The 140,232-nt window shown below is 38.3% G+C and overlaps 3 protein-coding genes across 10 annotated transcripts; 2 read left to right on the forward strand and 1 right to left on the reverse strand.

Moving 5' to 3' along the window:
- The first annotated feature begins 40,982 nt into the window (after positions 1 to 40,982).
- Positions 40,983 to 86,041, forward strand: LOC105042163 (phospholipid-transporting ATPase 3). 2 transcript variants are annotated; one of them, XM_073253753.1, is made up of 25 exons: positions 40,983 to 41,066; positions 41,265 to 41,346; positions 41,464 to 41,574; positions 48,596 to 48,673; positions 48,799 to 48,895; positions 54,688 to 54,794; positions 57,913 to 57,978; positions 58,112 to 58,233; positions 59,468 to 59,552; positions 59,662 to 59,739; positions 59,828 to 59,944; positions 61,160 to 61,309; positions 61,430 to 61,534; positions 66,609 to 66,751; positions 69,144 to 69,245; positions 69,335 to 69,398; positions 69,474 to 69,686; positions 79,354 to 79,519; positions 79,676 to 79,755; positions 80,093 to 80,332; positions 81,105 to 81,326; positions 81,409 to 81,576; positions 81,708 to 82,070; positions 82,143 to 82,249; positions 85,480 to 86,041. In XM_073253753.1, the coding sequence occupies exons 1-25, from the start codon at positions 41,035 to 41,037 to the stop codon at positions 85,781 to 85,783; spliced, it is 3,402 nt and encodes a 1,133-aa protein (XP_073109854.1). In that variant the 5' UTR covers positions 40,983 to 41,034; the 3' UTR covers positions 85,784 to 86,041. The 2 variants fall into 2 exon arrangements, with proteins under 2 accessions (XP_073109854.1, XP_073109855.1); XM_073253754.1 differs by lacking the exon at positions 40,983 to 41,066 and having other exon boundaries at positions 41,328 to 41,346; positions 41,519 to 41,574.
- A 5,520-nt stretch (positions 86,042 to 91,561) lies between these two features.
- Positions 91,562 to 112,476, reverse strand: LOC114913743 (phospholipid-transporting ATPase 3-like). Of its 7 annotated transcripts, none has more exons than XM_073253759.1 (8): positions 112,150 to 112,476; positions 111,904 to 112,035; positions 104,789 to 104,890; positions 104,646 to 104,688; positions 104,354 to 104,566; positions 92,567 to 92,732; positions 92,301 to 92,380; positions 91,562 to 91,920 (listed from the first exon to the last, which is right to left on the reverse strand). In XM_073253759.1, exons 2-7 carry the CDS (start codon positions 111,975 to 111,977, stop codon positions 92,304 to 92,306), a joined length of 675 nt encoding a protein of 224 aa, XP_073109860.1. In that variant the 5' UTR covers positions 111,978 to 112,035; positions 112,150 to 112,476; the 3' UTR covers positions 91,562 to 91,920; positions 92,301 to 92,303. The 7 variants fall into 7 exon arrangements, with proteins under 7 accessions (XP_073109860.1, XP_073109859.1, XP_073109857.1 ...); XM_073253758.1 differs by having other exon boundaries at positions 112,133 to 112,476; XM_073253756.1 differs by having other exon boundaries at positions 111,904 to 112,046; positions 112,150 to 112,475.
- A 4,710-nt stretch (positions 112,477 to 117,186) lies between these two features.
- LOC140856224 (uncharacterized) lies at positions 117,187 to 118,938 on the forward strand. Its single transcript, XM_073253359.1, has 2 exons — positions 117,187 to 117,627; positions 118,828 to 118,938. The coding sequence occupies exons 1-2, from the start codon at positions 117,187 to 117,189 to the stop codon at positions 118,936 to 118,938; spliced, it is 552 nt and encodes a 183-aa protein (XP_073109460.1).
- Positions 118,939 to 140,232: the final 21,294 nt, after the last annotated feature.

Here is a 140,232-nt window from a genome sequence, read left to right on the forward strand (position 1 = left end):
GGTGAAGAGTCCTACGTGTTTGAGATTCTGTGATCGAGAATCAGGATTCTCTAATCACAAGTTCCACACATTTTGGGTACCGGGGTCAAGAGTCCCACTAGTTTGGGACTCTTCGATCAAGGTTTCATATCGATGGACTTTGATACCCGATTGTCCATCGGATTTGGACTTAGTATTTATGAGAGATTTAATTAATAATTTGATTATTAATTAACTTAATTTGATTGAGTAATTATTTTTAGATCAAGTTCAATTGAATTGGATTCAGTTGAGTTTGACCCGATTAGGTAAAGTGTTGACCTAATCCTCGAAGTGGTTTGGTCTCTGATTTGATCAGGGGTTGGGCTTAGTCAATTTTTGATTTGATTAAATTTTATTGAGCCTAATTAATCTAATTAAGTTGAGTTTAATTTAGTCTAATTGTGCTTAACCTATTTTGATTAGGTTGGCTTAATTAGGTTCAAACCACCTTGATATTTCTCCCTGCGCCACCTCACTTCTTCAGTGCCCATTTGAATTCACGAGAAGCAACTTCTCATGAATTTTTTCTCACACAGAAGGCATCTCACGCCCACTCTTGTGTGCCAATTTTTGGATAAACTTGATTTGTTAGCCATTCAAATTCAAAGGGTGTTTGAATTTGAATGGATAACTTATCACTTGCGCCTTCATACTTATCCATTTTGTGCGTCACTTATCATACATGAGAAAGAGTTTCTCATGAATTTTCTCCATGCACAAATGAAGCCACACCCCTTCTCTTCTCATGCCCAAGTGGATAGGGATGAGTTGGTTTGCATTTGAATTCAAATTCGATTTGAATTCAAATGTGCAACCACTTATCTTTATCCTCTCACGCGGATAAGACACGTCTTGCGTTATTTTAAAAAGAGGAGAAAGGTGGGGCGTGCACACAATCTGATCTTAAAAAAAAAAGAGGGCGTGAGGAAGGTTTCTGCATATTTTTGAAAAGTTCAAAATATTTCGAGAGGAAAGAAAGAAAGAGAGTGGGCGCAGGGTCTTCTATGAGCATCCTAGGATTTCAGCCTGGGGTTCGAAAGTGAGAAAGTGAGCTACGAGTATCGTGAGTCCACCAAATTCAAGAGAGAGCATCATTAACCTCTCAAGCATGTTTGCTGATGATCCAGAGTATCTGAAGAATCGACAGACATCGATCAAAGGAGTTTGATCAGTATCGACCGTCGAAAGGGCTCTACAACGAGCTAGCACTCGTGAGAAGCTGATCAGATCGGGAGCTTCGTGTGGATGATCCGCAGAGGCTAAACATACTATGTGGCTGTGTTGCAATGATCAGATCCTTCCGACGGTGATCAGATTATAGCGATCGACTATCCGCAAAAGGTATTATGTTCTGAACACATAACAGTAAATTGTTTACTGTTCAAATTTGAATTTCAAATTTAAATGCATGCATGCTATATATCATATTTAGATCCTAGTGTAGGATAAATATATATTAATTAATTAGATTAATTAATAATTTTTACTGTAAAATAGTGATTTTAAAAAAATTTAAAATTACCATTTCACTGGCTCGCTCACTTTTTCCAATAAAAGGTGATTTGGTCATATTACCAAGAAGATAGGACTCACAGGTTGGAAGTGATTCACAATCACCTACTTCAAGAATTCCTTCTTGAGCCAACCTGTTTATCCTGTTCTTATTGATATGACCTAACCTACAGTGCCAAAGGTAGACTTCTGACACATTTTCTATTCTAGGCGTTTACCGGAGGTTTGAACCACATTAACAGGTTGTGATAGAAAGTAAATTCCATTATTAAGTTATCCAACAAACATTGTAACACCATTTAAAATGATATTGCAAATATTTTTTTTTATTAAAAATTGATAACCGTTCATGGCCAAAAGGCCTACAGAAATAATATTTAATAAAAAGCTTGGACAATAGTGACATTCACTCAGAATTATGTTTCGAGAATTGATTACAAGGTTCATGATTCCTAATGCTAGAACTGGAACTTTGCTTCCATCTCCAACATTCAGGAATCTCTCGCCTTCATCAAATCTCCTACTGACCTTCAGACCCTGCATCGAATTGCAAATATGATAAGGACTTCGGTATCCAATACCCAGGCAGTAATATCACAAATGGAAAAGTTGCAAGGTGTTAACATATAAGTACCTTGCTTCTTCTTCGCCTGTCGGGTCCAAGGAAGCAATGTATAGAGGAAGTTCCTCTTCCAATACCCCTGCTTCTTGCAAAAGAAGCACTCTGCCTGGCTCTGGTCGGGCTTGCGCTTCTTGATCTGACCCTGTGCAGACGTCCCAGCATGCAGCTGCACCTTCTTATTCTTCTTCTTCTTGTTCTTCTTCTTTCCTTTCTCAAAGGGTCGACGACCAGAAGAAGACCCTCTCACTATATTCACCGACTCCTTATGGAGCTGGTGATCCTTCTCAAAGTTCTGCAGCAACCCCAACAAGCCGTGGTAGTTCACTGCAGGCTTTGTCATCCGAAAATGAGTAAGGAAGGGGAGGAAGGACTTGGGCAATTAATTAAGGATCGCATCCTTACCGAGCTGCTCGTGCAAGGGAAAGCCCAGTTTACTTAGGCACTCAATCATTTCGATCATGTACAGTACATGATCAGTGACTGAGGCTCCATCCCTCATCCGAGCATTGAAAATGGCACAACTAGTTTTGTGCCTTTCAACGTCATCAGGCATGCCAAAGGAGTCGTTCAACATTTGAAGCATCTCCTGTGACTAGGCGTTCTCGAATCTGCGGCTGAACTCATCATTCATTATCGCCAGCATAATGTACCGAACGATGGTGCGGTCGTTGAACCACTTCTGATAAGTATCTCGAACCATCCCTCTAACGTTCGAGGCTGGCTCCTCAGTGCCGGATCCGTTACTACATAAAGATCCGCTCATGCTCAAGGATGATTTTTAATTTTCAATACCAGCTATCGAAATTAGGTCTCATGAGCTTGTCATTATCTAATAATGACTGGAGGGACAGGGTAGTGGCCATAGCTGCATAAAGAAAAACCAGACCTCTATTAGTACATAAATTATAAATACTAAAGACTTGGACTTTAGTCTAAAGTTTCTCCCAGTATTTTTACGAACTGGTAGCCTCAACCTCCAATTCGAGAAATTACTTTAATTCCTTAGTGGGTACTAGAATCCACACAGACTACACACGAGCCCAACTTTGGTTGGTCAACCCATGTGCATCTATGGATAGGTTCATAACCAGTTGTTTCTCTAAACAACTTCTAGTAATTGATTTTGCCCCAAAACCTAATCAGTAGGCTTTGGCCTCCACTGAAAAGATCTGGTTAGGTCCAACCATTAACATGATTTGATTTGATGAATCAGACCATAAATGATCAGGCCCGACTTTGGCCGGCCAACCTGACCACCATCAGAAAGACTCAAACCAAATTATCATATTATGAATGATAATTCCATTAGTCAATAAGCACCAGGCCTTGGGCCTCCAATAATTATTAAACTAATGGACTCATTATCACTCACCTAATGAGAGGCTATGACTTAGTTATCAATATAACTTAATCATTTTTAGGACCTAATAATTTTTGAGATTTTATTAAAGGATAGATGAGAAGAAAATATCCAGCCAATTTCAATCCTCCCACTGACTTCACCAAGTCAGATTAAAAAAAGATTTAATTAAAGCTGGTATTAGGAGCACCTAAATCAGTCAAACTGATTTACCTAATGACATGGGTGAGCCCTAATCACCAAGTGATCTAATCAAAACCTAATTCACCAGGTTGGTCAGGTAAGTGAGATCAGTGGTGGGGATAAGCCATTAACTCGTCAGAGATCAAATCACTGCGAGTAGCTCCCGCTTAAAAACACTGGTCAAACTGCCAAACTTATCTTAGACACCAATCAGTTTATTGGTTTTAATTTGATCAACTTAGTAAATAGGGTTCACCGCATAGCCATGAATTAAGTCCATCTTGGTCTAGTTAAAGACATGGACCCATTCAACTACAACTATTGGAGTTGAGTCTAGAGTATCCTTGACCTAATCTAATTCAACTTTTGATTAGATTTGATCAATTACTCTAATTTAGTCCATTTCTTTAAGCTAACCTTAGGTCTAACCCAATTATGGACCTAATCCATCTAACCCATTGACCCACAAGTTTATACAATTGTCTTAGGTCTTAATTCATAATTCTAGACCTACTAGACAACACTTAATTCTTTTAATTAAGTATTTGGGCTGATGGGTCAGGGTTTGGCATTTCGAAAATAATTTTCAAATTTGAAAGGTTTTATTTTCTATTCACCAAATATATTGACTCATTTTACAAATAGATCAGCACATTTCATAAATAGCAATCTATTGCTAATTACATAACAGAAAATAACTCAATCAAAATAAATCATGAATATTCCTTAGATCTAATCTAACACATTCATGATAAATTTCACAATTGTACCTTTACAATTAATTCCTTTCGCTGCTTCATCTGCATAGGATATAATTGCAGCGGCACCCCTACTGCCATAGGAGACCCCATCGAATGGGAGGAGAGGGCCTTTAAACCCTACTTTTCTCCTATGACGGACGCCATGGCAAGCAACCCAATTCGATTACTTGCTACTTGGATCAAGTATATCTAAATATATCAATTTTAAAATTTAAATTTCAAATTTCAAATTTTAAATTTTGAATTTCAAATTTCAAATAAATTTTAAATTTCAAATTTAAAATTTTGAATTTCAAATTTGAATTTCAAATTTTGAATTTTAAATTTAAAATTTTAGCCAAATTTTAAATTTTAAATTTTGAATTTCAAATTTTTGAATTTTGAATTTCAAATTTCAAATTTTAAAATTCAAATTTTAAATTTTAAATTTTAAATTTTTGAATTTTGAATTTCAACAACTTTTAAAATTCAATTTTAAATTTTTAATTTTAAATTTAAATTTAAACTTTTAGATTACAACTTAATCTACGCATGCAAATATATATATCATATCTAAAACCCGCTCTGATACCATTTATGGGAAATTCAGTGCAGGGGTAAAATGGTAATTTTAAAACTTTTTCAAAATTATGATTTTACAGTGGAAAAATATTAATTAATCTAATTAATTAATATAAATTTATTCTATACTAAGATTTAAATATGATATATAGCATGCATGCATTTAAATTTAAAATTCAAATTCGAACAGTAAACACTTTACTGTAATGTGTTCAGAACACAATACCTTTGTGCGGGTAGTAGATCGCCGCAATCTGATCACCGTCGGAAGAGTTTGATCATCATGATGCATCACACAGCATGTCTGACCTCTGTGGATCATCCTCATGAAGCTCCCGATCTGATCGACTCCTCACGAATGCTAGCTCGTTGTAGAGCCCTTTTGACGGCCGATGCTGATCGAACTCCTTTGATCGATGTCTGTCGATTCTTGGATATTCTGGATCATCAACAGACATGCTTAAGAGGATGTTGAAGATCTCTCTAAGATTTTATGGGCTCACGATACTCGTAGCTCACTTTTTACTTTCCGAACCCCAGGCTAAAACTCTAGGGAACTCACCGAAAATCTTGCACCCACTTTTCTTTCTTTTCTTTCTTTTTTCTTTGAAGGATATGGACTTCTTTCTCACACCCAAGACTTCTCACGCCCAAAATTTTTTCTAAAAATCTTCTTCTTGCACGCCCCACTCTTCTCCTCCTTTTATAACAACGACAAACGTCTTATCCAAAAGAAAGGATAAAGATGAGTAATTGCACATTTGAATTCAAATCAAATTTTGAATTCAAATGGACACCAACTCATCCCTTATCCACTAAAGGCATGAGGCGTGGCTTAAATTGTGCATGGAGTGATTTCATGAGAAATCTTTTCTCACATAATAAATGGGGTGTAAAAAAAGGGATAAGGTGCAAAGATTGATTGCCCATTCAAATTCAAACTTTATTTTGAATTTAAATGGCCAACCAATCATCCTTATCCATTCAATTGGCACATTAAAGTGGGGCATGGAGAGGGTTGGCGTGAGAAAAAAATTCATAAGAAGTTCTTTTTCATGAATTCAAATGGGTGCAATGAAAGTGAGGTGGCACATGGAGATTGGGTCAAGGTGGTTTAATTATTTAAACCAACCTAATTGAACCAAATAAGTTAGGTCCAATTAGACTAATTTAAATCCAACTTAATTAGGCTTAATTAGGCTCAATAAAATTCTAATTAAATCAGAAATTGACTAAGTCCAACCCCTGATCAAATCAGGGACCAAACTATCTCGATGATTAGGTCAACTCTTAACCTAATCGAGTCAAACCCAACTGAATCCAATTCAATTAAACTAGATCCAAAAATAATTACTCAATCAAATTGAGTTAATTAGTGATCAAATCACTAATTAAATCTCTCATAAATACTGAGTTCAAATCCGATGGGCAATCGGACATCAGAATTAATCGATATTAACCCTGATCGAAAAGTCCCAACCAGTGAGACTCTTGACCCTGGTACCCCTAATGTGTGGAACTCATGATCAGAGAATCCTGATTCTCGATCATTGAGTCTCAAATATGTAAGATTCTACACCAGCCATCAGATAGATAGGAACCTCTAATGTGTGTGACCTCGCAGGTTCGAACCTAAGCTGATAGCACAGGAACCAATTCCTATACTAATCGAAGTGACCATCTAGCAATGGTACCCGACATCCGGATAGGTCGAATAGTCGCAATCGCAACACTCAGAACCTACATGAATATGGTTACTGTATAATTCATCCTTTTGACCCCTGTGTTTAGGATGACTCAGGGTTAAACTGTCAACCCTGATCAGATCATCTGAATCGTGCTCAACTCAAACAGTCCTGTGACTCCTCACAAGGACTACCCTGGCCAAAGTTTTGCTAAATTGAAACATGACTGTACATAGCTCCTAAACTGGAGTGGTCAATCCCATCTTGACACACGCACTGACAAGTCAAGTACTTGACTACACCCAACAGCCTTCCGTCACTGAATTAGAAATTCAGGAAGTCCATGCCTAAGTGCAGTGAGTTGCTTGCAAGTCACCGTGGTGGTCTCAGGTCGGAGGTATATTTATACCCATATTCCATTGGAGTAAATCTTGACAGCAGAAATAGCTCCGGAGTCGGTCACGTTCAGTGCAGATGTACCCTTACATCTCATCTGTATGCCATACCAGTGTCTCCACACTCCTTGGTTAAGAGGACAACCAACCTATATGGCATACAACGACCTATGCTTGATAAACGTTGTTGTCCTTGGTAACAACGTATCATTTGATCACGAATTGGTTTAAGGACTAAACGACAAATCCTCCTTTGTCGAGTCTAAATAGTCCTAAGACTTCACCACAACATAGGAGTTCATTAGAAGATGAAATATTTTATGATGAAAAAATACCAAAATAATTTTTATTAATTCATAATTCATGTACAAATACAAAAATGAGCACAACCATCAACAGACTGACGATTGGCTTTGAGACACTATTCCCAACATGTTGGACAACTAAATAATAGAATTTACTTACTATCACAACCTGTTAATATGGTTCATACCTCCGGTAAATATCCTAGAATAGATAATGTGTCAGAAGTCTACCTTTGGCACTGTAGGCTAGGTCATATCAATAAGAATCGGATAAACAGGTTGGCTCAAGAAGAAATTCTTGAAGTTGGTAATTGTGAATCACTTCCAACCTATGAGTCCTGTCTTCTTGGAAAGATGACCAAGTCACCTTTTACTAGAAAAGGTGAGCGAGCCAGTGAACTCTTGGGTCTGGTATATTCTGATGTATGTGGACCCATGAGCTCAAGTGCAAGAGGTAGATATTTCCACTTCATAACCTTCACAGATGACCTATCGAGGTATGGGTATGTCTACTTAATGAAGCATAAGTCGGAGTCATTTGAAATATTCAAACTATTCCGAAATGAGGTAGAAAAATAAACTGAAAAGTGTATTAAAACTCTTCGATCTGATCGAAAGGTGAATACCTTTCCAATGATTTTCTGACATATCTTGGGGAGAATGAGATTCTCTCTCAGTAGATTCTCCTGGAACACCACAGCATAATGGTGTGTCTGAAAGGAGGAATCGAACCTTCTTAGACATGGTTCGATCCATGATGGGGTTTGCTGGTCTGCCGGTCTCCCTCTAGGGATATGCACTCAAATCGGCTTGTTACCTTCTAAATAGGATTTCGAGTAAGTCTGTAACCAAAACGCCATATGAGATATGGATAGAACGTAAGCCAGTACTCTCACACCTTAGGGTTTGGGGGTATCCGGCTTATGTTAAACGTTTAATTACGAACAAGCTTGGACCTAGGTCTGACAAGTGTAATTTCATAGGGTACCCAAAAGAGACCAAAGGTATTATTTCTACCTAGCTGATGAGCAAAAGGTGTTGGTCAGCCTTAAGGCAATCTTTTTAGAAAAGGAGTTCTTTGGTGAAGGGACTGTTGCTTCTAAGATCGAACTGAGGAAGTTCGGCAGGTGGAAAAACCGACACAAGTAGCTGAACCTGAATCGGATTTGGTTAGATCAGATCCGAAGCCCATTATTCCTGCACCCTTAAAGCGTCTGGTAGAGTACCACATCAACTGGACAGATACTATAGTTTCTTGGTCCGGGACGGTGATCCTGTCAAACTTGATGAAAATGATGAGGATCCGATCACCTACATGGATGCAATGCAGTGACCTGACTCTAAGAAATGGCTAGAAGCCATGAAATCCAAAATGGAGTCTATAAGGTCAACGATGTGTGGACATTGGTTGACCCACCCGAAGGAGTAAAACCCATAAGGTGTAAGTGGGTCTTCAAGAGGAAGAGGGGTGCAGACAGAAAGGTGGAGACCTATAAAGCCCATCTGGTTGCCAAGAGATATCGTCAACATTATGGTATAGACTATGATGAGATGTTTTCTCCTGTGGCAATGCTCAAATTCATTCGGAATATGCTTACGATAGCTGCCCATCTGGACTATGAAATCTGGCAGATGGATGTGAAGACAGATTTTCTAAATGGAGAGCTGGATGAAGAGGTGTATATGATACAACCTGAAGGATTCACATCCACAGATGAGTCTAAGGTATGCAAGCTACAGAGGTCCATTTATGGACATAAGCAGGCATCTCGGAGTTAGAACATACGTTTTGATAGAACAATCAAGACGTATGGCTTCGTTAAGAACAGAGAAAAGCCTTGCATTTATAAGTGGGCTAATGATCCAATAGTGGTATTTCTTGTATTATATGTGGATGACATTCTCTTAATCGAGAATGATGTCCCTGCATTACAGGAATAAAGATTTGACTGTCATCATAATTCTCCATGAAGGATCTGAGAGAAGCTTGCTACATCCTAGGGATGAAGATCTATAGGGATAGATCTAAAAAGTTGCTTGGCTTATCCCAGTCCACGTACATTGATACTATGCTAAAAAAGTTCAGCATGGAGAATTTCAAGAAAGGCTATCTACCGATAGGCCATGAAATTTTTCTCTCGAAGAGAGATTGTCCGACAACACCTCAAGAGAGAGAGCGTATGGATAGAATTTCATATGCTTCGGTAGTGGGATCTATCATGTATGCCATGACATATACACGACCAGATGTGGCATACTCACTAGGGATAGTGAGTAGATACTAATATGATCCAGGAGAGAATCACTGGAAGGTTGTTAAAACCATCCTGAAGTATTTGAGAAATACTAAGGACCAGTGGCTTGTTTATGGTGAATCGGACTTGAGACATATAGGGTTTACAGACTCTAGTTTTCAGTCTGATCACAATGACAGCAAGAGTGTGTCGGGATTTATTTTTACCTTTAATGGTGGGACTGTCTACTGGAAAAGTTTCAAGCAGCACACAATGGCTGATTCAGTTTGCGAGGTAGAGTATGTCGCTGCATCAAATGCTGCAAAAGAAGCGGTGTGGCTGAGAAAATTCATCATCGAGCTCGGAGTGGCACCCTCCCTTGTTGGTCCAGTTCTGCTCTACTGTGACAGCTCTGGAGCCATTGCTCAGACGAAGAAATCGAAGGCATACCAGCGGATGAAGCATATTCTGCGCTGCTACCATCTCATCCGAAAAATCGAGGATCGAGGAGACGTCGATCTTCAGAAGATCGACGGGAAGGAGAACCTAGCCGACCCATTCACTAAAGCCATTGCGGTGAAGGAGTTCGATGACTTCAAGTCGAAGATGGGTATTAGATACTGTACCGATTGGAACTCCTGTGTTGTGGTGAAGCCCTTAGGACTATTTAGACTCGACAAAGGAGGATTTGTCGTTTAGTCCTTAAATCTGTTCGCGACCAAATGATACGTTGTTACCAAGGACAACAACGTTTATCAAGCATAGGTTGTTGTATGCCATATAAGTTGGTTGTCCTCTTAACCAAAGAGTGTGGAGACACTGGTATGGCATACAGATGAGATATAAGGGTACATTTACACTAAATGTGACTGACTCCAGAGCAATTACTGCTGCCAAGATTTGCTCCGATGGGATATGGGTATAAATGTCCCTCCGACCTGAGACTGCCACGGTGACTTGCAAGCAACTTACTACACTTAGGCACTGGACTATCTGAATTTCTAATTCAGTGACGGAAGATTATTGGGTGTAGTCAAGTACATGACTTGTCAGTGCGTGTGTCAAGATGGATTGACCACTCCAGTTCAGGAGCTGTGTACAGTCGTGTTTCAATTTAGCAAAACCTTGACCAGGGTAGTCCTAGTGAGGAGTCACAGGACTGTTTGAGTTGAGCACGATTTAGATGATCTAATTAGGATTGACAGTTTAACCCTGAGTCGTCCTAAACATAGAGGTCAAAAGGGATGAATTATACAGTAACCATATTCACGTAGGTTCTAAATGTTGCGATTGTGACTATTCGATCTATCCGGACATCGGGTACCATTGCTAGATGGTCACTTCGATTAGTACAGGAATTGGTTCCTGTACTACCGGCTTAGGTTCGAACCTGTGGGGTCACACACATTAGAAGTTCTTATCTGATCTGATGGCTGGTGAAGAGTCCTACGTGTCTAAAATTCTATGATCGAGAATCAGGATTCTCTGATCACGAGTTTCACACATTTTGGATACCGGGGTCAAGAGTCTCACTGGTTTGGGACTCTTCGATCAAAGTTTCATATCGATGAACTTTGATATCCGATTGCCCATCGGATTTGGACTCAGTATTTATGAGAGATTTAATTAGTGATTTGATCACTAATTAACTCAATTTGATTGAGTAATTATTTTTGGATCAAGTCCAATTGAATTGGATTCAGTTGAGTTTGATCCGATTAGGTTAAGTGCTGACCTAATCGTCGAAGTGGTTTGGTCCCTGATTTGATCAGGGTTGGGCTTAATCAATTTTTATTTGATTAAGATTTTATTAAGCATAATTAAGCTTAATTAAGTTAGATTTAATTTAGTCTAATTATGCTTAACCTATTTTGATTAGGTTGGCTCAATTAGGTTCAAACCACCTTGATATTTCTCCCTGCGCCACCTCCATTCTTCAACGTCTATTTAAATTCACGAGAAGCAACTTCTCATGAATTTTCTCTCACGTAGAAGGCATCTCACGCCCACTCTTGTGTGCCAATTTTTGGATAAACTTAATTTGTTAGCCATTCAAATTCAAAGGGTGTTTGAATTTGAATGGATAACTTATCCCTTGCGCCTTCATGCTTATCCATCTTGTGCGCCACTTATCATACACAAGAAAGAGTTTCTCATGAATTTTCTCCATGCACAAATGAAGCCACACCCCTTCTCTTCTCATGCCCAAGTGGATAGGGATGAGTTGGTTTGCATTTGAATTCAAATTCGATTTGAATTCAAATGTGCAACCACTTATCTTTATCCTCTCACGCGGATAAGACACGTCTTGCGTTATTTTAAAAAGAGGAGAAAGGTGGGGCGTGCGCACAATCTGATCTGAAAAAAAAAAAAAAGAGGACGTGAGGAAGGTTTCTGCGTATTTTTGAAAAGTTCAAAACATTTCGAGAGGAAAGAAAGAAAGAGAGTGGGCGCAGGGTCTTCTGTGAGCACCCTAGGGTTTCAGCCTGGGGTTCAGGAAGTGAGAAAGTGAGCTACGAGTGTCATGAGCCCATCAAATTTAAGAAAGAGCATCATCAATCTCTCAAGCATGTTTGCTGATGATCCGAAGCATCCAAAGAATCGACAGACATCGATCGAAGGAGTTCAATCAGCATCGACCGTCGAAAGGGCTCTACAATGAGGTAGCACTCGTGAGGAGCTGATCAGATCGGAAGCTTCGTGTGGATGATCTACAGAGGCTAGACACATTGTGTGGCTGCATTGCGATGATCAGATCCTCCCGACGGTGATCAGATTGCGATGATCGACTACCCGCACAAAGGTATTATGTTTTGAATACATAACAGTAAATTATTTACTGTTCAAATTTGAATTTCAAATTTAAATGCATGCATGCTATATATCATATTTAGATCCTAGTGTAGGATAAATATATATTAATTAATTAGATTAATTAATAATTTTCACTGTAAAATAGTGATTTTGAAAAAGTTTTAAAATTATCGTTTTACCCCTGCACTCAAATTTCACTTCAACCTCTCCTAAAGTCCCTAGAGCATCCAACCAGCAGCCCCATGCCACCTTTGGAGATCCCCACGCTTTCTCTTCCTCTCATTTCTCTTCTCTCCTTGGCATCCTACACACCCCACATCCTTGGGCATCCCAATTCTTCTCCACACTAAGGGTGTTGGACGTCCCAATTGATGCTGGTTCCTGAAGTATAGCAGTGGCACAAAGCAAGGAGAAAGGTTAGAGAAAAGGAGAAGAAGAAGATTAAGGAAAGAGATCAAGTATTGATCACGATCCAGATTTGTTCAGATTCAGTGGGTTGAATTTTCTTAGAGAAGAAAATTCAATTTCTAGAGGGCTATTCCAGACGGATCCTGAATGGATACCCATAGAGACCGGATACTTATGCGGCTAAAAAATTTTTTTTTTTTTTCAAATCCAAATTTGAAGAAAAATATTGCGAAACAGGTATGTGAATTGATCGCAATTTGAATTTCAGCATATGTCAATTTCAACATGTGAACTAGATCCTTATAGTTTTATATTTTTATGCATGCATGATTTTAATTAAAAATATTTTAATCTTATATTTTATTATGATATTTAAAAAATAAAATTTTGAAGCACATATACTTGTCCGAAATCTTGAATTCCAATAGTGGTATCAGAGCCACGAGTTTCATATTGCTGAAATTGTCATACATATTTTGAAAATAACTTCAAAATCTGATTTTTTCTTGATACATGAGATATATAGCTAAATTTTAAAATCTAAAATTTAATTTTAGATTTAATTTAGAATATATATTTGATATGTGAAAGCATGCATAGATCTGAATTTTGATCTAGAAAGAGTTTTAGTTCATATTTATATAATACATAGATGCATACAAGCAACCTGAAATTTTATATGATTGAATTTTGATTCATATATGAGATATATGATTGCATATTTAGATCATAAATTTACTTTTAATATGATCCATGATTAGTATATGAGATATATGATATCATGTAGTAGATATAAATTTTGTTTAAATCTAAATAATACATGCATATATGTGATATATGTTTGTATGTTGAATCTGAAAATTATTTTCATAATTTAAAACTTACTTTTATGTAAAAAGTTTAGATCTAAAATTGATTTTAAAATATAAAATTTGTATTTGTGCATGAGGGTTTTGGTTATGGAAAAATATAAATTAGGTCATGTAATAGGATTGCATCTAAGATTTTTGATTTGAGTCATATGGGTCTAATTCGATTAAGTAATTGATCGAACTGAGTCAAGTGTTGATTAAAATCAGATCAATTAAGTTATATGATCATATAATTATTGTTGATCAAATTGATTGAGTTCTATATGTAGAATCGATTAACCTAAGGATCTAATTTGGCTCGATGGTTTAAGTCTGATTCGCTAGAGTTAACCAGTTTGGACCAATTGACCTATTGGTGTCTAAAAAAGTTAATGAGATGTGGTTATTTAATTGATTTGTTCATTTATCTGATCAATTTATTGATGTCTGAGAAGAGCAACGGAGGGACCCCCACTGATCTCCACTTACCTGGCCAATTTGAAGGATTGAATCTTAAATTGGGTTGCTTAGTGGTCTGGTTTAGCCCATACCAATTAGATCGGTCATATGATGATTGATTAGATAAGATCTAAACCTAAATCTCTCCATAAATATTATGTCCATAGGTCTTCCATCTTGTAGATGTGTGACGTGCTACCGACGTTGATTGTTCTCGGCTCGTTATAGTGGTTCAGTTACATCGAGAATACTCAATCACTCTATTGGCAAAGAGTTGCTCCAGGATAAAGATAGGGTTAGGCCCAATAACTGTTAGATAAGAAACCCAATGACAGCCTTGCATCTGCTTGTGAATGGTGGGTCAGGCTTAACTAAGAAATGTGGGCAATAACTGTTAGGTGAGCCCTTATGATTAGAGATCAAATGCTGCAACATGCTTAGAGAAGCATCTGACAAAGAGTACCTATGCATCGGTGTGCATGTTATCAATAACTGTTAAGTGAGGTGCATGTCATCGGTAGGACCGCAGCACCCACTAGAAATCCTTTATCGCATTAAGATTTTCATTTTCTTCCCGAAGAGTGGAGGGATCTGATAAATTAGTGGAGTTATTGTTTACATCTTAAAGTCACTTATCCTCTTTGATTACCGTTTGGTGTTAGATTAAATTTAAAAGACTGTTATTATGTTCCTGTAGCTAGTCAAAATTTGATTTTCGTGTCTGTGCTAGCACAAGAAGGTTTTAAAATTAGTTTCAATAAAGACTTTTGTTCTATTTATTTATGAAATAAATTGGTTATATGGGATCTTTTAATTGACAGTCTTTATCACTTGCATGTTGATGCGAATGTAAACTTAAACGAGCAAATAGTGAGTATCGTAGGCCAAAAGAGACCTAGAGATGAAATTAATCAGAAGTACTTGTGGCACCATAGACTAGGCTATATTGGTGAGGATAGGATAAATAGACTGAAAAAGAATGGGATCTTTGGCTCTCTTAACTCAGAGTCGTATCCAACCTGTGAATCTTGCCTTCAAGAAAAAATGGCCAAGTTATCCTTTGTAGGATATGGGGAGAGGGCCACTGAGTACTTCTTTTGATACACACTGATGTATGTGGGTCATTTGATATGCAGATCAGGAGTGGTCATGCCTACTTCATTACCTTTATCGATGATTTGTCTAGGACAAGTGTGTGTATCTGATGAAACACAAGTCTGAGGTCTTTGAAAGGTTCAAAAAATTCAGACATGAAGTAAAAAAATAAACAGGCAAACTCATTAAGATTCTTCGATCTGATCGAGGAGGTGAATACTTTAGTCAGAAATTTTTGAGATATCTTAAGAACAATGGCATAGTCTCTCAATGGATGCCTCCTAAAACATCTCAACTCAATGGATATCCGAAAGGAAGAACAGGATCCTATTGGATATGGTCAGGTCCATGATGAGCTTCACTGATCTATCTTGTATCTTTGGAGACATGCCTTGTTAACCGTAATTCATCTGTTGAATAAGATTCCATCAAAGTCCATTCGTACCACACCATATAAGATATAGTTCGGTAAGAAGCCGAGTCTAGGTTATCTTAAAACTTGAGGATGTCTGACCTATGTCAAGAGATAGATGGCTGATAAGTTAGAGGATAGATCTATTATAGCTCATTTTATAGGGTATCTAAAAGAATCTATAGGATACTACTTCTACTTTCTACAAGACCACAATGTGATTGTGAGTCGAAATATCATATTCCTAGAAAAATAGTTTATACAGGATGGTGGCAGTGGGAGGCTAGTTGAGCTCGAAAAGAAGGTCTCTGAAGAGTCAAGAGCTATAGATCCTCAAAAACCCATTATTCATAAGCCAGTAGTAGATGTTCCTCAACCACCTCGTAGATCTAGCAGGGTCTTCCGACCTCCTGAGAGTACATGGGTATGCTTACAGAGGAAGTAAAGAAAATATTCCTAATGGGAGATAGAGGTCATGGTGATGATCCTAATATCTTTGGCGAGAAGATGTCTGACATCGATTTTGAGAAATAGTTAGATGTTATGAAGCCAAAATTGACTCAATGCACTCGAACCAAGTTTGGATCTTAGTGGATCTACCTGAGGGTATTATACCCATTGGATGTAAATGGATCTATAAAAGAAAGATAGCTGTCGATGGTAAGGTAGGGACCTATAAAGCTAGGCTTGTGGCTAAAAATTATAGTTAGCATGAAGACATTAACTATCAGAAAATCTTCTTGTCTGTAGTCATGCTGAAATCCATCCATACTCTGCTTGCTGTTGCAGATTATCATGATTATGAAATCTGGCAGATGGATGTGAAAACTATCTTCCTAAATGGATATCTTGAGGAAGATATCTATATGGAGCAGCCTATGGGTTTCATGTCTGGTAATGATGATCACAGAGTCTGCAAGCTGCAAAGATCCATATACGGATTAAAGCAAGCTTCTGGGAGTTGGAATCATTATTTTGATGAGGCAATCAAATTGTTTGATTTCATCAAAAATGAAGAGAAACCATGTGTATATAAAAGAGTCAGTGGGAGCACGATAACATTCCTCATATTGTACGTGGATGATATTCTCCTTATTGAGAATGGTATTCCCATACTGATCATGGTCAAAAGATGGTTGTCCAAAAAATTCTCTATGAAAGACTTAGAGGAAGCATCCTATATTCTCAAAATAAAGATCTATAGGGATAGACCTAAATGGATGCTAGGTCGATCACAAAAGCTATATATAGAGAAAGTGCTGAAGAAATTCAGCATAGAAAACTTCAAAAGAGATCTTTTACCTCTTAGGCATGGTATTAATCTTTCCAAGATGATGTGTCCGACCACATCTGAGGAGGTGCAGTGCATGAACAGGATTTCTTATACCTCAGCCATAGGAAGTCTCATATATGCCATGCTATGTACTCGACCTAATATTGCCCTTCTGTGAATGTCACGAGCAAATATCAGTCAAATCCAAATGAGGAGCACTGGATAGCTGTGAAGAACATCCTTAAGTATTTAAGAAGGACTAAGGATTTGTTCTTGATTTTTAGAGGAGATTCTGAGTTGAAGTCGAGGGGTATACTGACTCAGACTTCATATTTGATCCTGATGATAGAAAGTCTACATCAGGATATGTGTTCATTTGTAATGGTGGTGCAGATAGCTAGAAGAGTTTCAATTAATCCATCATAGCGGATTCAACCACGGAGGCTGAGTATGTCGCTGCTTTGGATGTTACAAAGGAAGGTTTCTGGTTCAAGAAGTCCATCGTGAAACTTGGAGTTATGACATTGGATACCATACCACTCTACTGCAACAATAATGGAGCCATAGCACTTACTAAAGAGCTGAGATCTCATCAAAAATTGAAGCACATCGAGCGACGGTATCACATCATATGCGACTACCTCAAAAAGAAATATGTCGAGGTGCGAAGAGTGGACTCCGCAGACAACGTGACGACCCGCTGACTAAGCAATTGAGCTAACCAAAAATGAAAGTCCATCTTAAGAAGATGGGACTTAGATTTGTGGCCAATTGACTTTAGTCCAAGTGAAAGATTGTTAGATGTATATCCTAGAAACCAATATGACTGACACATTATAATAACTCTAGGACATAATTTTATACTTAATACATTAATTTGATCAATAAAAGGATAAGTTTATATTTCATTCAAATATGATGTGTCTTTGAATCGTCCATTAAATTAATTTTTGATATATATTCTCAAAGAGTCAAGAATTAGAGACATATATTTAATTCCTAAATACTTCCGATCATAAGATCATCATGAGGATGATGATCGATTCAGATAGACTAACGCACAGATTATTTTCTTCAGGATAGATGGATCTCTAGTCTACAGTGTAGAGACACTGAATGACGAGTGCGGATAGTTGTTAGAGAACAACTAGTACTGAGCGTGACCATACGAGAGATCACTTGAATTTCTACTTGATCGTCAGTGATCATCTCGATGCTATAGTTGTGTGACTAATTTTTTAATCTGAGATGGCACTGCTACTCGCAGTGAGGCTATTGGAGTTTGATTGACACATAAATATGGATCTTAATGAGCTTTTGTAGTAAATATTGGCGACAGTTGGTCCACTATAGAAGTAAGGTGTGCATCAAGATGAGATCTATCAACCTTGGTAGAAAGAAGTAGTCCTATGGGATTTGAGAAGCTAAGTTCAAGAATCTGTGGCCACAGTAGTGTGATTGATGAAAAGAGTTTTTATAGAAGTCACAACTAGATTGAGCCAATCGAATATATCATATGACTGATGTTGAGGTTTGACGATTTATCCATGATCTGTCATCTAGTCGGGACTCACAATAAAGAGACTGAATCACACGTTAACTACACCTAGAGATTCATTTCAGTTCTACTGGGTTGTCATTATATACTGCTGATATCACTGGTGGATTATAAGAGCTCACTAGGATTGTTCTGGATCAACAATCCTTGATGAGTCAGAGTGAAATTATTCCGATCCATTGAAAAGAGTTTCAATGATACTTTGATAGAGATCATTGTATATCTTACTACCAGATAGAATTGAACCTATGGGGTATACAACAAAGGAATTAGATCTGGAATTAGCAATTGAGTTTATGAAGTGTCAATTGGGTTTAAAAAAATCCGATTGGATTCCAGATAATCTTGCTAACACATGGTGAGACCCAATTCCTCTTTTCATTTGGATTTCTTATTTGATAAGATAATTCAAATTTAATTATCTGCTAATAACCTACATGAATTAGATTCATGAAACTTCAATTATTGGGTGTCTAAGATTTTAGATCATATAAATTAAGGGTGCAAGTCCCTTATTAATTCTCTTGATAGTTATTCTTGGGCACCACCTTGATTTGATCAAGTTGGGCGTGTCCTATGATTAGAGAGCCTCTTGATCTTATATGAAATTCCCTTGGGTGTATTTTAAGATGTGAAATAATGGGTGCATGGGCTCCAATTGTTGGCGCCTAAAGGGTCTCCTAAAGTAAGTTGGATAACTTAAGTTATTAGGAAACTCAATGCAAGTAGGACTTGTATTATGAGATTGAATAGGATTCAATCTCATACCTATTTAAAGAGACCTCTCCTAAGGTCCCTAGAGCATCCAACCAACAGCCCTATGCCATCTTTGGAGATCCCCACACCCTCTCTTCTTCTCCATTTCTCTTCTCTCCTTGGCGTCCCACACGCCCTACATTCTTGGGCATCCCAATTCTTCTCCACGCCAAGGGTGTTGGACATCCCAATTGATGCTAGTTCCTGATGTCTAGCAGCAGCACAAAGCAAGGAGAAAGGTTAGAGAAGAGGAGAAGAAGAAGATTAAGAAAAAGATCAAGTATTGATCGCAATCCAGACTTCATTCAGATTCAGTAGGTTGAATTTTCTTAGAGAAAAAAATTTAATTTCTAGAAGATTGTTTCAGGCTGATCCCGAGTGGATATGCATAGAAACGAATACTTATGCGGCTAGAAGAAAATCTTTTCTCTTTCAGATTTAGATTTGAAGAAAAAGATTATGAAATAGGTATGTGAATTGATCACAATCTGAATTTCAGCATATGTCAATTTTAGCACATGAACTAGATTCTTGTGGTTTTATGTTTTTATGCATGCATGATTCAGATTAAAAGTGTATTAATCTTATTTTCTGCTATGGTTTTAAAAAATAAAGTTTTGAAACATACATGCATATCCGAAACCTTGAACTCCAATACTATCTTTACGGGGTATGCAAGATTCACTTATGAGAAAGAAACAAATACATAAGGAGACATACTCTCAACTCTCATATACCAATCCTCTCTCTCAATCTAGAAGCACTCACCCATACAATGCTCTCAAAGTAATCCCAAGAGATCCTCTTACAAACCTACCATACCAGGATCCTCAACACCTCTGGACCCTAGCCTCTGTCTCTAGGCCACTCCCACCATTTTAGGACACTCCCGACTGTTTGATGCCCTTGGCGCTCCATGAGAACCCTCTCGATCTCTTTGAGACACCCCTGGACTGCTCTTGAGTCAACACCCTATTGCGATGCCCTGAGACTCTCTGATCTCCACAGTCGTCAAGCCTATTTTATAAGCCAGAAACCCACTCCAGATCGAAGAAACACTCTTGATCGAACTCCACAAACGTCTAGACCATCCGATCGGCTTCCGCACTCTTTTCTGACCACCCGATCGTGCATCTACACACCAAATCATGCCTGATCAAGCCTCCCAACCATCGGATCAAGACCGCAAGCCTCCTCGATCGTTGGATCGCATACAGAGCTTCTATATGCCATGATATTTAGCCCGTAGACCTCTCTGATTCCCGACGGCCGCATGGATCGTGACATCCCATGCGGTCCACCATGGACTACACCAAATCACAGCTCCTTGTGCACACACACCCGCTTGGGCTGTGCACCCATGCACCTGCGCTTGGATGTGGACCACTCGCCTGCACTGGGCCGTGCATCAGTGCGCCCACACCTGGGGTGCGCTAATGTGGGCCTTGCACGCTTGTGGGCCAGCCTACAGGCCCCGCTGGCCCACGCACTGCTGGCCCCATTATGTTGCATGCTTTCAGCTCCTCAAGATGTGCTCTTCGAGTTGGGTTTCTCCATCTTAGATTTTTTTTTTTTGCTGTGGGTCGAATTCGAAGCGCCAAATTCCAACAGGATATCCAAAAAAACTATTTTGTAAAAATTTAGAACATAATTTACTTTTGAAAAATTAAGTTCTTAGAATATGAAATAGAGACATTAGTTATCAAAAAATTAGGATATTATTTATTACCTAAAAATTAACTTAAAGAATTATTAATTTATAAAAATTAAATTATATATTTTATGATATGAATAAATCTAATAAATAAAAATTTAGAACCCAAAATGTGTTATTTAGAAAATTTAATTACAAAAATTCAAAAGGTTTCTATTTTGTCAAAATTAAGATATTACACAATTTGTTTCATAGAAGTTAAGTTCTTGAAACAAAATATACATAAGTTTATTTTTAAACTTATTTAATATTAAAAAGTTTAAAACTAGAAAATAATATTTAGAAAATTAATATACAAAAATTGATAAAGATATTTTGTTTTGCTAAATTTAATTATTGCAAATATTATTTTATATATACATTCTTCTTATTCTTAAAATAAGATAATAAATTAATTTAAAGAATTATTAATTCCATAAAAATTAAATTATAAAATTTATGATATGAATAAATCTGTCATTTAAAAAATTTAATTATGAAAATTTAAAAGTTTCTATTTTGTTGGAATAAATATTACACAATTTATTTCATAAAAGTTAAGTTCTTGAAACAAGATATACAGAAGTTTTATTTTCAAACTTATTTAATATTCAAAAATTTAAAAACATAAAATAATATTTAGAAATTAATTTACAGAAATTGATAAAGATATTTTGTTTTGCTAAAATTAATTATTTAAATATTATTTTATATATATATATTTTTATTCATAAAATAAGATAATATATATATAATTATTTAATATTAAAATAATATTAATTCAGAAGGATCATCAGACTCGATGTGGACTATTTTGATCACTATGGTAAGATTGGATAGGATCAACGAGCAAGATCCACTACATCATATACTTTGAATCATATGTCAAATTTTTAGAGGTCATATTTGATCGTACAATTTTCAATTGAGATTGTCTTTTTTTTGTCAAGTTGGGTAACTTTTTGAGTTCTACGATATGCATTGCTTCATAAAAGTTATGATAGATCGAGGAATTAGGCTCAAATTCCATTCCTTGGGTCTAAAATGGGCTAATTAAATTGAAAATTTTCTTTTCAATAGAGATTTCGATCGGAAATATTTTTTCAATTCAAGAAGAATTAAGTGGAGTGGTTGAAGGCAAAGTCGATATAGATAACAAAATTTATCTCCTATAAAATTTTAGCTTTTCATATTTATTTTTACTAATTATATTTTTTTGAAAAAATGAGTTTTAATTAAAATAGAAGAAGAATTCAACCCAAATTGTGTAAGGATAGATATCACTAGTATAAATTGAGGCTATGTATCTTGATTTGAGATGTATCATTGAAAGAAAAAAGGAGAGTTAAATCCTACTGATGTAGGACAAGCTCAAGACATAGAGAGAATAGAATGCTTTGATGCCAAATTGATGCAGATAAGCTCAGAAGGTAGAGAGAATATGATGCTCTGATGCCAAATTGATGTAAGATAGAAGAAGAAATAGAAAAAGAAGAAGAAGAGACAAAAAAAAAAAAAAGGAAAAGAAGGCAAAGGGAGAGGGCAACTCAATATTCTTGTTTCAATAATATAACTTGTGCTCTCAATTATATAGCAATGGATTTATATAAACTCAAAATCCTAATAAGAGTTTGTATAGAAATAAAATACTAGAGCCCTCACAAAATTCTAGTCCTAAAATCTAAGTAAAAATAAATTTTAATTTTAAATGTAATAGAATTTTTCAATTTCTATATTTGTATCTAATAAAAACGTGCTTAAATTTCTTATAAAACAATCTTCTATTACCTACTTTTGTTACATTTTATACTTTTTTCTCAATCTTCTTAAGAGATTCGAGTTGAGTATATTGCGAGATTCTTTTTTCCCACAATTGGATCAAATATGGAGAGGATGAAGAAAGCAAGAAATTTATTGTGGAAGCTTACAAGAAGTTAGGATTGATGTGTGCACGAAAGAAAGAAAAAGAAGATGGATGATATCACTAAAAAGAACTTGAAGGGTTCTAATGAGAGAGGAAGAGGAGATGGTGTTGAATCTTGAGAAGGAGATAGAGAGAGATGTGGAAACAAGTTCCTCAACGAGTGATTAGAGAGGATGCAGCATGAGATACAAATTGTAGTAGCTCTTTTGAAATATGTAAAACTCACTTTCTCAAGAAATTCTATATTGGGGAGTATGGAATGAGAAATAAAAAGAGAAAGAAAAAGAAAAATAAAGATAGCGAGTCCCCACCTAAACTAAATATAACTTAGTTGGGACTCTTGCTTAGCATAGAAGTGAGTGGAGTGACAAAATAGGTGCATGGATCTTGCTGGTGTGGATTTGGCATTTGATACATCGTTGCATGTACTAGCAGCAATCAGTCTTCATAGTTGATTAATAGTAGCTTATTCTAGCAATCTTCTTCACAAGAATTTATGTATTCACATGGTCTCCACAAACTCTAGAGTGGTATTATTCAACTTTCTACCATGACTCATCATAAGGGCATACAAGGATACTCCCATAAAATCATTGGTACAACCCACCTCCAAGGAGCATATATTTTGTAGTGAGTTGGTGCACTTAAGTATGATTGCACTATAAGAATTTAAGTTCTTAGCGATGAAAAATTTGATGATAAATTTTTCTACTTTCATCAATAAAAATTATTAATGATCAAAAATATTTTGTTACGGGTGGTCACTAAAGGTACCATGGCGAAAGATTTTAGTGATCAAAATATAAAACCATAAAAAAAAATACTATATTTAATGATAAAATATTAATGGATATTAAAAATAAATATTAGTGATAAATATATTTGTAGCAAAAGATTAAAAAATATTATTTATATTCATTCTGGTTAGATTGAATAGAGATCTTGTGAATCCAGGATATATATATTTTTATATATAAGCCTCTACAAAGGATGAAACCTAAGATCTATTGAATATTTACCTACTACTTAACCAATATGACAATATTAATTTCTAATATAAAACTATGTTTTATTATACTTATTTAAAACTTTTCATATTATAAAGCATTCTTATTCATATATATTATGACATTTAATTTTTATAAATATTTAATCCATCAAAAAATTCTAGCTAAATAAAAAATCTATAATCAACTTTATTAAATTGAATCCCATATGGCATATGAATTTCAGTAGTTTAATATATTTTAAAAAATCTATTAAGTATCCAATTAAAATCATATGGTATTAGATACATCTTATCATTCTCTAATCTTACTCTAACTCTCATGATGATTGGCTTGATTTTGATAGCATACTAAATACAAAGTCAAGATCTGCATCTTATTTTAATGATTAACATATGCATTATTCAAATATTATTATAATTAATATTTTTATTGATGACATCATCATTTCATCATTAATATGTGAGAATTTAGTAATAATATAACTATTGGTACTAAAAATATAGATTTTTAATGATCACTCTATAATCTCATCATTAATAGTATATATTTGTGCTGACTATTTTAAATATTATCACAAAAGATATATGCTTTAGTGATGAATTTAAAACCATCATTAATACATTGACCAATATTTATTTTAATAAATATTTTATCAATTCATCATTAAAAGATATATACATATAGTAGCCATCTTAAAATATTATTACTAAAGACATAAGTTTTAGTGATGAACTATAAAATTATCATTAGTAATTTGACTGACATCGATATTGACGTAAAAAATATGATAATATAATATTATCACTAAAATAAAATCTTTTAATGACTATTTTATAAATTTTATCATTAAAGATATATATCTATGGTGACCATTTTAAAATATCATCACTAAAGAGATAAATTTAGATGATGAATTATAAAATTATCACCAGTGAGTTGATCAAAATTAATTTTGATGTTAAAATTATTTTTCCACCATAAAAAGCTTTATTTAGTAACAAATTATTTATGATAAATTGAAAAATAATCATAAAAATATAGATATTTTGTGATGAAATCTCATTTTGTTATTAAAGATATTAACCAAAATGATGGGTTGTGACCCTTTTTTATCATCCTCACTAAATATAAGGCTTTAATGACTAAATTTGTATTTCATCACTAAAAATTCATCAATAAAATTCTAAATTCTTATGATGTTATCTTGATGTAGTCTTGGAAGCTTTCATCTTTGAAAAAATTCTTAACATCATAGAACTATGGTTTCTCATTATTAAAATCTTCTATGAGTTCAATAATTATTATCTTTGGAATTTGAGTGGTCAACTCCTCTAAAAACTTCTTAACATGATCTTCCTAAAGCTTGAGACTCTACAAATAATGATAGGCTTGCCACCTATGTAGTTTTGAAAGATAACAATTTCAACCTGGTATCAAGAGGGTATTTGAGTGTAGAGAGTAGCTAAGGTGCCAGTGAGCACATCCACTCTTCTAAGGGTGAGAATATAAGTAGTACTGTCAAAATGGGTCAGTCCGGCCTGGCCCATAAGGGTCTAAAATTTGATGGGCTGGGTCGGACTAGGCCCATCCAAAAAATGGGACGTAATATTATTGGCCCAGCCTAACCCTTTAAGGGCCATGGGCCGGGCCGGGCCAGCTCATGGGCCTTGAATCTCAAATGATTGATAAAAAAAATTAATAATCTGATAAAAAAATCAACATATCATCAATTAAAAGTTGAAACACCATCAATTCAACCATTTAAAATTCAAAAATTCAACCCAAACATTAATAAAGTAGAAATTAAAAGTTTCAAATATCAGCAATTCAATAATTCATCACACTAAATCATGTAAAATACTAAAATTTAATGTTATAATAAATCATATTTCACTATCTTCATTAGTCTTTTCCTCAAGCTGTACGACATTTGAATCTGCTTGTGATACACTTGTCTCAAGGCTATCATCTTCATCTAAAATTTACAATAATAAAAAAATTAGTCAATCAATCCCATTGAAAAATAAAAATCAATCATTAATCAAGATATTAAAATAAATCTAAAGAACATAAAAAAATATCATTTGGAGTAAAGCCATGTAACCAATTTCGCATGCAAATAAGAATTTGGATATTTTCAGGAAAGAGAGAGCCTCTATACTTGTTCAAAATACGACCTCCAATACTAAGACAGATTCAAATGCTACTGTAGTAATTAGAATGCTTAGCACATCACGTGCCATAACTAAAAGATTAGGATATTGTGTAGTATTCCTCTAATATTTGAGTACATCCAAATTAATAAAGCAGTCATAATCAAGTATTCACTCTTCCAAATAAAAATCTAATTTAAATATGTCATCATTAGATTTAGTTGCACTCCCATATTTTTTGAACTCCTAAAAAATTTTAAACACATTTACAACAAAAAAAGAGAAACAGATGAGATATCAGATATTAAATAACATATAGCTGAAAAGAAATTAAAATTTTAAAATAATAGATTTTAAAAAATATTCAAAACTTATACTAAAAACTTTTATATCCTTGGTTTTAGCTCCTCCACTTGGCCGAGGCAAAATATTTGATTGAGAATCACTTGCACTTATACTTGATGATGTACTGAACTTGCTTGCATATTGTTCATAAAAGCTTGTACAATTTTATCTTCACAAAATCTCTTTTCCCTTCAGCAATAGAAGGATTAATCTTTGAGTAACAAAATTCTAAAAATTTAAACTTATGCGTGGATCAAGAATAACTTCAAATGCAAGCACTATACTATACTCCTTCCAATATTTGTCAAACTTTTCTTTCATTCTTTGAGTCATGTCCCTGATAATCCCATCTTCACAATACAAATTATCATTCAACATACATTCAATTTTTTTGCAAAAAATATAAGTTGAAGGTCGGATAAGATAAGCCAGAGATCTTATTAGTAGTCTCATAAAATGGTTCCAAAAATTCATATATTTTTTCTCCTCTCCTCTATTCATTGTTTGTTGGATAATATTTGAAATTTCTATCAACCAATTGGAGATTAGCAAAAGCCTTTTCATATTTGAGTGCACTATCAAGCATCAAATATATTGAATTCTATCTGGTTGATATATCTAATCTTAAACCAATTCCTACATCAAGACCCATTTGCTTAACACATTCTTGAAATTTTTTCATCCTCCCATCTGATCCCCTCACATATTTGACACACTCTCTGATTTTATACAGGGATTCACTAGCCACCTTCAAGCCTTCTTGAACAATGAGATTCAGTATGTGAGCAGAGTAACGTACGTGAACAATTCTCCATCACATAATAAGCTATTTTGCAAATGAAGATGATCTTTCAAAATATCTATTATGTTGTCATTAGATGAAGCATTATTTAAGATAATAGAAAAAAAAAATTCTCTATACCCCATTTTTTCAAGCAATCAAATATAGTTGAAGCAATTCAATTCCAGTGTGGGGAGGTTCCATATGAGCAAAATTAAGAATTTTACTGTTTAATTTTCAATTTTTATCAACAAAGTAAGTAGTTAAATAAATATAACCCTCAGTAGCGCATGCTGTCCATACATCAGAAGTCAAACACACTCTGTTAGGAATCTTAGCCATAGTTTGTTTAAGCTTCTCTTTCTCTCTCAAATAAATTTTTTGAACATCAGCCATAGTAGTATTCCTAGAATTTATCACCACATCTGGATTTATATACTTTGCCCAAGCTCTGATCTTATCATATTCAATAAAATTATAAGGCAAGTCATGTTTAATGATAGCTTCTGCAAGTATTTCACGAGAAATTATTTGATCTATTTTTCTAGACCTTATTTTTTCTACTTGATCAATGATCATTTCGCCCATATTATGATATTCAACCATTTTACAACTTTGCAAATGACGATACAAATGTGAAGTTCCATAATTTGAACCACCAGATTTAGGACCAACTTTATACTCATGCTTGCAACCATTATACGTTGCTCTTTCAATTCCATCTTTTGCTTTACCAATTTTTGTGAAAAAATTTCAAACATCTGATGTTCCTATTTTTTGCTTCTTATTCATTGATCCAGAAATATTAGATTTAATTTTAGTTTCGATTAAAATTTCTGACGACTGAGATTCCATGATTTGTCAGAAATTTTACATAAAAATTATAAAATATAATAAACAAAAGATACTATGATGATTCAATAATCAGTATGACTAAAGTAAAATCTAATGAAATAGTTATTTAATTAATAATTTAATATCAATTAATTTAATTTAACATCCGACTTACAGACTAAAGAGAGTCAGGGAGAGAGATACCAATTGGCGACTACCGAGAGGGAAAGAGATCGAGGAGGAGGAGGAGGGGAATCATCCGATCGATGGCGTCGGTCGTCTGTCGTCGGCAGTGATCGAAAAAAAGGGGCATCGATCGACAGAAAGGAGGAGGAGCATCGATCGACGGAAAGGAGGAGGGGCCTGGAGGAGGAGGGAGATCATCCGGTCAGCGGTCGGAAAGGAGGGCATCGATCAGCGGAAAGGAGGGCATCGATCGGCGGAAAGGAGGAGGGGTCTAGAGGAGGAGGAGAATCGTCCGATCGGTGGTGTCGATCGTCCATCGGTCGGCAGCGGTCGAAAAGAAGGAGGGGCGTCGATCGATGGAAAGGAGGGGCTCGGAGGAGGAAGGGGATCGTCCAATCAGCGGTCAAAAAGGAGGGGCCCAGAGGAGGAGGAAAATTATCTGATCAGTGGCATCGGTCATCCGTTGGTCAGCGACAATCGAAAAGGAGGAAGGGCATCAATCGACGAAAAGGAGGAGGGGCCCGAAGGAGGAGGGGCTCGGCGTTCTACTGCTCGGCGGATGCGATTGTCCTGTTGACGAGGAGGTGGTCGTCCTGCGGCGATGTGGGTGTAGCGGTGTGGCAGCGGCGGCCAGCGATGTGGGGGCAGTGGGGTGGCGACGGCGACCAACGATATGGGCAGCGGTCGGGATTCGAGAATCGAATTAAAAAACTTAGGTCCCACTCCCACCGTCCCAGACTCCCAGCCTCCTAATAAAAGTATAAATTATAAAACCTAGTAGTAGTAGATTTTTTTTTAATTTTTTTTAATTTTCATGGCCTACCTGGATTGACTCGGCCCAACCCATATCAGCCCTTGGGCTGATGTGGGGCGGGCCAAACAGGCCCAGTTGTTATTTGGGCTACTTGTATGGCAGTCCAGGCCATCCTATTTACAGGGTTGGGTAGGGTCAGCCCTGTGGGTCAAGTCTATTTTAACAGCCCTAAATTTAAGTAACTAACCTTTTTGAATTGATGAATGTGGAGGTCAACATGCTACCTATAGAAGTAAATGTGGATTGATCATCTCACACTTGTCAAGGATTTGTTAGAGAATGAGTTTCATATCAACCACCACCTTGAATCCAACAATTGGATCTCCATTGCCGGCACCATCTTGAATCGAATGATAAGAACCTTGTACTTAGTCTGGTTATTCATATTGGAAAAGCCTAGCTAGAAGGCCCATATGATGGGGTCGATGACATGAGGACAATACGGATGCCCTTGTCAACTTTGTTTGTGACCCTACCAAAATACAAGACCCATGTATAAGGATAACTACCTCTTTTTACAAATAGTATCTTCCCATTTGGAAACTTGTTATTGATCTCTTTTCTTTCTTAGAGTGGATAAGCCTATAAGATAGTCAGCAATTGCCTAACCCTTGGTTGTTTTCTATGTGACAATGAAAAAAAAAACCAAGTTTTATAAGTAGCACTTGCCATTAAGCATCGCTATTTGATAGGAACAATCTATCAAAGATATATTTGATTGGATCCAATTTTGCTGAAAATTAACCTAACATACTGAATACCAAAATTTCTAAAGGCCCTAAAAATAGCTAACTAAGTTTTCTCCATTCATGAATAATAATTTTTCTTAGATAATACAAGACTTTCTCCAGAAAAAATAATATGCCATCATTTGAGATTCATAAAAATAATTTTGATATGGAGAATGGTTATGAACCAATCTTTATCGGCTAATCATAATTTTTTTTTTTTGCTTGTAAGCACTTTCTAACATTCTTATGGTTATTGTATAATTCTCAAACTATCATATAGTTTGAAACGTTACATCATTATTTTTCTCAATTATAAAAGTATTTTTTATGCACTTTCTAACATTCTTATAGTTATTATATAATTCTCAAACTATCATAGGCTTTTACATGTTACATCATTACTTTTGTCTTTATTGATGCAATATATTTATGAGAAATAACAATTATTATGCATTTTTAGCAAAAGCAAAAGCCATGCAAAGAAACAATATGGATCAAAATTTCTCATACATCATTATTTTTCTTTATATTGGGGTAGTGTACTAATTTATCCACTAAAAACTTATGTTTTATTTCAATTTCAATTCACCCAGGTATAACTTATACAACATAAAATTGGATTGAAAATTTAGCGAATCTTCCAACATAGAAACATGTCTATTTGTAAGAAAATGGTATAGAAAATCTATTTTTAGGAAATTATAGTTGCTTTATAAAATTATATTTTTAGAAAATCTATTTTAATGGAAACTTAATAAATTTTACGGTTCTTTTTTTTTTTTCCTGTGATAGAGAAATTTCACTTTATTTTTCTTTTTATTTTTTAAATTATCTCATGACCAAGTATACTCTAACACTCAATTCATCACTCACTATCTTTTCCTTTATTTTCTTTAAATTGTAAACATCACCAAATCATTCTGATTGCTTTTTCTTTCAACATTTACTACTCGTCCAGATTTTAGAATAGGTTCATGGGCAGTTTTTTATCCAGATCAGATGAATTTTGACTCGAATTAGCAAGTTTTAAAATTCATGGGTATACTTATGACTTAAAAAAGACGTGTATATATAAAACTTGCTCCATAAATTTGCAATAATTAAGAAATTATAGTCTTTCATCCAGAACACCTTTTCTACCAAAAAAAAAAAAAAAAAAATCAAGTGCACCTTCCTTTAAAAAGATGTATAATATTTTAGTGAGTAAATTTATAATTTTAGTATTTAGGTGAGAAATATGCAAGTTCTCGGTGCCCGGTGACGTTTCCGTTCAAAATATCCGAATATTCTCGCCAGCACCCATCTCCGAAGGATTCCGTCGCAGGGAGAGGCCGCCCACCACTACCTTTCCCATCATCATCACGGCTATCGCCATCTCGCCCCTTCAACGGCAAGTTGGCCACCCAAGTTTCCAGCGCATCATCCTATCAAAACCCACCCAACCCTCATCGGACGGCTTCCACGATCTCAGTTTCCGTGATTCCCCGGGACACGATCTCTTTTAACCGCTCACACGGCGCCCTGTACCCACGACGCGCATGTTAGCCCCTCCTATTTTTCCTTTGTTAAATTGAACGAAGACCACCATTAATTAAAGGGAGAGGGGACGATCCGGAGGAAGTCGCTCGGTCTTCCTCTCGAGATTTAGAAGACAGATAAGTACCAGCGAGCGAAGGATGGAAGGAAACTGAGGAAAGATCAGATCGATCGATTCGATTATTTCCTTTTGAGACTTCGATTCCTTTTTCTTCGTTCCGAAGAGACGCGGATTGGAGGATTTTTTCTCTTGCTGGATCCTTCTTCTGTTAATAAATACGAGAAAGGAGGAGCAAGAGAAAGGAGCGAGAAGAAAGGGAGGGGGTGGGGGAGGAGAGATGAAAGGGGGGTTGGATAGGGTTCGGTTATCGACGGCGCGGCTTGGCGGGGAGAGCGGCTCGCCGTCCACGGCAGGGGTGCTCCGGCAGACGTCGTCGCAGACCGTCCGTCTTGGCCGAGTCCAGCCCCAGGCGCCCACCCACCGCACGATCTACTGCAATGATCGCGAGGCCAACCTCCCCGTCCGGTTCAAGGTCAGCCACGCCCTTCGGATCTAATTCCTCATCTCTTATTTTTGCCAGATCATGAGGTGTACGAGCCTTGTTTCTGTGTATGAATGATTTGATGTCCCTCCAATTTGGTTGGATCTTTGATGTTATGAGTTGATTCAGACTTATTCACAAGAAAATAATAAAAAAGGAAAAAGAATTGGATGATTTTCACGTCATGAGAAGGTTTCTGGTTTGCGTTAATCAGACGTGGTTATCTTTGAATCCTTGTGTAACCAGATTTTAATCGAGCGTATCTCATAATCGACAATTTCTTTGATACTAGAAATAAAGAAAACTCAGCCCAGTAAAATATTAATGTGCTCCTGAGGCATTAATTTCATTAGAAAACTGTGTCACTCATGCTCTCTAACATTGAAACAAAGGAATAATAGGGAGGCCACTGGGTTTTAACTTTAACTATTGGTTTAAATGAATGTTCCAACTTATAGTATCAACTGCAGCAGAGACTGAGTTCAAAAGAGCATTCTCCACTATTGGTATTTTTGTTGGCATCTAATAAAGTCAAGGGTTTAAGAAAATTGTCCATACATTGACTCTCTATTATGAAAATAAATATTTTGTTCAGGAAAAATAAGGAAAGAAAAATACCGAAAAGCTGTTCTTTCACCCCCTGCAGATATGGTACCAAAATCTTCAGCTAATTGAGATTAGTAGAGAGCATTCAAGTCTTCAGAATTTAGAAGTGATATCTAGAAATCTTAGAGGATAGGATCACTTCTCTTCAAGAGGCAAACCTAGTTTTAGTCAATAATCCTTCGACACTTAAGTAAGATATGGTAGTAGATTTGGCATCGCTTTTTGGAATTCAACATATTGGCCAGTTCAACCAGCAAGTGATTGAGTATTAAGTTGACAATGTCTTGAATCACCAGGAAAATGCAATAATTTGAATAAAAAATAGCTCTTCCCTGCCAGACTGTTGAGTATCAAACCACTACTGATTATTTTGATTAGACTATTAAATAGAGTGCATAGGCTAGAAAAGTTAGTTTTGCAGCTTTAGCTATATATGTATTGATGCTTAGAGTGAAAAGGCCTTAACCTATTGTGGATGAGTATCCCTGAGAAGCTCGAATCTGCTTGCAGTGGAAAGCAACATCTTGGTGACTTAATCAAAATCTGAAGTACATGGTGTCGGGTCATGCTGGTCATATACCAGCATAGTAGTTGCTTCTGTATAGCCTTGTATTGATGCCAAGGTTTGTTGATAAGCATCATGTCAAAGTATGTACTGCTTCCCATATTACTATGCTACGGTATGTACTTATAGTCGGTTCTTCAGGCCTTGCTTTCTGTTAGAGGTTATATTTCATTGATGAGAGGAACATGTTCTTGATCCTTGATATAGTGAGATGACAGTGGATGAACCAAGACTAAAAAAGAAGGCAAGATTATTAAATGTACAAAAATTAAAACAATTGATTTAGATTCTTGCACTAGGTACTAAGAAAATCTTTTCTCTTCTTTTTATTATGCTGGAGACTAGTCATAGGAAAGGAGCTAAATTATGAAACAAAAGTTCCAAACAGAGGTAGTGTTTGAAGAAGCTTCTAAAATACTAGGGGATTGTTGGCAAAATAAGATGACTAGCTGGAGGAGTCTTATTGGTAGGAAACAACTAATGAGACCTTCACTGTAGAGATTACCAAAGAAAAGCGAAATATTGTAATAAGGACTGGTAAAAGATATGGAGGTATGAGTCACCTAGGTATAGGCCTTTGGCCTTTACCACTCATAGAGAAACATGCTGGGAAACCATAGATGAGTGAAGACAAATGATAGCCAGAATATTTATTCATATAGCTGAACCGCACTTCATCAAAACCCTTAAATCTCAAAATATGCGAAATGTAATCTTTTTTCACGGACTCAGGCTTTCAAAGATCAATTATTTTTTTAACAGAACATGCTCATAATTCAATGCCCTAACTAGCTGATAAGCATATGAAATACAGCCTGTGATGGCTATATACACGTAAACTTAGCATAATTCAGAAAAAATGACTTATGTAGAACAGTCTAGAGCCTTATGGCTCCAAAAGCCTTTTAGAAGGTTTTGTGCATATAATTGTAAAAAAAAGCAAGAGGTCTATGATTACAAAGATGAGAGTCTTCTTAGACTCTGGAAACAACTTGATTAGTGTGATGATGCTCCTTTAAGCAACTTGCCTTTAGAGTAAAATACTTAATTGCTTGAAAGATCCTTTTCTAATAGCAAGGATTAGTTTTTCAAGTTTTTTGCTTTTGCATTCTACTAGCTTTCATGATGCACTGGAATCTTGATGATACAGATAAAGTGCACATTAAACATGTAATTTAAGTATCCTATTTGTGGAATTTATAAAAGTCTTTGGATACTTATTGTGTATGCTTGTTATACTGCAAAATATATCTAAAAGTGAGGGTGAGGCTTTCTCCTCCCCCTCCCCCCTCTTTTTTTTTTTTTGAATGTTGACCTATTGATGTAATATGGTTGATTTTATTTGCATTTTGACATTGTTATGTAGTTTATGGATTTGAATGATGACCATATGGTGAAGTTTGTGAATGTTGATATCATATTGGGATAAATAATTATGCTTAATGGATGCTTTTCCCATAGTGTTGTGCATTTGCATACGCGTGCAATAGAAAAAAAATAATGATGTCTTTGACACAGTATCAAAAAAGCAATACTAGCTAAAATCATAACAAAAATGTAATAGTCAGAAATTTTAGAAAACTAGAAATTTTAATAATATATAAAAGTCAAATTCCATGAAAAACAGTAAAACTGATACATAACATTAAATCAAACTCCGATTTTTATATGCTCCGAACATAGTAGAAGTATAAAATGTAATGTTTTTTCATAAAAGAATCAATATTTACTGTAGAAATCCCATTTAATGCCCTTCAAAAATAAACTAATGACCCTTCTCAAAAAGGAAAAAAAAACCCAGCAAACTTCAGCATTTATACAAGTCATAGTGGATAGGGCTATGGATAAATAAAACATATTTATATAACTACATGGTGGAAAGAAAAAAATTCAGCTAGACTATGAGCAAGTAAATGTCTTTCTCATTACCATTTTGAGTTCTCATCTACTGGTAAGCTCAACTATTTAGCAATTTTAAAAAAATCTTGGGGAACATAGTTGTTTAAAATTAGAAGCAGGGATCAAGTAATTTTTTAATTTAAATCCCTTGGTATCATTGACACTCTTATGGTAATGAAGTGCTTTTATGGTTTATAGCCCAACTAAACTTGCCTTGGTTGAAATGTACCCCTTTTTTGGTATTTCATGAACCACAATTATCACTTTGTTAGTAAATACCTAATGCATAGACCAGAAAAATCAATCTGTGTTGTGATTAAAGAAAAATAATGTTCATGTAAATTTGTGACTGTGTAACAAAAGTTGCACACTTTGCCTCATGACATGCAAAAGAGGAGAAAGATGAGCAAAGAAAGGGGAAGAAAATAGTATAGGTAAAAAAAAATCAAAGAACTAGTGAATAGACAATGAAGTAGAAAGATACATAGAATCAGATTTGGTGAGTCTTTAGAGGAATGAGAATTGGAGTGGATCATTTAATATTCATATAATTTTCTATATTTTATTAAGTATCAAGCTTACACATTCTGGAGTAAGCTTGGACTTGGTCCAGAATGTAACTGTGCCCCAAAATCTGGATTTACCCTAGGGCCTAGCTTAATGGGTTGGAACTGCTTATGCCTGCCCAACAATCGTATTGGGCCAGTTGGGCAGCCCACCTGGTTCTGGTCATTGGCTATTAAGAACGCTGTTCAGTGACTTTTTTGAATACGTGGAGCACCTTGGTGCTGATTTGAAGTGGCAGTGAGGGTGTTTTTTGTCGTGAGAGCACAAACTACAAATCATTTGAAATTATGTATTTTGAGTTCTTGTTTCAAGGTAAATGACTCAAAAATGCAGAAATTTATTTCTTAATTTAGTGAAAATGCCCAACTCGACTTGGTCTTGGAAGCTTCTAGGTCAAGTTCCTTGTGGGAGAGTAGGACATGTCATGCTACCTTAAAAAGAGGGCTACTTAAGTAATATTTAATAGATAACTATTTTAAACTATATTTCATGATGGTAAGATGGCATTTCCTGTCCACAGACTTGCTACAGAAGAAACAATAGAACTCAAGTTCTCATAACTCAGGTTCATGCACTTTTAATATTATGTGGTAACAACTACACCTTGAGCAAATCTCAAGAAGTGAATGATGCCAACTCCATGCTTCCAAATGGGAAAGAAGGATGCAGCTTCTCCTTCACTGATATATCTTAATTCTCGTCTCTTTTCCCCCTAACTTTCATTGTCTAGAGTTATTTAGAATTGTTATTATCTCCTTCTTGCACCTTTGCTTAAGTAATTTAATCGGCGAGGGAATATGAACCTGCTAAGTAACTAGACTTAGCTATCTATCTAATATTGTTTAGTTAAAAGACTCCCTATTTTTTCTCTCTTTAGACAATGCTTCGGAGGTTTGCATCTTACAGAAAGGGAGTGCATTTTGTCAATTTCCCACCACGACTTGTTTTAGGAGGGTGGAGATGGTTGCATGAACGACGATGGACATTAGTTAAATGCTGGTGTTACAATTAATAAATTGAATCAAGACTTTAGACTAAATAAGTTTTAATAGATTCTTCAATGACATAAAATTATGGAACATGTATGCATATAAAGATGCAAAATAAGGGATAAATGTAAGAACTTTATAGCTTTCAGTACAATAGAAACATCCTATCCTTTTCAATTTGTACTTATCTCATTTGTTTCTTCGCATATGGAATTAATGGAATTCAATGATGGCTAAGTAACAATTCTATTTCCTGCAATAGCTTAATGCATTTTTAGACTATATATTTATGAATTTTGTTAGGCTGATTGCTAATGGGTGTTTGACATCCTTTCATTCAAAAGTGGTTGGCAGTTCAGGGAAAAAAATATTCTTTGCGCAATGCCAGTTTCTTCCTCACCAAAATCCATCTTTTTGTCTGGCAACATTCTTTAAAAAAGTTTTTTTGTTGTCTGTATCTTATGTCATTGCATTTTGATGATTTGAATGCTTATGAGCTACTTTGGCAGCAATAGATCATCAGGATTGTGGGTTGTATTAAGGAAGGCATAGGAGGATATTACATTTAAATTTTTTTTAGGAAAAAATACGTAAGTTAATAATATACAATAAAACGTTGTAAGGATAAAATCTAAGGGAAAATCCTATATCTATTTAGAAATTTTGTTCTGTGGATTATGACATCTTTATCAGTGTAGCTTCGGGTTGTGCTACCACCATTTGTTGGTGGTGTCACCGTAATATGATGGTCAAACTCCTGCTCCTAATCCTACCATAAAGTTGGAGTTCCATGATCACCACTTGATAGTTACAATTGTTGAGATGCCTTCTATTTTGGCTTTGGAAGATGTGATTTATCTTTCCTCCATATGGCAGGGATGTACATTTTCTAATGATCTTTGCCATTGGTAACCGTAAAGTTAAAAAATAACAAAGAGGAATTAAAGTAAATACCTAGTATATTATCCAACGTTTGCCATACCAGTTAGTACTGGTTGTACAGACATACTGTACCCTATCGGTACCGAACCAATTATGGTACTATCGGCGTATGAATTAGTTCTTGTATTGGGCGTATCGACATTGTAATAGAATGGTACCGATAGCAATCTGGTACTGAGATGGCAAACCTATTATCTGTTACTGATACTCATAAACAAAAAAAATGGCTAACCTGATTGGGTTGGTGAGGAAGAAGGCAAAGGATCCTACCTCTCCTTTCCCAAGTTAAAACCCATTTAGAAAGGAGAGAATGAAGACTTTAGAAAGCAAAAATATGATCAAGTAAGACAAAATAAATTAGGGTGGATGAAAAAAAGCTAAAATACATTAAATTCCTAAGAAGAAAGGAAGAGAAGGAAAAGGGTCATAGAATTTCCTTGAACCGATAAGCTTGTAGCCTCTGGAACTCCTCACACGAGCCTTTGTTTCATCACAGACATAGGAAAAAATATTTTATTATTTAGTCTTATTTGAGAAACATGCTAGCCTTGCTTTGGCTGAGAATCCTTAGTTTTTCTATGACGTTGTAAGCCATGGGGAGTGGGGGTTGCCTATAGGTGCTCAAGGGCTGTCAGATTTCATCTTCCAATGTGGGACTAAGAGCAGATTAAAATACATACTAGGTTGGTTTCTGTCTGGGGTTTGGGAAAAAGGGTAGGGCTAGAAAACCTCTTGAACCCATCCACATCATCCGAAGGTATTCCTATTTCAAAAATGACTTTTGACCACAATGCCTTGATTGCATGCTGCATGTCATTCATTTGATTGACCACAACTTTCTTTTCCAAACTCAATATTGATTTCTCCAAAATGCTTTGGACTCTTAATTTGATGCTTCAAACAAAATAAAATATCGACCAGTTTGGATTAAAAGAATTAGGAAAAAGTTTAAAATGTGACAAGGTGTTATGTGAGACTATTGTGGACCAGTCATGCAATTTGCACATTGAAAAGGGAACCTACTAAAATCCATTAGGGCCTGTTTGGATGAATTGGCAAAAATTTCTCCAGAATTTCAAAAACTATGGAAATCGACTAATGCTGCAAGAGTATCCCATGGAAAGAAAAGTATTACAGATTCTCTAGTATTTGCTGTTTGGCTGATTCTAGTAGATTACATGGAAAAATTCATTGCAGCTAGAAGTAAGTATTTGAAGTTCGCTGCTATGGATCAGTACAGGAATATAGCAAATATAAACTAAGCATTAACAAGTAGCTGTTGTAAATTAGTTGGTTTAAATTAATTAGTCTGTCAGAATAAGACGCGCAGTTTGTAAGTTACCATGGAACAAAATATTTTTTACAGATATGGTGATTTATAATTTTAAAGCTCATTTGATAAAATGAATATTGACAGAGTATATTAATGCAAATATTTTCAGAATGGAATGACCGTTTAAGTGGATGGTAGATTTTTCAAAAAAAATGCTGGATAAATAGTTAAAGAGCACTCCTTTAAATGTTAAATATTGGTCACATGTATATGTATTACATAAATGTTGGCTTGGAGGCCATAGGATGAGTACTAATGGCTGCTTTATGTAGGTTCTTTATTTTTTATTTTGAACCCACTTGAGAACTTTTTCAAACATACAAATCTAACCTCGGTTATTTACCAATACTTATTTAACTGAAGCCTTATCAATTACTAGATTCTGGTTGAAATCATCTATTAGGAACTATGAGTCTTTTCGATGAACAACATATTCTCCGCATTCTCCAAGTGGTTTCAAACTTTTAATAATTTTTGTTATGGAGCATCTTGGAGTGGTTGCCCATTTTAGTGCCTCCTTCCATGGCTATGTTGGTTGTTAACTCCAAGATCAAGAAAGAAATTATTGTATAAAAAAAAAACTATAGAGAGGAATGATTCTGGATTCATCTTGTGCTTCCTTCTCCCTCTAACCTTCTTTTGTCTTCAGCCCTTGCCCCAACCTGAACTCTTGTATCCATGAGAGAGACATAAGAGCGAGCAAGAACATGGAGGTTGTTTCATGAAGAAGGGAAGGGTGACTGACAGATTATAGATTTTGGTGCTTCTAAGGTATGGCAATGAGGTGTGTGTTGATGCATAGCAAAAATACGAAGAAAGGATTGGCTCTGAGTAGATTTTTTTTCCCTTCTTCGGAATACTTTTACCATGGTCTGTTTGACCTGAATGATGATTCCCAAATGAGAATCAGGAATTGTTGATTACATGGTCTCTAATTCCTATGAGAGAGTTCAATTCCCATGAAATACCAAGGTTTCTAGGTGCATCTAAACTAGACTTTAATTCCAAAAGAATTCCAAAGAAGTATTTGATGATCTCAAGTGCATCTTGATTACTTTCTGGAGTGGCCAGAACTGTGCTATCAGCTATCTACAATGAGTAAATTCTAAATTTTCAGTCAAACAATTCTATTGTATTGTTGCTTAATCATCAAAAAAAAAGTTAATTCAAATATCTAATTAATATCAATCTATCTAGTAAAATAATAAAGCAAGCAAGAAATTCTACTTAGATAATATAGCTAGATAATAGAAATCAAACTAAAAGAAAATATTATGGGGACCAAACAATATATCATAATGCGAGTTGTCATGCTTGTAATCTAGGTATAGTTTGAGCTAGTCTTGCTTACCTAAAGAACAAACATGTTCACCTCAGTAGTCAGAATCTTTCACACTAGAGTGACATATCCATTTTGGAATCTTCGCAAAATCTTGAACCTTCACCTTTCTTCCTAACCATTTCTTTACTAAAGTGTTTCTAAGGCATCTACTTCCTTGCACTCACACATGCTCCCTATTCTGGCAACAAAGGATGTGCATTGATATAATAAACTTAGTAAAGCTCCACGCTTCCAATATATATGCTTATGGATACCTCTGCTACTGTGTGTTAATGGATTCCTGTGCTGTTGAATCTCCTCCCTGGGGTACTAGCATCCTTCACAGCATTCTTTATGTTAATTTGATGAGTTGTTTTGTCATCGTACCCTTCTTTCTCATTTTGGAGTGACCATGTGACTGTAGTTACTCTATGTTATCTTTTTATGGCAAACATCATGGTTGTCTGCTTGTAATATCATTTATGGCACATTACAAGCATATAAACATGAATGTAGAAACTGAATCTATTTATTGAACTAGACCATCACTTTAATACTGATGGAAGGAAGCAAGCCTCTCTCTTTCTCTCTCTCTAAAATGGCAAGTGAACTTATCAAGTACATGACAAGGTACAAGCCTCACATCTTAGTGTACAGACTACATAGTACCAATCCTATCATTCTCAAAACTACAATGCAAATAGCGCCAGCCTCCAATTAGGTATCTGTTTTCTGCATTGATAAGATGGCAAGCTTCTTACATGTCCCTTACAATTTTTTTTCAGGGTAATTCCATATCAACTACAAAATACAACATTCTAACCTTTCTACCAAAAGGGTTTTTGAACAGGTAATTCGGTTATCAACCTTTTGATGCTTTGTTGTGACTTGTGAATATAAAATATTTTCTCTTCATATTCAAATTGTTAAATTTTTGTCTCTGAAAAATACTGTATTTGCACTGACAGTTCAGGCGGGTGGCTAACCTGTACTTTCTTATGATTTCAGTCTTATCTACTACACCAATCAGGTATGCTCTAGTTGCAGGTTATTGTGTGGAAAATATAGTTTATCATAAATCTAAAGTTTTTGATGTCTGAATAATAACTTGTTAGAAAAGAGTTAATGACTATAGTGTCAGTGGATCACAAAATTAAGTGATGCCAAGTTGTCAACCTTTATTTTGGTATCCTTTGCATTTTGTTTAAGTTACTCATCTTCTTTGCAGTCCGGTTTCTCCCATAACAAATGTTCTTCCACTCAGTCTAGTGCTTTTGGTCTCTCTTGTTAAGGAGGCTTTTGAGGACTGGGTTAGTAACACTAGTTGTGATTCCATTTGAGCATTCTAATTATCTTTTCATCAAAAGTTTGAGATTGTAGTTCATTTTTTAATTTTAATCTGATTCTTTCGGTAATTCTTTAAACAGAAGCGTTTCCAGAATGATACATCAATTAATAGTACCCCTATTGATGTATTGCAAGGTCAAAGATGGGAAAGTATTCCCTGGAAGAAGCTGCAGGTCGGAGACCTGGTGAGGGTAAGATTTACTGACTTCTCTTTGATGCATATCATGAATATTGTGATATCAGGGTAGATAACTATTGTCTGTTGGCTGCAATTTGAAGAATTGGAGAATGGTTCTGCCTAAAAACATAATAGATTTGTGTTGCTCTTTTGTTAGGTGCTGGGTAGTCCATCTAGTTTATTTCATGTGCTCCAGTACGTAATAGCTGAAGTTACAGCATGCAAAACTTTTTTGCCAAATCAACAGGGGCTTGGCAGTTGAGATACATTTTGTGACTATTTCCTGCACAAATTTAGAATGGTGTATCATCCTGACAATAGCCCTAGAATTTCTAAAAATTCAGAGTTTTCTTGAATCAATCATGTTTTTGCTTTATCAAGCAATGCTTCCTTGTTCAGCTTTTGTCTTGCAGCAGACAACGGTTATCTGTCTGTTTTTTTCAAGTAAAATATCTTATGTCATGTTTTATTTTATTTCTTTATATATATATATATGTGATAGAGATAAACATTGGAAGTTGATGTAAGAGGAGCACAATGGAATAGAAAAACCGTTGTCCTTTGAGTGCATTCAAAGTTACTACCCTCTATATAAAGAACAAATCTAGGAATATTACAAGAAATGTTGTTTGTCACTTTTATTTGCCAATGGAGCAGAAGGATGCTGATTAATATTGAGCAGTGAAAGATTTCTAAAAGTCACTAATTCAGCAGGATCTGGTTCGTGCTCCTTAGTTACTTCTCCTACTGTTTACATTCGGACTTCTTGCAGGAACCTATAGTTGGTGGTTAAAATGAATTTCAATTTTGTAGCACATTATTAGTCATGGTAGGTCAATCACCATATAGTCTATGCAATGGGGGAAATGCACTGATGTACATGCATCACATATTCGAACCTAAACAAAAGAAACTACTGTAAATGTCCTTTACATGAAAGGCTTTTTAAATTTACCTTCTGTTAGTTGTTCTCTAGGTAACTCCTTCAGTCACTCTTTAATGGTGGTTCACATGATATAATGATTAGGAACTCTTCTGGTAAAGAACATAAAGCATTAAAAATCATTTCTAATGCAAACTAGGAATAAAAATCTGGTGTTTCATGTTCATGCCAGCCAGGGGTCAGCATGGTATGTGTGCTGTACTGTTTTCTGTTAAAGTATTGGCAGTTGGCACTTGGCACACATCACCATGGAAAAGATAGAGAAGTCTGTATAAAGATTCCAACATATAATTTACAAACAACATGCAAATGTGCTTGTCCATTAACAATTCAAATAAGCTTACAGTTCATGATAAAAACTGCAGGACAATATAACCATGTGTACATGGATGCACATGCTGTGTTCATAATCAATATATATCTCTTACACTAGTAGCTCCATTAGCTGTTTATGTATTATGATTTGTCAATTTAACAATATGAGGTATGTTGTACCACCCTAAACTGTTTGGTATAAGGCGTATCATACCGTACCATACTGGTATGTTGTTTCATACTGTACGGACACTCGGTATATTACTTTATACCGTACTTAATATGTACTGATATTATAATAGGATATATCGGTACGGGTCCGGTACGAGATGGCGAACCTTGCATATGATCCAATGTATAACAAGTATTTATATCATGGAATGCCATACCACCTTATACTGTTCAGTATGGGGTATCATACTGATCTCGTATCGGTATACCGTTTCGGAGCGTACCAATACTACCATACTGTACTGAACCATGTACCGACATTACAGTAGGATTTTACTGGTACGGGGTCCGATACCGAGATGGCGAATCTTGATTTTATATCATATCTAATACATAAATTAAGGCTCAAAATACTAAAATGCAGAAAGAAAAATCAATGGGGAAAAGCTTCTAGTTGTCTTGCATAGAAATTTAGTTGTTAGATCTGGGAGCAGGTGTTGATGTGGGAAAGCTGATATTTTAGTAACATTTTTATTGAGGAAATGCTTAATGGTAAGTCCAGCTTCAATTTCCAAGAAGTCTCGGAAAGGGGTGCATTTAACATAGCAGAAATTCTGATCACTAAGCATAGAACAATGTCCCTTTGGGATTGTTGGGCTTAGATTAGAATTGGAAGATGTGCAGAAGCAGTACTACTTGATATTTGTACCATCATGTATCTTATGATGTATTATGTTGATTTTTAACCTTTAAACCATTACTGAATGATAATATATATTGTGTTCAATATGCAGAATGGGATTTGATAATAAAAAAGCCAAAAATGGTGGTGATTAGCTCTCCAGCCTATCCATATACTCAGCATGGTTCCTTACATGTTTAAAATGAGGAAGTAGGGTACAATCTAGCACCATGTTGCATTGGCTTATATTGGTTGCATTGCTCTGATGCATAGCAATATGGGTTAATGAATTGGCAGTGATACACAAGAGGCATCCTATATTGATCTATGTCTTTACACATATTGTAAACATGGAATGATTTGAACTGGAACTATAATCCTTGCAAATACTAAGATTTACCATATTGGTTGGTACCAGTGCATAATGACCATATTGTACCGTACTGGTATCAAATTGGTATGCTTTACGGGGGGATACAGACTCTTGGTGTGCCGAACCTTCTCTCATGTACTGACATGATATTAGGATGGTATCAGTATAGGGCCTGCTACCATGATGGCAAACCTTGACTCATAATGTTGATAGGATAATTAACTCATTTAAAATCAAATTCTAATCAATGTCCTTAATCTTAATTAAGCAAATTATCCTTTGCAACCAACATCATGGAAACAACCTGCAACTTTCTAACATGCTTCATATATGAACCTTTCACTTGAGTTTATTGCCACTACCATTCACCTAAGTTTACATGTTTCCACTTTAACTAGTGGATTTATTAAGTAGTTGTTTAACAGATATTCCCCCTTTGGTTTGTTGAAAGCAACATCAACTACTCTTGTGAACATCATCTTTTGGCTAGGAAAGGTTACTCTAGTTTGTAAGGTACATAGGTGAGTCAACATGTTGTCCTACTATGGATGTGAAAATTATAATTCTTCCACATGTGTAATCACAGCATAGATGGCTCTAAGTTGCCTTGCTATAGCTCGGTAGTGATACTTATAGCAACTAGGAGTGCACTTTTAAGTTTTCTTATGCCTACTTGAAGCATAACATCTAATGTTTTGCAACCTTACCACTAGATGTGGCCTTGTATAGCTTATTAGACAAACTGCGTGAATAACATATCTTTATGCAAGATGAATGTTGTTTGTGAATTTGACATTCTAGTGCGTAAATTCCGACAAAACAACTAAAATATGAGACTCAGGATTTGAACAAGCCTAAAGAACAAGTAGAGAATAGCATAAATAGTGCCAAAATATGATTAAAAACAGATAACAACTTGGTCAATGATAAACTAGAAAGTTATTAGGCAATAGACATCGTTGGAATTATTACCTCTAGTTGGAAAGACAATTATTTTTTCTAGCTTAAAAAATATTAAGGTACAACAACTTTCTTCAAAACGGGATTACATGGATGAGTCTTCACCATTGGGAACCCTTCAAAGCATTGTTAAAACTAGGTAAAACGAATCATAACCATCTTCCTCGACATACATCATACAAGGAACAAAATCCTTAAGTTTTATTAAATTATTCATGTGGATTTTAAGAATTTGAGTCCAATGCTAGATAGACTTGAAAAGTTAAAATGGGGGTTTCAATTAAGAGTCTTTTCACTTCTATTTCAATTGAGAACTCCTAGAAAAATTGAAGCATAATGTATGCCCTTGTAGGACCTATATTGAAACACCATGTAGCTTACCTTATACTTAACATCTCTTTCCCCATTATGGGGTTAATTTCATGGTTTAAAGCTTGATCCATCTGGGTATGTATTTGCATGTGCTAATTCCTTGACATTAATAGAACATTAAATGTCTCGCATTCCTAGCTAAGGCAATTGGTAAAAGTGGATCCAAGCGAACCTAGATCAATTTCAAGAAAGGTGAATCTGCCTCACTGATTATGTTACTTAGGCTCATGCGTACTTGGAGAAAGCCTCCAAGATTACTTAATCTGAACTAGTTTACTTAAGTAGAGGAGAGGTTACGATGGAATTGCTATTGGTTTTGAGGCACAAAATTAAAAGCTCAAAAGCAAACTTGGTAAAGAATCTCCAAAGAAGACACCTAGTTGAATATGCAATATAGGACTTCCTTTTTATTTGCAGGTAATGAGATCTTACTAGCTACTAAAGCAGAGTCCTCACTTAAAGAGTTATTCTTACATATTAATATTGATAGCAAGATTTTATGTTCCTATGGAATGGGGGCATCTTGACCGTCTTACCCCATTCTTGTGAGAAAATGGATTGGGATAGGTTTAGGATTCCAAAACCCATCTATATGCAGAGAGAAGAAGAAAGAGGAAAGAAAGGAAGGATAAAGAAAAGGAAAAAGTGAAGGGAAAAAAAGAAGAAGAAAAAGGAAAGAAAGGAAGGGAGAAGAGAAATAAAGGAAGGAAAGAATGAGTAAAGGAAAAAGAAAAAAGAAGAAAAAGGAAAAAAGAAATAAAGAAAAATGAAATAAAGGAAGGGATAAGACAAAGAAAGAAAAAGGAAAGGAAAGAACGAAAGGTAGAAGAAAAAGCAAGGAAGGAAAGAAAGAAAGGAAGCAAGAAATAAAAATGGGGAGAGAGACGGAGGATATCTACCGGTATGGTTGACCGAAGCCGCTGTCGGGATGGAGGGGGATAGCGGGGCATCCCATTCCATTGAGAAACCAGGACATTCCCAAGCAATAGGATTTCTTGATTGACTGTCTTAAGATTCATTCTGTATTTTCATCCTCTAGCCATTGCCAACCTATCATAAAAGTTATATCGTATTTATCTTGGTTTAATACCAAGATGTTTAACGTGGAAAATAATGTTGCTTCATCAAAAATCTCTTCAATAGCCGTCTTTTTTGTGGCATGACCTTTAATTTCACTTTCTCTATTATATCATCTAAACTCACAGCATCTTAAGAGCTTAGAATGCACCTAATCATATAGTCGATAGGAAATACCCCTGGAAATCCTCAAAGAGAACTAGTAGGTAATAATTATTGTAATCTTTATGTTTGTTTTATGTTTGGTATTTTATTTGTAGCCGCTTTATTATAGATCTTGTGTTGGTCAGAAGGAGATGATCTTACAAAAGTTAGGGATGTTCTTAGTGCTTATTTTTTGTTTCTTAACATTTCTTGCTACCACCTATCAAACATTTGGTAAACTACATTGCTTTAAGAAATGTTCGAATTTCTGCATCATTAGAATGCATCACACCAAAGGAGTTTTATCACGTGTTGCAACTTGCACTAGAATTTTAAGGAAACCCAGCACATTTTACCAATTTTTCCTAGTGTTGAAACAATTTTTCTGATATTTCTTCCAACTTTTTGCTTGAACAGGGGATTCATTTTGTATTATTTGCAAGACAAGCTTTTATCTTGTTCTTAGGTCATTAAAAATAATATCTTTTAGGGGGTGCTTGTAGGATAGATAGCCCTGACTTATATCTGATTCATGCTTAAAGAGCACCTTGTTGGGCATGGGTCTGTGTCTTAAATTAATATTGGATGTTGGACATCTATTTGGTTGGATATGAATTTGAGAGAATTGGTCCTGACTTGATTGAACTTTGACACAAAAAATATTATTTGAAAATTCTGGGTCTAGTTCAAGAAGCTTCACCTTGAGCTTGACTGAACCTTGGAGATTTGACCAACTCAAACCGCCAATTGATGGGTTTGATTTTGGTCTGCATCTTAGACATAAGGAGGGTCCTGGCTGGATCCAAGTCCAGATTGCTCCACCTGGTCTATTTGCAGCCCTGTGGGTGTTAATTGATGATAAGGCTAGTAAAGAATGGGTTCAAGGGAAGGTTGCACCACTCTAAAGTTGTTTGAAAAGTAATGGTTGGAGAAGAGATTGATTTTAGAAAGCGACACTAATGAGTATTTCCAGATGGTAGAAAAGCCACTTTGTACCATTCTTTAGCAACAATGCCTGGATGTTCTAACTTTAAAAGAATTCTCTCAAGGCGCTCAAGTATTTGAAACCAAGGATTTCTAACAAGGTTCACTGTTTTGGTATTGGATCCCATACTGGTATCATATTGTCAGTGTCAGTACTCTTGGTATGTTGGTCGGTTTGGTGTACTAAGACTTGGTACACCCCTTATACCAAGTCTTAGCTTGGTATTGGTATTGCACGAGATGCCCAGTATAGGGTGGTACTCATCGGTACGGTGAACTTGGGTTTCTAGTAAACTTTGGAGCTTTGCTAAGTAGTTTCTAAGTATAAGCTATTTCTAATTATGGGTTAGAATTTGCAGGGAAATATCACCTAGATAAGAATATCAAGGTAGACATTAAATAGTTGAGATTGAGTAGAAACTGCCAAAGTTATATGCGGCTCCCAAAGCATTTGTGACAAGTCTGAGAAGATGAACTTGGGGCTTTAAGATGAAACTTGAGGCGCACATGATAAGTAGGTTGCATAATGCACTGGAATCCGTATTTAAGGGATCTAGGAGATTATATGCAATTATAATAGAGATCGGTCGTCATCCATAAGATATGAGTGGTACATGTAGCAGCTACATATATGTATCTTAAAGAACCATATTAACTTAAGGTATGCATGACTCTGGGTATTGGCTTATTTTCACTTGCTTTATCTGTTGGATGAACATCTTAAGTTAGTTTGGTTAGATCTTCCTTTTTGCCACCCTCTCCTACTTACGGGTTTTGTTTTCGTTTTACTGTTGTTGTGTTAGGGTGCTTGTATAATAGTGCAATATAAAATGTTTCTTAATACCTCTATTGTTGTAACTTTAGCTGAAGCAATTCTCATGCTGCTATTATTTCAGATAATTGTAGTTGTAAGTTTGGGATTAATGCTTTCGCTTAAAAAAAAAAAAATAAAGATATATGATTAATGAATGAATGAACAATGAAGAGCTTACAATGGTTATTTATTGGAGCAGGTTAAGCAAGATGGTTTTTTCCCTGCTGATTTGCTATTCCTTGCTAGCACGAATCCTGATGGTGTTTGCTACATTGAGGTTTCTTTCAAGACCTAAATCCTCAAAAATTCGCTTGTTGCTTTTTATATATGATGGTAGCAATGAAAAATCAAATATGGATGTCTATCTGATACTCTAATTGATTGCTGCTTTGTGTGTTTTAGACTGCAAATCTTGATGGGGAAACTAATTTGAAGATTAGAAAAGCGTTGGAGAGAACGTGGGATTATTTGGCTCCTGAGAAAGCTGCTGAATTTAAAGGTTCATTCATTCTAGTTCTGATGCTTTCTAAAGTTATTTTTGACTTGCACTATGTTTTACAAGAGAATACTATTGAACATATGTGTCATCCAAGGTTTGCCATATTGGTTGGTGCCAGTGCATAACGGCCGTCCTGCACCATACTGGTACTAATCCCACGTGTTGACACTGGGTATGCAGAATCAGGTACCATATCGGGTGTATAGATATTGTCTCCGGTACTAAGACACCAACCTTAGTTCCAACTTTTGAATTAGTAGAATAAGTGTTCATGGGCCAAGTTGACCGTCAATCTTCATTTATTGATATGCATTAATGAAAGTAAAATATTTTAGCAGATAATAAGTTCTTTTTATTGCTTAGATATGTTGTTTTGATATCTTTGATAATATTCATGGCATCAAGGTTTGCTGTGTTGGTACCGAATCCCGAATTGGTCGGCCGGTGGTACGGTTCGGTACTGCCATCGTACCTTTCCATTCCAGGGCTGAACCGATACAGCAAAGAGGGGAGAGGGAGAAAGAAAGAGAGGAAGAGAGAGAGGGAGGGGGGAGGGAAGGAAAGGAGAGGGCGAAATGGCCTCCAGAGGCCATTAGAGGGCGTTAGAGGTTGCCGACCTCCATTCGATAGAAACAGGGGCTTCAACCCCTGTTTCTTTTTTATTTTTGATTTATCAGGTGAAGTTGGTGTTGCCACTTGTTATTTTTCTCCGTAGTGCCTTTGGTGGCCTCCGGAGGTCATTTCACCCTCTCCCTTTCCTTGCCTCTCCTTTTCTTCCTCTTTCATCTCTTTTCTTCTCCACTCCCTTGAGCTGTGTTGGATTGGGATGAGGGCCACCGCCTCCATAGTGCCTCCGACAACCTTCGGTGGCCCTCCGACGGCCTTTGGAGGCCATTTTGCCCTCTCTCTTTCATTCTCTCCCCTTCCCTCTCTCTCTCTTCCTCTCTTTCCTTCTCCCTCTCTCGTTTTGTTGTCCGTGTCATTTTGAAGGCCAAAACCATCCCGGTCCACTGTAGGGTACGGTTTGGTATGTCTCGAATTGGACGGTTTGGGATGGTTTAGTTATATTTGATATAGTAAATTTACAACCTACTTCCTACCTTAATACCCTTGGATTCTCAAAGCCCTTTATGTCTCTATATGTTTATGTACAATTGTTGCATCCAGTTCTTAGACAAACAGCTAGTTTAGGTGCTGCACCTACTCTCAAAATTGGCTTTTGCTTTCTCCTTGCATATAATTTTTTTATTCTTTCTATATGCATAGCTACTAATAGTTGACATTGATAAAAAAAATCACTTTTAATTAAGTTAATTTTGTTCCTGTAGAGCATACATTTCGAGACTCTTTGCCTAGTTTGTTGAGGTAAGCATGTAGAGAAATGTTTGAGGATATTGGGGAAGAGGTTTGATTAAGATGTGGAATATGGCCATTTTTGGAAAGTGTCTTTAGGGCCTTGTTGAAAGTTGAAAGAGGGACTCAAAAAAGGTCACCACTCATCATGATGCTATATGATATTACAAAAGGGATTTGCTTTCTAGCATGGCTAATTGAGTTTTATCGGTATAGGTAGATAATTTGAAGTCTTGCCAAGCTCTTTTTTTTATTTCAGTTTTTTTGTTTGCTCATCTATAGCAAGGCAATGGTTCAAAATATCAAGCGTCGAACTCAATGGGTGGTTACAATGCATTATATCCTATGCCATATTGATAAAGGGTATTGAATATGTTTTGAAGCAATTGACATGCCCTTGATAGGCCTATTTTTGCCTTGAGTTTTTTGGCATTTTCTTATGCTTTATTGTCCTAATGCTATGCTATTGTAGGCAATATGGTAGGAGTCTCGCTTTAAGTTTCCTAATCATGGTTGTTAATTTATAACATAACATCACATAACTTGCAATTAAAGATATACTAAAAACATATTTGTGCTAAGATCAATATTTGCAATGCAATTAGGTTATCTGAAATCATTCAGTTAATGAATCATGCCAAAGTTTATCATGTTTCAGGATGAAATAGTATATTGCTCGAAATAATATGACAAATGAATGACGAAAAGCATATCTTCTGTATTATCGAACAACAACTATAATTTGTTTGACATGAAAAATTAGAATAATGTTCTTTCAGCTAAATGCTGCGTGGATTATGTGGAGGGCATATAAATGTTGTATGCATGGCTGGAATCAAGCCAGGTTGGGCCTGGCCATGCCCTTGCTTGAGCTTAGCTCGAAGAAATTTGTTTTCTTGCTTCAGGTTGGGATTAAGCCTGAAGATTTTCAAAATTTTAGCGGCAGCTTAGGCTCGGCATTGGTTCGAAACCAAATTGGGCCACCAAAATTAGCCTATTTGGGCCAAAAGACTGGTTATACTATGTCTTGCCCTTGATGGAGTGGCAAGAGCTATGTTAAGGAAGGATGCCAATTGCTCGTTGCCAACATCACCCCTCTCGATGTGGGAGGGGTCAAAGAGGAGGTAGCGGTGGGAGACGTCGAGAGAGGTCTTAATGGAGATGCTAGAAAGGAAGACAAGGATGAGGAAGAGGCTAGAGATGATTGTGCTGGATGATAGGGAGTGCATGGAGAGCATGGTCGAAGGAGTGGTGGACGAGGATGAGGAGGCATTGTTGGGTGAGTGAGGAAGGTACATGAGCTAGATCCGGGGCATCTTGAGCATGGTGACGAGGACTCGCTTGAAGGTGTTCTTGAGGGACTTGCCCTGCTTGGATCGGTGTCTGGTAATAGCGAGAGGGGTGATGTGAGGGGGCTATTGATGTCATGCTGGAAGTGGGTGGGGAGGTGGAGAGAGTCGATGGATCAAAATATCGAAGGAAAATTAGGGATTAGGAATTAGGGGTTTAAACCCTCGCCCTCCACCTAGTCACCCTTAGGCTCACTGAACCCAACAAATTGGACTCATTGGAGGGTGACAAGGGTCCAACATAGGGCCTAGTTGGAAATAGGGTCTGGTTGTGCCTTAGGCCAAGTTCAAGCTGGGCTCCGAGTTGGCTAGGGCTTTTGGTTTTGAGCCAACTTTGGGCCTAATTCTAGGATCCTGGGCTTTGGCTGGGGCTTGGGCTAGGCCAAGCATTAACCTAAAGCCTAGTCCAATCTTCGAGGTCTATTTTTAGGCCCAAACCGAAGCCAAGTATCTAGCCATGGATCGACCTAAAGCTAGTTGGACCCAATAGGCCTCGGGGTAGCTTGGGTCCACTTCCAGCTTAATTGTTTGGTCTTAGGTTCATATTATCTTTTTGATATATGGAGTCTTTATTTTGCATCGTATGCTCCATGTGCTGTAAGGGTAAGATTGGAGATCAGAATTTTCAGAATCGTGCCGAACCGTCTGGTATACCCCGTATTGAGCCGGACCGACGAGGAACCGAGACTGTTTCGGCATCCAAATCGATTCTCGGAGGGACGGAAAAGAGAGGAAGAGAGAGAGGGGGAGAGAAGGAGAGGGAGAGGAAGCTGCGGCTGTCGGGGCCGTCCGATGTCTTGTCAAGGTTGGTTCGTACGGAGAGAGGATAGGAGGCCTTATTGGGCCTCCGGAGGCGTTGGAGGCCTCCGAACGGACGGTGTCTCTATCGCGAGATCCTCGATGGCGGCGAGCCCATGTCGACGGGCCTGAGGGCGGTTGAGCCGCAGGAGGGCCTCTGTGGCTCTGCCCCCTTCTTCGTTTTTGAAACAGGGGTTTGCCCTTGTTTCGATTTTTTTTTTGATTTTAACATATGAAGTCGGCAATCCAGTTGTTGCCTTCATGATTTTTTTTTAAATAAGTGGATTCAGCATATCATTTGCCGACTTCGCCTGTTTAAAAGAAAAAAAACACAGAACAAGGGTGAACCCCTGTTCTGCACGGGAGGAGGGCAGAGGCCGTCCTCGGCGCACCCAGTGTCGGCCGCCTTCGATGCTCATTGTCAGCCATCGGAGAAGTTGCATCGGTGTCGGCGTCCGTTTGGAACCTCCGACGGCCTTTGGTGATCTGGTGAGTCTCTTCCTCTTCCTCCTTTCTCCCTTCACTCGTATCGAGCTCAAAAAGAGTTCTGACGGCCTCCGGTGGCTGTTGGAGGCCCTCTCTTCCTCTCCTTCTCCCCTCCTCTCTCTTCCTCTCTTTCTTTTCTCCCTCCGTGCCCTTCTCGTGTCGGTTCACGCCGGTCAGATCCAGTACGGACCCGTACTGCTAGCCGGCCGGCACGAGCCCTAGTTCCGGCTCCGGGAACCTTGTTTGAGATACTAGTAATAAACCCGATACTATTTTTCCATTGGACTGGTACAACATGTGTATGGGACTGGTAAAAATGTTATGTGCCTGATCTGATAAAAAAGGGGACACTACCCAGTTATGGTCCAGATGATCTAAGGTTCCGAAGGGGTGAATCAGGGATAGTCCAGATTCTTGGATAGGGAACCAGTCGATGTTCAAGGGGGAATCATTTGGAATTGGATAGCCAAGTATTTGTTCTTTGCATCCACCATCTTTTGGTTTAAATAATGTAAGGCCCTTTCTTGTCCTTCATCAGTCTTTCATGAAAAGCAAAGCACCTAAGGAATTGTCCATAACTGATATGTAAAAAATGAAAGGCTTTCCTTTTCTTTGGAGCTGCCGGGACTTGAGGAGTTTACTCAAGATCATTATTCAGTTCACCATCTTTGTTTTTGATTAAACATGTGCAAGCTATCTTAGAAGATTAGCCTTTAATCTTTATTGGTAGTCCAAACCATCACAAGTGACATTGAAAACCACGGAAGTAATTCTCTTCTCTTTCGGCTATCTGGATGTTTGTATGTTGGATGGAAATTTCCCATGTTAGACCTTGTCATCTTTGTTTTTTCTTCATTCTTTGAAGACGAGTTGAAAATTGGATATAGGGAAAATGATGGTTGGGGTGTCTTGATTGAGTACATGATTGATGGTAGCTTTTCAAGCTCAAAAACTGACATATGCATGGAATCCAAGATGCATGAGAAAGCAGGAGAAAATGTGAAAGAAAATCAAAATTTTATTGATCTTCTTCAACACCTGGACTACATCTGTAAGCTAGAATAACTTAAATCCTCGGAAATTATGCCTACTCAGAACCATTAATCTGATTAAATCAACCCTGTTCCTTAGACTTAATTTGTGACTAAACTAAAGAACCTGGAAAATAGGGATGTCATCTTATGACCCACAAAAGATATGGCTCTAAGTAGATCCAAAAATAGGGAAAAATAAATAAGTTCTTAAACTGAAGCCTCATCTGATTTAAGTCAGTTGCTTTTTTGTTGCATGAGCTATAACTTTGACCAATAAGGTAGGTCACTCACTTGATCTGCTTAATGACCTTTTAGATTTCACAGCATTTCCTTCACTGCCAAAATCTGCCTTCACCAAATATCTTGCACCAATTCTATGTATCTGTTGTTTTAATGGCAATTCATAAAAGTCAGCCTTTGTATGTAATCTTGTCAACTCAAGTTATGCCTAGAAACCTTTCCATGTTGGCGAAAGGCTTGAATCATGATGATGGTGCAGGAGTTTTGATGTACACAATGTGTTAAAACTTTTCTGCCGGTTGCATTTTTATTATGTCAGTCCTTTTATCACATCTGAACATAAGTTTTGAATTTTTTGAGCAAAGGAAAATCCTTCTATCTGTGCTAACCTATATGTGAATCTGCTATCCTGATATAGATTTTTCTTGCAAAATATTTACTCAAATTAGTCTTACTTTCTCCTTTGCTTATGATGTTTGCATTATTGGCTTTCATCTATTATCTATCTTAAACATTATTAATACATGTGCAGGGGAAATACAATGTGAACAGCCAAACAATTCATTGTACACTTTTACTGGAAATCTTATCATGGAAAAGCAAACACTACCTCTTTCTCCAAATCAACTTTTATTAAGAGTGAGCTTCATTACCTTCTTGTTGTTTTCATTGTTTATCTCATGGTATTCTGTGGCAAGGTGGGTTCCATGATATGGTGCAAAATGCAGGCATGCCTGTTTTAAAGTCCACAAATCATATGTTGCTTTTGTAATATTTGGTTAATATATATCATACTTTCTATTGCAAGATACTTGTTTTTTTTCCAGATTGAACCTTGTGGATCCCAACCCCATGCTTCAACTAGATGCTCTAGGTGGACACTACAAAGTTTCCTAAATAATACTTGGCCTTTCTTTTGTTCTATCATTTTTTGTTAATAAAGACATTGCTTTTATGTGTCTAAAGGAACCACATATTAGTCAGAAAGATGGCTCCTTGACCTTGATTTCTGCAACTTGTGTGTTCTTTTTTGTGTGATTCTAGTTTAATCCCACTACGTGGTCTCATCTCATCAGCTGAATTTTGCCATATTATTGAGGACATTCATTCTCCACTATGACAAGAGCTACTGGCTACTGAACTATATTACATGGTAAATTTGTGAGTTGTCTATAGTAACAGGATATCAACTCCATGCATTCTTGTTAATTAAACGCATTAGTGTCTTTTTGGTGGCAAAGAAATTTATGGGAAAAGAGAAGTAGGATTTTCCCATGAAAAGGAAAAATGTTTTCGAGGGATTTAGAAATAAGTTTTCCAAGGTTGCCTATTTTCTATTGGAACAAACAAACAGGAAGCTAGATTTTCTAAGGAATGTAAGTTCTCCATGCAACTGAAACCAAATTATATATATTAGAGCTAGGGAAATCCGGGACCAAGAAATCATCACTAGAATTCATGAAGAATCGAAGAAGATCAATTGTGAAGCTGCCTCATCCTTTAGCGTATGTGCCTTAAGAAAATAATTCTTTGTTCAGTCACGTAAGTTGGACCTAATTAAAGAAATAATCCACTGTCAAAGTGTCTAAACGAGTCTCAGTGGCTCATATGGATTTTGATCTCTATCAATATGAATGCATGCCCCTTCATATTTCATCTCTTGTGATGTGAAAGTTTCTGATCGCAAGTTGACTCCTCTTGGCTCTAGGACTTCCCCATGTCATGTTGCAATCCCCTATTCCTGCACTTTTGCTGAGTAACAAGTAAAGGATGTGAAATAAGAGAGATTGGAGAATCATTTTGCATGATCAATTGAACCAGATTGTTGGAAAGAGTCAGCACAAATGATGATGCAAAGCATTCTCTTTCCCATCTTCCATTCGCATAAGGCTTCCTCATCAGATCTGTTTGGATTGAGGGTATTAATAGGTTGCTTTAATGCCATTTAAAATAATAAAAATAGAACTAGATTATATCAAATATTAAGTTTGTAAGAAAACATTAGGAAAAAAATTGTACAATTGATTTTCTTATTTAATATGAATAATTCAAACTGGGATCAAACTTTTACTTTTTCCACATTGAGTTTTCATACCATGGTTCAGACATGTCTATAACTGTATTTAATATGATCTGGTGGATTTCTTTTTCTAAAGAAATTTAAATTGCATCCTTCAAATTATGTGAAATTTATTGGATGACCTTTATATTGTCCCTTTCTGATTCTTTTTAGTTGTTCTTTATTGAGTATTTTATTTATCTAATTGTCAGACTCTAGCGTGACTTCAGACCATAATTATAATGCTTTTCATGGTAATTTATTTATCATAAATTTGGCTTGTCTTTGTCATGAGCATGCGAAGCAGAGGGAATCAATATAGTTGAGGTCAATTAGAGGTGTTGGAAAGTCTGAAATTCAGATAGACTAAGTTATCCTATTGCAATAAATTTAAATCTTTTACAGAGGATGCAGATTTTGTAGGTTGCAAAACAAAGAATCTTTACTACTTAACCTACATATTTTTATAATTAAAAATTATCTCCTATATTATGAGATAAACTTGATTAATATTATTTCTAATTTTTGGGAGTAGCATATCATTGTATTGCTATCTCGTGACCTGTGTGCACCACATGGCTTATTTGCTTGTAGACCCTTGAAGTGACTCCCGGACAAAACTGATATGGTTGAAGTTTGTTATAATATGGTGTTTAGCTCATTTTCTGAATCTGTTCTTTATCATATTAACATGCCACCTATGAGAATGCTAACCTCTAACATAGCTCTAGATCACCAAAAAAGGAAAAAAGGAAAATTGAGACAAGATACCATGCAAGAAACAATATCTTTTAAACATAAATATCACAGTCCATGATGGAGATGGTATGTGCATCAGATGCTATAATGGTGCAAGTAGTTGCCAGAGCTGTTAAGAGTTTCTGATCTGGTATCCAGATGAAGATCCAGATCTGGTTACGTGGTTAAAGAAAGTAGATTTGGATGGTCGTTGCTTTGATCTAATGGTGATGTGACCTAAACCCAACTAATATGGGATATATAACATGAACATTTGCTTAGAAACTTTACAAGAATATTCATTTTGAATTACATCTAATGCATTTGTAAGGAATATCTTATTGAGATTCTAAGGTTCAAATTTTTGTGTAAGGCATACTCCTTGACCTTCTGAGACAAGAATGGTCCAAATCATCCAAATCTTATGCACAAAAACACATGTGCACATACATAAATAGTTACATTTTAAAGATAGATTTACAGCGAGACTAAATCCTTGATTGCGGGGTTAACAACTATAATGTGAATCAGGTGATGCCTATGAGGTGGTAAACTTGTAGCATATTGTGGCCTGGGTCATTAAATTATTGGCACCAAACTAGAATAGTGATGTTAGTCACCAGCTTGATGCACTATAAGTGGTGATACCAACAAATGCAAAACTAACAGCAATGGTGGATCCACCGCAAGAACTATAATAGGATTTGTGAAGAGCATGCAGGAAAACTTATGTATATGTATTTTAAAACTATATGGTGTTCCAAGTTTTGGTTACAGTATAACTAATATCTAAAATTATTTTCTTCCTCAATTTCCTTTTGGTTTTTGAGAAAAAAGATCATCCTCAAAGTTTTATGTGCAGTTCATACTTTTAATCATTGCTTCCTTTCGTATTAGTATCTCTAGTTTTCCATTCATGCACGTGTCTCATTTATACCTCAAATTGATATAATGATGTAGGGATGCAGCTTGAGGAACACAGAATATATCGTTGGGGCTGTTATATTTACAGGGCATGAGACGAAAGTGCGTTTTCTTACAAGCCCTGTATTAATTAACAGATTCCTTTTACTTTATAGGCATCCATTTTTCTCTTTCTAGATCCATATTCTTGTGTTTTCATCTTTTCATTAATGCTTTTTTCCTTATTGTACTGCAGGTTATGATGAATTCTATGAATGTTCCTTCTAAAAGAAGTACATTGGAGAGGAAACTTGATAAACTTATACTTGCTCTTTTTGGTTGTCTCTTCAGCATGTGTCTCATTGGAGCCATTGGAAGGTCAAGTTAGTTTTGCATTGAGCTGCTATGTCATTATTTGCTGTTGAATATTTGTGATAAAAATCAAGCTTTAAATCCCGTGGGACAGCGATGTCCCGATATCTCCATGGAAGGGATGCCCTCGTCCTGTCCGTCCCGTCCCATTTGGATAGCTGCATTGATAGAGATCCTCCGTCTCTCTTCGTTTCTTCTTTCCCTTTTTTTCTTTCTTTCTTTTTTTTCTTTTTCTTCTACCTTCCTTCCTTTGCTTTCATTTTTCTTTCTTTTGTATCACTTCCTTTCCTGTTTTCCTTTTTCTTCTTCTCTCTTTTCTTTCTTCTTCTTTTCTTTTTCTTCTTACTCCCTTTCTTTCTTTCATTTTTTTCTTCTTTCCTTTCACCTTTTCCCTTTCTTCATCTTTCTTTTTTTCTTTCCTCTTTCTTCTTCTCTCCCTACATGGATGGGTTTTGGAGTCTTGACTTTGTCCCAGTCCTGTTTTTTCATAAGAGGAACATGACAGGATGACCGGGATGCCCCCAATCTCGTTGGGACGTAAAATCTTGATAAAAATCTTTGGTGCAATGTTAAAAATCTCCTTGTTGGTTATGGTCATGGTTGTGATGCAGTCAAAGTTTACTTTTAGTGGCTTAAATCAAGATCTACAATTTTGGTACTGGGTCACATACTAATTTGGAATGGTATGGTATGCACCTCATACTGAAACAATCTTCTAACCATTTTTCTCACTTTTCATCTAGGCATGAGTTGGCACACACCTCAATGTGCCATGGTATGCCTTGATATGGGGGGTGCACCTTGGCATGGAATAGTATGGGGCCTGTACCGACCTAAACTCAAGTTTTGTGCTAGTTCCCATCCGATACGGTATGGTATGCCCAATACCAACTGGTACAGTTGACCATGGTCTGAGCTGCTCAAATATCTAGAATTTAGATATTTGTTTGTCAGTGTGGTCCTAAATCACTCTAATAATAATCAGCACACTGTTGAGGAAGCTTATTGGTAACAATTACTTTGTCCTAATATTCACCTCCACCCTGCCCAAAAACCCCTCACCACAAAAAAAGGAAAGGAAAAAAAAAAAAGAAAAGGAGAACACTATCAAGCTTATACTATGCATGTCAATCTATCATGAGCTTCAAGAACTAATGTGTGCACATACAATAGTAATGCATCAGGCTTATTTGACTATTATGAGTATTAATGCTTATTTTGATTTCTTGATTTTCTTCAGTGGGGTGTTCATCAATCGCAAGTACTATTACCTAGGTTTTTTTGGAGATGTGGAGCCTCAGTTCAACCCTGACAACAGATTTGTGGTACTTATTTTCTGAAAGAATTGTGGCCTGTAAAATTTAGTTGTATGCTATCACTTATATGCCTACTATGCTTTTCTTTTTTTGCTGAGTCGCCTACTGTGCTTTTCAGGTTGCTATCTTGACAATGTTTACCCTAATAACATTGTACTCAACTATCATCCCCATTTCTTTATATGTATCCATTGAGGTATAGCTGAGAAATTTTCTAGTCTAGATGCTGCTATGAAATATTTTACATATAAGCGAAGTATCTTATATTATCACCTTGTATTCAGATGATCAAATTTATTCAGTCAACTCAATTCATCAACAAGGATTTGAATATGTACCATGCTGAAAGCAATACCCCTGCATTGGCACGGACGTCAAATTTGAATGAGGAGCTTGGACAGGTACTTTATTGTGTTATCTCCATGTTGCATAGGTTGATTTTCATATTTTTTCATAACCACAATTTCTGCATGGTTTTACGATTTAGGTGAATCTGGACAATGCTTAAATATGCAGATTTATATGGACTTTCTGTTTGGGGATTTGAAGTTTTGCATATATTAAGCACATATCATGCATTGGTTTTCAAGAAATACTTCGACTCTAATTACCTTGGATGTAAATTATCTCTACTATTATGATGGAAACTCGTGGATGTAGGACTCTGAACCCATTTACTCCACTTTTGATATATTTACAAATTACCTCTTATACGGGATACTCCTGCCAGGAATTATTCTCTCTCTCTCTCCTCTCTCTCTCTCGTGCATATATCATTTACAATAAAAAAGTTTATCAGTTTTCTCATTCCCTTATTGAAGCCACTTTCCCCTATTTTCCCCATCTTTTTACCCCTTTGTTCTAAGAGTTCTTGCTCCATTTTTTCCACATTTCCTTGTACACTCCACAAACAAGGGATGTGCATCGGATATTCTAAACACTAGCCCTGTTAATTTCACTTTTCACCTAGTTTCTGTCTCATGTATCAAATTTTTGAATGAAAGAATCAAATTGGTATACTATGCAATTTGCTGTGTGCGTGTGTATGTTGCATAATCTGCTTTATATCGCAATTAGCACTTCGTATTCTTCTTCTTCTTCTTTTTCTTCTTCTTCTTTTTTTTTTTTTTGAGGCAGAGAAAGGGAGGGAGATCCACCTGCACTTTAATTACTCAGGCCCGAATACTTGGGGATGCACTAACCAAGATTGAACCCAGAACCTTTGGTTGCTCTGTAGAGTGTGACTATTGGGACAAGTTGAAAGTCATTATTCCATGTCATTTTCACCTGAGTTTATATTATTATACTGTCTCACTATAGGGTTTCTCTGCCTCAAGCCACAAAAATCATTTGAATTCTTAAAAAGAAAAACATTATTCTTGAACAAGTTATTTTTTGGTTCAGAAATGATGTCATAAGGATGAAAAACCACGAAATGCACTAATATGCAAGCTAAAGCTTATTGAAATATTTGTAGAATTCCAAATAAAATATAATAACTGTCTGTGGGATTCATCAACAATTGCTGCATCAACAGACATGCTTTACGTTTTGTCATTATTAAACTTGGCTTTTGCCATTCCAAACATTGAAGTTGGAAAATTTTCCTAGTGCAGGTAGAGTATATATTTTCTGATAAAACAGGAACGTTGACAAGAAACTTGATGGAGTTTTTTAAATGTTCGATTGGCGGGGAGATATATGGAACTGGTATTACTGAAATAGAAAGAGGAAGAGCGGAACGGAGTGGATTAAAAGTTGATGAGGTATGTTTGATATACTGTCCATGAGAAGTGCTGGTAGAATTAACTTTGAAAACCACTGTTTGCATCTATAATTTTAGCTTAAGCTAAAAAGACTATTTTTTTTGAACTTGTTTCTTGTAGGGTAAAAGTCCAACCACAGCAGTGCATGAAAAGGGTTTCAACTTTGATGACCCTAGGCTTATGCACGGTGCTTGGAAAAATGAGCGTGATCCAGAGATTTGCAAGGTAGACTAAATTAATGTATCTTAATCTAAAAAGTGTTTGTTTAAAGCTTTCTGTTTGTTATTTTTTTTTTTCAATCGTGCACCTTTAGGTATTATATTTGCTTTCCCTCTAAGATATTTTTGTGACATACCTTTGTAGCAGGAATCTTCTACTTAGGGTGCCAACTCCTGCTTTGGAGTCTCCATGGAAACCTGTCCCCCCAACATTTCCTTATTAAAAATATTTAAGAGATCTGTTTCCCTGCATCGGTGAATTTGCTCCCATACCTTTATTCACTTTTGGTAATTAAGGACATACCTAAAATCCAGAATGTTCAAACTTTAATGTTGTTGGATGTTAAGGGTTTTACTTACTGTTGATTTTTTTTTTCTTTTTTACTTTATGGTAAGTGGCACTTTTTTCAATTATACATTCGTGAGACACACAATTTAGAGGAAGTATCTTTTTAACTAATATATATATTTTAATATTTTATATATAATCTCAATTGAACAACCATTGTCTTGGGATCATGTTTTACTAACAATGTGAAGAGGGTATTCAGTTGGGGAAAAGGCAGCAAAAGGGCCCCAGTTTAGTATTACTTGCTTTCTTCTTCTTCTTTTCATTGTGAGAGTGTCTTATTCAAATTATTAATAATGTTTTCTCTTCAGTGATCTTGTTAGATGTTTTGTGTGGTCACAACTTAATCCACATAAGTATAGTGGTAGCCAACTGATTCAGCAGGCCTTGCTTGTTTGTTTTTACTTGGGGAATAAACTGTAAAGTAGTTATTTAGCTTTTATCTGTGCCCCCCTGAAGGAGGCATGAGGAATATTTGATATCTCATTCTAGGGCATTATGTTGGGAATCTGGGATGCTTACTGTGAAGTGGATTTTTTCTTGCTTAAAATGGACTCTTATTTATATCTAAGATCAGGTTCAAAATAGGAGTAATTGCTCTGCTTGTCTTGATAGAGATGTAAGGCTGCTAGGATCCATGTTATTTTGGTTCACATATTATGCAACGAAAGGACTGAGTTGTGGAATTTTTTCTGATAAGGTGATTTTTCTGGTCAACAAACTATTCTTAAATCCATGTGATGTATATTTTGGACCATAGTTAAGGAAAAAGATCAAGATAGGAGGGTTTCTAGGCTTTAAGGAGACTCAAATAATGTGGGGTATAGGTCCATATTTACACGAAGGCAAAAGGAATATTATATGGCAGTTTCTTGCTCCTCTCAATGCTTTTCTAAAAAAGGAACTGGGGTGTCCTGAGGTTTAAAATTAGGGTGCTAAAGTTAAGCTTTGTGCAGGTAGTTGAGTATCTTGTTAGAGTCACAGGCTGGATGATTAAGGAAGTTTTTGTGACTGAGCTTAGGTTGGGATAACAACTTAAAAAGCTGTTTAAAAGTTTGCTTGTCTGCTACAAGGAATGCTAATAATTAAGAATAAGAGGAGATAAAGATAGAGAATAAACATATTTTCAAACTCATGATTTTGTGCTCATTTCAAATATTACTAGCTACCCCAGTCAAACACTCCGTTGAAATCTGCCTCTCAGTTTGCCAATCTGAGTTTCATGATATTTCCTCGGATATTAAACAAAGTGATGAAAATGAAGGCTTGGGACATGTGATATATCTCTCTTATTCCACAAAACTGTCATCAGGTATGGCATAATACAGAAAACTTAAAAATATGGTCAGGCTGGTTTTCTTCCAATATATATCCTCATCCTAAATTTTCCCCATTACAGCTGATCAAAGTGAAGTTGCTTCCCCTATGTACTCTAGGTTGTGCTTGGGATTTTCTTCTTAGTTGCCATATTTGGACTCCGATATTTTATAATGGAGATCATTACGGATTCTTAATGTGGGAAGTCCTTTAGATCTTGGTTCTTATCAGTCTTCTCTAGCTTCTTTTTAGTTAATCAAATCATGTGCGACTAGTATATTGATGAATCCATCACATAAAAGATGAATTACTTGTGGTAATGCTGGCACATCATCATGAGTCATGCCACATTTGGTCCAAAAGTCGTCCAAAAGTCTCTTCATCCTTCTCACAAAATCCTTGGATTTGCCCATATGATCTGCTCAACTATTACAAATAGATAGCAAAATCTCTATAATAGTAGTAGAAATGTTGGTAGTAGAATAAATATCTTTAAGGGGTGTTATTTTGTTAAGTTGCTTGTATCATGTCACAAGTGTATTTTGCTTGGATAGCCTGGAACCATGATATTCCGTGCTGGCCCAAATCGGTCGGTACATCCTGTTCCATACCGTACCGGTGGAAAACCGGTCCGGTTCAGACCGAATTTTCGGAAAATGGCTTGAACCAGAGTGAACCGGTTGGTTCGGTATGGTATCAGCCCGAACTGCCCGATTCCGAACAGTTTGGTCCGGTTTGGTACGGTACGGTACCGGTTTGGCTCGATTTTTTTTTGTTTGCGTTGGATGGGATTTTTTTTAATTTTTTTATTGTAGGTATGGTACGGTACCATATCGGCCGGCAACCGGCACGAGTTCCGGTACCGAGTCTGCGAACCTTGCCTGGAACCATTTTGAATTGGATTTTGTAGACTGCTTAGGTCCACGTATCAAATTCAAATTAGTAATACATGCCTTTGCTACTCTTTGCTTATGTTTATGATACACTAATTATGAACAAGTGTAACACTAGTAATTGGAAATGTAATTTGATGAGGAATCCTGGATTCTATTATTCCATAATTCATGTGTTAATGTAGCTGCATTTTCAGAATTTGATTTATCAACAAGTACTTAGGAGCAATTTTTTCTAGAAAATTGTGTTTGATATTTATCATTTGATATTTGAACCTTCTATTCTGGGCATGTGCAATGCATGTTAAAAACAAAATTGATCAGTTAGTATAGATTAATCCAGTTATGTATAATTGTTATAACAATAAATCAATTACTTGGAAGAATTCTCATTAGCATATGCCAAAGGCTATGCCTTTTTTTGGTAGTATGATAATATTCATTTTTTTCTAATATTATATTAAAAATGAGAGTATTGGATTTTTGAATCTTCCTTTTAGATTCCATCAATCATTTTTTGCCAAATATCTTTGACCTTACCTATATCGCCATATTTTTATATTTGTGAGGTTTGCCATCTGAGTACTAGACCTTGTATCATACCATCCTATTATAGTGTTGGTATGCGGTACTGCACGAGATGGTGAAGCGTATCTAGATTGGTATGGTACGAGACTGCATACGAGTTTGGTAATGGTATGAGACTGCATACTAGTTTGGTACATGTACTAGACTACAAATATCGGTACGGTACTGGTATAGTGTGGCATGCCCCTTATGGTATAGTACTAACCGGTATGGCAAACCTTGGTGATTAGAGTGTCTAATGGCAAAAAGGAAAAAAAAAACTTGTTGATTATTGATTTATTGCATTTTCTAAAGTTATATTTAGGTTTAAAGTGAGTAAGAAGTCCTATTTTTAGAAGATTGGTGTGAAAATGTCCTTTACATATATTTGTTTGGTCGAGGACATGGTAGTTTGATATCTTGTTGTTTTAGGTGTCTACCTATAGAGTGGTTGCAGAATTCTGAATTTTTCATTTATAGGAAAGATTTTTTAGATGTCAGCATAGAGGTTGGTAGGTTTTGAGGACTAAGGATGTCTTGAGCCCAAGATTTGATGCTTGGTAGTTAGGCACTAGCTTGCTTGTAGAGAAGTCATGAAGATAAAGGGCCTAGTTGTGGCTGCATGAATTCATTGTATGTGGTTTGTTTTGAAAGTCAAAGAAGGATTTCCTTCATTGCTATTCTGTCCTTGTCTTCCTCCAACCTCCCTCCTCCCTCCCTTTCCCTTTGCCATCCTGTTCTCTCTTCTATTATCTTTGATATGTGGTAATGTTGTCCCTGTCTTTGCTCTTCAAGCTTACTTTGCTCATGTTTCTTACATAAATATAAAATATGTATTATGAAATTCTGTAATAGGACTATGAGTGTCCATCATAAATTTTTACTAATCCCATTTAATACAATTCAATATATAAATGCATACTAAATATAATCTGTAGTTGTAAATAATGTTTTTACTGTCAACAACAATCATTTGGACTAATTGTTTTTTGCTTACTCTTTTGATTTTATCGAGCAACCATCGACATAAATTTTATATGCAAGGATAAAAAGTAACTATTACGTTTAATTTTAATTGCATAGTGTTAACTGAGGGCCCACTTGTTTTTGCTCTGTGTACTGTTCTTATTTTCAAAACCCAAGAAAATGAACTAGACTGATCAAATTACCAAAATATATGTTGAAACCCAAGGTTTCAAATCATGCGGTTCAAGGGCATGCCGTACGCCCCACATATTGTCTTGTTCCGACACTCACACAATTAGAGCCCCAAATACACCACCTGATCGAAACTTTTTAGTGTTGGGTCAGTGCATGTTTAAGTTGTCAAAGCAGGGAGATGGAACCTAGTCCCTCTTCTATTAAGTTGAGTAACTCCGTACCTCTCTAGAGGGCTAAGCGCTTTTTACCTCTTGTCTAATATACCCAGCTCAAAGGGAGTGTCCAGGGGAAAGGGAACTCAATAGCTAGCTAAAAGGTTCTGACCCCATTTGTTGGGTGGGGAGGGGGGTTGCATGTGTATGTGTGTGTCTTTGCACATCTGTGCACCTTCTCCCCTCTCACCGCCACAGCACCCCAAGGGGGACCATTGCCTTCTCTCGCTCGGTCCAGATGCGGGAAGCTACCACCTAGGAGGCTCCTGCCCCTTCTTTGACCCAACCAGATCTCATGCAATGAACAGTCACTCCAGAAAGGGGACTAATTATTAAGAGATAATTCCAGTGGTAGTCAAACCATAAAGCAAACAATTGGGTGCACTGTATTTGGAGGACTGACAAACTACTTGAGGATCCCTGTTCTCTAATATTTTGTGTCTTCTGTAATTGCAAAATCATCTAACATTTCTAGTCCAGTTTTCCTTCATGTTTTTTACTTTGTGTATTATAATTTTGGTCATTTGGTATTCATTACATATCATCATGCTGTTCTTAGTTTAAATCCTATCTTCTGTGTAGGAATTCTTCAGATGTCTTGCACTTTGTCATACTGTTCTTCCAGAAGGTGATGAATCTCCAGAAAAGATCATGTATCAAGCTGCATCACCAGACGAGGCTGCTCTAGTAACTGCAGCAAAAAATCTTGGTTTCTTTTTTTATAGGTATGCTAACAGAATATTATTTTTTAGTTTTTGTTATACGACATCTTATTTCTGAACTTCACAGAAAAGGATTTTATATTTTTAAGTTAGTATTGTGAACGGCATCTCCTCTTTATTTTGATCAATGGTGTTATCTTGACACAAATTCATTTAAGATAGCCATCATTGCATCATACAGCAATGATTTTTATTAGTCGAGAAAGTTCAAATCATGGCATCACTACTAGTAGGAAATCCTACAATCACCATATATGACAGATTTATGTTGGTACTGGGCCCCTCATCCAATAAGGAGAGGCTGGTTTGTTTAGATGGGAAAATAATCTAGCTCAGAATTTTTTTTTTTGGGCCTGTCAAGATCCATTCTGTACCCAAGGTGTAGAAAATTCACACAACTTGTGTTCTGGAAGATGCACTGACTCAGTGAATTAAAACAACAAGTATATATTTATCACTTATTTTTTTTCCTTTTAAGGGTGTAGTCTAATTTTACAAATTACAGTATATTTGAAAGTGCTTTTAAATGTTGATTATTGCTCATAAAATTATTTAATTTGTGTATGGATGAGATTTTCTGAAATATTTAGTTTATTGAAAGTAGTAGAAAATCTTTTTTGAGAAATTTGTAATAGAAAACCATCATCCTTAAAATACATAGAAGCAGCTTGATTCCCAATTTTCGTCCCAAAAATAACCCTGGGCTATATTTTCTAAACAGGAATTCTAATATTATTGGACTTTGAAGCTTTTTAATTTTATGCATGATAAGAGTCCCATGTCTTCCATAGTCCAAACTCAAAGTAGTTTGTTGGTTGCAGCAAAAATTTGAGGAAATGATATGTTAGTGCAGATAAAATTTATTTAGATTAAAACATAGCATGGCTTAGGTCAATCTTTAATGGTCACATGCATCTACAAGTGTACCTTAAGTAGTCTTGTAAATGAATGAAGTGGATGGATCCAAAGATGGTTGAATTACTTTTGTACTAAAGTAACTGTTTTGACTATTGGTTGATGCATGGGTGGTTTATCCAAGCTATAGGGTAGCTTATTGGACTCAGTTACCTTACTCCAACATAGCCTACCTGGTGTTGACCCAATCTAGTGTCATAGCTAAGGCAACCTTGCTCGTTAGACTCTTAACTTAAGCAAAGTGTGAAAAGGAATTCTCTGAATGTTATACTTGGTGAACTTTCCCATTTAACATATATGAATCCAAACCCATAAGCCAAAATACTTAGGTTGCCTCATAGTCTTTGTGTGGTCAACATTACCTTTTTGTCCCAACCTAAGCCGTGTAATTTGGAAATCGCATAATGTGCAATACCAACAGATGATATTTGATGGGTATGGTATGGTGCAATACCAACAAAAGTCATGTCTCTAAGTGCTGTAGCAAAATAAGGTAATGTATCATGGGGATGGTATGGTAAGATATCAAGGGGTGTACAGGTGAAACCTTAGTGATATAGTATGGTACAATGGGTATAGACCAAGGAATGCATCAGTACCAAAATCCTTGATGTGGACATATACATCCACGGTCATGTTTTTCTCACGGGCTCTTTTCTTCTGGTTATGAAGCACATTAAGCTACAAAACATATTTTTTACGAAGAAGCAATTTGATCCCGCATTTCATTACCCACCTTCAGAACAAACATTTGTAGTGTGCCAAATAACATTCAGAACTTCTGCCCAATGCCCTAACAACCAAGCGAAAGAAAAAGCATGAAGCATTGTATACTGGGAAAGACTAAATGTAGTGTTACCTAGAGACTCCAAATTTTGGGTTTTTTGATGTGTTGGATGCTTGGATGCTTTAGACACCTGGGGCAATTCATGACACTCCTTGACACTTCATACCAAATAATGATGCCATTATCAATTTATCATTACATGCTTACTTTGACACTTCTCCATGAAAGTTATTGAGTTCAACATGACACTAAGCAACCATTTTATCAAGTTTTATAAACTTAAGAAGTCGATGGTCTAGCTCATAATTCATTATGTCCATCCGTTAATGCATATTTATGGTCAGTAGATAATATAGATGTGTTCTCATCTCCAAATTTTTGAAGATCCCTGTGTGGGATTCTTCTGGACGCTTGGACAATTGACACCCGTATCATGTATCCAAGAACATTGATTAATTTTTCCCAAGACATTGTTGTGCATGTAACTAGAGAACTAACGGTGAAACTGATGATTCTGGTTATCTCAAAAGGATTTATCAGTTTTAAATTAACTGAAGAAGAATTTAGTTAGATTATATTGTCCCTAAGGTCCACTTCTCGGAGAATTTCAACAGAGTATCACAACTTAATATTGCTAAATTGCTATTGAGATCTGATTTTGATCCATTTATAAAATTATCTATTTCTTGTCAGGCGCACACCAACTACGGTTATGATTCGTGAATCACATGTTGAAAAGATGGGCAAAATTCAAGAGGTTGCATATGAGATTTTAAATGTTCTAGAATTTAATAGGTGGGTGCTTTTAGTTATAATTTCATCACATATGCGTTTTTTTGGCTTCATGACCAGTATCATTTACACTCCCCTTTATGTGCTAATAGTACAAGGAAGCGCCAGTCTGTGGTATGTCGATACCCAAACGGAAGACTTGTTCTTTATTGTAAGGTACATTTCAAACTTTAAAATTTGTTGTTCATATATTATTAAGTTGAATTTAACTCAAAAAAAAAAATTTCTCAGGGTGCTGATACTGTGATATATGAAAGATTGGGTGATGGAAATCATGATATGAAAAGGTTAACCAGGGAGCATTTAGAACAATTTGGATCTGCTGGCTTACGTACGCTCTGTTTGGCCTACCGAGAACTAAACACTGAGTTATATGAAAAATGGAATGAGAAATTTATTCAAGCCAAATCTTCTTTGCGGGATCGTGAGAAAAAACTTGATGAGGTATGTCAGCTAACTATTTTCCACAGTGCAGATGTTTCTGCCTATTATTTGAAATTAAATTATATGCTTAGTAACTGATCTGTTTAAGTTATATTCTTAATAACCGATTAGTTTAAATATAGTATACAGGTGCATGCTTGACATCTTATTTTTTTTATTTGCAATGATGATGCTCGGTACAAATTTTCAAAATGATTTAGTAAATAACATTGTAGGGCTGGGGGTTACCTTTTGAAGAATCTTTCTTCATGTTTTTTTCTCTTAGCTTTTCCGATGTCCTTAATGTTGTTTATGTTTATTATATTGTGGTGGAAGAAGCCTTCATTTGTATTCTCTTGTTTTTGAAGTTCGAAAGAGTTTAAAGAAACTGTTCCATGTTAACATTTAGGGGGTGCTTTGGTTCGTGACCGGAATTAAAATCGGAATCGGAATGGATTGGAATAGAAATCTGAATGACCAAATCCCCCAAAGCATTTGGTTCATGATCAGAATCGGAATCAAAATGGTTGATTCTCATTGTTGTTGCTTGGTTCATTTAAAGATAAGAATCAGAATCAACTCAAATTTTCGCTTTTATTGTTGAACTTAAAATCTTCAAAAATCGATTGTTTTCGAATATTTTTAATATTTTCACCTTATTTAATACTAAAAAATATGTATCAAGAGATTTGAAATTAAATATAATTTATTAATTTAGAAAATTTGAAATTAAATACAATTTATTAATTTAGAAAACTAACTAACAGATCAGTGGTGGTTCTCTCCAATGTTGTTCTAAAACTTTCAGCAAGGGTGTCAAAAAAAATCTTTTAAAAAAAATTATATATAATTTAATATGATAACTAGTTAGATTTTTTTAGTAAAGAATTTATTAGTTAGAAGTATTGTATTTTTTTCGATAAAGTGAGGAGCTCCTAGCATTATTGATTTAGTTTTTGTTTATATTGCACTGTATACATTAAAAAATAAGAAGGATATACTGAATATATGAAAATGCGATATACTAACTAAAGTTACTAAACCCTAACGTTGATACAGACAATTCTCAAGGCTAAGCATAATGCATTGATAAAATCATAAAAAAAGCCTAATCACTAAGAACCAAAGCTACCATAGTTGTACTTACTTTGTATAACAATATATAGAAATGAAATTTTGTAAAATCTAATAAAAAAAAGTTAAGCATTCCATTAGCAATAGCATCACACAAAATACTAACGTCTAAAATTTGACCCACCAATGTCGAGTCAAAAAGGCTAAGCACGTACTGCCTCTTCAAGTGTGGTGGAAGAGAGAAGAATACTGCGCTCTTACTAGGCTCTACTGTGAGAATATTGGCCGTCTTTATCACTTCACCACCAGTCAATGCCTTCAATGCAAGTAGCTCCACTACTCTCGCTGCGTTCTTCTTAGGCATCTCTTGCTCACGTACCATTGCTTCAATTATGGTACCAAAATGAGTATCTATGTGCGACATAAATGTCTCAAGGATATTAGAGATGGCCTTAAAGTCTCCTTCATAGATTCGGATTCTCTTGCCATCCTGGCCTCCTTTCCTTGGATAACTTTATGCTTCTTTGCTTTCCTCGAACTGCTACTAGGTGCCCTCTCTATCGAAAGAGGCTGTGTAATTGAGTGGCCTCCACCGTCCTCATCTATGCTAAGGTTTATTGGATCTTCATCATCCTAAATAGCTGCCTCCTCTCTCTCTATTTTCTCAATAGCCTTTGGAAATGTTTTAGCATCCTTGCACGTTACCCTATCCTTCCTATAGATCATTTCAAGTACATCTAGATGAGGAAAAGCTACTTCCCACAAACCTTTGGCGGACTCATGCACCTATCATTAGAAAACCATAAATATTGAGTAAGAGATGAACAATAAAAAATATTATTTGAATTAAAAAAATAATATTTATAAAATATACCTTGCACCACTCCATGTACCATGTTTTATCACAAGAGATCATCTTCTTTTGGTCATTCCACGTGCATCCTATTTGCAATAATATCTCTACAATAGCTCTATGCTTTTACTTTAGATATTTTATCCTGGATTGAATACATGTGGTAGCCTTCAAACCACAGCCAGATAGTTTTTCTTTAATTATTTTTCCAACTTGTTCATATATCCATTCTTAAAACTATCCTCTTTCCAAATGGGATCAGTGGACAACTCTTGAAGGCATTCCACTAACACCGCATCTCATCATTTTTCCATGGGCGCTTGTTCTTTCCTCTACCACGATTAACTTGGCTACATTTATCAGATTCTATCCTATAATAATTATAAGTCATGACTTAATGATTATACCAATATACTCAAGGATCTTTATGTAGAAAAATGATAGATATGTCATTTCCAGTGGACACTGGTAGAAGTATCACAATGACAACAATCATATGAAGAAGATTCTAAAACAAAGAGTTGCATGCATATCTTTCAACAATCATATATGAATACAAAGCAAGACAATAAAAAGACTAAGCTGCATATAATCCTTGGGCAAAAAGAGCTTGATACTACCAACTAAAACCAAGCATGTTGGGTACATACTTCAGTCCTAATGAAAGTGTGAAAGGTGGATAAAATATGCACTCAAAAACAAATCATAACCATGAGGAACTCCCTAGTAGGTTTATGAGGGCACATGGAATCTCCCAGTTAAGCATTTATTGGCTAAAATTATATTTCTGACCTACAAGTGCTGAACAAGGATAGGTGATTGGCTGGCCTAGCCATTTGCTAAATTTTGATCACACCATATCCTGAATGCATTGCTACAACTCCAAAGAAATAAAACCAATATTCTGCCTTCTGAGTGTAGAAGAAACCCAGTGCTAGAGTTTTAATGCTTCTAGTATGCCTTTTGAGGCTACTTGTGTCCCTGCAACTTTGCAAATATTAGAGAACCTACAGTTGTGCAGTAGCAGCACCCTGATGGATAAAAACTCAACAGCAATCTATATGCCCATGTGCCATGCTAATGATCCATCTGAACCTGTCAACCATGCTGAAGTTTCCACATGCCCTGGTATTCTACGATGCCTTAACAATTTATCTTAAACAAACTATTGCCCTTGCAATTCTTTAATGTCCACCAATACAGAGAAGCTCATGACAAGTTTGGATGTCAAAAAAATGAAACCAAATGCCTTAAAAAACATACATAAAAGATAACAGATAACTTGTAAGTTCTTTTGATTGGCAAGTTGTGCATTGGATAAGGAAAGCTTTGTTATCCAGCAATCACAAAGCCAGTTTGTCACTTAGGAACCCACTCAAAGAAGCATGTCTTTGACATGCATACATACAAGCAAACAGGCATACAAACAATGCCACGGGCTCCTGATTTTCACAACTCCTGCTAAAGCTACTAGGAAATCAGCACATTCAAAACACATTGAACGAATTGATTAAAAATAAAAAATTGAAAACATGTATATAGGTAGATCAATGTAAATATCTCTAGCTAAGGCAAATAAGAAATATTTTTCTGATAAAGTTAAGTAGGCATTTCCTCAGACACCTTGCTTGTCCATTTAGATATATAGAGAGATCGAGAGAGAGAGAGAGAGAGGGAGAGACTTACCAGTGATCTGGGCTGACGTGAATAAGATGGGAGTTAGGAGATAGGATGGAACTGAGGAGGTCACGGGAGATGAATATGGGCAGGCCCTTCCTCGTGGAGAATAGGAGAGGTGGGGGCTCGATGGGGTTGGAGCAGCTAGAGAACTAATATGGAATGGGGGGACTGTTGGTCGTCGGAGTAAGGGAAGAGTGGCCGCCAGATGCACCAGGGGCAAGGATTTCTCACCTTTTTTCTGGTTTGAGAGAGTCTATTGGGTTTTTTTAAGGGACGGGAGCAACATATTTGTTTGGTAAAATATTTAAATATGAGGGACAATTTAGGAAATAATTTGTTAAACGGTGGAATGGGCTTTGAATCCATAGGGGAGACTTCAGAATGGGACAATTCCCATTCCATCCTAGAATTGGAATTGGAATGGGACTCCTCAACCAAGCAACTGAAATGGGAGTCACCCATTCCGATTTCCATTCCAGACCTTCATTCCCCTCAACCAAGCACCCCCTTAGTACTACTTGTCTGTATTTTCTTTCTGCATACTTCTGATGCATACTTTAATACATCTGATAGAGAAATTTATAGTTTGCTTAATTACTTCCATTTGTTTAATAGAACAGACAGTAAATACTTATGCATATCTTGGAATTCACTGTCTTATTCCAGTTGATGTCAGTACACTTTCCTTCCTTGTAATTTAAAAGTAATGTATGTATTTCTCATGTAAGAGAAATAACCATGAGATTTCTATGATTCAACTCATGAATAGAATATAAATCATCATGTCCTTATTTATAGCTTCAATTCCCGCCTAAATATCTATCGTTTACTTGAGACAAATTTTTAAGTCTTCCTCAACAAAAGATAACCAAAGATTTTCTGAAATAGTGAAAAACCTTGATTAGCATGGAAGCCTGTGTTGAAGGTGGCAAAATTATTTTGTGCAGTTCTAATGACCATGAAACTTCTGTAAGCCAACCTATTCTAGTCAGTAAATCTACTAAAAATAAAACATACAAAAGCCAACAAATATGCTTTCATGAAAAGTACAAGGTAAAAATAAAACCTTGCCTTAACTAAAAGTCAGTCTAGAATATGTTTATATTATGAATCAATTTCCACTGGTCAAGTGTATAGTTCTTTGATCCTTCAGAGACTGCAATTCCTGTCATCATAGATATTTGGGACATAAACTCAAGAAATCAATACCAGACCTCCTCCAATATTGACATACATCCTCAATCTCCTTATCATTGAATTCTCTTATTCCTGGAAAAGGTAAGAGATGTTCCAACCTGGCTGCATATTGGTATTGGAAACCAAATTAATGGGAATTTTTTTCAGGGTTTGAAATGACTTCAGTTTTTAACATTCTTCTCCTAGACAAGTTGCCATGCTGCTTGCTTCAGACTGTGCAAAGATTTGAAGATATCTAGCATCAATGCATCATACATCTAGATTAGATAGCATTTGGGTGGCAGCAATTCTTGTTTTCCACTTGGACTTTTTAACTGTTTGGTGAGAACCACCCAACCATATCTCAGTAATACCATCAAAAGACAAAGTTAATATGAAGGAAACATACCACTACTATCTCTCTCAAATAGGCTTCTTTGCTTATTTAGCCGTGTGCTTAAATCTTGTAGAGAATCTCTATATGCAAGTGGCACTGGCGTTGCAGTTGTTCAATAAATCTTTTACTAAGAATAGAAACCAAGCATCCGAAAAACTCATAAATTATTCTCTAATATCAATTTCCCTCCTAATTTTTGAATGGGCAGCGGTATGTGACTCTATGAGCCTTTGTTGCCCCCTCAGTTTTTGGTAATTTTACAGCTTCCCATCTAGCGTTAGCTGAGGGAAGCTAGGAAGGTACGCCTAGGTTTCGCATACCTACTTCTCGCATCTTGTTGGTGGCTGGTTTATACAGTTTCTTAGTTGAAAGTTTTTCAGTTCCATGAATATTCCTCATACAATGGTCCAATACCCTTCTGCCTCTCTCTGCCTTTTTCCTTGCACCCAGTTGGTGCCCCTCCTACTCCCTCTCTCTCTCTCTCTCTCTCTCTCTCTCACACACACACACACACACACATTTGGGACCTGGAATATGGTGCCATTTAGAAAGTGATGCCCAAGTGGATCAATGGAGACATGATCACTCAGATCTCCTCAATAATGTGCCTTCTATCTGAACCTCTTACAGGAGGTGCATCTGCAATGTTAGGTTCGCATGACTTGAGTTTGTCTGAAGTTTAAAGAAGTTCAATACTTTTCTAAAAGAGCCTTTTATGCCTTTGATATCCTCTAGAATTTTTTTTTTTTCTGCAAATCATGCCAGTTGTGATGTCTAGATTGAAAATGAATACGCAGCCTGAGGTGGATTTTGGAGAAGATTATTTGCAATAGCAAATGAAAATCTGAGATCTAGTAGCAGATTATGTCGCTGATGTTAGGAATTCCTTATGGTCTCTTTACTGTCATATGCTTTGGCTCTTCCACTTCTATTAGATGGCTATGAATTTTTAAAAGGTCATCTTTTCCTTTGTTTATTTCTGTGTATTAGATTTTGATTATTGAAGAGTTTTGACTTTCTGTTTTAATAATTTTCTCTTGGCTGCTTTGAAAATTTTCTTTTCTTTATTTCAAGTCTTGTTTTTCTTTGATAGGTGGTATGAATTTGCACGTTTTAGTTGTTACTTGCAGGTTTGAAATAGAGGCAAATGACAAGGGCCATGGGATAAGAGGGGATACAAGAAGAGGAAGATCAGAAATATGAATAGGAGGTGGAGGAGAGAGATTGGAGTAGTTTGAGAATGATAAGATATAAGTTGATTGATCCAATCATGGAGAAGGAAGAATTCTCTCAATCCGCTCAACTCAAATTTCTCAAAGAAATTTTGAAAAAGGTTGAAAAATTTTGAAAGTTGGGTTTACGTCTCCTTTCCTTCATTGATAATCCATATCTCATAAACTAAGGTACATAGATCCTATTTATAGTGATGGTAAGGTCATCTCTTGCATAATTCAGGTCGGATTTCTCTGCTAGTTCGAATAGGACTAGATCTCCAAAAATAATCTAACTAAAAGACAATCACAAAAAAAACTAAAATGCTATAAAAGATCTCAATTTTTCTATCAACTTTGCCTTCTGTTGCTCTGTCTAATTCTTAATGGATTAAGAGGTATATTCGGTCAAACTCTTTTATGAAAAGGAATCTTTCGATTTGACCAGCTATTTCGAGAACCAAACGATGAAAATTCGGCTCATTTTGATCACTTAAGGGGTTGATATTAAGTCATAGATCTCAAAAAATTACCTGATTTGAAGGAAAAGATCATTGTGATCAATTGTCCTATGACTTATCTCCAAAAATTTGGCTTGTGACTTGGCTTCCCGATGTGGCAGATCTCTCTCTTGGATTCTTTTTAGCTGTACTTGTAGTGGCTAAAATAGTCCACATTGACTTTGGTGATCCTTCTTGATCAAGTTTCTCCCTCCTTAGGGGATTTAGTTTATGCTAAATTACAATTGAAAGTGGGGAAACGACAGCTTCCTTATCTTATGGCCGAACCATTTTGCTTTGCTTGGAGATGGTTCTCGGCCTTGGTCTTCTTTCCTTCTATAGCCAAGCATGCCACTTCCTTTGCTTTTGTATCTGGACTTCATGGTAGGGATGCTTCTTGCCATCCTTCCTCGGTGACGGCAGTGATGATGGTGGCGATTCCTTGGTCTTGATCTCGGTTAATTAATTTGTGGAACCAGGGGATGAGAGCTTAACCTCCCATGAGCAGTATCAATTTTTCGTATCATCATTACAAACTTTCTGCAAGCATTAAGTCACTTTGCTTGGGCTTGTGGTCGTAAGGTTTATATTACCTTGTGGTCTGGAATAAGGTACACCATACCATACCAAATCGAGTGGTATGGGTTGTAGCATAATGTACTAAAATATGGTATGGGGGCGTATGGACACTTGGTACGTTGAACCGGCCCTCGTACCAAGTACCAACAATGATTATGGTGGAACTGGTTCGCGGTCCTTGATCGAGATGACGTACCTTGGTGTGGAGGCATTGATTATGAATCCTTTTTATTCTTTACGAGATGTTACTTTCTTTGCCGCCTATGGAATATTGTATCTCGATTTGAAAGGTATGGGCTCTTAAGAATGACCTGGCAAACATCCAAAGGAACTATTTCGTAAGTTATGTCATCAATATACTTCTCAATAATTGCGAATTTGGAGGCACGTTGTTTAGTGATCTTCAATTCTACATCAATCTGAATCGAATCAAGAGGATAGGAATGCAGATGGAGCTTGGTTTGCGATTGTAGCTTTTGAACCAAACTTTCATAGGCGAGGTTCTTCTGGCTTCAAGATCTAGAATAGCCTCGATGATGCTCTAGTTCACTTGGATCTTCAAGTGGAGTTCTCCGCATCTCGAAGTTTGCTTCATTTGCTGTCTCGGGTTTCTCTCCCTATCAAGCTTAGTTTTAAGTTTGCTTGTTCAACCTCGGGTAGTTCCTCAACCTTTGTAGCATTGAGGACCGTTTTCCCTTTTCTCTTGGAATCCTGGTCCTTTAGTTTCTTTCTTTTTGGTTGCAAGTTAGGTTGAGATTTCCAACATTTCTACTCTCCTTGGTGTGTCCACCGAAGTTATAGTGGTTGTAGTAATCTTTTTTGAGTCGTGTTGATCTACTTCTTGTTCTGCTCTCCTTTTTTGACTTGATTTTTTGTTGTCTTTATCAAACTTATTGCCCTACTGACCTTTCTTAGGCCGATTTTTCTCCATGATCCATTTGTTCTTTCACTGGATTTGCTGATGTCTTTCAACTTTGAAGCTTTAACTCCTTTTGGATACTTTTGTGGAGACCTCCGATTAAGGTTTTAAATTCCGTGGGATAGGGCTGTCTCGGTTTGCCCATGGAACGTGATGCACCACCCTCATGCCCTATCCCGACACCGAGGGTCCCATTCACTACTAGTTTCCTGTTCTATATGATTACACTGGCTTATCTGATGGCATTGGAAGACTAGACTAAGTGCCTATCTTGACAGTAAGTACCATAGCTGTTCCTCCAGCTCTTTCAAACTATAAAGAATGAATAAAATTTTTGCCTTGCATGAATTAGATCTTGAAATAGAAATTGTGGAATGAATGGAGACCCAAAAATGAAAATCTGTCTCCATTGGTTTAGGGCTTCCATCTATGTTAAGAAAATCAATCATTCAATGATCAGCTCTAGAAAAAAATCCAGTAGTGGTGTTATTGGGACGTAATCTTGGATATAAGAGAAACATAAGGGGCTTTTTGGTTGTCTATAAGTTTTCTTAAGCAGATAATCATAGAATATTGTTCTCTATAAACATGTTTTATAAAAATAGGGGAACCTGTTTTTCATGAAACTCATTTTTTCAGGTTTTTGTAGAAATTTATTTGGAATTTTTTATAAACTTGTTTTAGTAAAAATAAAAAAACTTGTTGACCAAACAACTCTTAAGATGTTTTAAGGGATTGAACTAGTTGGGATGCTAGTTTGTATATTTTAAGATTGGCATTTCCTTATGGAATGATAAATCTGTTCATGCTAACATACAGACAAACTTGTTTTGGAGCTGTCAAAATATAAGCTCACTTCTCTAATAATCACGAGATCACTCTTCCCAGAAATTATTTCATTATTGGTGAAATTAAGATGAGACAACAATATATTTCCTTTCTTCTTGAGATGGAAAGATTTCACTGGAGAAAACTCTTTTTATTAAGTAGGAAAAGTTAAATGTGAAGGATCTGATGGATGATCTATTCCAGAAGATGCAAAAGGAATTCTATTGCAAAGGATTTGGATCAACCCATGCCTTTTGTTTCTAGATTACTGTCACAAATATCATTTGGCAGCTTCCAGGATGCAGTTGTGATTCATATGTGCAAGTACTTGTCGTTCAGGACCAGTATGTTGTATTTTTTTCCATGTTTTTTTGGATCCAGCTGCACGTGAATGTTCTTATGCTGCTAACATGTAGATAATAAATGTTCAATTGGAGTAACTAGATGATCTCTTGTCATTATTTCTTGTAGGTGGCAGAGCTAATTGAAAAGGATCTGGTGCTAATAGGATGCACTGCTATTGAAGATAAGCTTCAAGAAGGGGTGCCAGCTTGTATAGAAACCCTATCTAGAGCTGGAATAAAGATTTGGGTGCTAACAGGGGATAAAATTGAAACTGCAATAAATATAGCCTATGGTAAGATAAACGTTTTAGATCTTCCAGGTTCCAATCTTTGCATTATCATGTTTTGTAGAAAAAGTGTTCATGAAGTGCCAACCGTGTGGTTCGGCTTGTAATTGTTAATATAGGAATGAAATTCTGTCCCATTACTAGATCTTTCCTTCCTTGCAGCATGCAACTTGATCAATAATGACATGAAGCAATTCATTATCAGTTCAGAAACAAATGCAATTAGAGAGGCTGAAGATAGGGTAAGATGAATCCATACTGCTATATTATGCATAAAGTTTGCATGCATACTACAATGAAGCATATATATTATTTTTGTGGGAAACAGTTACCAGACAATTCTAAACCTATGCTCGGACTATTCCTGAACCAGCTAGTATGAATCTGTTATTCTTAATTTGTTGGAGTTCATGACTACTTTCAACCCTCTTGCATATCTCCCCCACCACCACCCCCCTCCCCCTTCATTTTTCTCTTTCCTTGAGCCATATCTTGCACTACTGTTTGTAGGCCTTAACTAAGTTCAATGTAATAACATTTAAAATTTCTGTTGTTGAATTCTGTATACCATACTTTCAGGGGGACACTGTAGAGATTGCACGTGTGATTAGACACTCAGTAAAACAGGATCTGAACCGATGCCTTGAGGAAGCTCAGCAATACTTGCGTACTATATCAGGAACGAAGTTGGCCCTTATAATTGATGGAAAATGTTTGATGTATGCACTGGACCCAAATTTACGTGCGAATCTGCTCAATTTGAGCTTGAATTGTAGTTCTGTAGTTTGTTGTCGTGTTTCTCCACTACAAAAGGCACAGGTAAAGTATGTCTTTTCTAAAGCTTGAGCGGCTAGAATTAATTTCATGGATTATGTTCCGTCTATACACACACTTACACATGCGGACATGGTTTACAAAATTGATGTTTTCCTTTTGGCAGTGTAGTATCAATAGTTGAGGTTTTTGAGGAATGATACATATTTTACATAATCAGCATAATGAAATGCATATTATTGTACCATGTTTGAAGGATCTTGCATATGCTTTGAAGATAACTTATATCTATGTTAGGTGGCATAATTTATCCAATAAACAAAACAGGAATGCCATCATTTCGAAAGTACTAAGATTTCCAGGATAGTAATATCTATTTCATAGACATATAATGTAATCCGCTACCGTGCAATAGACTTGATGGTCACTTTTTGAGTATTTCATATGGTTAATTTTTGAAAATCCATTTCTTTCTTTTCTTTTTTATTTTCCAATTTTACATTTTCAGGTGTGAAGCCAACATGAATCTGAATAAAGATAATATATTCCAATACTCTACTTTTTTTGCCGATGCTTTTCTTCAATCTTTTAAATGATTTATTGGATTTTCCTTTTCTTTTCCACTTGTTTGATGTTTTCCAGTGTCTGACTTTGCCATCAGTTCCAACGGCTTTCGTAGCTTTTTATACGAGCTTCTGTTTTGTTTAGTTAAATCAATATTGCTCATTATCATGGAGTTTTATTTTCTGGGCATGTATAATTTTGCAGTCATGATTAATATATCATTTTCTTAATTAATACATGCATTTCTTTGAAGGTTACTAGTCTGGTTAAAAAAGGTGCTCGGAAGATCACGCTGAGTATAGGTGATGGTGCAAATGATGTGAGTATGATTCAAGCTGCTCATGTTGGTGTGGGCATAAGTGGACTTGAAGGAATGCAAGCTGTAATGGCTAGTGATTTTGCAATTGCTCAGTTTCGCTTCCTTACTGATCTTCTTCTAGTGCATGGTCGATGGTCATATCTCAGATTATGCAAGGTGGGAATTCTTGTGATTTTCTTGCGCCCCCCAAAGGCTTTTTGGTTGTCGAGGAAGTAACCTTCAGTTCTCTTCTTTGCAGGTTATCACCTATTTTTTCTACAAAAATCTTACCTTTACTTTGACTCAATTTTGGTTTACTTTCCAAACTGGTTTTTCTGGTCAGAGATTCTATGACGATTGGTTCCAGTCATTGTATAATGTCATTTTTACAGCACTACCAGTTATCATTGTTGGATTGTTTGACAAGGTATTCTCCAAGATAGCAATAAGTTCTGTTACCTTTTCTTTAAATTAATGCCATGCAAGATCTCAAGATCTATTTGTGGAATGCTATTAAAATGTTGTTGCTTTACCGGTCATATCTGGTTGTTCTTCCAGGATGTCAGTGCTTCTTTGTCAAAAAAATATCCAGAGCTTTACAGAGAAGGAATTCGAAACATGTTTTTTAAATGGAGGGTCGTGGCAGTATGGGCTTTCTTTTCTGTCTATCAGTCATTGATATTCTATTACTTTACGACTGCTGCAAGTCAGGCCGGTCACAATTCATCTGGAAAGATATTTGGTCTCTGGGATGTCAGCACAATGGCCTTTACCTGTGTTGTGGTGACTGTCAACTTGCGCCTTCTTATGGCATGTAATTCAGTTACACGATGGCACCATCTAAGTATTTGGGGGAGCATATTAGCCTGGTTTGTGTTTATCTTCATATACTCAGGAATAATGACCCCATATGACAGACAAGTAAGTTCCTTGAATTTGTCCTATTTGTTTACCTAGACATTTGTGTATCTAATTCTTGTACTGTTCTTCCAGGAAAATTTATTCTTTGTTATCTATGTGTTGATGAGCACTTTTTATTTCTACCTTGCACTTCTGCTCATTCCTGTTGCTGCACTTCTTGGTGACTTCTTATATCAAGGGTAAGACTTTGAAGTTTGAATTACTAGCTGATTCTTGATATATTTGCTCAAGTAATAAACTTCTGTAAGTCTGAAACTGAGAAATCTGTTTGAGATTAGTGCAGTGATGTCTAAACTGATAGACTTAGGATCTAGTTCTTGAAGAAAAACTGGAATTCAAGGTTGCAATTGATCTCAAATCCTCCGTCTTCAATACTGCATCCAAGAAACCTGAATATAGCGTTTTGCTAAGTGCTTGTGATGATTTTCCACTTAGGCCTTCCCTTGTCTTATGGTGGAGCTCATAAGCACATCCTTACATAAGATTTATGACTATTCTTTTGGGGTGATCTTCTAGTTTTCTGCTCAAATGTGTTTTTCTACACTGTTTCCTCATTTATTGTGCTTTAACTATTCTAATACTTGTATATAGACCTGTTCGTGGGCTGCGCTCCGGCATAGGCTTTGCCCAGAAGGTCAACATAATTTACATAGGCTTAGGGTTGGCCTAGCCCAGCCTTTGAGCCTACTTTCCTAGCCCAAGCCCAATCCTTACTCGGGCTTCAGGCCAGCCTCAAGTGTCCCAATCAAAGTTTTAATTGTTTTATAAATTTGGTAAAAATGTTACAAAAATATTTAAGAAATGCTAAATATGAAAAAATTAAATATTGCCAACAATCTACAACATGTCTATTGTCACATTAAGTTCATATATCGATAAAAGTTGTTAATTAAATATACAAATACATCAACATATATTAAGAAAAACAAAGGTTGGGCCAGGCGCTAGGCTCTCATCGCCAAGCCCGAGCCCAACCCTAAAATCTTTGCCTGAGCTCATCAAAAAGGCTTCAATCTTGGGTGGACTGGGCAGGCCACCTGACCGCCAGTCCACCTGACCCATGAACTAGTGTCTACTTGTGTACTGTACATCCCTTTTTTTTTCTTTTTTTGCTGAATTGTGTATTGATCCTCTTTGCCAACTAGTATTTTCACATTGTTTGGTGAACTGTTTCTGTTAATTATCTCTTATGGGTATGAACTCCTTACTTGGTTAGCTGGATGTCTTTGCCTTGAATAGAATAATAGAGATTTTAACATTATAATCCCTTCTATATATATTTTATGTGCCTCATAATCTTCCTACTACTAGGGGTGTAAATGAGCCAAAATTGAGCGTGCTAAGCTCCATTTGAGGTTGTCTTAATTTTTTTTACTTTTAAAGTTCAGCTCAAGCAAGAGACGAGATAAGAAACCAGAGCTCCAACTCGGCTCATTGAAGATCTAACATTGGTTCAAGCCAAGCTCGAGCTCAATTAACTCATGTCAGACTTGTGGGAACCAGTGGTCCTGGTGGTCTTGCGAAGGGGGTGGAGGAAAAGAGGGAGGGAAGATGGGATAGGCAGTGGGTCATGGAGGTGTCCAACAGTGGTGATGCTGGTGGTGTTGCAAGAGATGGAGTGAGAGGGAGAGAAGATGACAGAGGAAGGGAGCATTGCTCATGTGTAGCTGGCAGTGGTGCTAGTAGTGTTGGGAGGGGAGCAGGACAGAGAAAAAGGAAAAAGAGGGGGGGTGGGGTTGTGTTGGGAGGGGAAGGGAGATAGGGATTGAGGGAGCAAGTGTTAAAAGCTGAGGCGAGTTTCCTTGTTTGTAAATTGGAATTTTGGAGTATGTGATAGGACGGTTCCAGATAGGGGTAGGATTAAATACAGGATGGATCCAAGTTCTGAAACAATCATCTACTGATATGGAACAAAGTAATCCCGCTCAAAGGAGGGCAAATATCCATCAAGACATGGAAGAGATGTAGATGAAAGAGAAAACTACTAAAGTTTAGGATCAAACCACGAGGCTTAAAAGGAATAAAGTTATGGAGAGGTGGGTGGTCGTAATGAAGTCGTAAAGGATGTGGGAGTTCTTAAAGATGGACCAAACAACAAACATTTGGTCTGCGCCATGTAAGGTGAAGTGCTTATGTGCAAATAGTTCTTCCTCATTGATGCAAGCACACGAACCCACTGCAACCCACTGCACTAAGAAATCTGCACTTAGGTGAAAAAGGTTTCGAGCTTTAGTCTTGTTTTGGTGAACCAGGGGTTGCCATTGAGGTGACTTCACTGAAATTGTTCATGAACTGTAGTTGTGAATCTAGATATCATTGGCTTGCTTGGGATGAAAAGAGAGGGAGACAGAGAGATGGAAACAGAAGACATATAGCTATACGTAAGCTTTGCAAGATTGGATTGATAGTAGGGCCTCTAGGCAGCTAATAGTAGATCAGCCATTAGGAGGTGATAGTGTCATGGGTTGGTGGAGAATGGAAGTTAAATTTACAGAGACAAGACTGTAATAGCAAAACTCTTGCTTGTATTATTATCATTTTGTTAAAAAGTTGAAGACAGCAATTGCTAATCATTTACTAAATTGTGCATACCAACCTTTCCGTTAAATGTTTAAAAGATAGGTACTGTATGTGTGGCCGTGTATGCATGCTGCATACTTCATTGGTGCTATATGATGACTTGACCACATGCACAGCATACCACTTCCACTTTTTAAAACATTGGTCTACTTTCAATTAACATCAGATGAAATTGGGTTAAATCCCTAAAACTAGTCCAAAATCTTCCAATTTTTGTTGAAACTAGGTTTCCATTATCATTGTCGACTGAAACTGAGTTTCACTGGTTAGCTTTGGGCTGGTTTCACCAAAATTTCAAATACTTGGGTTCAAGCAGCAGGATATGGTTGAGGAATCTATTTTAACACGCCTAAGGAGAAATATTTGTACAACTCAGAAATCATATAGCTGAAACTGTTCTTTAGTACTTTGCTTGCTTGTGGCATAAGAGGAATTAGAGTAGATGGTGAAAGTTCAAGAAAAAAGAGGAAGGATGTGGTTCTTTATAGTAATTTCTTGTTCTGTTTCCTCTTTATCAGCTTGTTTCTCTTGAAATTAGCTTTTGGCCTTTACTTTTCTCTTTAAGGACATTCTACAGGATAGATTGCTTTATAAGATTGGTTATCGCCAACCTTGTTCGGTGGGACCCAACATCGTCCACTGTGCTGACCAGTTGATCATGTTGCTGTTGTAATCACAGTTAACATGTTTATGTCCTGTATTACTGCATTATAACTATTTCCATTGCACCATTTCTTCGTGACATACAACAAATTCGCTGCTTTGTAAGCTAAATTCAACGGAGTATTGCAGGGTCAGACTGAACTAATTAAGCACCTTCTGGTTACAGGTTTCAGAGATGGTTTTACCCCTATGATTATGAAATTGTTCAGGAGATTCACAAGAATGACCCCGAAGATAGCAGCAGGATTGAATTGCTGGAGGTTGCTAATCATCTAACACCAGATGAAGCTAGGAGCTATGCGATTTCCCAGCTTCCCCGGGAAAAATCTAAGCACACTGGTTTTGCTTTTGATTCACCAGGTTATGAGTCATTTTTTGCATCACAGCAAGGTGTTTTTGCACCACAAAAGGCTTGGGATGTAGCCCGTAGAGCCAGTATGAGATCACAGCAAAGAAAACCCAGAACCTGATTTATTTTTTTTAATATATGTACATTTTGTCAGTGACCTCACGAGCTGCTATACAAGTAGTTGTACCATAATTCTAGTCTTTTGTTTTTGTTTTTTTCCTTTTGTATTTATACACTTGTTAGTTGTTTTTTTCCTGGTAGTGTACTAAGATGTTTATTCATTCACTTGGTTGCATGTATAAGCTCGAGAAAGTGCGACTGCGGAGGTTCTTTTTCTGGAAATTCTCAATGGCATGCATTTCTAGTGATTGTACCCTTATTTCTTGTTTTCATTTACACTGTTTCTGCCTCGGCAGTCGTTCTATACCACCTCTGAGCATTCAGTAACATTCACACTGACAATTAAGTTATAACGAGCAGCATGTCTAGACTTTAAAATGGCTGATTCACATTCATCATACCGTCGAACAGTTTCACACACAAATTGAAGAAGGTACACATCAAGTTGTCACTTAATGACATATACATTATACTCTACTAGCCTGAAAAATCTTACGAGTTTGAGCCGCAAACTGATGGTATGTTGGAACTTTGCGAGGGAGAATATTTGGAGCTCTCTGTGTTCGTAGCCCTGTTTGCTGGTAAGCCTTGCTATTAGCTAAAATCAAAGAGGATTGGAGTTCACCCATCTTACAACCGATAGATGCCGAGCATGTGATGATATGGACTCCTTGGACGGTTGCTGGTGATGGTAACATGTGTGATGCCTAACCAATTAGTTCTTTCAAGAGTCATCAACCGGTAGAAAGCTCGTCTGGCATTATGCAAAGAATTACCGTACAGCCGTTGTCTCGTTCTCGCTCTGAGTTTCTTTATTATGACACGGCACAAGGCACATTTTGATTTGGCCGCTTACAAGTCACCAACCCATCGTGTGACACAGCAAGCTGCTGTCACCGCGCAGAGCGGCAGAAACGGGGAGATCAGATGAACGCCCAGTTTTTGCACTCATCACTGGGCTGCACCCCAGAACCATCAGCAGGCAGAGGACCAAAGGGCTTTCAGAGAAGGATGGTTTGGTCCTCTACATAGATACATCCCATATTTCTGATCATTGCATGATATGAACTATATTGTGCACCTTTTTTTTCTTTTTTTCCTTTGATTTGTGCATCTTATAGGAAAAGTATACTTTGACCATCTTGGCTTTGGTTGAAGTCCCTAAAAGATTTTCAATCATATCAATCAACATCTTCATTTGACTTAATATCATCATTCTATCTATCTCCATTAAAATGTTATGTAAGATTTGCATCATGTACCTGTCCTGTGTGCTCATAAATCGCATTTCAAGAACAAAAGATCAAAATATTCTTGATAAATTTGGCGCAAGTTGTTTAGTTGCAAAACCGTTTGATACTAAGATAATATGAATCACGTGACCTCATGTGATAACCATCTCTTATGGTTAGGATTCTTCTGCTACAAGAGAAAGCAGATGGTGAGATAGAGGCGCCAACAGAAGGTATGTTTTTTACTCTCAAAAGATTGGGGCCTTAAAAATATGCTATTCCATATGTAATATGATACATGATTGTTGTCATGCGAATGTCTTTGGCTAGCATCAGGTGAATGTTCCAAGTCAGCATCAACTCTTTTTTTGATCATGTTATTTATCATTTTATTGGTGGAATGGTCCTAGAATATGATCAATTTCAAGGTAGTCAGACTTCCCTAGCCAGAATTCCCAAAGGCAGTTTTCTCTGCCTAGTCCTTCTTAATCAAGTTAAATGGTCAAGCAATCTATGACATGTTATCCTTCTTCCTTTTGGAATGATGGCACCTTACATTATCTCAAAACTTGTGTAACATGGGTGCACTTACCAAGTTGTTAATGTCACTGCCTGCAGGAATGGATTCTAATCTTTTCACTGTAGAGCTGCACCATTGTAGGGCCATCAAATTTCTTCCCCGCATGCACTACAATGGGGGTTATTTGAACCACTTTGACAGTTGTAACCCTAATAGAAAATGAGTATTACAAAGATAAAAGAACATGACGGAAAAATTAGAGTACAAGAACCATGCACAAGTTTACCACCTAGTGTCTAGGGAGGCTTTGAGACTTAAAGCCCTGAACTGTCAAGGATGGTTTAGAAATGCTGGAGGCAATCAAAGAATATGAAATCGTAGAGGCTTATGTTGAGCACAATGTGGATGAAGTAGAAACCAACTTGGAGGATCCAACTGCATCCTTTTAGCCCTCTTATAGCCTTATGTCATGGATCTTGATGAAGTGAAGGAGACAATGGTTGCCGATCCCCTTGGTGAGCTAATAGAAGATGAGGTCGATCACCTATGCCCAACAATAGACACTAATATATTAAGGAGAAGAGCAGCAGACACGAGTCAAGCAGCCTGTCTAGTCTTCTCGAGCCTGCAGCCTTTTGGGCTAGCTAAGGTCAAAGGTTTTAGGCTCAATGGTTCGATTGCGCTTAGAAAGTAGGCCCATTTAGTAAATTCCCCAAGCTTGTGCTTAGGTATTAAAGCCCGGCATGAGCCTGGCCTAGCTTGAATTTTTTTTCTCATATTATTTGTTTATGTTTGATTTATTTGTAGATTTAAGTGACGGTTGCTACTGACATGTGAACTTAATGGATAATAGAGAAGTTGTAGGCTGTTGGTAATATATAATTATTCATATTTAGTATTTTAAAGTATTTTAATTATCTTTAAGCATGCTTTTAAAATCAAAATACGATCATGAAGCCAAAGGCCCAACTTGAAGCCGGAAGCCTAAGTAATGGCTGGGATTGGGCTTGGAAGGTTGACCCAAAGGCCGGGCAAGGGCAGACCTAGGCCTAAGAATATAGTACAGACCTTTAGGCAAAGCCTAACGTGAGCTCGGGCTTTGTTTGACCTATGAATAGGAGTAATAACAAAGCAAGCCACATAAAAGAGGAGCTTGTTTGTGCTGAGAACAATAGTATGAAAAGCAAGCTCATGATCTTGTTGATACTAGTGTTGATGGAAGCAAGATAGAAAGATGAGTTAGGTGAAGCAACCACTGAGGCTGCCAATATGTGTGACATGGAGGTCACAAGGCAAGGGAAAGGGAAGAAACCTACAGAGGTAGTGGTAGAAGATGAAGGGAAGGAACTAATTGAACATAAAATGAGGAGAAGGGAGCAGGTGATAGTGATAGTAATTCATCAGTGACTCAGTTACTCTTAGTGAACATTCATTTGCATTAAAACATTGCTTACTAATGACAACATTAACTCAGTAATAGATCATTTCGTTACATATTCCTTACAATATCCCCTGCATATTCAACCCATTATATGATGCTAGTTCCCAAAATATTCAACTAGGATCCCACAAACACAGAAACCCCTGCATATAACTATCCAAACCCCTTAAAAACCATCATACAACCATGGAAAACCATTTAAGGAGACCTTGGATTCTGCATTTCAACCTAAAGCCAAACAACCACCACCTGCAACCAACCAAGAAGCCAATATACACTAGGCCAGACAATTCCCATTTATTTTGTGGCTTCAGAGCTCACCCTCAAGCTTCTTATTATATTAGATTAACTTGTCAATTATCTCCTCCCATGCATTTGTAGAGGGATCATGCAAAGCAAAATAACTACAGTCTTCTTTACCTATAATAGTTTAATTTAAAGATGGTTAATCATGTGAAAAACTCTAAATTTTTTAGAGTTTTCAATTTCATCTTAAACTTTTATTTAGTACAATCAGATCATCAAAATTTTAAATTATTTTAATTCAGATCCTAACGTTAATTTCTGTCTACTTCTCATAATTGAATTATCACGTGATATCATGTGACTTGCTTGTGTGGACATGAGAAAAGATTTCAAAAGTCTTTCTCTCCCTTTTTTTATCTTCTTCCAATTAGGATTTCTACCAATGAGAAAACAAAAAATTCCTCTCCCTCCGAATCTCTATCCTCTCTCCTTTCTATTTTCTTGAGATTCTATATTTGATTGATAGACATTAAAGCTAATGCAGCTTTATCTACTCCAACCCCATTTCGTCCCAACTTCACTATTCCATTCATCTCTCATGGGAGGAACCCTCTCCTTCACTTATCCAAGAATCCTTTCCTCCCTTTCTAGACAGCAACACCTCTCTTCTTAAACGCATCTTTTTTAAGCCACTTCCCCATCACTCAAACAGGAAAGTGACCTCCTTCCTTTTATTTGTTTGTTCTTTTGTGTTTAATTTAGTTTTTGGCTATTCTCTATTGGTTTCTTCTCCATAGCCTATCCCACCATTTATGTTGCCGTTGTGTTTGCTTGGCAGAGGGGAATGATGGTATTCATTTCAGATTCTTCAAGTGGATTAAGAACTTGCAAGTGAGATCAGATTTTTTAGGCTTTTGCTTTCTTTTTTTTTCTTTTGTTCTCTTACCACATAAGTAACTTGATGCCATATAAGTACGTCATATTATAACTCTTTATGGCAGGACAATAAAAATTAGAGCTAGATTCGAATTGAAATAATCTAAAAATTTGATGATCCGATTGCACTAAATAAAAGTTTAAGATGTAATTGAAAACATCCAAAAAGTTCGATGTTTTTTCGCATAATTAACCCTTTAGAGATTGAATCGAAAAAGTGGAGAAGAATAGAAAGAAGATGAGAGATTCAACACATCTCACATGGAACATTCAAAGAAGCATCAGTTAAGGTTTGCAGTGGTCCATGAAGTCTTCAGTGAAGCCATTCTTCCACAATAACAAAAGTGCACAAGATGGGTTGAAAAGGAAGAGGAACCAGAACTTCACCTGCTTCAATGATGAGATTCCCTCTCTCACTCCATCACTTTGCCCTCTCACTACCCTAGGATCCCCCTCTATTGGCACCTCTATCTCACCTTCTGGTTTCTCTTGCAGCAGAGGAATCCTAACTATAAGATATGGTTATCATATGAGGTCACGTGATTCATATTATCTTAGTATCAACGGCTTTCCATGTAAACAAATTGCGCCAAATTTATCAAGAATATTTTGGTCTTGAAATGCCATTTACAGGCACACAGGACAGGACAGACACATGATGCAAATCCTACATAACATTTTAATGGAGATGGATAGAGCGATGATATTAGGTCAAATGAAGATGTTGATGGACATGATTGAAAATTTTTTAGGGACCTCAATCAAAGCTGAGAGGGTCAAAGCATACTTTTCCTAATTTTTATATAAGATGCACAAATCCAAGCAAAAAAAAAAAGGTGCACAATATAGTTCATATCATTTTAACTATTTTCTTAATGGCCACATAATGCAATGATTAGAAACATGGGATGTATCTATGTAGATGACCAAACTATACGTTACAACAGAAAGAAAAAAGAAATAAAATAAAAATACAATCAAATATGTGGATCAGCCAAACAACAACACAATTTACTTTATTCAGATTCATGTTGACTTAACACCTGAAAATACAAAATTGAAAAATAAAAAAGAAAAGAAAGAAACAGATTTTCAAAAATTAACCATATGAAATACTCAAAAAATGACCACCAAGTCTGTTGCATGGTAGCGGATTACATTATGGTAGCGGATTACATTATATGTCTATGAAATAGATATTACCATCCTGGAAATCTTAGTACTTTCAAAATGATGGCATTTCTTTTTTGCTTGTTAGATAAATTATGCCACCTAACATAGATAAAAGTTACCTTCAAAGCATATGCAAGATCTTTCAAACATGGTACAATAATATGCATTTCATAATGCTGATTATGTAAAATGTGTATCATTCCTCAAAAATCTCAACTATCGATGCTACACTGCCAAAAGGAAAACATCAATTTTGTAAACCATGTCCGCATGTGTAAGTGTGTGTATACACGGAACATAATCCATGAAATTAATTCTAGCCACTCACGCTTAGAAAGGACAAACTTTACCTGTGCCTTTTGTAGTGGAGAAACACGACAACAAGCTACAGAACTACAATTCAAGCTCAAATTGAGCAGATTCGCACGTAAATTTGGGTCCTGTGCATACATCAAATATTTCCCATCAATTATAAGGGCCAACTTCATTCCTGATATAGTACGCAAGTATTGCTGAGCTTCCTCAAGGCATCGGTTCAGATCCTGTTTTACTGAGTCTCTAATAACACGCGCAATCTCTACAGTGTCCCCCTGAAAGTATGGTATTCAGAATTCAACAACAGAAATTTTAAATGTTATTACATTGAACTTAGTTAAAGCATACATACAGTCGTGCAAGCTATGGTTCGAGGAAAGAGAAAAATGAACATAGAAGACTGGAAATAAAAACAAATAGTAAGCCCGGGGGGGTGGGGGGGTGTGCGTGGGTGGAGGAGATATGCAAGAGGGTTGAAAGTAGTGATGAACTCCAACAAATTAAGAATAACAGATTCATACTAGCTGGTTCAGGAATAGTCTGAGCATAGGTTTAGAATTGTCTGGTAACTGTTTCTCACAAAAATAATATATAAACTTCACTGTAGTATGCATGCAAACTTCATGCATAATATAGCAGTATGGGTTCATCTTACCCTTTATTCAGCCTCCCTAATTGCATCAGTTTCTGAACTGATAATGAATTGCTTCATGTCATTATTGATCAAGTTGCATGCTGCAAGGAAGAAAAGATTTAGTAAAAGTTTCTTTATAAAAAAAGGACCAAGTTATGGGACAGAATTTCATTCCTATATTAACAATTACCAACCAAATCACATTGTTGGCACTTCATGAATGCTTTTTCTACAAAACATGATAATGCAAAGATCACAACCTGTAAGATCTAAAACGTTTATCTTACCATAGGCTATATTTATTGCAGTTTCAATTTTATCCCCTGTTAGCACCCAAATCTTCATTCCAGCTAAAAATAGAGTTTCTATACAAGCTGGCATCCCTTCTTGACGCTTATCTTCAATAGCAGCGCATCCTATTAGCACCAGATACTTTTCAATTAGCTCTGCCACCTGCAAGAAATAATGTCAAGAGATCATCTAGTTACTCCAATGGAACATTTATCATCTACATGCTTGCAGCATAAGAACATTCACGTGCAGCTGGATCCAAAAAAACATGGAAAAAAATACAACATGCTGGTCCCGAACGACAAGTACTTGCACATATGAATCACAACTGCTTCCCGTAAGCTGCCAAATGATATTTGTGACAGTAATCTAGACACAAAAGGCATGGGTTGATCCAAATCCTTTGCAATAGAATTTCTTTTGTATCTTCTTGAATAGATCATCCATCAGATCCTTCGAATTTAACTTTTCCTACTTAATAAGAAGAGTTTTCTCCAGTGAAATCTTTCCATCTCAAGAAGAAAGGAAATATATGGTTGTGTCATCTTAATTTCACCGATAATGAAATAATTTCTGGAAAGTGTGACCTCGTGATTATTAGAGAAGTGAGCTTATATTTTGACAGCTCCAAAAGAAATTTGTCTATATGTTAGCATGAACAGATTTATCATTCCGTAAGGAAATGCCAATCTTAAAATATACAAACTAGCATCCCAACTAGTTCAATCCCTTAAAACATCTTAAGAGTTGTTTGGTCAACAAGTTTTTTTATTTTTACTAAAACAAGTTTATAAAAAATTCCAAATAAATTTCTACAAAAACCTGAAAAAATGAGTTTCATGAAAAAGAGGTTCCCCTATTTTTATAAAACATGTTTATAGAGAACAATGTTCTATGATTATCTGCTTAAGAAAACTTATAGACAACCAAAAAGCCCCTTATGTTTCTCTTATATCCAAGATTACGTCCCAATAACACCACTACTAGATTTTTTTCTAGAGATCATTGAATATTGATTTTCTTTGCATAGCTAGAAGACCTAAACCAATGGAGACAGATTTTCATTTTTGGGTCTCCATTCATTCCACAATTTCTATTTCAAGATCTAATTCATGCAAGACATAAATTTTATTCATTCTTTATAGTTTGAAAGACCTAGAGGAAGAGCTATGGTACTTACCGTCAAGATAGGCACTTAGTCTAGTCTTCCGATGCCATCGGATAAGCCAGTGTAGTCATATAGAATAGGGAACTAGTAGTGAATGGGACCCTTAGTGTCGGGATAGGATGGGACGGCGGCGCATCCCATTCCATGGGCAAATCAAGACAACCCTATCCTACGGGATTTAAAACCTTAATCAGAGGTTCCACAAAAGTATCCAAAAGGAGTTAAAGCTTCAAAGTTGAAAGACATCAGTCAATCCAATGAAAGAACAAATGGATTATGGAGAAAAATTGGCCTAGAAAAGGTCAGTAGGGTGATAAGTTTAATAAAGATAGCAAAAATAAAGTCAAAAAAGAGAAGTAGAGCAAGAAGTAGATCAACACGACTTAAAAAAGATTACTATAACCACTATAACTTCAGTGGACACACCAAGGAGAGTAGAAATGTTGGAAACTGCAACCCAACTTGCAACCAAAAAGAAAGAAGCTGAAGGACAAGGATTCCAAGAGAAAAGGGAAGATGGTCCTCAATGCTACAAAGGTTGAGAAACTACCCGAGGTTGAACAAGCAAACTTAAAACTAAGCTTGATGGGGAGAGAAACCCAGCAACTGAAGCAAACTTCGAGTTGCGGAGAACTCTACTTGAAGATCCAACTGAACCAGAGTATCATCTAGGCTATTATAGATCTTGAAGCCAGAAGAACCTCACTTATGAAAATCAGGTTCAAAAGCTAAAATCGCAAACCAAGCTCCAGTTGCATTCCTATCCTCTTGATTCGATTCAGATTGATGTAGAATTGAAGATCACTAACTAATGTGCCTCCAAAATTCACAATTATTGAGAAGTATATCGATGACAGAACTTGTGAAATAGTTCCTTTGGATATTTACTAGGTCATTCTTAGGAGCCCATACCTTTCGGATCAAGATACAATATTCCACAGGCGACAAAGAATGTAACATCTCATAAAGAATAAAAAAAAATCATAATCAATGCCTCCACACCAAGGTACGTCATCTCGATTAGGGACCTTGAACTGGTTCCACCATATCATTGTTGGTACACTTGGTACAAGGGCCGGTTCGACATACCAAGTGTCCGTACATCCCTTGTACCGTATTTTAATATATTATGCTACAACCCATACCACTCGATTTGGTATGGTATGGTGTACCTCATTCCAAATCATAGGGTAATATAAACCTTACAACCACAGCCCAAGCAAAGTGACTTAATGCCTGCAATAAGTTTGTAATGATGATACAAAAAATTGATACTGCTCATGGGAGGTTAAGCTCTCATCCCCTAGTTCCACAAATTAATTAACCGAGATTGAGATCAAGGAATGGCCACCATCGTCACTGTTGTCACTGAGGAAGGATGGCAAGAAGCATCCCTATCATGAAGTCCAGATGTAAAAGCAAAGGAAGTGGCATGCTTGTCTATAGCAGGAAAGAAGACCAAGGCCGAGAACCATCTCCAAGCAAAGCAAATTGGTTCGGCCATAAGATGAGGATGCTGTCATTTCCCCACTTTCAGTTTTGATTTAGCATAAGCTAAATCTCCTAAAGAAGGAGAGCCCTGATCAAGAAGGATCACCAAAGTCGATGTGGACTATTTTGGCCACTACAAGTATAGCTAGATAGAATTCAAGAGAGAGATCTGCCACATCGAAAAGCCAAGTCACAAGCCAAATTTCTGGAGACTAAGTCATAGGACACTTGATCACAATGATCTTTTCTTTCAAATCAGGTAACTTTTCTAGATCTATAACTTAATATCAACCCCCTAAGAGATCAAAATGAGTTGAATTTTCATCGTTTGGTTCTCGAAACAGGCTGATCAAATCGAAAGATCCCTTTTCAGAAAAGAGTTTGACCAAATGTATCTCTCAACCTATTAAGAATTAGATGAAGTAACAGAAGGCAAAGTTGATAGAAAAATTAAGATCTTTTATAGCATTTTAGTTTTTTGTGTGATTGTCTTTTAGTCAGATTACTTTTGGAGATCTAGTCCTATTTGAACTAGCAGAGGAATCCGACCTAAATTATGCAAGAGATGACCTTACCACCACTATAAATAGGACCTATGTACCTCAGTTTATGAGATATGGATCATCAATGAAAGAAAGGGGATGTGAATCCTACTTTCAAAATTTTTCCACCTTTTTTGAAATTTCTTTGAGAAATTCCAGTGGAGCGGATTGAGAGAATTCTTCCTTCTCCCTGATTGGATCAATCATCTTCTATCATATTATTCTCAAACTACTCCAATCTCTCTCCTCTACCTCCTATTCATATTTTTGATCTTCCTCTTCTTCTATCCCCTCCTTATCCCATGGCCCTTGTCCTTTGCCTCCATTTCACACCTGCAGGTAACAACTAAAATGTGCAAATTCATATCACCTATCAAAGAAAAACAAAACCTGAAACAAAGAAAAGAAAATTTTCAAAGCAGCCAAGAGAAAACTATTAAAACAGAAAGTCAAAGTCTTCAATAATCAAAATATAAAACACAGAAATAAAAAAAGGAAAAGATGGTCTTTTAAAAATTCATAGCTATCTAATAGAAGTGGAAGAGCCCAAAGCAAATGACAGTAAAGGGGCCATAAGGAATTTCTAACATCAGCGACATAATCTGCTACTAGATCTCAAATTTTCATTTGCTATTGCAAATGATCTTCTTCTCCAAAATCCACCTCAGGCTGCATATTCATTTTCAATCTAGACATCACAACTGACATGATTTGCAGAAAAAAAGAGAATTTTCTAGAGGATATCAAAGGCATAAAAGGCTCTTTTGGAAAAGTATTGAACTTTTTTTAAATTTCAGACAAACTCAAGTCATGCGAACCTAACATTGCAGATGCACCTCCTGTTAGAGGTTCAGATAGAAGGCACATTATTAAGGAGATCTGAGCGATCATGTCTCCATTGATCCACTTGGGCATCACTTTCTAAATGGTACTATATTCCAAGTCCCAAATGTGTGTGTGTGAGAGAGAGAGAGAGAGAAAGGGGGAGTCGGAGGGGCACTAGCTGGGTGCAAGGAAAAAGGCAGATAGAGGCAGAAGGGTATTGGACCATGTACGAGGAATATTCATGGAACTGAAAAAATTTCAACTAAGAAACTGTATAAACCAGTCACCAACAAGGTGTGGGAATTGGGTATGCGAAACCTAGGCATACCTTCCGAGCTTCCCTCAGCTAACGCTAGATGGGAAGCTGTAAAATTACCAAAGAATGAGGGGGCAAAAAAAGGCTCATAGAGTCACATACTGCTGCCCACTCAAAAATTAGGAGGGAAACTGATATTAGAGAACAATTTATGAGTATTTCGGATGCTAGGTTCCTATTCTTGGTAAAAGATTTATTGACCAACTGCAACTCCAGTGCCACTTGCGTATAGAGATTCTCTACAAGATTTAAGCACATGGCTAAATAAGCAAAGAAGCGTATTTGAGAGAGCTAGTAATGGTATGTTTCCTTCATATTAACTTTGTCTTTTGATGGTATTACTGAGATATGGTTGGGTGCTTCTCACCAAACAGTTAAAAGGTCCAAGTGGAAAACAAGAATTGCTGCCACCCAAATGCTATCTAATCTAGATGTATGATGCATTGATGCTAGATATCTTCAAATCTTTGTACAGTTTGAAGCAAGCAGCATGGCAACTTGTCTAGGAGAAGGATGTTAAAAACTGAAGTCATTTCAAGCCCTGAAAAAAATTCCCATTAATTTGGTTTCCAATACCAATATGCAGCCAGGTTGGAACGTCTCTTACCTTTTCCAGGAATAAGAGAATTCAATAATAAGGAGATTGAGGATGTATGTCAATATTGGAGGAAGTCTGGTATTGATTTCTTGAGTTTATGTCCCAAATATCTATGATGACAGGAATTGCAGTCTCTGAAGGATCAAAGAAGTATACACTTGACCTGTTATAGCCCAAGCCCAAGCCCGATTTAAAAGACCCAAGCCCATTCAAAAAAAAAAAAAAAAAAGGGAGAACAGGGGATCGGGAAGAAGACTCCCGGTAGGAGTCTTCTTCTCCGATAAAACCTTGGAATCGGGAGTCCTAGGACCTCTCGGAGTCCTAGGGCCCTCTATAAAAAGACCTCCCCTTCTTTAGAAATCGATCATCGGCCCTCTTCCCCTCTCCTTCTCCCTGATTTCTCGATTTGGAGCCGCGGACACCCATTTTGTTCTCGCCGTGATTGCCCGCCGGTGGGGTCACCGGAGGCCGAGGTGAGTTCCCCTTCTCTTCCTCTCTTCTTTCCCCTTCCTTTCGTGCCTTTGTGCGCGGCTGCCGGTGACGGGAGTCGCCGATTCTTGGTCGGAAAAAGAGACCCCTGTTTTGGTCTCTTTTCCCTTGGATTTTCCGGCGCCGGCGATTGCAATCGACCGCCGGCCATGCTTCTCCGTAACCGGGGAGTGGCCCCCCTCTGCCGCCGGTCTCCGCCGTGCTGGCCGTGGCCTGAACGGCCGGTCAAAGCCGGAGATCCGCACGTCCCCTGTTCGGCCTGGAAGGAGCCCGAGAGAAGAAGAAGAAAAAGAAAAAAAGAAGAAGAAAAGAAAAGAAAAAGAAAAGAAAAAAAGAAGAAAAAAGAAGAAAAAGAGAAAAGAAAAGAGAAAGAAGAAAAAGAAAAAAGAAAAGAAAAGAAAAGAAAAGAAAAAAAGAAGAAAAAGAGAAAAGAAAAGAAAAAGAAGAAAAAAAAAGAAAAAGAAAAGAAAAAAGAGAAAAAAAAATAATAAAAAAAATAAAATATATAATATATATATATAAATAAATAAATAAATAATAGAATAAAAAAAATGAGAGAAAGTTTCTCTCTCTCTCTTCTTTCAGTCTGAAACCTTACTTTCTCTCTCCAGAATTGGACTTTCTCTCTCTACTTTCTCTCTCTAGAATTTTCTCTCTCTAAATTGTTTCTCTCTCTTGATGGATTTCTCTCTCTCTAAAGTTATTCCTCTAGGATTAGCGTAGTGGAAGGCTTCATTTTGATGATTTTGATCGAGTTTAGAGAAGAGTGATTTTAAGTGAGGTTTTGATTTTGGATTTGTTTAGATTTAATTTTGAATTAAAATTAATGTAAAAATAAAATTTTGGATAATAGACACGGAAGAATCTCTTAGAAGTTAGTCGATCTATTCGTTCAGTGCTCCGTGAAAGGTAAGTAATGAATCATCTTCTCGAGATATTTCATATTTATTCTGAAAATAAATAATTATTCTCTGAAATTATGCATGATTTATGAAATTATGTTTTGAAAGAAAAGTGCTTTTGAAATATTATGGTACATCGATTATGCACTTGTTCAGTGAAAAATTATGATATATTATGATACAAAATGTTTTGATACAGATCGGATTTATGCTCTCAGCCTAACTATGTTTCAGTGGACCCCGCCAATGGGGATTATACGTTGGTACTCAGTGGACCCTGCCAGTGGGGGTTGTGCGCTGGTATGTTTGTGGACCTGCCAGTGGGGGTTGTGCGCTAGTATTCTGTGGACCTCGTCAATAGGGGTTAAACATTGGTCATAGTCGAGGCTGTTGAGTTACGAGTATTTTGAATCGAATCGGATTTATGATTATATTATATGTGAATATTTGAAAATATTGGATTTGCATTAAATCAGCATGAAATATATTTTTATGTTTAATTGCAATATTGTTCTTGGAAATTAGATAATATCTGAATTATCTAGTTGAGATATTTGTTACTTACTGGGCTGTCTAGCTCATTACCTTTCTTTCTATTTTTTTCAGATTCAGATAATTAATTTCGATCGTGGAAGAAATATTGGGACAGAGCTTTTAGAGGCGAGATTTAGCATTGTCAACTTCATTGAACTTAGATCTATTATTTTATTTTTAGTAAAATTTTATTGGATGTAAGATATTTATTTTAAATACTTGAATTAAAGTTGAATAATAATTATTTGAATTTATTCCGCTGTGATGCATTGATATTGTGATGAGATGCCTTGCATGCTTATGGAGAGAGTTCTTCATAAGTATGCGGCGGTTGCCGCAACCTCCTGCTCGCGATCTTGGGTCGGGGGCGTGACAATTAATATGGTATCAGAGCATAAGTAGATAAATTATGACACATAGAATTTGACATAGTATGAGTGTAGATGGGTAAACATTAGGAATATTGGGACGTTAAAGTATGAGCATCATAATAAACCCATCCTAACAAATAGATAAATGAATCTAATAAGGTTTTACTACTACAAGGTTATCATGCCTCCCCGTAGAATGACAAGAATTACTCAAGAAATTACAAGAGAGACATCACAACCACGGGATGGTAGCACTCCCCATCTGATCAGTGGCACCCCTCAGAGGAGGGAGTCGTAGATCCTAATGGGAGTACTTCGAGAGCACGTCAAGACCAGATATGGCTCAGTTAATGCAGACCCTAATCAGAATGGTACAAGCACAACAACAAATACAGCAGCAAATGCTTGAACAACAGCAGATACAACAAGATACACAACAACATCAACATCCACCACCACAACTGGAGAGCAACCAGTACAACGGAACAACATTTCAGAATTTAAAAAGCTTGCTCCTCCAGTTTTCAAAGGGACTACTGAACCTTTGGAGGCTGATAACTGGATAATGGAGATGGAGAAGGCCTTCGCTGTCCAAGAGTGTCTTGATGAAGAAAAGATTCGATATGCAGCTTATTTACTACAAGGAGAAGCATACAACTGGTATCAGCGACTACAGCGCAAGTATGAACAAGACGGCGAAATACTTACCTGGGAAAGATTTGGATTGCATTCTATGATCAGTATTTTTCTCGGAGTATAAGGATCCAGAAAGAGCAAGAGTTTATTTATTTGAAGCAAAAGGGTATGAGTGTGACTGAATATGAAGCAGAATTTACAGAGTTAGCAAAATTTGCTCCGAGATTAGTGGATGGTGAGCAAGAACGTGTTCACAAGTTTGAGATGGGACTGAGAACTGAGATTCGAAAATAAGTGGTTCCATATGAATTGACAATTTATGCAGATGTGGTAAACAAAGTATTGATAATTGAAAAGAAGTCAATGAAGAACGCATGGAAAGAGAAAGAAAGCAAAGAAAGAGAGCAAAATCAAATGATACACAAGGGCAGAATAATAAAAACATCAAAAGATCAGCTAAGGGAGAAATAGATAATAAGACTCAACAGATTGATGGTGAGCAGTGCTCCAGATATGGCAAAAATCATGCAGACAAGGATTGCTATTGGAATACAGGTGCTTGTTTCAAATGTGGTCAGATGGATCATAAAATTGCTAGCTACCCGTTAAATACAGAAAATCAAGTTGGCCAAAGAACTTATGAAGGACAACATAGGGGTGGTGGACAGATTTCTAAAACTCAGGAAAGAGTTTATGCGCTTACTCAACAGAATGCACAGGCTTCCAATACAATGGTGACAGGCATGAAAAATTTCGAGGACGAAATTTCTTTTAGGGGTGAAGAATGTTATAGCCCAAGCCCAAGCCCGATTTAAAAGACCCAAGCCCATTCAAAAAAAAAAAAAAACAGGGAGAACAGGGGATCGGGAAGAAGACTCCCGGTAGGAGTCTTCTTCTCCGATCAAACCTCGGAATCGGGAGTCCTAGGACCTCTCGGAGTCCTAGGGCCTCTATAAAAAGACCTCCCCTTCTTTAGAAATCGATCATCGGCCCTCTTCCCCTCTCCTTCTCCCTGATTTCTTGATTTGGAGCCGCGGACACCCATTTTGTTCTCACCGTGATTGCCCGCCGGTGGGGTCAACGGAGGCCGAGGTGAGTTCTCCTTCTCTTCCTCTCTTCTTTCCCCTTCCTCCCGTGCCTTTGTGCGCAGCTGCCGGCGACGGGAGTCGCCGATTCTTGGTCGGAAAAAGAGACCCCTGTTTTGGTCTCTTTTCCCTTGGATTTTCCGACGCCGACGATCGCAATCGACCGCCGGCCATGCTTCTCCGTAACCGGGGAGTGGCCCCCCTTTGCCGCCGTCCGCCGTGCTGGCCGTGGCCTGAACGGCCGTCAAGGCCGGAGATCCGCAGGTCCCCTATTCGGCCTGGAAGGAGCCCGAGAGAAGAAGAAAAAGAAAAAAAGAAGAAGAAAAGAAAGAAAAAGAAAAAAAAGAAAAGAAAAAAAAGAAGAAAAAAGAAGAAAAAAGAAAAGAAAAGAGAAGAAGAAAAAGAAAAAAAAAGAAAAGAAAAGAAAAGAAAAAAAGAAGAAAAAGAGAAAAGAAAAGAAAAAGAAGAAAAAAGAAAAGAAAAAAGAGAAAAGAAAATTAAAAATAATAATAAAAAAAAATAAAATATATAATATATATATATAATAATAAATAAATAATAAAATAAAAAAAATGAGAGAGAGTTTCTCCTCTCTCTTCTTTCAGTCTGAAACTTACTTTCTCTCTCCAAAATTGGACTTTCTCTCTCTACTTTCTCTCTCTAGAAATTTCTCTCTCTAGATTGTTTCTCTCTCTTGATGGATTTCTCTCTCTAAAGTTATTCCTCTAGATTAGCGTAGTGGAAGGCTTCATTTTGATGATTTTGATCGAGTTTAGGGAAGAGTCTGATTTTAAGTGAGGTTTTGATTTTGGGATTTGTTTAGATTTAATTTTGAATTAAAATTAATATAAAAATATAATTTTGGATAATAGGCATGGAAGAATCTCCTAGAAGTTAGTCGATCTATTCGTTCAGTGCTCCGTGAAAGGTAAGTAATGAATCATCTTCTCGAGATATTTCATATTTATTCTGAAAATAAATAATTATTCTCTGAAATTATGCATGATTTATGAAATTATGTTTTGAAAGAAAAGTGCTTTTGAAATATTATGGTACATCGATTATGCACATGTTCAGTGAAAAATTATGATATATTATGATACAAAAGTGTTTTGATACAGATCGGATTTATGCTCTCAGCCTAACTATGTTTCAGTGGACCCCGTCAATGGGGATTATACGTTATACTCAGTGGACCCTGCCAGTGGGGTTGTGCGCTGGTGTTTGTGGACCCTGCAGTGGGGTTGTGCGCTGTATTCTGTGGACCCCGCCAATGGGGTTAAACGTTGGTCATAATCGAGGCTGTTGAGTTACGAGTGTTTTGAATCGAATCGGATTTATGATTATATTATATGTGAATATTTGAAAATATTGGATTTGCATTAAATCAGCATGAAATATATTTTTATGTTTAATTGCAATATTGTTCTTGAAAATTAGATAATATCTGAATTATTAGTTGAAATATTTGTTACTTACTGGGCTGTTTAGCTCATTACCTTTCTTTCTATTTTTTTCAGATTCAATAATTAATTTCGAGCGTGGGAAGAAATATTGGGACAGAGCTTTTAGGCGAGATTTAGCATTGTCAACTTCATTGAACTTAGATCTATTGTTTTATTTTTAGTAAAATTTTATTGGATGTAAGATATTTATTTTAAATACTTGAATTAAAGTTGAATAATAATTATTTGAATTTATTCCGCTGTGATGCATTGATATTGTGATGAGATGCCTTGCATGCTTATGGAGAGAGTTCTTCATAAGTATGCGGCGGTTGCCGCGACCTCCTGCTCGCGATCTCGGGTCGGGGGCGTGACATGACCAGTGGAAATTGATTCATAATATAAACATATTCTAGACTGACTTTTAGTTAAGGCAAGGTTTTATGTTTACCTTGTACTTTTCATGAAAGCATATTTGTTGGCTTTTGTATGTTTTATTTTTAATAGATTTACTGACTAGAATAGGTTGGCTTATAGAAGTTTCATGGTCATTAGAACTGCACAAAATAATTTTGCCACTTTCAACACAGGCTTCCATGCTAATCAAGGTTTTTCACAATTTCAGAAAATCTTTGGTTGTCTTTTGTTGAGGAAGACTTAAAAATTTGTCTCAAGTAAACGATAGATATTTAGGCAGGCATTTAAGCTATAAATAAGGACATGATGATTTATATTCTATTCATGAGTTGAATTATGGAAATCTCATGGTTTTTTCTCTTACATGAGAAATACATGCATTACTTTTAAATTACAAGCAAGGAAAATGTAGTGACATCGACCGGAATAAGACATTGAATTCCAAGATATGCTTAAGTATTTACTGTCCGTTCTGTTAAACAAATGGAAGTAATTAAGCAAACTATAAATTTCTCTATCAGATGTATTAAAGGATGCATCAGAAGTATGTAGAAAGAAAATACAGACAAGTAGTACTACATGTTAATATAGAACAGTTTCTTTAAACTCTTCTGAACTTCAGACACAAGAGGATACAAATGAAGGCTTCTTCCACCACAATATCATAAACATAAACAACATTAAGGACATGGGAAAAGCTAAGAGAAAAAAACATGGAGCAAGATTCTTCAAAAGGTAACCCCCAGCCCTACAATGTTATTTACTAAATCATTTTGAAAAATTTGTACCAAGAATCATCAATGCAAATAAAAAAAATAAGATGTCAATCATGCACCTGTATACTATATTTAAACTAATCAGTTATTAAGAATATAACTTAAACAGATCAGTTACTAAGCATATAATTTAATTTCAAATAATAGGCAGAAACATCTGCACTGTGGAAAATAGTTAGCTGACATACCTCATCAAGTTTTTTCTCACGATCCCGTAAAGAAGATTTGGCTTGAATAAATTTCTCATTCCATTTTTCATATAACTCAGTGCTTAGTTCTCGGTAGGCCAAACATAGTGTACGTAAGCCAGCAGATCCAAATTGTTCTAAATGCTTCTTGGTCAATCTTTTCATATCATGATTTCCATCACCCAATCTTTCATATATCACAGTATCAGCACCCTGAGAAATATTTTTTTTTAGTTAAATTCAACTTAATAATATATGAACAACAAATTTTAAAGTTTGAAATGTACCTTACAATAAAGAACAAGTCTTCCATTTGGGTATCAACACACCACAGACTGGTGCTTCCTTGTATATTAGCGCATGAAGGGGAGTGTAAATGATATTGGCCATGAAGCCAAAACTCATGTGATGAAAATTATAACTAAAAGCACCCACCTTTTAAATTCTATAACATTCAAAATCTCATATGCAACATCTTGAATTTTGCCCATCTTTTCAACATGTGATTCACGAATTATGACCATAGTTGGTGTGTGCCTGACAAGAAATAGATAATTTTATAAATGGATCAAAATCAGATCTCAGTAGCGATTTAGCAATATTAAGTTGTGATACTCTGTTGAAATTCTCCAAGAAGTGGACCTTAGGGACAATATAATCTAAGTAAATTCTTCTTCAGTTAATTTAAAACTGATAAATCCTTTCTAGATTAGCCAGAATCATCAGTTTCACCTGTTAGTTCTCTAGTTAAATGCACAACAATGTCTTGGGAAAATTTTTCTCTCTTTAATCAATGTTCTTGGATTCATGATACGGGTGTCAATTGTCCAAGCGTCCAGAAGAATCCAACACAGGGATCTTCAAAAATTTGGAGATGAGAACATGTCTATATTACCTACTGTCCATAAATATGCATTAACGGATGGACATAATGAATTATGAGCTAGACCATTGATTTCTTAAGTTCATAAAACTTGATAAAATGGTTGCTTAGTGTCATGTTGAACTCAATAACTTTCACGGAGAAGTGTCAAAGTAAGCATGTAATGATAAATTGATAATGGCATCATTATTTGATGTCATGAAGTGTCAAGGAGTGTCATGAATTGTCCCAGGTGTCTAAAGCATCCAAGCATCCGGCACATCAAAAAACCCAAACTTAGGAGTCTCTAGGTAACACTACATTTAGTCTTTCCCAGTATACAATGCTTCAAGCTTTTCTTTCGCTTGGTTGTTAGGGCATTAGGCAGAAGTTCTGTATGTTATTTGGCACACTACAAATGTTTGTTCTGAAGGTGGGTAATGAAATGTGGGATCGAATTGCTTCTTCATAAAAAATATGTTTTGTAGCTTAATGTGCTTCATAACCAGAAGAAAAGAGCCCGTGAGAAAAACATGACCATGGATGTGTATGTCACATCAAGGATTCTGGTACTGATGCATTCCTTGGTCTATACCCATTGTACCATACTATATCACTAAGGTATCACCTGTACACCCCTTGATATCTTACCATACCATCCCCATGATACATTACCTTATTTTGCTACACCGGCACTTAGAGCCATGACTTTTGTTGGTATTGCATCATACCATACCCCATCAAATATCATCTGTTGGTATTGCACATTATGTGATTTCCAAATTACAAGGCTTAGTTTGGAACAAAAAGGTAATGTTGACCACACAAAGGACTATAAGGCAACCTTAGTATTTTGGTTTATGGGTTTGGATTCATATATGTTAAATGGGAAAGTTCACCAAGTATAACATTCAGAGAATTCCTTTTCACACTTTGCTTAATTTAAGAGTCTAACAAGCAAGGTTGCCTTAGCTATGACACTAGATTGGGTCAACACCAGGTAGGCTATGTTGGAGTAAGGTAACTGAGTCCAATAAGCTAGCCTATAGCTTGGATAAACCACCTATGCATCTAACCAATTGTCAAAGCAGTTATTTTAGTACAAAAGTAATTCAACCATCCTTTGATCCATCTGCTTCATTCATTTACAAGACTACTTACAGTACACTTGTAGATGCATGTGACCATTAAAGATTGACTTAAGCTATGGTATATTTTAATCTAAATAAATTTTATCTGCACTAATATATCATTTCCTCAAATTTTTGCTGCAACCAACAAACTGCTTTGAGTTTGGACTATGGAAGACATGCGACTCTTGTTATGCATAAAATTAAAAAGCTTCAAAGTCCAATTATATTAGAATTCCTGTTTAGAAAATATAGCTCAGGGTTATTTTTGGGATGAAAATTGGGAATCAAGCTGCTTTTGTGTATTTTAAGGATGATGGTTTTCTAATACTAATTTCTTAAAAAAGATTTTCTACTACTTTCAATAAACTAAATATCTCAGAAAATCTCATCCATACAATAAATTAAATAATTTTATGAGTAATAATCAACATTTAAAAGCACTTTCAAATATACTGTAATTTGTAAAATTAGACTACACCCTTGAAAGGAAAAAAAAAAAAGTGATAAATATATAATTGTTATTTTTGATAGATTTAAATAGATTTGATAGGTTGAATAGATAAAGAAGAAGAAGAGAGAATTTGTGTCTAATTCATACTATCTTCGTTAAGCATCTTAGAATTTAAATACATAGCAAAAGATTTGTAGAAGAAGTCTGGCACAATGAACAAGACAAACATTAATGAGCTACGTGGGAAATGAAAACACACAAAAAACACATGGGAAAAGAGAAATATTGGAAATCAAAAGTCGACATGGAAAAACTAAAAACTAAATGATGCTTCTTGAAAAGTCTTAATTTTAACACTCCTCAAGATTTTTCTTCAAAACTCCTAATTATTCCTTTAGCACTTCAAACTTTCCCTTTAGCAAACTTTTGGTTAAAAAATCTGCAATTTGTTCTTCAGATTTGCAATAATTGAGCTTCACTTCTTTATTTGCTTCAGCTTCCCTTAAAGCATTATACTTCACCTTTATGTGCTTTGTTCTGCCATGAAGCACTGGGTTCTTTGCTATTGAAATTGCAACCTTGTTGTCCACCCATGTTGTTGTAGCTTTATCTTGACTCATTTTCAAATCTTTCATTACCTTTTGAAGCCAAATAGCTTGATTTGTTGCTCCTGCAGTAGCTATATATTTTGCCTCAGCAGAAGATTGTGCCACCACCTCTTACTTCTTTGAACTCTAAAAGAAAATACCTGAGCCAAGAGAAAAAACATAACCGGAAGTGCTTTTAGAGTCATCAACACTTCCAGCTCAATTATTATCTGAAAAACCCTTCAACTTGATAAGAATTCCAGCTTCAAACCATATGCCATGATCAATGGTTCCCTTTAGGTAACGAAGAACCCTTTTTTCTGTTGCCATGTGTTTCCCCTGGATTTTGCACGAACCTTGGAAGAAGACTTGCTAAAAACATCAAGTCAGGCCTTATGATGGTTAAATACAATAGCTTCCAATCAAACTCCTATATGTTGAAGAATCAACCTTTGCACCTTCATCTTCTTTGGACAATTTCTCATTAACCATCAAGGGAGTTGACATAGCCTTGCACCCTTCTATTTTGAATCTTTTACGAAGATTGTAGTATATTTCTTCTGAGATATGAAAACACCTTTGGAACTTTGATGAATTTTCATGCTAAAAAAATACTTCATTTCTCCCAAGTCAGTCATCTCAAAGATCCTTTCCATTTCAGCCTTGAACTTCTTCATTTGATCTTTATCATCATTTGTTATCGATAAATCATCAACATAGAGAGACACAATTAGCCTTTTACCTCCATCTCCATCTCTAGTGTAAAGTGTAGCTTCATTTTATCTCCTCCTGAATCCACAATTTGCTAGATATAAATCCACTTTGCTGTACCAAGCTCTAGGAGCTTGCTTCAGCCCATACAAAGCTTTGTGAAGCTTATACACCATGCATTCTTTGCCTTTGATTATATAGCCAAGAGGTTGTTCAACAAAGATTTCTTCTTGCAATTGCCATTCAGAAAAGTAGACTTTACATCTAGATGGTAAATTCTCTATTTGCTTTGAGTTGCTAAGGCCAAAAGAAGTCGGACTGTGTCATGTCTCGCAACTGGTGCAAATGTGTCACCATAATCCACATCAGGTTGTTGAGCATAACCCTTCACAACTAATGTCACCTTTAGCTTGTTTAAGGAGCTATCAGGATTCAACTTTGCTCGATAAACCTATTTTAGGCCAGTTACATTACTTCTATCAGGCCTTGGAACTAACTCTCAAGTTTCATTCTTTTCAATTATCTTTAACTCTTTATTCATAGCATCAATCCATCCCTTCTCCTTTGTTGCTTCTTCATAGCTTGTAGGCTTAGCAATTGTACAATTGCACTTCTCATAGATTTCAGCACGAGACTTCGTCTTCTTTTTCAATGGTTCATCATCAACATCTGATTCAAGATCGCTAGAGCTAGGAGAGCTAGTAACTGCTCCAACATCAATAGCTTTAGGTTCTTTAATTTCAAAATATTTTTCAATCTGTTATTTGCTCCAATTTCAAAAAAAATTTCATCAACAACTACATCTCTGCTGATAACAACCTTTTGCTCTTTGATGTTGTAAGTCCTGTAACTCTTTGATTAAGAGACATAATCTAAAAAGATCCCAACTTCAGACTTTGGATCCAATTTGCTCCTTTTAATGGCTGGAACATGAATATAACAATAAGAACTAAAGACCTTCATATGTGAAACTGAAGGTTTAACTCTACTCCATGCTTCAATAGGAGTTGTACCTTTAAGAGCTATAGTTGGAAGTCTATTTTGCAAATAAACTGTAGTGTGAGTAGCCTCTGCTCAAAAATGATTTGGCAGCCCTTTTTCTGTTATCATGCATCTCACCATCTCCACAATGCTCCTATTTTTGCACTCAGCCACTCCATTTTGTTCAAGAGTGTAAACAACAGTTAGTTGATGAGAAATCCCTTCATCTTCACAGAACTTCTTTAATTCTGCAGAATTATACTCCAAGCCGTTGTTCGACCTTAGAGTCTTCAATTTGCACCCTGATTTAGCTTTAGCCATCTTTTTGAACTTCTTGAATATATTGAAAATCTGTGACTGGTGGCTCATAAAATAAATCCAAGTCATTCTAGTTAGATTATCAATAAATAATATAAAATATTTATTTTTGCTCAAAGATTCATCCTTCATAGGGCCACAAACATTAGTATGCATAAGTTCTGACCTTTTCTTAGCCCTCCATATTGATGCATTTGGAGAAGGCATTCTGTATTGCTTTTCCATTTGACAAAAGGAATATACACCTTCCGATTGCTTAACATTAGGCAAATCCTTTGCTAGATTTTCTTTATGCATCAAAGAGAGCGAGCCATAACTACAAGGCCCAAATCTTTTATGCCATAATTCAGATTCATCTACCTTAACAAGATTCAAGGACTCTGTGACACAATTTCACCTTAATGGAAAAGTTTTATCAATCATAGGTAACTTAGCTATTAACATATTCTTGCTATCATAGATACAACAATAATTATCTTTAAAAAATAGAGAATAGCCATTTGTAATCATTTGTCCTACACTAAGCAAGTTTTATACTAAGCTTGGAATAAAGAGCACATTATGGATGAATTTTGTACCTTGCTTAGTTTGAACAGCTATAGTGCTTTCCTTTGAGCTTCCATTACAACACCATTTTTCAATCTCACCTTTGTTCTACAAGACTTATCTAGTTTGCTGAATATGCTTTCATCTCTTGTCATGTGGCTCGTACATCCACTGTTAATCTACCATGTGTGCTTTTCGACTGCCATAGAGGTTTGACCTACCATGAATAAACTTCCGGCAAACTCCTCTTCATCTTTCTTTGTATAATTTGCTTGTTGAGTAGGACTTTCTTGTGCTTGATTCTATTTCATTTTGCAATTCTTCTCAATGTGCCCAAGTTTCTTGCAAAATCTGCACTGGATTGGTGGTTTTCCTTCGAACCAACAATCTTTTCTTGATGATTGGTTCTGTTGCAGAATTTACCAGAAAAAAATTTTCCTTTTTATCAGAATTCGATACCATTGCTACAGCTTTTCCCTTGTCATTATCTCCCTTCTTTCCTTTCTTCTTACTTGCTTCTCTTTTTGTCTTGCTTGCAAAGCACCTTCTACAACTTCTCCTTCCCTTATGATTGATCTTTGCTCTTAAATTTGAAGCTTGCTGATGAGTTCGATAATAGTTATAGTTTTAAGATCACAAGACTCTTCTATGCAGAAATCTTGGACTCAAACTTCACGAGAAGACTAATTATAATCTTTTCAATCACTTTCTCATCAGAAAAATTATCTTCAAGCAACTTAATTTTATTGACTAAATCAAGAAGCTAGAAGAGTAATCTTTTATTATTTCTCCTTCATTCATCTTCAACATTTCGAACTCTCTTTTCAAAGTTAACAACTTAACAGCCTTAACCCTATCACTTCCTTCAAATTCCTCCTTTAACTTATCCCAAACCTCCTTAGGTGACTCATAAGTCATAATTCTTGTAAAAATTACATCAGACACAGCGGAATGGAGACAAGTCAGAGCCTTGGTTTCTTTGCCTTATTCTCTTCATGAGCCTTGATTTGAGCAAGAGTAGGATCAACCCCAAGAGGTACAAGATCAGCTCCTTTAACAGCCTACCATAGATTCAAGGCTTTGAGATAGGACTTCATTTTAATGGACCATAAATAATAATTTTCCTCCGAAAATATTGGAGGACCTGTACCAAGAAAATTGCTTGAAGACATCTTGAAGCCTTTTAGATTTGCCTTAGAACCCTTCACAAATCCCTGAAGAAATACAGTTTTGATACCAATTGATAGATTTGAATAGGTTTGATAGGTTGAATAGATGAAGAAGAAGAAGAGAGAATTTGTGGCTAATTCATACTATCTTCATTAAGCATCTTAGAATTTAAATACATAGCAAAAGACTTGTAGAGAAAGTCTTGCACAATGAACAAGACAAACATTAATGAGCTACATAGGAAACGAAAACACACATTAAAAAAACACGTGGGAAAAAAGAACCATTGGAAATCAAAAGTCAACACGAAAAAACTAAAAACTAAATAATACTTCTTGAAAAATCTTAATTTTAACGGTTTTAATTCACGAAGTCAGTATGTTTTCCAGAACACAAGTTATGTGAATTTTCTACACCTCGGGCACATAGAGGATCTTGACAAGCCAAAAATAAAAAAAATTCTGGGCTAGATTATTTTCCCATCAAAACAAACCAGCCTCTCCTTTTTGGATGAGGGGCCCAGTACCAACATAAATCTGTCATATATGGTGATTGTAGGATTTCCTACTAGTAGTGATGCTATGATTTGAACTGTCTCGACTAATAAAAATCATTGCCGTATGATGCTATGATGGCTATCTTAAATGAATTTGTGTCAAGATAACACCATTGATCAAAATAAAGAGAAGATGCCGTTCACAATACTAAAAGATATAAAATCCTTTTCTATGAAGTTCGGAAATAAGATGTCGTATAACAAAAACGAAAGAAATAATATTCTGTTAGCATACCTATAAAAAAAGAACCCAAGATTTTTTGTTGCAGTTACTAGAGCAGCCTCGTCCGGTGATGCAGCTTGATACATGATCTTTTCTGGAGATTCATCACCTTCTGGAAGAACAGTATGACAAAGTGCAAGACATCTGAAGAATTCCTACACAGAAGATAGGATTTAAACTAAGAACAGCATGATGAGATGAAATGAAAGAAAACTGGACTGGAAATGTTAGATGATTTTACAATTACAGAAAACACACAAAATATTAGAGAACAGGGATCCCCAAAGTAGTTTGTCAGTCCTCCAAATACAGTGCACCCAATTGTTTGCTTTATGGTTTGACTGCCACTGAAATTATCTCTTAATAATTAGTCCCCCTTTCTGGAGTGACTGTTCATTGCATGAGATCTGGTTGGGTCAAAGAAGGGCCAGGAGCCTCCTAGGGGGTAGCTTCCCGCATCTGGACCGAGTGAGTGAAGGCAACGTGCCCCTTGGGGGGGTGTGGGGGGTGGGGGGGGGTGGGGGTAGGTGTGGTGAAGGTGCACAGATGTGCAAAGACACACACATACACATGCAACCCCCCTCCCCACCCAACAAAGCCCTGCTTTGACAACTTGAGCATCCACTGACCCAAAACTAAAGAGTTTCGATCAGGTGGTGTATTTGGGCTTTAATTGTGTGTGTCGGAACAAGACAATATGTGGGGTGTACGGCACGCCCTTGAACCGCATGATTTGAAACCTTGGGTTTCAACATATATTTTGGTAATTTGATCAGTCTAGTTCATTTTCTTCTTGGGCTTTTGAAAATAAGAACAGTACACAGAGCAAAACAAGTGGGCCCTCAGTTAACACTTTATGCAATTAAAATTAATGGTAATAGTTACTTTTTATCTTTGTGTTGGGATATACCGACCGACCCTATTGCCGACTCACCAGCACCGACCATCCTCGATGCCGATTCAACTACGAGTCTCGATCCCGACTTCACCCGACGGACTTCACCCGACCGATTTCGCCCGACCGACGGTGGGCAACATTGACGGTGACTACCGATCGTGTCCGATCGGAGCGGATCGGCCTAACGGGCCAACGTCGCCTCTGATCACCTGGGATCCGATCCTCTGTGACCGACTTCCTATCGGGTGGGACACCACCGACTCACCATCGGTTTGGATGCCTGACGTCCCGCCTCTACGGGTCTTTCTAGACGCCGAATGAGCGGCATGGGCTGCAGTCCTATCAAGCAAATGCCGTACCAGCGCCATGGGGCATTGTCCTGCCAGGAAGCTTGGGGCGCTGTCCTGCCAAGGACGCAAATTAATTCCTAGGACCTGTCAGCTTTATCGACGACGTGATAACCTCCGGCGATTTGACAACTCTCCAGTCGTCTACATCACTGACGGCGGAGCCATACCGCCTCCTACTATAAATCGGGGAAGGCAACAGTGCTAAAGAGGTCCCTTCAAAAACTCTCAAGCTCTCCTCTCTCTCTCTCTCCCTCGTTGAGCTCCCTCTTTCCTTTTCGCTGTTGCCTAGTCTCCTCTCTGACTTGACCGTCGGAGGGTCTCCGCCAGAGCCGCCTTCGATCAGTGCGGACTTTTTTGCAGGCGCACGTTTCCGGCGATCAGGCGACGAGGGGATTGACCGCAACAGATTGGCGCGCCAGGAAGGGGGGCTGAGTAGCGTAACTACCGTAAATACAGGATCGACAGCATCAGGGATTGTAGCCCCCACGGAACTCGAGATCACAAAGATAAGAGCTCAGCGATCGAGGGTCACTGGATCGGCGAGTGCTCTTCCTATCGGGAAGAGGCCTCTCCTCCACCCTCTATGGCGAAACCCAGCTCTCCGCATCCCGCAGTGACCACGGAGGCACAGATCGCGGCAATCGTGCGGCAGATGACCGTACTGACAGACGCGATCAAAAGCCTTCAACAGCAACCGGTTCGGCAGCCGCCTTCACCGGCGAGCAACCGGCGGCACACCCGATGCCCTCCAGAGCAGCCACCGACGACCGCACAATCTCCGTCGCCCCCTCCGGAGTACCTATCACGGTGCTCCCACCGAGAGGAGGGGCGTCCGCGGCATGACAACCGTCAGTCTCGACGGCCATCTGCTTCCCAACTGGAGCGAGCAAGGAAGGAGAAGCGGCTGCGAATGCCGTCCGCCTCTCTCTCGGACTCTTCTGGAGACTCCACTCTGGGGTCTCCCAGCACCGACGGATCGACGACTACGAACGCAGGTTCGACGAGATCGACCGTCGGCTTGCCCAGTTGCAGGTGGACGGCAGAAGTCCTCGAACGATGTTGACTTCCAGACCGCCAACCTCTCTCCCGACTCATCCTTGACGAACCGATCCCCAGTCGGTTCAAGATGCCGCATGTGGAGCCTTACGACGGCTCCACCGACCCAATCAACTACCTGGAGAGCTACAAAGCTCTCATGACGATCCAAGGGGCAACCGACGCTCTCCTTTGCATCGGCTTCCCCGCACGCTCCGCAAAGCTGCTAAGGCCTGGTACTCCGATCTTCGATCGGGAAGTATCCACTCCTTCGGACAGCTTGAGCACTCCTTCGTGGCCCACTTCAGCACCAGCCGAAAGCCATCCCGAACATCAGACAGCCTTTTCTCTCTCAAACAAGGAGAAAATGGATACTCCGACACTTCGTGGCGCGATTCAATGCGGCCACACTCGAGGTTCGGGACCTCAATGAGGACATGGCGTCTCGATCATGAAGCGCGGGCTGAGGGCATCCCAGTTCACCTACTCCGTGGACAAAACCCTCCCCCGAACGTACGCTGAATTGCTGGAACGCGCATACAAGTACATGCGTGCGGATGAAGGAGCTTCCGACCGGCGTCTGGCCGAGCCCAAGGGCCCGAAGGAGAAGCGAAGGAAGGGTCGGGACCCTGCTGTGCCTAGCAGGCCCCCGACCGACAGTCGGGTCTCACCCCCACGACGGAACCAGAGATCGCCTCGACGGTGGAGCCCAAGGCCGACACACCCCAGGTACGACTCCTACACTCCCTCTCCACTCCTCGTGCGTAGATTTTGATGGAGATCGAGGGTGAAGAGTACCTGCGATGGCCTCCACCTTTGAAGGCAAAGGGCCTCGACCGACGAAGTACTGCCGATTCCACCGGGGCCACGGCCATAATACCGAGCAATGCATCCAGCTTAAGGATGAAATTAGGCCCTCATACGTCGGGGATACCTCGACAAGCTCCGGAGGAATCCGCCGACCCAACCCGTCGTCGGTCAACGACCCCAGCCGACTGAAGAAGCGGCGAATAACCGACCTACAGCCGGGGTCATCAATATGATTTCCAAATGACTAGGCCCGAGGACGTCTGCTGGAGGGGAGCCGACGAAGAAGCTACGCCCGGATGATGTAATTACTTTTACAGAAGAAGATGTTCGGGGCATCCAAACCCCCCATGATGATGCTATTGTTGTCTCGGCAACAAAGCAAATTATGATGTAAAAAGAATCTTTGTAGATAATGAAAGTTCAACGAATATTTTATTTTACTCGACTTTCTCCCGGATGTGACTATCAGCCGACCGACTCAAGAGAGTCTCTACGCCCCCTGATAGGCTTTGCTGGAGACGCTGTCGCGGTGGAAGGAGAGGTCACCCTGCCCGTGACGGTTGGCACCGAACCACGATAAAGCACAGTCCACCTGACTTTTACGGTCGTCCAAGTGCCCTCGCCTACAACGCCATACTTGGGAGACCCGGACTAAACGCCCTCAAGGCGATAGTTTGACGTATCATCTCCTGGTTCGGTTTCCGACCAAAAATGGCATCGGGGAGATACGCGGAGATCAATGCCTCGCTCGACGATGCTTTCAGATCTCTGCTCAAAGCGATGAATCGAAGGGCCCCCTGACGGTCGACAAGCTGGACCAACGGGAAGAAGAAGAGCGGGGTGAGCCGGCCGAACAGCTCGTTCCAATCTCGATAGCGAAGAATTCCGATCGAAAGGTATGGGTCGGGTCTCAACTACCCGACCCAGAACGATGATGGTTGGCAGAGCTATTGATAGCCAACGCTGACATATTCGCTTGGTCGGCAACAGATATGTCGGGCATCCTCCTGAGACAATGACCCACCGACTTAACATCGACCCGATGATGAGGCCGGTGAGGCAGAAAAAAGGTCTTTTGCTCCAGAAAGACAGAAGGTCATTGACGAGGAGGTGAATAAGCTACTCGAGGCAGGCTTCATCAGAGAGACCACCTATCCTGATTGGCTCGCCAACGTCGTAATGGTGAAAAAAGCCAACGGAAAGTGGAGGATCTACATCGACTACACCGATTTGAATCGGGCCTGTCCAAAGGACAGCTTCCACTTTCGAAGATCGACCAGCTGGTGGATGCGACGTCCGATTATCGACTGCTCAGCTTCATGGACGCTTTCATAGGGTACAACCAGATCGGATGGCGCCCGAAGATGAGGAACACACCGCCTTCGTGACCGCCAAGGGCCTCTACTGCTACAGAGTAATGCCTTTCGGACTGAAGAACGCGGCTCCACCTACCAACGACTAGTCAACAAGGTCTTTAAAGACCAGATCGGGCGCAACATGGAAGTGTATGTCGACGACATGCTGGTGAAGAGTCCGTAAATTTTGGATCATGTGCGGGATCTCGAGGAAACCTTCTGCACTCTACGACGAACCGGATGAAGCTGAACCTGACTAAGTACGCCTTCGGAGTGACCTCGGGGAAGTTCCTCGGATTTCTCGTCTCGCAATGGGGAATCGAGGTCAACCCCGAGAAGATCAAGGCCATCGTCGATATGCGACATCCGACACCAAGAAGGAGGTACAGCAACTCAATGGAAGGATCATCGCACTCAGCCAATTCATTTCTCGGTCGGCTGAGAGATGCCTTCCGTTCTTCAAAACCCTGCGACAAGCCAAGCATTTCTCTTGGCCGGACAATGTGACAAGCCTTCGAGGAACTGAAGAAATACCTGGCTTCTCCGCCACTCCTCGTAAGATCGGAGGTCGGGGAGATTCTGTACCTTTACCTGGCTACCTCCCGAGGCAGTTAGTTCGGTGCTCGTCCGAGAAAATGAGAACCGAGTTCACCAACCGATATATTATGTCAGCAAAGTGCTTCACGAAGCTGAGACTCGGTACTCGAAGGCAGAGAAAATGATTTTCACTATGGTCATTTTGTCACAGCGGCTCCGTCCATACTTCCAGGCACATGCTATCGTGGTCCTCACCAACCAACCCTGAGACAATCCTGCACCGTCCTGACACATCGGGACGGCTGGCGAAATGGCTGTGAGACTGAGCGAATTCGACATCCAATACCGATCGCGGCCTGCTCTCAAAGCCCAGGTTCTGGCCGACTTCGTCATCGAATGCCCGACAACTGACCGACCGTCGGAGGAGGAGAGCCCCATGGAGGTTGGGACCTCCGACTGTGACCCCATTTTGGCCTGGGTGTTGCACATCAACGGAGCTTCCAACCTCGAGGGAGCGGGGCCGGTTTCCTGCTCACAACTCAGAAGGAGTGGTTACCGAGCACGCCCTCTGATTCGACTTCAAGGCTCCAACAATCAGGCCGAGTATGAGGCGCTCGTCGTGGGCTTGAGATTGGCACTGGAGCTCGGGGTCGACCGACTCAAAGTCTTCTCCGACTCTCAACTGATCGTTGGACAAATCAAAGGCGAGTTTGAAATGCGGGATCCGACTATGGCCAAATACCACCAAAAAGTAAAAGATCTCGTGGCGCCCTTCAAGTACTTCGAGATCTCCCACATCCCCAGGGAAAAATGCTCGGCCGATGCGCTCTCCAGGCTCCGACATCCGACTACGGCACCTTGGGCCGGACGTTCGTGAAAAGTCTTGAACGGCCGAGCGTCGACCAGGTCGAAGAGGTGCTGCAATTGGCGGCGGGGCTGAGCTGAATGGATCCGATCGCTCAGTACCTGACCGATGGATCTACCCCCGAAGACCTGTGGAAGCCAAATGACTCCGGTGGGCGGCTTCCCAATATGTGATGATCGACGACCGACTATACAAAAGGTCATTTTTCCTTCCTTGCTGAAGTGCCTAGGGCCGACCGACGCCGACTATGCCCTCAGAGAAGTACATGAAGGAATCTATGGCGATCACTTGGGGGGCAAGTCCTTGGCTTACAAAGTCCTGCGACAGGGCTACTACTGGCCCACTATGAAGAAGGATGCGGCTGAGTTGGTTCGGAGGTGCGAACCGTGCCAAAGGTATGCCAACATACAACACCGACCCGCCAGCCAGCTTGCTCCGATCATCGGCCCGTGGCCCTTCGCCCAGTGGGGAATCGACATACTCGGACCTTTTCCTCCGACATCCGGACAACGAAAATTCATCATCGTCGCAATCGACTACTTTACTAAGTGGGTAGAGGCCGAACCCTTAGCACAAATCACTGAGCGGAAGATGGAGGACTTCGTACAGAAGTCCATCATTTTTTGATTCGGACTGCCAAACACCATCGTTACCGAAATGGGCGACAGTTCGACAACCAGGACTTCAGAGACTTCTACAAAGATTTCAAATCACGCACCGACTAACCTCGGTCGGGCATCCACAATCCAATGCGAGGTCGAGGTGACCAACCGGACCATACTGCATGGGCTCAAAACCGACTGAATGAAGCCAAGGGCCTCTGGGTCGAGGAGCTGAACTCCATCTTGTGGCGTATGGACGACACCCCGAGTCCCGACCGGGGAATCACCTTTCAGCCTGGCTTATGGAACGGAGGCCATGATCCGCTGGAGATCGGGTTGCCATCGACTAGGGTTAGCAGTATCGAGAGCCAGACAACTCTGAGTGTCGGAGAGCCGACTTGGACCTCTTACCCGAGCTCCGACGTGAGGCACAACTTCGTATGGCTTCCTATCGACAAAAAGTGGCCCGATATTACAATGACAGGGTGAAGCGAAGCGCTTCCGACCTGGAGACCTGGTCTTGAGAAAGGCAGAGGTCTCGAAACCCCTGGATCGGGGAAAGTTGTCCCGAACTGGGAGGGACCCTACAAGGTAGCCGACACTTGCGGACTGAGAGCTTATCGATTGGAGACCCTAGAAGGGACGGCCATCCCATGGACTTGGAACGCCGACAATCTGAGGATGTACTATCAGTGAACTCTGTATCTCCCTCACTTGGAATGCGACCTCAGTTTTAAACTTCAGAGTCTGGAATTTGGACTCTTCGACTGTTGTTCGGCGCTCACCAAGGGATACGAGTCCCCGATGTCCCAACTTGGACTTGACGATCCACTACGAACCGACGGACCGACCGCCAACGATGCATCGGACGCTTAAAGGACCGATGCATCTGCGACGATGGGAGTTACACTCCTTCTACATCTAAAACTCTCGGTCAAAATGATCGAGCAGAACGATCGGCCGACTTGCCGACCCGCTCCGATCGGGAAAGGCAAAGCACCAACGCAACCGACGTCGCGTTCGCGACTTACCGACCAGGTCGCGACCGGTCGAAGGGTATTCGGCTTACCACCGTTTGCACGGTGCGACGCAAGTACCCGACCTAAGTCTGGGTAGTGGGAACTCGACTTGCCATCGCTTTTCCGACCAAACACGTCGACGCCGTACGATGATGTATCAGACGCAATCCGACCGATCCTATCGGACGACACTCGGGTCATTGGGGTGCACCCGAATGCCGGTCGGCCTTCATCCCCACGAACGACCTTCGACTCCGCCCGCACGACCGACTTAACGGGCTCGTTCCGGGAAGTCGGTCGACCACCGACTCATGCCAGGATGACGTACGTTCAACTCTGGCATCCGGTTTACGACCTAACGACGGACGTTCGGTTCAGGTCTTAGGACGGGCGGTTAATGGTCGGAGTTCGTCTTGCTTACCCTATGATGTACTACCGACTATCTCGACTAACAACTTGGGATGTCGTTGAGTGTCATAATACGGTACGTCGGGACTGCGACTCTCCGACCTTATGACCCCACGACTACAAGTACATTCTGACAGGCAAGAAAAAGAAGTCGAAAAGGAAATCAAAATTCTTAAGTTCATTTAAGTCTACAAAATCGGGTCGAAGCCCGGTTACAAGTGCGCAAAGAAAAAACAAAAGAAGATAAGGTGCGATCATCCTTCGGAGTCAATCTCTTTGATGATGAAAGCTCGGGATGACCGGTGTATCCACCATGATCGGCACTGGGTCGGCGGTCAGCACGGATCGACGGTCGGTGCTGGATCGAGGGTCGACACCGGATCGAGGTCAGCGCTGGATCGGAGGTCGGAGCCGGGTCGGGAGTCGGGACCGTCTCTCCTCCGCAATCTGCTCTGGGACGGTCTCTTCCACCGCAGCGGCGTCTCCCGACGAAGGGTCGGCCATCTCTTCCGTAGCTTGGTCCTCGGCTCCTGGTGGAATGACACCGCTGAGGTCCAGCTCTGGTACAAGGCCTGCACTGCATCCCGACCGTCTTCGTACCCCACCCGATACAATGCGAAGCCGGTCTCCAGCAGTTCCTCCCGATACCTGTCCGAACCATGAAGTCATCCACCGCCCGACTCAGTGACTCCTTCGCCGACCTCACCTCCGCTTCCACCCGATCGAGGGAGCCCTTCGCCGACTCTGCCTCTGCCTTCGCTATGTCGCATCGGCTTGGGCAATCGACAAGTCCTCCTCGCCTTGGCGAGATTCTCCAAGCTAACTCGGAGCTGCTCGCGTTCAGCCTCGAGCTCGGTGGCGAGCCGTCCCGTTCACGCTGTAGATGGTGCGCAGTCCGACCCTTGCGCTTGGCTTCCTTTCGGGCCGACTTGAGTTCGGACCCGAGATGAGAGATCTCACCTTCCAGCCTCGCCTCTCGGTCGGTCACTGCTTTAGGTGTTCGACCAGCACCGCCTTGTCGGCCTCGGTGGCCGTCGCCCTGTCCTTCCAGGCCGCCCGGATGTCCCCGAACCTCCGGTACCCGGCCTCAAGTTGGACATGGTATAAATCAGCTGCAAACGTGGAGCTACATAGGAAAGTGAAATAATGAAAATAGTAAGAAGGAAAGGGATGAAGCGGAACTTACCCCGACCATGGTTGGGTAGAACGAAGACAGCATCTCGGTCCCTGCCGAGCTTTCAGGACCTCCACATCGGCTGGGAGGAGGATTCCCTGGCATAACCTCCTGGCCAGGTTGTGGTCGGCCAGAGCCGACGCTCCTTCGGGGGCCTGAACGCGGGAGATACGGCGCGACTCCCGACCTTGGGTCGTCAGTGGGGGCCATCGGGGCTTTCCCCCGATCGGCGCCCAGGCCCGTAGGTGGGTAAGGAGGGGATGCTCGAGCTTGACTGAGCACCCCCCGTTGCAGCAGCAGGCACCGACGGATGACGTTCTGGTTCCCGAACGGCTTCCGATGCCTCTCCCATCGGCGAAGCCACCGACGTTCTTCAGCCGCTTCCTCCGCCGGTTGCTCCTCCGATTGCATTGTCGGAGCTGAAAGTGCAATCACCGGCTCCGACTGGTCGGCCGCCGATGCGGCGACTGTCGGCGCCGCTGTCGAGGGTTTCTTCGACGGTCGTGATGGTCCAGCCCCAGACGCCGGCCTCTTCCTCACCGCATATTGTCTGATTTCGACGTCGGTCGGCCTCATCCTCGGGGCGTCCCTGTGGTTACGTCGAGAGAATCAGTGTATATTCGGAGCAAATGTGAAAAGGGAAAAACAACCGAGGGATTGGACGGTACCTAGATGGGGGGCCAGGCTCAGGCCAGCATCATAGAGGGCTTGTTCGGTAACAAGCTCCCTCTGCTTCGGGACCGACATGTCTTGAGTCGGTGGAAGTCCTCCCGTCATCCGCCTCCACTCGGCTGTTCTTGTTTGCCTCGGTTCGAGGCATGCCCCAGTGAGAAGGGAAGCCCCAGGGAGAAGAAGAAAAAACAAAGAAAAACTGTTCTTCCACCATGAATGGACGATGGAAGGCCAGTGATGAAGGAAAGACCCTTCCGGAGGTTGAAGAGCACCACCCTCGGGCCTTAGGGTGGGGTCGGAGGATAAAAAATGCCTGGAAGAGAGAGATCCGAGGGTTGGTCGGCAGGAGCCGACACAACAGGGCAAAGATGATTATTAGCCGAACTGAGTTCGGCGCCAGTTGCGCCGGACAAAGTCCGTAATAATTTAGCAGATTCGAATGAACTCCGGAATCGGAAGCTGAAGACCAGTCCGGAGGTCCTCGATGTACAAAGCCACCAGGCCTGTGGGCGGGTTGTTAACCCGACCCCCGGCCCCGAGGGCGGAGAGTCGGAACTGCTTCGGGATACGATACTGATCCCGAAGCTGATCGACATTCGGTCCCGAAAGCGAGGAAACCTCAACTTCCGGAGTCGACCGAAGGTCATCGGTCGGGTTTTCCGATGAGCCTCCTGAGGCGAGGTTCTGGCCATGACACTGGAACCAAGAAGAAGGCAGGACCAAAGAAGAAGAAGAAGGAGAAGGAAAAGAAAAGGTTTCAAAGAAAGCGAAAGCAAAGCACCAGGGGGCACGAACCCCGGATGAACCTTTGTGAGAATGGGCTGGAGGCAGCTGCCGACGACGACGGAGAGACCGTTTGGACAGAGTCTCTGCAGCAAAACCGTCAGAAATGAAGCTTCGAGTACAAGTGGCCCCATATATATAGGACTGTCGGACGGACGGGATGTCACCGCGCCGACCGAGACTTCTCGGATGGGCACACATGGCAGCATCCGGGCCCTCTTTCGGTCTGGCGGTTCGGTGCACCCGTCCCGGAAGGGCCACGTCGCCTTCATTAATGCGAAGGACGCCGGCCCAACAACCTCCTGACGCGTGGCAGAAGGGCCGCGCTCCAGAATTAAATCGCCTATGGCGATTCGCATCCCCGATGGGATGCCTGACAGCGGCCCGCGCTCCCAAGGCCGACACCGGATGGTGGTTTGCGTTCCCCAGAAGGCGCGGATACTCGATCGTCTGACACTGGATCGTCTGACACCTGATCACCTGACATCGGATCGTCGGACGTCGCATCATCGAATGACGGGACACCTGACATCGATTTGTTCGGATCGTCCGTCGGTGAGATCGGCAAAATCAAGCCAGGACGCAATGAAGAATCCATTCCTTTCGCCCAACGCCCCACCTGCGTGGAGATGCGAGCCAATGTGACATCAGGCTTAGGAGTGGGGGGGCAACTGTTGGGATATGCCGACCGACCCTATTGCCGACTCACCAGCACCGACCCGTCCTCGACGCCGATTCAACTACGGGTCTCGATCCCGACTTCACCCGACCGATTTTGCCCGACTGACGGTGGGCAACACTGACGGTGACTACCGGTCGTGTCCGATCGGAGTGGATCGGCCTAACGGGCCAATGTCACCTCTGATCACCTGGGATCCGGTCCTCTATGACCGACTTCCTATCGGGTGGGACACCACCGACTCACCATCAGTTTGGATGCCTGACGTCCCGTCTCTATGGGTCCTTCTAGACGCCGAATGAGCGGCATGGGCTGCAGTTCTATCAAGCAAATGCCGTACCAGCGCTAGGGGGCATTGTCCTGCCAGGAAGCATGGGGCACTGTCCTGCCAAAATGCAAATTAATTCCTAGGACCTGTCAGCTTTGTCGACGACGTGACAACCTCCGACGATTTGACAACTCTCCAGTCATCTACATCACTGACGGCGGAGCCATACCACCTCCTACTATAAATCGGAGAAGGCAACAGTGCTAAAGAGGTCCCTTCGAAAACTCTCAAGCTCTCCCTCTCTCTCTCTCCCTCGTTGAGCTCCCTCTTTCCTTTTCGCTGTTGCCTAGTCTCCTCTCTGACTTGACCGTCGGAGGGTCCCCGTCGGAGCCGCCTCCGGTCAGTGTGGACTTCTTTTGCAGGCGCACGTTCCCGGCGACCAGGCGACGAGGGGATTGGCCGCAACACCTTGCATATGAAATTTATGTGGATGGTTGCTCATAAAATCAAAAGAGTAAAAAAACAATTAGTCCAAATAATTGTTGTTGACATAAAAACATTATTTTAGACAACTACGGATTATATTTAGTATGCATTTATCCATTGAATTGTATTAAATGGGATTAGTGAAAATTTATGATGGGCACTTATAGTCCTATTACAGAATTCATAATACATATTTCATACTTATGTAAGAAACATGAGCAAGGTAAACTTGAAGAGCAAAGACAAAGACAGCATTACAATATATCAAAGATAATAGAAGAGAGAACATGATGGCAAAGGGAAAGGGAGGGAGGGGGGAGGTTGGAGGAAGACAGACAGAATAGCAATGAAGGAAATCCTTCTTTTTCTTTCAAAACAAACCACATACAATGAATTCATACAGCCATAACTAGGCCCTTTATCTTCATGACTTCTCTACAAGCAAGCTAGGGCCTAACTACCAAGCATCAAATCTTGGGCTCAAGATGTCCTTAGTCCTCAAAACCTACCAACCTCTATGCTGACATCTAAAAAATCTTTTCTAAAAATGCAAAATTCAGAATTCTGTAGCCACACTATAGGTAGACACCTAAAACAACAAGATATCAAATTACCATATCCTTAACCAAACAAATATATGTAAAGGGCATTTTCATGCCAATCTTGTAAAAATAGGACTTCTTACTTACTTTAAATCTGAATATAACTTTAGAAAATGCAATAAATCAATAATCATCAAGTTTTTTTTTTTTCCTTTTGCCATTAGACACTCTAATCATCAAGATTTGCCATACCGATTAGTACCATACCATAAGGGGCATGCCATACTATATCATTACCGAACCGATATATATAGTCTCATACTGGTACCAAACCAGTATGAAGTCTCATACCATTATCAAACTGGTATGCAGTCTTGTACCATACCAATACTCTGTATGCTTCACCATCTCCTGCAGTATCGCATACCAACACTATAATAGGATAGTATGAATATAGGATCCGATACTCGGGATGGCAAACCTCACAAATATAAAAATATGACAATACAGGTAAGGTCAAAGATATTTGGCAAAAAATGTTTGATGGAATCTAAAAGGAAGATTCAAAAATCCAATACTCTCATTTTTAATATAATATTAAAAAAAAATGAATATTATCATACTATCAAAAAAAAGCATAGTCTTTGGCATATGCTAATGAAAATTCTTCCAAGTAATTGATTTATGGTTATAACAATTATACATAACTAGATTAATCTATACTAACTAATCAATTTTATTTTTAACATGCATTGCACGTGCCTAGAATAGAAGGTTCAAATATCAAATGATAAATATTAAACACAATTTTCTAGAAAAAATTGCTCCCAAGTACTCGATGATAAATCAAATTCTGAAAATGCGGCTACATTAACACATGAATTACAGAATAATAGAATCCAGGATTCCTCATCAAATTATATTTTCTGATTACTAGTGTTACACATGCATAATTAGTGTATCATAAACATAAGCAAAGAGTAGCAAAGGCATGTATTACTAATTTGAATTTGATATGTGGACCTAAGCGGTCTACAAAATCCAATTCAAAATGGTTCCAGGATATCCAAGTGAAATACACTTGTGACATGATACAAGCAACTTAACAAAATAACATCCCTTAAAGATATTTATTCTACTACAAACATTTCTACTACTATTACAAAGATTTCGCTATCTACTTGCAATAGTTGAGCAGATCATATGGGCAAATCCAAGGATTTTGAGAGAAAGATGAAGAGACTTTTGGACCAAATGTGGCATGACTCGTGATGATGCCAGCATTACCACAATTAATTCATCTTTTATGTGATGGATTCATCAATATACTAGTCGCATATGATTTGATTAACTAAAATGAAGCTAGAGAGGCTGATAAGAACCAAGATCTAAAGGACTTTTCACATTAAGAATCCGTAATGATCTCCATTATAAATATCAGAGTCCAGATATGGCAACTATGACTAAAATCCCAAGCACGATCTAGAGTACACAGGGGAAGCAACTTCACTTTGATCAGCTGTAATGGGGAAAATTTTAGGATGAGGATATATATTGGAAGAAAACCAGCCAGACAATATTTTTAAGTTTTCTGTATTATGCCATGCCTGATACAGTTTTGTGGAATAAGAGACATATATCACATGTCCCAAGCTTCATTGTCATCACTTTGTTTAATATCTGAGGAAATATCATGAAACTTAGATTGGCAAACTGAGGCAGATTTCAAGGGAGTGTTTGACTGGGGTAGCTAGTAATATTTGAAATGAGAACAAAATCATTAGTTTGAAAATATGTTTATTCTCTATCTTTATCTCGTCTTATTCTTAATTATTAGCATTCCTTGTAGCAGACAAGCAAACTTTTAAACAGCTTTTTAAGTTGTTATCCCAACCTAAGCTCAGTCACAAAAACTTCCTTAATCATCCAGCCTGTGACTCTAACAAGATAATCAACTACCTGCACAAAGCTTAACTTTAGCACCCTAATTTTAAACCTCAGGACATCCCAGTTCCTTTTTTAGAAAAGCATTGAGAGGATCAAGGAAACTGCCATATAATATTCCTTTTGCCTTCATCTAAATATGGACCTATGCCCCACATTATGTGAGTCTCCTTAAAGCCTAGAAACCGTCCTATCTTGATCTTTTCCTTAACTGTGGTCCAAAATCTACATCACATGGATTTAAGAATAGTTTGTTGACCAGCAAAATCACCTTATCAGAAAAAATTCCACAACTCAGTCCTTTCGTTGCATAATATGTGAACCAAAATAACATGGATCCTAGTAGCCTTACATCTCTATCAAGACAAGCAGAGCAATTACTCCTATTTTGAACCTGATCTTAGCTATAAATAAGAGTCCATTTTAAGCAAGAAAAATTCCACTTCACAGTAAGCATCCCAGATTCCCAATATAATGCCCTAGAATGAGATATCAAATATTCCTCATGCCTCTTTCAGGGGGGCACGATAAAAGCTAAATAACTACTTTACAGTTTATTCCCCAAGTAAAAATGAACAAGCAAGGCCTGCCGAATCAGTTGGCTACCACTATACTTATGTGGATTAAGTTGTGACCACACAAAACATCTAAGAAGATCACTGAAGAGAAAACATTATTAATAATTTGAATAAGACACTCTCACAATGAAAAGAATAAGAAGAGAGCAAGTAATACTAAATTGGGCCCTTTTCCTGCCTTTTCCCCAACTGAATACCCTCTTCACATTGTTAGCAAGACATGATCCCAAGACCATGGTTGTTCAATTGAGATTATATACATATATAAAATATATATATTAATTAAAAAGATACTTCCTCTAAATTGTGTGTCTCACGAATGTATAATTGAAAAAAGTGCCACTTACCATAAAGTAAAAAAGAAAAAAAAATTTAACAGTAAGTAAAACCTTTAACATCCAACGACATTAAAGTTTGAATATTCTGGATTTTAGGTATGTCCTTAATTACCAAAAGTGGATGAAAGTATGGGAGCAAATTCACGTTTCGCTGCAGGGAAACAGATCTCTTAAATATTTTTAATAAGGAAATGTTGTGGGGATGAGTTTCCATGGACACTCCAAAGCAGGAGTTGGCACCCTAAGTAGAAGATTCCTGCTACCGAGTGTATGTCACAAAAATTATTAGAGGGAAAGCAAATATAATACCTAAAGGTGCACGACTAAAAAAAAATAACAAACAAAATACTCTAAACGAACACTTTTTAGATTAAGATACATTATATTTCGATTCTGTATACGAAGTGGAATACAATACTGCATCGGATGCTGCAACATATTCTATGCCGCTATCACCTGGTACAAGAGATCGTGAATCGAGGTGATGTCAAACTTTAGAAGATCGATAGGAAGGAGAACTAGCCAACCTCTTCACTAAAGCTCTCAAGATCAAAGAGTTCGATGACTTCAAATGAAAGATGTGTATAAGATTCTGCCCCGATTGACTTTAGTTCAAGTGGGAGTTATTGAGAATTGTCCTAAAATCAATCATGTGATGATTGAGTTCCTCTTTTTATATGAGTTATTGACTAATGAATAAAAATTATTCTAGTATTTTTCATCACAAAGTTAAATCTTCCTTGTAGAACTCTTGTGTTGTGATGAAGTCCTTAGAACTATGTTAGTGAACGATAAAGAGAGGATTTATCATATAGTTCTTTAACATGTTCGTGATGATATATCATTATAGGATGATGATGTTTATCGAGTGGAGGTCATTGTGTGCCATATGAGTTGGTTGTCCTCTTAACCAAGGAGTTTGATGACATTGATATGGCATACAAGTGAGATGTAGGAGTACATCGTCACTGAATAAGTAACTCATCTGCTGAGCATTCTGCTGTCAAGAGCTGCTTGCAAAGCATATGGGTACAAGTATCCCTCAGACCTGAGATCACTATAGTAACTTGCAAGCAACTCACTGTGCTTTGGTGCCGGACTATCTAGATTTCTAATACAGTGATGGAAGACTACTGGGTACGGTCAAGTACTTGCGAAGTCTGTATGTGGATCAAGATGGGATTGACCCCTCTGGATTATTAGAGCTAATATATCACTGTATTTCAATTTAGTAAAGCCTTGGCCAGAGTAATCCATGAGATGGATTTGAAATGTTGAAATACAATATGGATGAAGTGATCTTAGTTGACAGTTAACTTGTGACCATCCTAGAGCATTCAGGATCAAAGGGATGAATTATGTGGTAACCATGTGCATAGGTTCTAGAATATTCTTTTGTGATAATTCAATCTATCTGGACGTTGGAAACCATTGCTAGATGGTATCTCGATTAGTGTAGAAATTGATTCTTGTGCTACCGACTTAATGTTTGAACCTATGGAGTCATGCACATAAGTCAGACACCATAGAAAAATATTGGCCTATATTTATATATCCAATTTGAAAGTACTTGACTTGATTGAACATATAAGTTAACTTGATTGAGAATTAAATTATGGGTCAAATGGGATTAAGAGTTGATTATGTCTAGCTAGCATACATATGAGGTTCAGATTCAATCCCAGGGATGAACAGTTCTTGATCTATGATCCAAGAAGCCTATGAGAGATTGAATTTAAGTGTTAATTAATTTTAGATTAGATCTAATTAATTAAATTTAATTAGATTTAAAATTTTAAATTAGATTTGGTTCTAAAGTCCTAAAGAGTTTATGATTGACAGCCTATCGAAATTGTTTCGAACCAGCTTCGAATTGGATTCGAATTGGATCCTTTTTGGATGAGATATTAGGAGTCCTACTTGCACTGGGATTCCCTCCTCTCTTGGGCCGACCAACACCTGGCATGGTGCTGGTTATGGGTGTCCCATGTGGGTGTGGGAATGGGTGCATTGTGGGCACCTTATATGGTTCCAATTCTTTCTCATGTAGGAGTCCTTCTTTTATGAGTGTTAGACTGAATCAAAGCATATTTGAATTAGGAGTCCTATACTTAATAGGTCATGAAAATCATCTATAAATAGAGTCTACCTATGGATGTATAGCATAGTAAACAAATCAGATTGAGAGAAGAGAGAAGGAGAGAGAGAGGCGTGAGAAGTGGGTGCACCTTCTCCCTTGGTGTCTCCCCTTGCTTGCCTCCCTCTTCCTCTTTGTCGTGGGACCTACCTTGGGCATCCTCCTTGCTGGTGCTAGGCGTCACACCAGCACCTCTCCTCCCTCGTTTGGTTGGGTTGCGAAGGTGATTTGATCGGAGTTCATCCCGCTTTCCTGCGTTGTCTGATGTGCATGCGAAATAGAGGGTCTACACTTTCAGGCCTCTACGAAGGTTGATTCCAGATTTTTGAAGATTTGATCTCCAATTTCACTACTATCTAGGTAAAGATTTGATCTTAATTTATATAGATTTGTAAAAAAATTTAGATGCAATCCTGATTATCTGAAGAGAAATAATTTTTCTTTCTTTTAAGACCACATCAGACCTATCCCTAGACCCGTCAATCGATGTCAATCCTTCATCAAAGAGATCAGATATTATGTAAGATTGTTAGGTAGCATCTGTAATGTATCAGCAGAAAAATGATTCTTATCCAGCAGTACATGATAATGTGTTGGTCTACATGGCTACAAAGATAAAAGTCAAACTTCGATGGGTGACAAATACTTGTGACAAATTGCCTTTCATCGAAGAAGAACTACTTCTTGTAGAAAATACGATGCTCGAAAGAAAATTGGAATCATACATCATCTAGATCTAGACAAAAGTAACCTATTGACGTAGTCAGATATCTTTTTTTTAATTTATGTTTTAGATTAATATTGCTTAATTTTTCTTTAGTAATAAATTATGCACATTACTTTTATGAACATGGTACAAAGTTAAGATATCATGAGATACAGTTAAATAAATATAATACATAGTTATTTTATTCTGATATATAGTTAATACAATATAATGCATAGTTATTTTTATTTTCAAAGATTATACATCAGTCTTCCTGAGGCCGAAACCATGATAGTCGAGGAGGGAGCTTTAGAGGAGATAGCTCTCATATAGCCAGTTCATATGGTTCTATGGCACACATACCATGTGGTAAACTCTAGTACTTTAGTTATTCTTTTTTATATAATTTTATCTTTTATTATCTAATATAACATTCTTTATGATGTTTGATATGCTCAGGTTCGGACGATAGGAGGTCACCAGTGACCCCACAGTCACATGCAGCACGATCGACTCTCAAACATAGAGGTATGGTAGAGGATCCATCCAGCTCGCGGTATCTCCAACTCGATTGGAGGATAGAGAGCTCATCTATATTCAGAGTTATTCATAAGTACTATATCGTTATTGAATATATTTAAAATTTAGCCATTGTAGAGTCTAATATTTATTGATCAAAATTAATTTTGCAGCACATTTAAAGAGAGCTCCATGCCTTATGTGGTTATCGAGATCATCCGATGATGGGTGTCGGGGTCGGTGGATACGTTCTCTAGTTGGCCGTTGGGGCACATGATACAGCCTGGGAGATGTTTGGGCAAGTCAAAGGTGTTTAATTTAATAATTCGCATAGGTTTGTATTCTATTTATTAATACATGCTTGCTTTTACTTGTAGAACTACTGTCGATTTTTATCTCCTCAGGATGAGGAGGCTGGCTATCTGATCTTCGAGCAGGTAGCCATACATAGGTTTTGAGATGGACTATACAGTCGATGATAGTCCGCCATCAACCATTTCAGTTCCCAGTCACCATCAGTCTGGAAGTCCTACAGGGATCATTAGATGTAGGTGAACGTATAAGAGGCCCTCTGTGACCAGTGGAGTAGTGAGGAGTACGTCGGTAGACGACAGAGGGCCCAATAGAATCGGGTCGCCCAGTAAGATTCGATCTGGCACATGAGCAGCTCCATCAGTGCACATGTTATGGCCGACAGATTGGTAAGAAATCTATACCAAAACTCTTCACTAAAATTAAAAAACTTTTATATGTATGCTTTAATTAATTTAATTTTATTATTTATTTATTGTAGATACGACAGCTGGGTCGTCCACCAGACCAGCTGCAGTAGTGGCGGGCCACACACTAATCTAAAAGGACTGGTGACTATTTAGATTCCATGTCATGACAGATCATGGTAAAAATTTTAAGCTTTATTTACTAATTAAGTTATTACAGAATCTAATTTTTATATTAGAACTAATGTATTTCTAAACTATGCAGATATATTATGCGACGCACGTTGCTGAGAGGTACGGCATGAAGGAGACATAAGTAGTGCTATGCATATAATTTTAAAAATTTATGTAGCAAAACTATAAGAATAAATAATTTAATCTAAATTACATGCATAAGATCTAATCTAGACTATCATACCAAGACAAATAATGTGATTTAACATGCATATGAGATCTAAAAATAAAACTTGCATCGATCTAATTGACGCTGCCATATAGATCTAACCATTAGATCTAGCAAACATGATCAAGAAAGTTTAGAAACCATTATCAAACTGAAAACTCTTGATCTTTGCTGGTCCAACACTTGAATAAGATCTCCTTCAGGTTGCTCGTAGCCACACGAAGTCATTCGGCCTCTACAGATCGTCCACACAAAAATCAATGTAGATCAGGCTCCTTGATGTTGTGCCACGTTTCTAGGTGTGTGGAGTATCTCCCACCAGGAGATCAATGAAGAAAACTCATCGAAAGGGGATGAAACATGTTGAAGAAGAACAGCCTTCCTGGTTTCAACAGCCTTGTAAATCCTATCAGTAGGATTTTCTTCTTCGATTTGAACCCCTTCTCTACCAGATTTGAAATCCACCTTTTGAGATCTGGAAGTATACTTGATGAAGCCTCCAAAAAAAAAAAAATTAGGACCTGAAACTCTTCTTGGGTGGCCAAGAGAGGGCACTCAAAATAGGGGTGTGCATAAAGGGGGGGCGCTGGTTTCTAGTGCCTCCTTTCTTTCTTTTTTGGGGTGGTGGCCAAGAAACCCTAGGTTTCTTGGTTCTAGGGTGTGGAGAAGACTAGAGAGAGAAAAGAAAGAGAGAGAAATTTAGGAAGAAAATGATTTGATTGATTGAACCATTCATACAAACCCTAAATACAAAGGTATTTATACAAGGTCAATGTGACCTAACCACAAAACTCTTTTGGCTAACTTGATATGAGATTTGTGCTAACCCAAATCCATGTACACCCATGATTTAAATAAATTTCATCTATCTAGGACTTAAATCTAGCCCAAAACAAGTTAGCCCCTTGAGGCTCAAGTCTCCAGAACCTCAAGATCCGAAAGGCTGACAGCCTTTCGTCCTAGGACCCAAACAAGTCCAAGAAACCCCATGAGCACCTCATGGACTTTAGACCTTGGCCTTAGCTTTGGTCTCTTGAGCCTTGGGAGCACCACATGAGGCCCAACGATATCCACCTTGGTGCCCCAAGGCCTCAGCCAACTCCATCTTGTCCATCAAGCACATCAGTGTCACATGTCTTTAAAAGCTATCTCGTGGAAGAACCTTCGTCAGTGCATTCACTGGATTCTCCTTGGTGTGGACCTTCACCAGCTCCACTTTATTTTCTTTCGTAAGCTCTCTGATCCTGTGATATCTAATGTTGATATGCTTCATCTTCGCATGATAGACAGAGTTCTATGCAAGTAACAGTATACTCTGACTGTCACAGTGCACCCTGATGGTCTCCTGTGCAAGGCCCATCTCCAACGTCAAACCCTTTAGCCATAGAGCCTCCTTCGCTGCCTCCATAATGCCAATATACTCTGCCTCAGTAGTCAATAAGGACGTGATGGGCTGCAAGCATGATCTTCATGAAATTGGACTTCCAAACAGGCTGAATACAAAATCTATCATCGATTGTCGAGTGTCCGCATCTCCACCAAAATCAACATCTACAAACCCTCCTATCAGCCCCCGTGCCTCCTTGGACATGTTGGAGAGTCCTTCAGCACCTCCTCACTGTCCGTAGCATGTGCTGACTCCAACAGTACCCACCAAGTACCTGAAGATCTCCTTCAATGCTCGCCAGTGCTCCCTGTCAGGCTATGCCATGAACTTGCTGACCTGGCTCACTACGTGGGCGATATCTGACCTACAACACACCATGGCGTACATAAGGCTTCCCATACTAGAGGCATACGGCACTCTGTCCATCTCCTGAGCCTCCATCTCAGTCTGTGGTGATATTATTTTCGAGAGTCTAAAGTGCTCGGTGAGTGGCAGCTCCGTCGGTTTCACTTTATCCCGAACCTCTCCATGACCTTCTTGATGTAGCCTCCCTGAGATAAATGTAGAACCTTCTTGGCTCGATCTCTGAAAATTTTCATGCTTAAGATCTTCCTCGTAGGCCTCAAATCCTTCATCTCGAACTCTCGAGACAAGGCTGCCTTCAGTTCCTACACAACCTTCCTACTCTTGCATGCTATAAGTATGTCATCCACATACAAAAGTAGAAACACCCTAGACCCATCCTCCAAAGATTGAACATAAACACAAGAGCCATACTTGCACATGAAAAGTCCGATGCTCCTCACATAGGAATCAAATCGCTTATACCATTGCCTCGGCGACTTCTTCAGCCCATACAGTAATTTCTGTAGCAAACAGACCTTTCCTTCTGCTCCTACCTCTCGAAACCCAGGTGGCTGCTTCATGTAGATGCTCTCCTCCAGGTGCCCATGGAGGAATGCCGTCTTGACATCGATCTGCTCCAGCTCCAAATCTTGAGTTGCAACAATGCTCAGCAGCACCCTGATGGAAGTATGCTTGATGACGGGAGAGAAAATCTCATTGAAGTCGATGCCTTCCTTCTGAGAGTATCCCTTAGCCACTAGCCTCATCTTGTATCTGATACCATCCTGCTCTGAAGGCCCCTCCTTGCATTGATAAACCCACTTGCAACCAATGGATTTCTTCCCTCGTGGCAATTGCACCAATCGCCACGTCTCGTTCTTGTAGAGAGACTGCATCTCCTCGGACATTGCTTGGATCCACCTCTCTCTGTCTTGGCTCTCCATAGCCTCTTCATAGGTGTAGGGGTCCCCATTCACTATCACCAGGGCATATGACACTGTCTCTTCGAAGCCATATCATTCTGGTTACCTGACGTTCCTTTTGGGCTTGTGCAGTACAATCCCGATATCCGTCCTAGGTCCAGTTTGCTCCTGTCAGATCTTTTGACTTCTTTCAACCATCCGAGCTCTCTCCACCTATGGAGATACCTTTAGAGAGTGCTCCACCTAAATACTAAGTCCTCCCGATGCACCTACAAGTGGCAAAATAGATTAGGATGTTAGTTGACGCTGTCCTGTTGGACCTCCTGTTGCTCCTCCATACCATCTTGCCTTTGGAGAATTGAATTTTCATCAAAGATGACATCCCTACTGATGACAATCTTCTTCTCCAAGAGATCCTACAGCCGGTATCCCTTAACTCCTTGTGGATATCTCAAGAACACCATCTTCCGTAACCTGACGTCCAATTTGCTCCGCTTACCAATACCAATGTGCACAAATGCCGTGCACCCAAACACCTTTAGATGGCTCAGCCCAATCTTTATTTTAGACCATTTTTCCTCTGAAATACCACCATCTAACTTGGTGTGAGGTGACTGATTCATCAAATAACAAGCTGCATCCACTGTATCAACCCAGAACTCCTTAGGAAGCTTTGCCTGTAGCCTCATGCACTGTGCCTTTTCCATAAGGGTTCTGTTCATCCTCTTGGCCACCCATTTTGCTGAAGAGTTTCTCTCACCGAGAAGTGCCTTTTGATGCCACACTCCTCATAAAAAATTTGAAACTCCTTACTGGTGTACTCCCTGCCATTGTGGACCACAGACACTTTAAGCTCTGACCTGTCTCCTTCTCCACCTCAGCTTTCCATACCTTGAATTTGGTGAAGACTTCTGATTTCTCCTTCATGAAGTAGACCCATACCTTCTTTGAAAAATCATCTATAAAGGTCAAGAAGTATCTTATCCCATTTCTGGCTGAAATCAGGGCCGGTCCCCACACATCAGTGTGAACTAGTTTTAGTGAGGCTGCACTGCGGGCTGAACTGCTAGCAAACTGCACTCTCCTCTGCTTTTTCATCTGGAATGGCTCATATACCTCTGAAATACCTTCATCTAGATATGAAATTAGACCATGCTTGCTCAATTTCTTTATCCCACGATCTCCTATGTGGCCTAGGCAGTAGTGCCACAATCGGTGAGTCCCCTGCTGATCATGCACTGCTGTTGCTGCATCAGATTCTCCTGTCAGTATAGATCCTTCCATCCTGTAGAGATTATTTTTCATCCTTTTACCTCTCATCACCACTATGGCTCTATTTGAGATGTTCAAGACTCCACTTCTGGCACGACTGCTGAAGCTAAAGCCGCTCTGCTCCAAATAGCCCAGTGATACCAGATTCTTCTTCAATTTTGGGACGTGCTTCACATTTGTGAAAGTCTGCACCATCCCATCAAACATCCTCACCCGAATGCTCCCTATACTAGCAACCTTACATGGGTGATCATCTCTGAGTGTCACGATTCCCTCATCAATCTTGGTGTATGTCACGAACTATGATCGATTTAGGGTGTAGTGATGCGAACAGGCTGAATGTCCATACATCTGTGTATCGTCTGTGACCATCAGATACCACCAAGAGATCATCCTCCACCTCCTGATCAGCCACCATACTTAGTGCATCAGATCCTCTCTTGTCTCCCTTCTTGCTCTTCCACTGCGGACAATCTCGCTTGAAGTGCTCAATCTCATTGCACTTGTAGCACTGAGCCTCTTTCTTGCTTCTTGTCTTTCGAAACTTTGATCATCCCCTTGACTTGCCTCTTTCTTTTCCTCTTTCTGACCTCTCCCGCATAGCCAAGCCCTTTTGGGGAGCTCCATCGTTGGTCATCTTTTTCGCTGTTCATTGAAACGCAGCACCGAGACCATGTCTTCATACTCCAAGGTCTCCTTGCCATAGAGCAGCATCGTCACTAATGGATCATAGGAAGGGGGCAGCGAGCATAGCAGTAGTAATGATTTATCTTTCTCCTTCATCTTCACCCTGATATTCAACAACTCATTGCACATCTGATCGAATTTCTGGATGTGACCTAAGACATCTCCACCTTCCTGCATTCGAAGGCTGTATAGTCTCTTCTTCAACATTAGAATGTTACACATATTTTTCTCCATATATATGGTGTGGAACTTCGACCACAACCCTTTTGGGATCCTCTTCTCTAACACCAAATAGAATGCCGCATCCGCCAAACATCTTCTAATCACAAAACAAGCCTTCTTCTCCTGAGACATCCATTGACGATCCGACATCCCTTCAAGCTTCTCTTCCAATGCCTGATCTAGATCTGCCTGAACTATGGGATCTTCAATCCTAACTTTCTATATAGAAAAGTTTTCTTTTCCATCAAACTTCTCAAAATCGACCTTCATGTTGCTTGCCATGGCTGGATCCAAACCAAATCACAACAGAAAATCTAAGAGATTTGAGAAATACCTTGACAGGGATCTTACAGAAATTTTAGTCTTTGAAGATCTTCACCTTCTGGCATCTCGTTCTCCCTCCATGCAACACGAGCTCTGATACCAACTATTGTGCCACGTTTCTAGGTGTGTAGAGTACCTCCCACCAGGAGATCAATAAAGAAAACTCGCTGGAAGGGGATGAAACACATTGAAGAAGAACAGCCTTCTTGATTTCAGCAGCCTTGTAAATTCTGTCAGCAGGATTTCCTTCTTTAATTTGAACCCCTTCTCCATCAGATCTGAAATTCACCTTTTAAGATCTGAAAGCACACTTGATGAAGCCTCTAAAAAATAAAAAATTAAAACTTGAAACTCTTCTTGAGAGGCCAAGAGGGGGCGCTCAAAATAGGGGCGCGCACAAAGGGGGGTGCTAGTTTCTAGTGCCTCCTTTCTTTCCTTTTTGGGGTGGCGGCCAAGAAACCCTAAGTTTCTTGGTTCTAGGGTATGGAGAAGACTAGAGAGAGAGAGAAAGAAGGGAGAGAAAGTTTAGGAAGAAAATGATTTGATTGATTGAACCATTCATACAAACCCTAAAATACAAAGGTATTTATACAAGGTCAATGTGATCCAACCACAAAACTCCCTTGGCTAACTTGATATGAGATTTGTGCTAACCCAAACTCATGTACACTGATGATTTGAACAAATCTCATCTATTAGGACTCAAATCTAGCCTAAAACAAGTTATCCCCTTGAGGTTCAAGTCTCCTGAACCTCAAGACTTGAAAGGCTGACAGCCTTTCATCTTAGGACCTAAATTAGTCCTAGAAATCCCATGAGCACCTCATGGACTTTGGACCATAGCCTTAGCCTTGATCCTCTGAGCCTTGGGAGCACCACATGAGGCCCAACAATTGAAAGTGCTAGCTTGAAAGGATCTTAAAGGTAGATTTCTTCCTTCTTCTTCAAGGACCTTGGATGCTCCAAATGAAGAGGGATCAGGAGGAGGATGAAGAGAGAGGAGGAGCTTCGGAGAGAAAATAAAAATCAGCAAGAGGAACCAATATGGGGCATCCAAGATTGGAGCCCCCTTTATATAGAATAGGGATTAGGGTTTAGGTCAAAGGGAAGGGGCACCCATATCCCACGCCAATCATAATTCTTGGCATCCAAAAAATTCCAAAAAATGGTCTTTGGTGTGAGGAGGAATCTGGTATCTCACACCCAAAAACACATCAAGAAAAATAAAGAAAAAATAATTTGGTGCCTTCTCTCTTTTTTTATTTGAAAAATCTCTTTCCTTCTTATCTCCTTATCTCTAATTCGGATTGCATTCAAATTAGGTAGGAGATAAGATTATGACTCATTATGCTATGCCGCCCACCCTTACTGGGTCCACATTCTTCACGCCAAAAATCTCATGCCAAAACTATTTTGGCATTAAGAATAAAAGGCATGGGTCCAGAGTGGCACAAGAGATAAGGATAGAGTCTCTGCAGACTGGGATTCTTCATTTCTAATTTGATTCTAATCCAAATCAAATTTAATTTGAATCCAATATTTGAAATGAATCTAATCTAATTAGAAGCCTAATTATCTCAATAAATTTTTAACCTAATTAGGAATTAGCTGAGTCTAAGTCCTGATCGAATTAGGATTAAATTTCTCTTACAATCAGACTTGATCATATCAAACTCAATCTAAGTCGAACTGAATCCAGTTCAATTAGACTTGATTCAAAACTCTTTACTTAATAAAATTAAGTTAATTAATAATCTAATTACTAATTAATTCTTTATTAATAGTAGAGTCTCAGTTCAGTGGGACTTTCTTCAAGAGTCTCAGTCCCAATCCCAGTGGGACTTCTCACCAGAGTCACAATCCAATTGGACTCTTCAGCCATTAGATCTATCCGAATCTTTTAATGTGTGTGATCCCATAGGTTCAAACCTAAGTTGATAGTATAGAAATAATTTTCTGTACCAATCAATGTAATCATCTAGCAATGTGATCTGACGTTCGGATAGGTCGAAAGATTGCAAAGCAATATTTTAGAATCTACTGACGTATGGTTACTGTATAATTTATCCCTTTGACCTTAATGCTCAAGGTGATCTAGGGTTTGACTATCAACCCTAATTTAGTTGACCATATTGTATTTCAACCTTTCAAATCCATCACATGAATTATCCTGACCAAGCTTTTACTGAATCGAAATGTACTGATGCATATCTCCTACTAATTCAGAGGGGTCAATTCCATCTTTACTCATACACCAACTTGATAAGTACTTGACTACATCTAGTATCCTTCCATCACTGAATTAGAAATTCAGATGGTTCGGTATTAATATACAGTGAGTTGCTTATAAGTCACCATGATGATCTCAGGTCTGAGGGATACTTATATCCATACCCTTCATGAGCTACTCTTGACAGCAGAGTACTCAGTAAATGGTCATGTTTGATGCGAATGTACTTCTATATTCCATCTGTATGCCATAACAGTGTCTTCACACTCTTTGGTTAAGAGGATAACTAACTCATATAACACACAATGATCTATACTCGATATTGCTATCATCCTATTAACAACATATTATTCGATCGTGAACACTTTTAAGGACTAAACAACAAATTCTTCTTTATCGATTAATTATAGTCTTAGGAACTTCATTACAACACAGGAGTTCAAAATAAGATGGATAAATTATAATAAAAAAATTAAATAATTTTTATTAATAAAAATTCATATACATTTCAAGTATGAGCACAATCGTCAACAGACTGATGATTGACTTTGGGACACATTTTTCAACAACTCTCATTTGGACTAAAGCCAATTAGTACAGTATTGAATATCCATCTTCGACTTGTGATCATCGAACTTCTTGATTTCGAGAGCTTTAGTAAAGGGGTTGGCTAGATTCTTCTTTCCGTCGATCTTCTGAAGGTCGACGTCATCTCGATCCACAATCTTCTGGATAAGGTAGTAGTGGTGCAGAATATATTTGATATGCTGATGGGACTTTGGCTTCTTAGCTTGAGCAATGGATCTAGTACTATCGCAGTATAATAGGATGGGGCCATCGATGGAGGGTGCCACTTCGAGCTCACCGATAAACTTTCACAACCATACGGCTTCCTTCACACCTCACAAATAGAATCGACCACGGTATGCTGCTTGAAACTTTTTCAACAGATTGCTACACCGTTTAGGATAAAAATATAATCTGATATGCTCTTGCTATCATCATGGTCTGATTGAAAGCTAGAGTCGGTGAACCCCACTAGTTTCAAGTTAGTTTCACTATACACAAGCCACTGGTCTTTAGTATTTCTTAAATACTTAAGAATGATCTTTATGACCTTTCAG

This window comes from Elaeis guineensis, chromosome 3, assembly GCF_000442705.2.
Source record: "Elaeis guineensis isolate ETL-2024a chromosome 3, EG11, whole genome shotgun sequence".
Classification (NCBI taxonomy): domain Eukaryota; kingdom Viridiplantae; phylum Streptophyta; class Magnoliopsida; order Arecales; family Arecaceae; genus Elaeis; species Elaeis guineensis.

What these genes read in the sequence shown, in the direction of transcription:
- LOC105042163 (XM_073253753.1), top strand. Translation starts at nt 41,035, where the DNA reads ATGATTTCAGTCTTATCTACTACACCAATCAG. An exon ending in GTGGATTAAAAGTTGATGAG is followed by an intron (nt 61,310 to 61,429) that starts GTATGTTTGATA and finishes TGTTTCTTGTAG; the next exon opens with GGTAAAAGTCCAACCACAGC. An exon ending in CTTGGTTTCTTTTTTTATAG is followed by an intron (nt 66,752 to 69,143) that starts GTATGCTAACAG and finishes ATTTCTTGTCAG; the next exon opens with GCGCACACCAACTACGGTTA.
- LOC114913743 (XM_073253759.1), bottom strand. Translation starts at nt 111,977, where the DNA reads ATGTATCAAGCTGCATCACCGGACGAGGCTGCTCTAGTAACTGCAACA. An exon ending in CTTGGGTTCTTTTTTTATAG is followed by an intron (nt 104,891 to 111,903) that starts GTATGCTAACAG and finishes ATTTCTTGTCAG; the next exon opens with GCACACACCAACTATGGTCA. An exon ending in GTGAGAAAAAACTTGATGAG is followed by an intron (nt 92,733 to 104,353) that starts GTATGTCAGCTA and finishes TATTTCTTGCAG; the next exon opens with GTGGCAGAGCTAATTGAAAA.
- LOC140856224 (XM_073253359.1), top strand. Translation starts at nt 117,187, where the DNA reads ATGGCTGTGAGACTGAGCGAATTCGACATCCAATACCGATCGCGGCCT. An exon ending in TGGCCAAATACCACCAAAAA is followed by an intron (nt 117,628 to 118,827) that starts GTAAAAGATCTC and finishes TTACAATGACAG; the next exon opens with GGTGAAGCGAAGCGCTTCCG.